The sequence below is a fragment of the Bos javanicus genome, chromosome 23, assembly GCF_032452875.1.
Source record: "Bos javanicus breed banteng chromosome 23, ARS-OSU_banteng_1.0, whole genome shotgun sequence".
NCBI classification, from domain to species: Eukaryota; Metazoa; Chordata; class Mammalia; order Artiodactyla; family Bovidae; genus Bos; species Bos javanicus.
In genome coordinates this window covers 51,183,558-51,325,060 of record NC_083890.1, presented here as the reverse complement: position 1 = coordinate 51,325,060, position 141,503 = coordinate 51,183,558, and the positions used below count along the sequence as shown (strand labels likewise).

The 141,503-nt window shown below is 51.8% G+C and overlaps 2 protein-coding genes and 2 long non-coding RNA genes across 7 annotated transcripts; 2 read left to right on the top strand and 2 right to left on the bottom strand.

Annotated features, from left to right (window-relative positions):
* Positions 1-10,181: 10,181 nt before the first annotated feature.
* On the bottom strand, positions 10,182-13,415 carry LOC133236801 (uncharacterized). 2 transcript variants are annotated; one of them, XR_009733043.1, is made up of 3 exons: positions 12,535-13,415; positions 11,963-12,040; positions 10,182-10,925 (listed from the first exon to the last, which is right to left on the bottom strand). It is a non-coding gene; the product is annotated as an uncharacterized LOC133236801 (long non-coding RNA). The 2 variants fall into 2 exon arrangements; XR_009733042.1 differs by having other exon boundaries at positions 11,963-12,037; positions 12,535-13,404.
* A 10,300-nt stretch (positions 13,416-23,715) lies between these two features.
* Positions 23,716-92,859, bottom strand: MYLK4 (myosin light chain kinase family member 4). 3 transcript variants are annotated; one of them, XM_061399002.1, is made up of 13 exons: positions 92,155-92,859; positions 90,574-90,828; positions 48,063-48,147; positions 44,118-44,223; positions 40,205-40,298; positions 40,024-40,133; positions 38,802-38,943; positions 35,882-35,952; positions 34,931-35,059; positions 34,020-34,172; positions 32,026-32,104; positions 28,810-28,882; positions 23,716-25,757 (listed from the first exon to the last, which is right to left on the bottom strand). In XM_061399002.1, exons 2-12 carry the CDS (start codon positions 90,724-90,726, stop codon positions 28,835-28,837), a joined length of 1,170 nt encoding a protein of 389 aa, XP_061254986.1. In that variant the 5' UTR covers positions 90,727-90,828; positions 92,155-92,859; the 3' UTR covers positions 23,716-25,757; positions 28,810-28,834. The 3 variants fall into 3 exon arrangements, with proteins under 3 accessions (XP_061254986.1, XP_061254985.1, XP_061254987.1); XM_061399001.1 differs by having other exon boundaries at positions 90,574-90,784; positions 92,155-92,856; XM_061399003.1 differs by lacking the exons at positions 90,574-90,828; positions 92,155-92,859 and adding an exon at positions 86,479-86,619.
* On the top strand, positions 86,732-90,579 carry LOC133236800 (uncharacterized). Its single transcript, XR_009733041.1, has 3 exons — positions 86,732-86,804; positions 87,195-87,318; positions 87,752-90,579. It is a non-coding gene; the product is annotated as an uncharacterized LOC133236800 (long non-coding RNA).
* Positions 92,860-109,808: 16,949 nt separating the features above from the next.
* WRNIP1 (WRN helicase interacting protein 1) lies at positions 109,809-121,147 on the top strand. The gene is made up of 7 exons (XM_061399000.1): positions 109,809-110,635; positions 112,375-112,566; positions 112,983-113,224; positions 117,491-117,720; positions 118,655-118,810; positions 119,947-120,026; positions 120,475-121,147. Exons 1-7 carry the CDS (start codon positions 109,892-109,894, stop codon positions 120,748-120,750), a joined length of 1,920 nt encoding a protein of 639 aa, XP_061254984.1. The 5' UTR covers positions 109,809-109,891; the 3' UTR covers positions 120,751-121,147.
* Positions 121,148-141,503: the final 20,356 nt, after the last annotated feature.

Below are 141,503 nucleotides of genomic sequence, written 5' to 3'. Positions count from 1 at the left end.
CAGGGCCCGCTGTTTACATCAGGGTTCATGCCTCGTGTTATACATTCCAAGGGTTTGGACAAATGCTTAATGGCATGTATTCATCACTGCGGCGTCCTACGCAGGAGTCTAATGGCCCGCCCAGGCTCCTCTGTGCCCCGCCTGTGCCCCCTCCCTCCCTCCCTGCCCCCCAATCCTGGGAGCCCCTGATCTCATCACTGTGTCTATGGTTTTGCCTTTTCTGGGATGTCATTGAGTTGGAATCACAGCACAAGCCTTTTCAGATTGTCTTCTCTCATTTAGTAACACGCATTTAAGTTTCCTAGTACAATACTTTTTTTTCAAAGATCAAAATTAATACCAAAGAAATCCAGGATGAGCAAAATATCGAAATGTAAAGGCTAGCTGGGTCTTCACACGTCAACTCACTCTGCAACCCGATCGTGTAACAGACTCCGTCCTGTAATAAAACTGGGACGTTTGCTCCGACCGTTCGCTGCCAATAGTTCCGCTTATTTGAGGAGGCCGTCTACATGAATTATGGAGCCGGCCGTGACAGATTGGACCTGGAGCCTGGCGGCCACGGGCATTCCTGCTCGTCCCGCCCCTCCCTTGCCGGACGTTTCTGGGAAGTTCATAGGTGGTGGGTGGTGTCGATTACAGCTGAGAAATTAGTCCAGATCATGAAATAAATAAGGCCTGGAGAGTCGGCATGGAGCTTGTGTCCTCGGCTTCCAGCACAAGCTCCCATCACTGTTTCCAGAGCTTTTCCTGGCTTGACTTCAAAATAACTGCGTTCTGAAGTTCAGCAGGAAAGCGCTTCCAGGGATGAGAGAAGTACTTGGTGCCAGGAGAGGCAGGGTCCTGTCCCTTCCCAGCCCCCTCCCTGCCCCTCGGGTGGTGTGAGGTGGGGTGGAGGGGCTGCCAAGGCTGGCCCCCTGCTTAGGCAGGAGGAGCCCCCCCAGGAGGCAGCCCCGACAGTGCTGAGCAGGCGTGACTCACCGGGACTAGCATCTCCAAGGAGCTCATCGAGGGGACCGGGAAGCAAAGACGTCACTCCCTTGAGCCCGGTCCAGGGAGGGTCAGAAAATGCCATTTCTAATGTTCTTTGGATTGAAGAGGGTCTCCAGGCTTCTCACAGGCCAAGGAGTAACTTGGCCAGAGTTGGTTTCTGAGGGCGTGGGGTCATGGGGGAAGGAGGAAAATGCTCCAAGCCTGACAGCAAATGCCTGGGGAGATGGAGGAGAGAGACGGCGATGGGGCCGGGCTCGAGTGGGGCCAGGAGCAGGCTGAGGGCTCTTCCGGGCAGAGCAGCTGTGAGGCGCTTTCCTGCTGAGGAGAGTAACAGGCCCCCCACCTTCCCCCAGGGGAAGGGACTGTTTCTGGAGTGACTGTGGATGCCCACCGCCTCGCTACTTTCTCACGTCTACTCTCCTATCCTGAACGTGCCACGGAGCATGTTGTGGTCGTAATTCAGTCACTCAGTCGCGTCTGACTCTTTGAGACCCTGAGGGTCGACCCCTGCAGCATGCCAGGCTCCCCTGTCCTCCACCGTCTCCCAGAGTCTACTCAAACTCACGTCCATCGAGTCGGCGAGGCCATGAAGGAACTGGCTTTTACTCCCTGATCTTCTGGACCTTAGCTCTTAGGTCCCGGAGCTGAGCCTCCTTGAGTTTTCAAGGATTGATGCAGCCATGGCAGGGAGCGTTGCATCTCTTCACATCGCCTGTGAACCCTGACTCCGAGAATAAGGCCACACCTGCACCGGAGTCACGCCTTTCCACGCAGGGAAGGGGGGACGGGTCACCTGTCGTCTCACAGGCTGCACTGGAGCTTCTGGGCGAGGGCTCTGGGAAGCCCCGGGTCTCGGCCCAGGCCTGGCAGAGGTTGGCTCTCCTCTCCTGCCCTCAGATAGAGGCTGGGTGCTGCTCCCCTGCTCTTGCCGAGCGTCTCAGGACTGGGTGATGAGGGGGGTCTGAAATAACCACATTCTCTCAGGGTGAAAAGTCCAGCCCGGAGCTGCTCAGGGGTGGCTGGGGTGGGCTTCCCTGGAAATTCTGCCCATGTTGAAGGATGTCATGCGGCGATCAGGGCATCACACTGACTTTCCATCTCTCCACAAAAATAACAGAAATGACGTTCAGCCCTAAACCACCTCGTTTACCAGCACAGAACTTCCCTGAAACAGCCTCTAGCGCGCACACACACACACACACACACACACGCCAAGATTACCTCCCCTGACAGTGAAATGCAAAGCAAGAAGCAAGGAAGAGGGTGGTAAGGGAAACATTTCAGACCAGACAGGTGTGTTTCTGTGTCACGCTCTTGGCAGGGACGTTCATACGAAACAAAACGAGATGCACACACAGCCTCTGGGGCACCGAGTGTTTATTCTAAATCTGTCCCCACTGGCGTTACCACTGGCTGTGTCTCTGCTGCATCCTGGGCCTCTAATTGTGATTTTCTTTCCTCCCCTGTTAGAGTTTTGTTCTTTTGAAGTTAGGAAATGTCAGTGGTTTCTTTCAAGCGTTTTTGGGCAAGACTCTTTTTTTAAGAGTCAGAGCAGGAAAAGGCCATTCAGCTTATCTCGTTCACTTCCTGAAATCCAAACAAGCTCTCAGAAAACCGCATCACACCCCATCCATTCAGCAAGGGGCTCTGCACTTGGACAGGAGATCTCAGGGCCATTTCGCTTTTACAAAAACCTTCAGAACTGGATCTGAAAAACCTCCAGAGATTTGGAGAAATAACTTGAAAGCTTGAGGCTAAAATTGGGTGGTTATTTCCCTTCTGAGGAAATGATTCAGAAAAATCCTTTCTTTCCTCAGAGAATTCCATCCCCGCTGGCTGCCCAGAGCCCCCACGCAGACCAACGGCTGAGTTTTTCAGACTTGTGGGCTAATTCTGTTTCTCTGCTGAGCAGAGGATGCCTCCAGCTGTGCCAGTTCCTCCCCTGGTCCTAACTGAGGACCAGACTTTGAGAGCCACATGTGATGGGAAGGAAGAGTTGGATGAATCTACTCGCCCCCATCAAATAGTGCTTACTTAAGAGTCATTTGCAGGGACCCCCTAGCGGCACAGTGGATAAGAATCCGCCTGCCAGTACGGGGGATGCACTGATCGCTGGTCTGGGAAGATCCCACAGGCTGCAGAGCAACTAAGCCCCCATCTCACAACTACTGAACCCCAAGTGCCTAGAGCCCATGCTCCGCAACGAGAGAGGCCACCGCAGGGAGAAACCCGTGCACCTCAACGGGAGCAGCTCTCACTCGCCGCGACTAGAGAAAAGCAACGAAGACCCAGCGCAGCCACAAAAAAGAAATAACTTTAAAAGTCACTTACAGAACATCAAATTTCTCACTAAGCAAAACAAAAACAAAATTAGAATTCCAACCCCAAACTTGAGATCTAATTTTCTCCGAAAAAAAAAAAAGGTTTGAAGCTCCCTGCCTTAAAAAGATGGAGAAGGCAATGGCACCCCACTCCAGTACTCTCGCCTGGAAAATCCCATGGGTGGAGGAGCCTGGTGGGCTGTAGTTCATGGGGTCGCTAAGAGTCGGACATGACTGAGCGACTTCACTTTCGCTTTTCACTTTCATGCATTGGAGAAGGAAATGGCAACCCACTCCAGTGTTCTTGCCTGGAGAATCCCAGGGACAGGGGAGCCTGGTGGGCTGCCGTCTATGGGGTCGCACAGGGTCGGACACGACTGAAGCGATTTAGCAGCAGCAGCAGCCTTAAAAAGACAATTATGAGAGGGCCAGTGGTCAATCCAAGTCAGCTGAGTCTCCAGAGCCTGCCCCACCTTGGTCAATAGTCTGTGCTTTCAGGACTTCTCCCCTTTTAATGTGGACGAGCAGAAACATCGAGCGAAACACACAGCAGGACCAGACAGCAGGAAGCAGGCAGCGCCCAATCCGACCTTCTCATGTGACGGGACAAAGCTCCTCAGAAAGTCCCTGGCGTGGTCCTGGCACCATGATAGCAGCGTGAGTGAGTCCTTACTGCCGCAGTCAACAGGGTGACAAATGACAGCAAGTGGTCGGATCTCTGAGTAGAAGCCGCCGCTCCCCGGGGCCCGCTGGGGTCGCTGAGGGGCCCGCAGGGGTCTCTGTGTTCGGTGCAGGCCGCCAGGAATCTGCTCGCCGTCGTCAAGGCAGACAGTCCACCTATTCATCCTTCATCCTGATGCATAACGGTGGAATCCTGAAGCTCACACTCTCAGAGGAGCCGCAGAAATGGACCCAGTCATCCAACATGGGTTTTTTTAAAGTTCTATTATCAAACCACAAGATTTGTAGTCGTATTTCATTGTCAGAGTTTTTTTTTAAAAAAAAGCCAGTCCCCAAATCATGACATCCGATTCTTTCTATTAGGACCTGATTCCTTGCTGTGTTGTTTTTTTTTTTTCGCTTGCTGATTTTGAGCAAATTCCAGAGACATCGTGACCATCAAGTTTCTGTGATAAAGGAGACACTGTTCCTGAGTGTCTCACGAGGAGAGTCTGCTTATCCTAGGCAGCACAGTTTTATTTTGAATCATATATGTTTTGGTTATTTTTTTCCAAAATACATCACACACTTCTCAGTCCTCCTAAGACCTGATTTTTTACATAACAGTGACACACGCAGCATAATGTTCACCAGTCTCATCAGGGTTATGCGTGCAGTTCAGTGGTGGTCACACACATTCACACTCGTGTGAGACCATCACCCCTGCCCGCAGGACTATCGTGAACATAAGAGAAACTTGCTTTGATAAAGACTCAGCATCGCCCATAAACCTCCAGCGCTGTGAGCGTTGTAACATTACTCATGGAGGGAGAGGGGACAAATGAAGTGTCTGTGCAGTTTATGCTACATATTAGCTAACCTCGGGCCCCTGAGGTTTTGGGGTCGTGAGATGGTTTTTATTGCTCCCGTTTCTGTTGTTCTGTCTTCTCCCATCAGGGGGTAACAACCATTTTCTCTGCTTTCAGGACACTTTTCTGTGACGCCCACTCTTTCCTAGTCTACTGCAGGAAAAGTCAGCGGTCAGACTCTCTAAAATGTACTTAACTGAGAGTCCGGCCGTGGGGAAAACTTTCCCTTGAGTTAGGGTCAAAATAGCCTGTGAACGGACCTCACGACGTGCGTTTTCTTTGGAAAACATTTCTGCTTCTTCCAGATTCTTCCCTGCGTCTTAGGTGCTGGTGACTGACGCGCGTCTGGCTGTGGAGAAGGGGGCTCATGCTTGCGGCTCTTCGTTGTCCGGAGCCCCCTTAACATCAAAAGGCAGCGGTAACATCTGGAAGCCTGGTCCCCACTGGGAAAACAACAGAGAAAATTAAATTAGGGAGACAAAAATTTAAGCAAACTCCCTTTCAGGTTCCTATCATTTCCTGCCATAGAAAAAAAAGAGATTCTTTCTTTATTTGCTCTCAATTTGTCTTGACCATATCGTTTTTACTCACGAAATTATCCCTCCTAAGTGTAGCCAGCAGAGAAATAAACTCAGAACCTAGACCTCAAGGGCAACCTTGGAGGGTCAATCAGGTTGCACATCCTTCTCCCCTTTCCACCCAGTACCTGCGGGCAGAGTGGGCGGGCTGGCGTTTTCTCTGAGAGCATCTGCCATGGGGACGTTACCGAGGGGTTTTAATTAAGTCACTGGTTCTCAGTTTGGGGCAGTTTTGCCCTCGTGGGACATTTGGCAGGGAATGGAAACAGCTGTGATTTTCACAACTGGAGGAGTGTGAGAATCGAGCAGGCAGATGCCAGGGAGGCTGCTTAACAGCCTCCAAAACCAGGAGCCCCCCAGGTGTGGACTCCTCAGCCCCTGCGTCAGCAGCGCTGAGGTGGGAAACCAGAGCTGAGGTGCAAGGACGACAGAGGAGACGGATGCTGCAGGCGGGGCCACAGAGGACCTCGGTGACTACTCGGAGGCCCGGGGCCGGAAGAGTTCCTGCGAATGGATTTTTTAAGCCAGAGGACTTGCTTTTGGGGGTTTGAGCCTATAAAATGCAAACGATCCTTGTTGAATTGAGGCTTCAAAGTTGAGCTGAGCATTCTGAGAATTGTTGTATATATTACAACCATTTCATATAAAAATATGTGTTTATATATATTAAGTATAAGTGGGTTCTATATCTATATGTATAGAGACATAATTACTTACACACACACACACTATTGGTTCCATTTCTCTGATGAACCGTGATAATCATTCACTAACTAGTTTGTAAGAAGAGAATTTGAAGACAGTCTAAATTTCCAACATCAAGAGCCAATATAACGGAATACAAAATATTTATTAAAAGGAACAATTAAGTTTATGCCTTGAACAGCTCTTGAAAACCAAATGTTGAATATACAAAGTGGTCCTAACAATGCACACAACAGGACATCACTTGTGTAAATTTTGAAAATACATAAATCAACCCTATGCCTTTATTACGGAAAACAGCGGTGCAATGAGTCTCTAAACCAGTGTCCCACAAGGGACCGCGGCGAGTTAGTCAGAGCTGTGTCCTCTAAGGAGGGAGGAGCGGGGCGGCAGGGATGTGGAGAAGAAGTGGGGTCCAGAAGGAACCCAAGGATTCCAGTTTCCTTGGTGAAACTTGGTTGTTTCATAACAAATGTCTGCAGCATGAGGGACAAGATGTCTGCTCTTTGCAGACGGTGGTCGTCGTAGGTAGGATCCTGGTTCCTCCCAACATGCGTCCACAAGGAGTCCATGACGGAGCCATCGTTTGGGAAGAGTCTGTGCAGAGGTAACCAAGCAGCGATCCCAGGCGAGACCGCCCTGGATTCCGGTGAGCTCCAGGTCTGACGACAGCTCCTTTTCATCACGGACTTCCATTCCGCTTCCACAGTTCTGGGCCTGTTATTCCCAAATATGTTCCTATACTCGTGAGAGAAGAGCTAACCTTCACATTTCTTCAAGGTGCCTTCATCAAATGTGAAAGTTAGAGCTTGTCCTTCTTGAAGTGGTTGCAAACCTCTGATTTTGGCGTCGGAATATGGTCTTCAAAGCACCCCACCCGCCCTCAGGCCCTCATTTCTTCAGTGTGGCAGCCTTGAAACCTGATCGCTCCCTGGCAGGTCCGCAGGGGAAACAGCCAGGATCCCCACTCATCCTTGGGAGGAGAGCTGCCCTGTGAGCCGGCCAGCCTGCACTTGGATAAGAGATGGGCTTTTGTTGCATTAGGAGACCCAGGGGCTTGTTTGTTATGCAGCAGGACCCATTTTCCTGACTGATACAAGTCCCCAAGCAGCTGTCTCATTATTCATTCTTCTGACCTCCTTGAACATCAGCATTTACAAACCTGCCAGAGAAATTCTCTAAGTGACTACGGCTCAGTCTGTTCTCCTTCAGATCACGAAACCATTCGTAAACAAGCACTCAAGTCACTTTATGATCTCTTCCACTGGGATTTCACAAATACCATCTCATAGCCAACATTTTACCTCCCTCGTCTGACTCAGAAAAACACATTGTAATCAGAACACCTTTTGCACAATAAGGAAAACAAAGGCGCCTTCACAGCTGGTGCTGGCTCCCAAACGCGGGCGGGCGCTGGGCTCTGAGTCCCAGCCAGCATAGGCTGCTCGCTCATAGGCTCCTCTGAGAGGGAGGCCCCATGCTGGTGCGAGGTGTGTGCACACCTGTGTGTGTGTCTGCTGAGTCTAACTCCTCCTACCCCCAAACCGCACCTTCCTGTAGACCTCTCCCACACAAGCCTCCGCTAGCGATGGTGACGTGACTCAGGGACACAATGAAGGGACGCCAAGCACAGGCTCCAAGTTACAGAGGCCTGGGGGCAGACCCTAGCCCTTCTCAGCTGTGCGCCCACCCAAGCGACAGAAAATGGACCATCATGTCACCTCGTGGCATTTCTAGGGAATACTGAAAGTGCTTCCTGGAGGGCCTGGCTGGAGGGAAATCCCCACAGTCAAGGCAGATGAGGGTGGACGTGGTTCTCATTTTCCAGGACCCGTCCCCAGAATCCTGTCCCGAGAGGCAGATCACACCCCCTCTCGGAAGCCGGTCAGAGCCCACAGATGCTCCCAGCAGCCTTGCCCCAGTGGGCGGGGTGGTGGGGGGCAGACACGGGAGTGAGGCTTCCTGCAGCCAGGGAGGCCCTTCCCCCTACGGAAACCCCAAGCCCACCCCACTGGGCAAACCTGAAGACCAAAGAGCCAGACACTTCTGGTCGATGAGATATGTTGCAATCGGTTTTCAAGAAGGAGAAACCTGTGTATTGACAAGTTCATCTTGAAATGAATGCAGCAGTGAATTGAATGCAGCAAATGAATGCAGTCTTCATGGAGAATCACTGAAATGTTCCTGGTTGCTGATGACTGATGACATTTCAGATGATTTTTCAGACTATATTTTATAAAAGCAATAATGTTGTGTGCACAAAACAAATGAGATATGTTTTCTTATTTCTTCTTATTTTGTATTTATGGAAATAAGGAGGAAGTGCCCCAAGTTTTGAGTCTAGACCCAATGTCCAGTGCCAGCTCTGCCACCAGCAGCCAAGGCCCCAAGTGACCCCGTGTCTCCAGGGGCCTCGTGTCCACATCTCAGCACGGAGACGGCAGTGTTTACCTCCTGGGAAGGTCTGACGCTTCACGTGCATAACTTACAGCCACACAGCTAGAATAGGACTCGGAGAAGAGTCAATTTTTTAAAAAATTCTAACACTCTCAACAACCGGGCTTCCCTGTGGTTCAGCTGATAAAGAATCCGCCTGCAACGCAGGAGACTCAGGTTCAATCTCTGGATTGGGAAGATCCCCTAGAGAAGGGAAACGCTACCCACTCCAGTATTCTTGCCTGGAGAATCTCATGGACAGAAGAGCCTGACGGGCTACAACCCATGGGGTCGCAAAGAGTAGGACACAACTGAGTCACTTTCACTTCCAAAACAACCTGCTGGGGAAAGTCATTTTTCAAAGAAGGTACTTACTGGACACTGATCAGCCCCAGCAAAGTCGGAGAAGGCCGTGTTCCTTCTGCTTCTCCTCCACGGCCTCCATGTCTCCAGGGGTCGGGGGAGGTGGGAAGACTTAGCTGTGGACCCCAGAAGGCGGTGTCGCATCTCCGTCCGGGTGTGGCTCTCTCGGCCACACCGACGAGCAGCCCAGAGCGGGCGTGTGAAGCCGCAGCGACTGTGCAGCCCCCGCCAGTGCGAGCCCACCCTAGCCCACCCGCCCCACGCCAAGCGGCCTGGCTCCAGCCTGTCTCCACTAGAACCCAGCACCCAGCTCCTCTCTGCGGGGCTCCTTAGACATGGTGGGTCAGAGAGGCCCCTGTGCCTCACCACGGGCACCGTCCACGTTTGCTCTCTGCTTCCTCCTCCCCTGGCCCTGCACCTTCTGCTTGCGGCCCTCCGTCTCTTTCCAGAAGTTGGCAGGTCAGCTGGAGGCCAGTCCTCACCAGCTCTTCCGTCTTTCCCATCGTCAGGTTAGACGTCCCATGAGGGCCAGGGATCCCCACTCTGCTCATCAATAACGTCCTCAGCAAATCCGTCCACGTCCTCCCGGCTCCCCTCGCTCCTCCACTCAGTCAGGGCAGCCCGGGCTCCAGCCTCCCCGTCTTCCCACCTCCTCCTCCCGGGAGCTCAAGCTTTCCCTCCCTGTTTGAGTTGATGAAAGAAGCAAGTTTCCTGTGCGCAGTTTATCATCCCCCAATCAAATGTGCACAGGCCATGGCCGCGGGTACCGCGCTCGGCCACTCTCCACCGCTTGTCGGACAGGCTCCCCAGGAGTGACCAGCAGGGTCTCCTCCTCTCTCCCGCGCTCCGCGAGTGGCAACCAGCAGAGAATAGACCGCAGGAGACCCCTGGGCCCGGGTCTTCACAGTAGCCCGGCTCCCGCCTGGAGGTGGGGAGGAGGGCAGACAGGCCCCGAGCTCTGGACGCTCCTCCTCTCGGCCAGCGGGAAGGCCTGCGGGATGCAGGCGAACCCTTCGGAGGTTCTGTGCGGCCATGCCCGCCCGCGTCTCCGCTTTGTTCAGGAAGCAGCGCGGTGCCCCTAAGGGACCTGGGAGCCGAGGGGCCTTCGCTCTAGCTCCCAGACGTGTCTCGTTGGCCACGTAATCTTGACCATCGGGCCTTCAGGGTCCTCCTCTGTAAAGCAGTGATGACAATGGCTGTTCCGCTAGACTGCTGGGAGAACTGCTTAGCATAACTCAGGGCACGCGGTCTGATGGGGGGCGGGGGCTCAGGGCATGTGGGTGCCCGCACCACTGGAGGTCACCCCCCCCACCTGTGTCGTCGGACCGCCAGCTCGCAGCCCACGGTTCCACTTGGCCTCCCACAGTCGTGCTGTTTTCATCAAGCTTCTGTATTTTCGTTTGCATCCCATCAACGTGCTCCCCTCTGGCTCGCACAGTCATGACTTAGAACTGGATTTATAAGTTTTCGGCTGCTGTTACAAAGGCTCCACCTGTAACGACCGCCCTGTTCAGAGCACTGTCCCCAGAGGCAGGGTCCCTGGTGTCCCCAGCTCCCCGGCCCGCTCAGGGTCTCGACTGCAGCAGTTCCCTAAACCATGAGGAGCGTGTTTGGCTCCCTGCAGACTGAACCGAGCGCCTGGAGCCAGCCCAACTCTGGATGGAACACAAAGGCTGAACCGGGCCCAGCAGGTCCCAGCTGCAATGTTTCGATTGCTCACCACCGAAAGAACTCTTGCCTCTATCTTTTACGGGAACAGATTTGCGCGTGTGCCCACTGGAGGGACTGCCTTCCGTGCTAGCTGGGACACGGGTGGCCCCGGGGCTGACCCCTCCTCTGCTGGCCGGGGCCTTGGCCGCTGGGCCCTTTGGGTCAGCAGATTTCTTTCCAGATGTCCACCTGCGCGCGTCCGTCAGACCACCTTACGCCTTGCCGGGGTCGCTCCCCTTGCTGGGTAATGCTTCTGCGAGCCTTCTCCAAAGCAGCTGCGGCCAGGGAATCTGCCGAGGAATGGCGCTTTATAAATCAAAAAATAATAACGGAGCGCAGGCTGAGCACCGGAGGCTGCACATGCCTGGGCGACCTCGCCGGCCGGGGCGCCGCGGGCGCTGGTGAATGACCACAGTGCCACCTGGTGGCCGAGCTGAGCTAGCGCCCCAGGATGCACGCGAACCAGTGTTACCACCACAATCCCAGAGAAAACATAACCCCGCAATCCAGAGTTCCCCCGGAAGCCTTCAAGCTGGGAAGAAGCATAGGATAAAAATCTCATTTTTTAAGACTTTGAATTTATTTATTTCTTTGGTCCCCATATAGTGAGCTGAATTTCTGAGTAGCTCTTTTTAGTGAGAGCACACTAAAGAATAGACTTCTTTAGGGCATTTTATAATGTTGCTTTTCATAAGCAAAATATTTAAGACGCTGCTATCTCTGTTAACAAGAGCGACCAAAAATGCTTATGAAACTCGAAAAGGAATGAAAGCTTGTGCTTCCTTTGTGTTACGTAAAAATGCCGGGTTTTAAGTTTAATTATTCAGACTGAGGACTTCCTGTCTAAACTCAGAACTCAGGTTCTTTCTGAGCCAGAAACCTGGCTTCTGCCCCCATCCACACATCCGTGAGAAAGGCATGCGTGACCCTGGATGTGTAAGCCAAGCTTGAAGAAGTCTGCCTCTAACAGAGCGTTTCATTAAAGTTCCAGCCTCTCGCTGTAAGTGTCTCCAGTCTAGACTGAGGAAAAAGCCGTGGCATATCTGGAAATCAGGGTGGGGTATGGCAGCTCAAGGAGGCGTGCTCCTTCTGGAATTTTCCACTCCCTCGACTGTTTCTTCATAACTGGAAGAGCCTTACCACTTCCCGCTCTACCGCATTGCTGTGTGAGAAAGATTCATACAATGGATTTATATAAAGCTCTTTGAGCTTCTTTCAAGGGAACAGCCTCGTAAAAGTAACCAGTAAAGGAGAAAAAAACCCGACTGACACTTAGGTACGATGGTTCCAAAGAGGACGTGCTCTAAACATTATGGATCAAACCCACCTTAAAAGCAATGGGTGTGAACTCCAGGGAGACGTGGAAGTGGCCTTGCGCGTGCATTCTCTGCTGCTTACACACCTGCTGAATAGAAACGTTGGTGTGAACCATGTGACATTTTCCAACAGAGCCAGAAGTGTCACGGTCAGGAAAAGTAAAACCCAAACACACGGGAGTAATAGGCAAAGGCCCGAACGGCGGGAACCGAGTGCTCGCCCCTCCTCGAATCCGGGAGAAACTGGCCAGAGCCCCCTGTACAGAGGATGAGCAGCTGCCGTGGGCGCAGGGCGGCGTGAGCACGTTCGGGGGTGGAAACCAGATTCTCCACCTCGAGGCCGCCTTGTCCCCGGGTGGAGAGCTGCTTTCTTCTTCTGCTTCCCTGCTGGCTCAGATGGTAACAGGTCCGCCTGCCAATGCAGGAGACCCGGCTTCAATCCCTGGGTCAGGAAGATCCCCTGGAGGAGGGCATGGCAACCCACTCAGTGTTCTCGCCTGGAGAATCCCACGGACAGAGGGCTATAGTCCATGAGGTCACAGAGTCAGACACTGAGCGACTAACACAACAACAGAAAACTTACCATCTTAAGCACTTAACACGCACAGGTCAGTGGTGCTAAGACCAGTCACGTAGTGGTACAGCCATCACCACCGTCTCCAGAGCTCTTCTTGCAAAACTGAGACTCTCTCCCATTAAACATTCACTCCACCTTCTCCCTTAGCCCCTGGAAACCACTTTCTGTCTCTATGAATCTGCTCTAGGGAGCTCGTACAAGTGGAATCATGCAGAGCTTTTTCTTCTGTGGCTGGCTTATTTCACTGAGGATGTTCTCAGCGTTCCTCCATGCTGCAGCACGTGTCGGAACCTCCTTCCTTTCTGAGACTGGACTGTGATCCACTGTGTGGATGGACCACGTCTTGTTTACCCATCGTCCACCGACAGGTGGGGTGCTCCCCCTTTCAGCTGCTGTGAATGCTGTGGGTGCTGCTGCCGTGAGCGGGGCGCCTGCTTTGAGTCCTGCTTCTCCCTCTTTCGGCACACACGCAGAATGAAGTTGCTGGTCATGGAGTAACTCCACGTCTAAGGTTTCAGGAACAGCTGTGTTGTTGCCCTCACAGCTGCCCCTGCCGCACCCCCACCAACAGGGCACCGGGGCCAGCAGGGCACCCCGGCTCCGCTTTCCTGCCAGCGTCGCTTCTCTGTTTCTTTGATGGCGGCTCTGATGGGTTTGAGCTGACACAGTGCCTTCCTCTGATCAGTGAGACCCTCACACGCCCTGCCTGGGGGCTTTGTGCAGGGTGATCTTCTCGCGGCGTCTCGGAGGAGGACGTGCTGTACTGGACGTGGCGGTCAGGTTTCCTCTGCGTGGCCTTGTGACGGGCCTGTTTCTTCTGCTCCTCCCGCCCCCCCAAAGGACCTTGGGAGCTGGAGGAGGGGGGCCGTCCCCCAGGACTCGGGGACCCTGGGGACCGTGTGACTAAAGCCCGGGCGGCATCCAGAGGTCAGCAGCGGCCAGGCTGGGCCTTCTGCGGCCTTGCGAAGCCCCTGCACCCCACGCACATCAGCCTTGAAGGCCAGTGGCCGCCAGGCTGGGGGACTGTGCAGATTATAAAGGAATGAGACCGAGACACAAATGACCCGGGGGAGGCGGTGTGGCTCCACCAGGCCTGGGAGTGAGCGCCACGGACGGTCGCCCCAGTGGAACCGGTTTGTGGCCGGCAGGATCTGCTCACGCACAGTTGGTGTACGAAGTGGTCACTGTGAGACAGTTGTTCTCAACCAGCCATTGTTCTCACTGGCCTTTTATTTACCCTTGAAACGATTTTATTGTAGGGAGCCGGGAATTATAACCCCAGACTTGCTGTGGTTGGAAGACATGCACAGCTTCCCAGGAAAGCTTAATTGGTCTGCCTGTCTCGGTGTTTGAGTGTTTAAGACAAGATAAAAATAATCTGGAGGGAACATCTCTATTTTCACATCTCAGCACTCATCTCAGTCCCTCAGTCTCCTACTGAAAAGTCTAATGCTCTCTGCAAAGAGTCACAAAGATGAACAACCCTCGGTTATGGGCCCATTTTAAAGGGTGGTAAGTGGGGGCACTGGGGAACCAAGGACCCCACAGTAGTGGGGACTATCCTCGTAGGGAAGGAATGGAATTGCAAAGGTGGGCAGAGCTTCCCCAGCTAAAAACCGTAAGGGTAGACTCAGTGGGACCACCCGGGGGATCAGCTGAGTCCTGTTTCCGAGTGAAAAACCCACGTCTTCATCCTTCCTACCGTGAGAATATTTCCTCGGATTTCACGGTCTAGCAGCTTCTGCTTGGACCCTGTTCCTTCTGCAGTGAGTGGTCCCCGACCTTGATACACGTGAGGAGCACTGGGGGGGTCTTGAAAACCTAAGGCAGATGCCCGTCGGGCAGGAGACCACCGCGGAGGGAAGGCACGCAGCGCCCGGGAGCTCCGAGCAGAGCTGCAGGGACAGGCTGCGAGGAAACCGAGTCACTCGACCTCCTCCTCCCCGCGTCCGTGGGCGCACGTGAGCGTGAGCGGGAGTGCCCTGCGCAGGCGGTGATCCTGCTGGCGTGTGGATTCACCGTGGTGTCTGCTTTCATCTGAGGGATCTTGAAAGCAGATCCTGAGACGTGAGCCTGGACACGGTTCGTTTACGGGGAAGGAGTGAGGGGCGGGGCATGGGAGAGCCAGAGGCAGAGGGGCCCGTGGAGCCCTTGTTGCTGGGAACCAGCTGTGGGCGCGGGGTGGGGAGTGTGCCCCTACTCCTCTCTGGGCTGAAGCGGGCGTCTCTCTCTGGTCCAGCTCCCCTGGGTTGAGGGTCCCTGGGGTTTTGCTCCAGGGCTGTGCCCACCTGGACGAGGTTACTTCCTGTGGCTCAGGAAGGGGTCCTGCATGTTGAAAGCCAGGGGAGGGCTGGCGCCCTTGCAGCCACCGTGAACCCAGGTGGCTTGAGGGTGCGGCTTCAGCTGCAGGTAGAGTCCAAGCGTGGACACCAGCAGGGAAAGTCTTTCTGGCCAAAGAGAACACAAATCCATCACCCTCTGAGATGCTACAAGGGCAGGGACCACCCGGGGGCACTTGGGGAGCCCGTCCGTGCTGCTCCAAGGCAGGAGGGTGAACGCAAGGACTTCCCACATTGTCACCCTCTGGCCCCAGGTCCCTGTCCCGGCGAGGGTCTCCCTGAGGCAGGAAGAATCAGAGCTGTGAGGCTGTTACCTTGCACCTCTCATCCCTAGACTTAAGCCGAATTGTTGCACAGACGTGAGAGGTCTAACCGTGTCCAGTTCCTCCAGGCAGGCCAGGGGCGCACTTCCTGCCCGGGGCCACAAGGGCCCCACGTCTACTGGAACCCAAGGTTCACAGGGAGAACCCACACCCCAGCCTCATTCCGGGGGCTGGTGGACCGGACGTGCACGAGTGTAACAGGAGTGCCGGGCGGCCGGACGCCTGCCGAAGGCCTGTGCGTCACCTGGGCTTTTTGAACTCCTCTCTGGAGACGGGGGACGACCAGCTGGTTTCTGCCATGTTTGAAACCTCAGCTGGATGCTCCCGGCCTGCTTTGCAGAGGCCCCTCCAGCCCAGAGTGCTGGAGAGGCGTCTCTGAGTCTCCACGGAGCTCGCGTCCTGGAACAAAACCCTTGTCCTCCCGACAGAGAAGAATCAGAGCCCCGAGCAGCGCAGAGGAGCACAGATAAGCCCTGAGCCACGGCCAGCTTTACTAACAGCGTGCTCCTCTGCACCGGGACTCCCAGGGCCTGCTGAGCACTCTGGGTGATGGCGAGGCCGGCCTCGCCCAGAGCAGAGTCAACATTTAATAAAAAACAAAAACCTGCGCTGATTTCAGCCGCTGCAGGGTGGCCGACGGACATGAACAAAGCTTCAGACTAGCAGGTAGAGTGAAGATGTAACGCACTGCTTCCTCATCGAATGAACAGATGGATCCTCAAACAGATGATGGGTCAGAGCTTCTAACACGTGCAGCCCGGAAACACGTTTCCCGGAAATGATTACCTGGTGAGCACTCACCTGGCCGCGCAGAAGGTGGGGGCATCCGGTGACCCCCCCACCAGACACATCCTCGTCTTCCACTTCAGGACAGATGCTACAAGGGAGTGCTCAGGGAGCTCCACCTGTGAGCACCCATGTGTGTCTGTGTGCATTTAAACAATTTTCCACCCTTAACCCAACTGTGCTCCGATGTTTGATGTATGAACTCATGATCATTTAACTTAACCTTTGTTAAAGGTTTGCTTGAGGGTGAAATCGTGTGTGTGTGTGTGTGTGTGTGTGTTCACAAACAATAGGACACAATACAGGCATAAGGAGAGCTTCACTTTGCCTGTTGGTGCCCGTGGGTGCGGGCTGACCGTGTGCCCACAGCCACCGCAGGGCCATCTCATAAGCTGAGGCAGCTTCTCCCAGGAAGCCCTCGGGAGAAGACGCGTTTCTCACAAGGGGGAGAATCGCAGTTTCTCGGATTTGTAGCTCTCACCCGGCTTCTTCCCTGCCCCGTGACTGGGGGCCACCTCACCAGGCCATTGCTTGTCAGGGATCACCTGCCCATCTGTGCACAGGCTGTGGACGCAGTCAAGAGGGAAAGGGTTGCTTTGTGATTTGGGATCAGAAAGACCTTAGGATAAACCCATGTCCACGCTCACAGAGAATGACCTTCAGCCTCGCTGTGGAGGACGAAGCTTCCTGGTGTGAAAAATGGCATTATCGTAGTAGGGCCAACACCTCACACAGGTTACCGTGGAGATGAAGTTAGAGAGTGAGGGCAAATCTTACACCCAGGATCCTGTACGAAACATCTGCTTAGTTAACGGGGATGAGCATGCACGTGGTATGCCAGAGGGCTGACTTTTCAGGCAGGTAAACACCAATGCTTATGTTGACTGAGAAAAAAAAGCACAGTGAGAGTTAAGTTTCATCTGGGGCAAAATGCAGACTGTAGGCGGGAGGCGGCGTGTCAGATGACTCTGAGAGGCGGCTCTGCACAGGCGGGAGGTCCGCGTACACGCGGTCGTGCTAAGGGCAGTTCATGCAATCAAACACACGTTTTTGCAGACAGTTTCTGCCCGGCTTGTGAAGGTCACTGGTGGTCCCGAGGAGCAGACGTCACCATGGAAGATTTTAGTGCTTTTCTAGACACGAAGAGATGCAAGAATTGAGCTCATAAAATCTTCTCCTGGAAATCTCTAACTATCTAAAGACGTGTTCTGGCAGTTTTTCCCAGAGCACAGAGCGCCTCATTCCTGATCTCCACCCTGAACTCATTTCAGAGGGTGTTGAAGGTCAGTGGTCATGGCAGTTTGTGAATTAATCCTTGTAGAGGCAGATGGCAAGTGCCAGCCTTTTGTTGAAGCATGTTAGAACCTCACTTTTAATGACACAGCGACACGGCTCTTCCATGGGCTGCCTCCAGGGAGTGTAGTCATGAAGGGGTTCCTGGTTTTGTCTGCAAGGACACGCGTTGAGAGGGCCCCACAGGCAGTGCTGTCAGGAGACAGCTGGGTACTCCGCTTTATGATCCCACCTGGATGGCCTCCCCCTTGTATCACAGGCTTCCTCGGGCTGACAGCGAAATCATTCACGCTGAGCGCCCGCATTACAAAAGAAATATTTCAAATACACAGCCTATGTTTCCTCCTCAAAACATTTTTTAAAAAGACCAAACTGAACTCAAAGTAAAGAAAAGAAAGGGAATATAAACGATAAGGATAGAAAGCAATTAAACAGAAAAGAGAGAATTAATAGAGAAGACCGATGGGGGGAAAGGGTTCGTTATTTGAGATGATCAATAAAATTGATAAACTTCAAACCAGATTCATCAGCAAGAGACGTTCATGCGGAGACCCGCTCAGGAATGTTCACAGCAACTTCATTTGTAAAAGCTAAAATTTGGATGTAACCCGAATGACCAACAGGTGAACATACAGAAAGGCTATTTTTAGCGTCAGAAAGTCCGTAACCGTCTGGACCTTTCTGAAGTGTGAAGTGTTAGTTGCTCAGTCGAGTCTGACTCTTTGCGACCCCATGGACTTCAGTGCCCCAGGCTCCTCTGTCCATGGGATTTCCCAGGCAAGAATACTGGAGTGGGTTGCCGTTTCCTTCTCCAGGGGATCTTCCTCACCCAGAATTGAACCCAGGTCTCCTGCTTCCCAGGCGGATTCTTTACCAGCTGAACCAGCAGGGAAGCCCCATATGCCCATCTAAGTCTAATTTTTGTTGCTAGCTGCCTCTTTAATGTTACCACATAGTAACTACCAATAACTAATAAAACGGCTGTTAAGTTTGTTGTTGTTCTTTAGTCACTAAGTCCTGTCTGACTCTTTCGTAATTTCATGGGCTGTAGCCTGCCAGGCTTCTCTGTCCGCAGGATTGCCCAGGCAAGAATACTAGAGTGGGTTACCATTTTCTTCTCCAGGGAATTTTTCCGATCCAGGGATCAAATCCACGCCTCCTGAAATGGCAGACGAGTCTTTACCACCAGGCCACCAGGAAGCCAGACTTTTAAGTTACTGTGCAATAAAACTCCCGTATGAAGGCTAAACAGTAAACGCTGTTTGCTGCTTACTGTGACAAAATGGAAACCTTACTTTGCTGATACGGACAAGGCCTCCTCTTCTATTTTAAAGAGTATTATTCTGAAATTTCAAGTCCCAGTAGATTGTCACAACAGGAACCATCTTTACCCGATTTGCGGTGGCTCAGCAGTTAAAAACAAACAAACAAAAAAAAAAACTGTCTTCCAACGCAGGAGACTTGAGTTCAGCCCCTGGGTCAGGAAGATCCCTGGAGAAGGAAATGGCAGCCCACCCCAGTGTTCTTGCCTGGAGAATCCCATGGACAGAGGAGCCCGGTGGCAGCAGTCTCTGAGGTCAAAAAAGAGTCAGACACTACTTAATGGCTAAACGATAACAACAAAGTAATATCCTGTGTGTTGAAATTCCTTAACCAAACATGTTTTAAGAAACAGGTGGATGTCGGACAAATTTCTAAGGTAGCACAGCTGGGACTGAATAGCTCCTGGGTGAGGCAGAAGCAATGTGAAAACTGCTGCAGGAAAAGCGATCAAAACCACAGCGTCCGACACCCGAGAAGTCAGCAGAAGGCGGTCTTGACAGAGTAGCAAAACTCCTGTCCCCTTGGAAAGCTGTGAGCTCACAAGAAAAGCCACTAACTGAATTGTGCAACAAGATTTGAGACAAATCGGAAATTTTTCAGTGAAAGCAGTTTCTAAAAACAATTTTTAAAGCATTTATAAAGGCTGACTGTACATTATCTTTTGAAAAAAACCCTAGGAAAACTTGATAATGTTTTAGAGTTCAATTTTATTAAACATATGGGCAAGTCTGAAATTATTCAGAATATTAAAATTGCTTGAGAATAATTAAAATTCAGAAAAACCTCAGGTGTGTGTCCAAGTTCTGGACAACATTAATATAGTATAAAAAGTTTCTGGGAAATTTACAGTGAACAGGTGTGTGATGTCATTGAGGGGGAAGGAGTTCAGACATTAATTAGCAGGAATTATGAATATCCTCGTTGGGTTGTTTTCTTTCAAGTTGAGCATATGCACAGGGGAAATAATTTTAAAATCATGAGGACACATGGCAAAGAAAATCTTGCTTATTCATAATATTCCGTACTTTTGCCATCAATCACTTAACAACGAGTGAGATTTGAGGGTGCCAAGCTCTGCAGGCGAGGCCCCGTGCACCGGTAAGCATCTTTGTTGAGAAACGATTTGTCCCCAGCAACATCCGGGGACACAGACAAGCTCTCGGGGATGCCCGTGTTGGGAGCAAGAGCAGAGAGTTACTGAAGGGGGTCTCCCAAACCCTCTCAACCCCTGATGGGTCTGGATCCAAGGTGGGGTGGGGTCGCCTGTTAGAGGGGACTGGGGAGGTGACCATGGGACCACCCCTGGGACGCAGGTGAGGGAGACCGCCCCGTCCCCTCCCCGCAGGAGGACAGGGAGCAGCCAGAGCCCCTGGCCCCAGCGGGGGAACCCTCCTGGGAAAGGGCGGAACTGGACCCTGACCTGCTTGTGCTCATATTGGAGGCAGAAGAACGCTGCGTCTCTCCTTGAAACACTTCTGACGGCAAGCGTGTAGGGCTTCCGCACACAACCGTCGTGACACTCGCCTGGAGTCAGCGCAGACCCCGGTTCCGGGCTCAGTCCCTCAGACCCCCCCACCCCTGGACAGGCTTCTGTCCAACTCGACTACAGATCACGGCTTCCCAAGACGCCTCCCTGAGCTTCCATCACCTGAGTTAATGCTTGGTTCACAGAACCCAGGGACTCCCTTCACCTCCTACTCCCGGGGTGCTACAAAGGACGTAGTGAAGGACACAGACAAGCGGCCAGAAGGGCGAGGCCTGGGCGGGTCCTGAGAGCAGGAGGCTCTGACCCCATGGAGTTGGGGTGCGCCCCCTCCAGCATGTTCATTAACCCAGAACCTCTCCAGGTCCCTATGTTCAGGGTTTTTAATAAAGGTTTCAGTACCCAGGGGTGACGGCCACCGGTGGTAGCTCTGTCCCAGCTCCTTCCCCCTCCCTGGGGGCGGGGGCGGTGGGGGCCAGGTGAATGTGCCAGCCCCCTCCCAATCCTGTGGTTGGGTCCTCAGACCACCAGCCTCATCCGCCCAGAATCACCTGAGGGCAACAGCTCAGCTGTGGACGCTCAGGAAATCCCGGGGCTTCTAGGAGCTCCCAGGCCAGGACCTGGGACCCAGGTCAGACACAGAGCTGTGGTTTGTGTCACGACATCACAGAGGCCCAGGAGGGCTCCTCCTCCGGGAAAGAGGTCAGAGGGCCTGGCCTGACGCCGGGTGGGGAAGCCTGAGTCTCGAGTGAGTAGCAGGGTGTCTCTGTGAACACAGGGTCCAATGCTCCCAGCAGGACCATGCCAGCCAGTATGGGTGGGCAGCCACCCCTGGGGGGCTAGACTAGTGATGTTGGCCTGCCCCACGTCACCCTCAGACAACGGCTAGGCGGGCAGCCCTCACAGCAGCGTTCCAGCCGGGAAGGCGACTGGTGGCCCCGGGCTGGGCAGCCGTCTCCTCCTGAGTCCCTCAGCGGTAGGTCCTCTGGGGCAGACACACACCACTCTGGGTCTAAGGAGTCGCCCAGAGCTGCAGGAAAGGCGAGCTGCCAGCGGCCTGCGTGACTTCTCCCGCGGTGCCGGCACCAGGGCTCTGTGTGTGTCAGTCTGTGTCTTTGAGCTAAAACTGGGGGAAACCTGCAGCTTGTGTCGGCTCCTTGCGTCCGAGCTGGGGGAGTAGTTTTCCCCAGGCTCCTGTGCATGGTCTCGGGCCCCTGCAGCTTGCGTCGGCTCCTTGTGTCCGAGCTGGGGGAGTAGTTTTCCCCAGGCTCCTGTGCATGGTCTCGGGCCCCTGCAGCTTGCGTCGGCTCCTTGCGTCCAAGCTGTGGGAGTAGCTTTCCCCGGGCTCCTGTGCATGGTCTCGGGCCCCTGTGCGTGTAGCCTGGGTTCTTGCTATCAGCAGACGCCACACGCCATCCTCGTCCAAAGGAGAGCGCTTGCATCACGTTTGCCACATCCACAGATCAGCTCATTAACCAAAGGATAAACAAGGTCCGAGTTTATTCTTCAATACGACACGTACATATGACTGTTACACATCTGTATAAGGAAAAGGAGTACAGATGAACAGAACTACACCAGAAATAGAAAATGCACACGATAAGTGTAGTCACGGCTTTGGGGCTCCATGTTTATTTCTTGTCTGCGTGGAAAAACGTCGTCCAGAGGGCTCACCGGCACCTATGCGCCGGGATGACTGCAGAGCGTGCGGGGCTCCACACGGCACACACGCCGCAGGGCTCTTCCACCCCTTCGAGTGGGCAGCAGGGGAGTGAGAAGCCTTCACGCAGGGTGAGACCGCCCACAGAGGGACCGCCAGGGACGACGCGCCTGCCTGAATCGGAGCTGGGAGGAGAAATACACCGACCCTCTGGGGTGAGAAGCTGTGAGCTTCACACAAGGCCCAGAAGTCGTTCTGGTTCAGGAAGTCCCGCCCACCAAGTGCAGCATCTCAGTCCTTTAGGACAGAAAGCAACTTGCATTTTGCAAACATAATTTTCATCTCAGAGAGGCTCTAGGGGAACATGGTGATACATAAGAAGCCGAACTTTGATTCCAATGTAAGAAAAAGAGAAAGAAGTAGAATATTTTAAAAGGTGGAGCAAAAGCAGAGGAGGGCACCGTGGCCAGTTTGAGAAGGGCGTGGGCACAGAGGAACGGCCTGAACCCAGGACGGAGTCTCCAGGGGAGAGAGCTGAGCTCGACCCCACCTGCCCCTAGTTACGAGCTCACAGACCAGTTTCCAAGGGAGGCCCCTCAACTGGCCTGGAGTCCAGACCCAACAGGCTCAAGTCTAATATTGGCCGTCCCACAACCCAGAGGCTGGAGTCGGGGTCGTGGGAACAGAAGGACAAAAAACGAATAAAAGGAGAGTCTTGCTCGTTTCCCTCGTATAAAAATCCATATTTGGTTCTAAAACAAGGACAAAATGCTGCTGTACTAATTTCCATAAAGATGGTGAAAACATTAGTTCTCACAGATCTGAAACTACATCATATCAGAGTCGGCCTCGCATGACAAATCACGCCTATTTGCATCTTTGAGGAAAGAAAGCAAAAAAATGTCAAGTCAGACAGGAAGTGACTCCAGGCAACTCTACAGCGCCCAAAGACACGAGTCAGCCAACCTCAACCCGGAAGTGGTTTCCACGGTTAATCCAGGTGGGAGTCCGTGCCGGGGGGCGGGGGGGGGGGGGGAGTGGGGGGGCGGTTTATGTCGTGAACAGCATGGTCCTTTTCTCCCTGGTTTCTAAGCAGCAGCAGACTCTGGGTCCCTGTCGGCTTCCTTCTCCCCAGGCTGGGGGACATGCCCCACCCCCCTGTCACTTGATTTCCTCCATTTGCTGGAGAAACAGCGATAGCCTAAAGGAGTGGGCAAGGCCACCACGTCCACGGAGAGGAGGCGGAAGCCCAGCACAGCCTCTCGGCCCTGGTGACTTCTGGAGAAAAGGGGTCACGAGGACCCCGGTCCGGCCAGACTCTGCTTCTGGGTCCACACGCTCCTATGGTTTGATTCCTATGACGTGCAAACCCCATTTCCCGTAAGAATCATCGCATCCCGCAGCGACACGAGGGTGTGGACGGAGGGGACCACTGAGCAGGAGACGGGAACCTCCCATCTCGTGTAACTGGAGGGCAATCATCAGCTCTTCAGCACACTGTCCTTAGCGCCCTCAGAAAGCCCCCTGGACCCCGCCCTGGCACTCCCCAGCCAAGCGTGCAAATCTAACTATGCAGCCTAAGGAGAGCCGCTTTCAAAGCAGAGTCTCCTTTCTAAACCCTAGAGCCCACGCCCGCTGACTGCAGGGTCGTCAGTGGGTGAATCTGGCAAGCAAGCACTTGTTCACTTGGCCCCAGCTGGGTCCTCCACATGCAGTGGGACCGGGTAAGGTGACCAGGACTGAGGAGACCCCAAGCCCAGCGGAAGGTCCTCCATGTGGGCCGGGGGGAGCCCCACCCGGGCCAGAACACACCCTGCACGAGGGGCTTCCGATCAGACCCCTGTGTCCCGTTCAGCAGTTGAGCGGATGCAGCTCTCTGTGGGCTGAGCATGAAACCTGGACCACCTCGTGTTTTTCCAGACCCGATGAACACCAGCAGCTAAGGACAGAGTGGTGACATAACACGTCAGTCACAGGGCCTTGTGTGCACATGTGTGTTTTAAGGAAACTAAATTAAACACGAAGCAGAATCACAGAACAGGAAGAGGAGAAGCCAGCCTTGGATGAGCGCGCAGGCCCAAAGGAGACAGAGACGCGTCGCACTGCACTACCGGTGAGCTGGCGAGAGGCCTGAACTAATTACGCGTGTCTTCTGTCTCCGCCTCCCCCGCCCCCGAAACACGTGGGCGGGTGAGGAGGACGCCCGGGTGGGATCAGAGAGGACGGTGAACTGTCAGCGCCTGTCAGAACCCCCTCACCCAGGGGCCCCCAGAGCTGTTCTCAGTTGGTTTCATCACTATCGAGACAACTGGAGCCTAGAGCGACTTAAGCTAAAAATAAAGACATTATTATAGCTGGTCTCAACACAACAGGTATTTGGAAGTGGAAAATGTGAGAGAGGCTTAAGAAGTAAGTGATGGGCGTGGCATCCACCGTCTCAGCTTCCTGGAGAAGCAACTCCTGTTTCTGCAGCAGGGCTCGGGTCCCCTGTTACATGTGAAGAAACGGCACTAGAGCTTGGGAGTGGAAGAGCTTCCAGCTGGAAATCAGGGTCACGTCCGAGTGGGGGTGCCCCGTGCCGGGCTGAGCCAAAGGGCCGCCACGTGGCGTGGCCACTGGTCCTCTCTACCCAGGTCGCTCGACAGGAAGCCCAGCACTGTCCCCTGAAGGACTCACCAGAGTCTTTCTCATTCCAGCTGCGTTGAGGGAAGCTCTCGGGACAGTTAACGTTACTCTCAAGGCCATGAATGGACAGACTAACCATGCACTGCCTCTCGAGGCCCGTGTTTCACGTGGATGACGGTTCCCTCGGAAGAGAGCAAAGTGCACGGTGACAACCTGTGTCCCTCAGCTAAAAGTAGACCAGCTGCTTGAAAGACTGCTGCTCTTGGAGGAGATGGCAAAACAAATGGAAGATAGGCTTTCTGATCCTGTTGCTCAGAATTCAAAGAAAGTGTATATTCCAGAAAGCAAATTACTCATCAGTTGGATTCACCGGATTTCAGTCAAATCAAAATAATAAAGTCCGAGAAACAAAGCGGTCAAGGGTTCACTGGACTTAGAACTTTTTCTGGCAACATACTCACCCCTTTGAAAGGAAATTCTCTCTCTAAATGTATCCAACTTTTTTTTTTACATATATCCACATTCTTTCTCATATTCTTTTCCATTATAATGAGCTGACTCATTGGAAAAGACCCTGTTGCTGGGAAAGACTGAGGGCAAGAAGAGAAGGGAGCAAAGCGACAGAGGATGAGATGGTTGGATGGCATCATCAACTCGATGGAAGTGAGTCTGAGCAAACTCTGGGAGATACTGAAGGACAGGGAGGCCTGGCGTGCTGTAGTCCACGGGGTCGCAAAGAGTCGGACACAACTGAGCGACCAAACAGCGATACATTCTTTTTCATAGTCTTTTCCATTATGGCCTGAAATGGCAACCCACTCCAGTATTCTTACCTGGAGAATCTCATGGACAGGGGAGCCTAGTGGGCTACAGTCCGTGGGGTCACAAAGAGTCAGACAGGACTGAGCGACCGAGCGTGAACACACACAGCGGTCTATCCTGAGATGCTGAGTACAGTCCCCCGGGCTGTGCAGTGGCACCTTGCTGTTTATCCATCCTATAGATAATAGTTTGCTGTTGCTTCCAACACATTTTAAACCCTCAGCTCAGTCTCCAGTATGACCACTCTAGTGATCTGAGACATAGCAGAGACGAGGCCTGCTGGGCCCCAGCAACAAAGACAGAAAGCTTTAAGTTCAGGATGGCAGGGAACCATATTCTTGGGTGCTCCCGGCCGCAGGGTGTGGCAGGGGCTGGGGTGGGCGCAGGCTTGCCTGCCTCCAGGGCTTCAACTCTCAGCACCCCCCGCCCCAAGCCTGGCAGAGGTGCTCAGAGTTCAGAGTGGCACCCTCCCCTCCCCACCGCCCAGAGCCACCAGTCTGCGTAGGGGTCAAGGCATCAGAATTGCTGATTTTTCCAAAAATCTCCTCAAGGCAGCAGCAACCGCAGCAGTTTTCCTGCAAAGCAAACAAAATATGACTCTTGTTAATTCAGCAAGGCTTTTAAAATTGTAATTAGTTGGTTGCGCCCCTTAGGAAAACCACAGATGACTTTTTATAATGTATGTGTGTCTGTGAGAAAAAAAAGGAACTCCTTGAAGGATCCACTGCTTACCAGAGCTGGGTGGGGTGTGTGTGTGTGTGTGTGTGCTCAGTTTATGCAAGATATTTTGGTACCACGCGCAGGATCGAAGGACAAGGCCTCTTTGTTTCGCCTGAAGTGCAGCCAGCTCCCACCCGCTGCCACCCTGCGTCCCGCCAGCTCCGTCGGCATCAAAGCGCAGCCGGGGATGCGCGTGGGACTCTCTGCATCTGTCTCAGCCACGTATGACCCACGTCCTCCCTGTAGACCTGAGGGCTTGGCCCTGGTGCGCGTCTCCCGGGCTGGCCACAGAGCAGCAGGAAGGAGAAACGAAACGCCACCTGGTTTGTTTTTAGAGCACTTCCTCAGCCCATCAAAAAACCTCTGACAAATTGCAGGAGATTTCTGTCCTCAATTTGCGTTGCGGGTTATGCCTTATTCATAAGGCTCTTTTTCCACAGGAATCATCTCCAACCACCAGATTTTAAAAATCAATATTATCTCAAAATTGGTTTTACTCATGTTATGTCTTGCCAAACTCCAAGCTCCTCCTGGCAGGAGAGATTGTGAAGCACGGTCTACTGCTTTTAGCACAGCATCCTTCTCAAGGAAGGCTGCCCCCAGCATTAATTTCTTAACCTGACATTTTAGTTTGAGAAAGAAAAAAAAAGTGAGAAAGCAAACCAGGAAGCACCTGCATCGCATGGACATGCGGTGGGACCGAGGTGGGTTTCTGCGGCCCCTGGAGGGGTGGGGGGGACCCAGGAAGGGAAGCTGGCCAGCCCGAGTGGCCGTCTCGGAGTGGACCAGGCCAGGTTTGGAGTGGTCTCGCTGAGCATCTGCAACAAAGATGCTGCGTTGCCAGGGCAACCGGCTCAAAGCGCTTGGTCATTTGGGAAGGTCACGTACACACTTTAAAGAGGATAACCAACAGGGACCTACGGCCCAGCACAGGGAGCTCTGCTCGGCGTCATGTGCCGGCCTGGATGGGAGGGGCGTCTGGGGAGAATGGATGCGTGTACACCCACACGCACGCTGAGTCCCCTGACCACTCACCTGAAGCCGCCACGACGGTTTTAATGGCTATACTCCAACACAAAACAAAAAGCCTGAAGTCTGGGGGGAAAACCCACAAGCCTTCGTCCTTGTCCTTCTGGCCGCCACCACCTTCCATCACCTGGGGTTCAAGAGCAAACCTCCCTGAACCGTCACCCACTGCCTTTTCGCCTCATCCTTCCCACCAGCCCCTGGCGCCAGGCCTCCTGCCTGGGCACCTCCTGGCACCCAGTGACCTCGCTCCCACCAGCCCCCAGAGCCTGCCCAGGGCTTATGGTGGGAAGGTGGTTTGCGGCAAACCCTCAGGGTTTGTGGTCGCTGGGAACAGAGCTGCCTCTGGGCGGGGCTGGGGGAGAGAAGGACCGCCGGGGCGCGCTGCCCGCAGACCTCGGGCTCACGGCTCCCAGCAAAGCCGGGATGCCCACTTCAGGGGGTGCAGATGGTCCTCCTTCTCCACCGTGGCACCAGACGTGAGGCTACCCCCTGCTGTTCCCAACGCCAACTCCCCACTAGTCTGTACAAACAAGAATGGTCTTTGTATGTAGAAAGCAAAAGCTTTCCCGTCGACGTCACATCAATCTCCAAACAAGCGAAAGGGTCCCCAGTAAGGGAACCTCGTGCCAAAGCCAGGGTGTTCGCCAACGCTGGTTTGTGACTTGTATGATGATTTGGTGATTTATTTCTACCCCATCTTACTCCTCAACAGATTCGAGGCAGCTTGCAAGAGCGCACACAGGCAACAGACCAAGAAAACCTCGGGGCCAGAGTAGATACAAGTCAGGGTGAGAGTTCGGACAGGCAGGCAGCAGAATGTCGCCTCACGAGGCTCGAGTCCAGCACGGCCACTGAAGCCGAGCTGCCCGGGGGCCGAGGACTCGCAGCCCAGACGACGGGGCGGCTGGCCGGGGCCAGCGGGGGTCCTGGGGCTTCTCGAAGCCCTCTGGGGTAGTGCACGCCCTCGGCCTCTCCTTTGGGCCGTGTGTGTGTGAGTGTGTGTGTGTGTGTGTGTGTGCACAGTCTCTCAGTCATGACCAATTCTCTGCAATCCTATGGGCTGTAGCCCACCAGGCTCCTCCATCAATGGGAATCTCTGGGCAAAAATACTGGAGTGGGTTTCCCTGCCCTCCTTCACGGGGTCTTCCCGAGCCAGGGATCAAACCCATGTCTCTGATGTCTCCTGCACTGGCAAACGGGTTCTTTACCACTGGCGCCACCTGGGAAGCCACTTTTAGGCCATAAATTGGACCATTTATTGATGTAACAGCACATGCTCGTGTGTAACACTCCTTCTCTGAATAATTCTGACAAAATTCTAAGCAAGACAGAGGCTTTGTATGAAGAGGCAGTTCCTTGGGGTCCAAGATGGGGTCTGGGCCTGGCAACAGCTCGGAAGGAGAAGAGTGAGCAGACTCCCCAGAGCGTCAGGCTCCACCGTGCTCCAGGGGTGCCCCTGGGCAGGTCCTGACTCCCCAGAGGGTCAGGCTCCACCGTGCTCCGGGGATGCCCCTGGGCAGGTCCTCAGACTCCCCGACTCTGCAGATAGCGCTCCCTCCCCTGCTACTCCTACTATGTACAACTGTTGCACGGACTCCCAGGAGCCCTCCTGAGTACCTACTGTGTGCCGAGCCCTGGTCTCTGGCTTTGCTTGGATGGTCTCAGTGGAGCCACTCAACAAACATGGGAAATGAGACTGTCCCCAGTCCACAAATCACAAGACGGAGGATCCTCTGCTAGGAAACAGCAGAGTAGACCCAAACACAGCCTCCTGGCCTCGGGGCCTCCCCCGGAGGGAACGCACCCCGCTGCATTCGCGGTCAGCCAGCCACACTCTCCCCACCCTCTCTCTAGGCTCAGAGGCCCCTTTAGACCAACCTTTCAAGAGGGCACTTTCCGGACACTATTTGGTCGCCAGGTCCCGGGCATCAGAGCAGCAATTCTTCCTTTTCTAGGAAAACCAAGAAGACATTTCGAGAAGGGTCAGACTGACGCGGTCTGACGATACCCAAAGAGGCAGGGGTTCCTGCAGAGACGTCCCTGGACCCTGAGTGGCTCACGGCCGCAGAGTCCGGCTCGAGGGCGTCTGCAGTCCCCTCCACGCCCCTGTAGTCACTGCTCTTCCGCTCGGAGTCATGGACAGAGAGACTCGCGCTCCATGACCCTTGTCGTGACACGTGTGTGTTTAGCCAAGACTCAGGCGGACGGAGCACGAGAGTCAAGATAGACTGACCACAGGGATGAGCCAGACACAGACATGGCTGCTTGCAGATGTTCTCAAGCCAGCAGACAAGAGCTAAGGGCCCCGGGAGAAGCTCCGGAGGACAGAGGAAGTCCCTCTGGTTGGCGCTGAGGAGACCGTCCTGGAGAAAGGGCACTGGGAGTGGGCCTCGGACACTGCCCAGGACTTGGGCCCCAACACTGGCACCCATGGGGGCCTGAACTGCTGGGCATGGGGGTTCAGGGTGCAAGGAGGGGAAGACTGGGAGATTCTCTCATCAGGGGATAATACGGTCAGAGCTATAATTAAGGAAGGGATGATTTGGTGACAGGGAAGAGCGTGGGCGCACACAGGCTCTGAGCACGTCCATCGTCATTAGCTCGGTAGACAGGAGCAGAGAATGAGACCGGAGCCCAGGAGACGGGGAGGAGAGCTGGATGGTCATGAGCCGTGGCAGGAGAGCATCGGCCCCACCTGCTTGCTTCCCCGCCCCCAGCCCCAAAGCAGCAACTGTGTCTGCACAGGTGCTGGCCAAGGGCGCACGGGTTTGCCCTCCGGGAGGCCCTGCTGCAGGCTGTGCCTGACGCAGTGAGTCCCGTGCAGGTGGTGGGCTTGGCCCTATGAGCCCAGCTCAGGAGGTGGAGACCGCAGGCCTCGGTGTCTAAGAGGGAGAATCCTTCCAAGTTCACAGATCACGGACATGCTCAGTGGCTGGGAAACAGGAAGTGCTTTTAAGCATGAAACAATGAAAAGAGACAAATAAAAGTTTATTATGAAAACTTTGAAATATCAGAATTTAGATTTAAATAGTTTGAGTAAGAGTTGAATTGTCAACATAAAGTTGAATTCTGGTTCTACAGGACATAGAAACAAGATTCTCCCAGAAGTGAATCACCTAGAAAAAATTATTCTCAATACTTCACCAAAAAATAAAATATATTAAGCTTGAGTGCTATCCTTCAGTAACATGAAAGATGTCATACAGGGTGGTCCTGGAAATGTCACAGGCCCCCTTGGCCCAGCAGCCTGCCTCCAGCGGGACGGCAGAGTGGGGAGCCTCACCCGACTCCAGGGTCTGCTGCCTGTGGTGGGATCATGGGTGGGTCTATACCCCTGTCCTCAGCGGCCCTTTCACATAAAGGGAATGATGGCATGTCTGAATCAGAGCATTGACCTGAGGACCAAATGAGTTCATTTCCCTGAAGCCATCAGAACAGTGCTTGGCACAGTGCTGTACAATTATAACTTTCACGGTAACTAACAGGATTTATACAACGGAATGTTTTTTGTTTAATCCTCACCATCCCTGAAATATCTATTCACCTTAGATACCAGCAGTTGGATAAAATAACAAAAAGGTGATTTTTGTTATTGTTGTATGATCTAAAAAATATTTTTAAACACTTCTACACTGTATAATGTCATTAATTATCTGTTGTGGTTTCCATATTGTCCACCACGTCAAAGTGTATTTGGACACCAATAAGCTTGGATAAAAATACATGGGTGGAAAATTGGCCCAGAATAGGTTGGTAACCCTAATAAGCAGTTTATGCCGTCTGGGTGAGGTACCTACCAGGGAATCAGCCTATTTTTACTTGACATCAGTACCAATTATCAAGGAAAGGTATATTCAGACACAAATAAAACTTACAACTGATGCCGAATTTAGAAGTAATTTCAATAAAAACTGGATGTGGAAAAAATGAGTACCGGGGGCACAGTCATCCCAGGGCTTGGTCGGTGGAAAAGCTGCACTCCAAACCCCGGAGGAGCAAAGATGGAGGGGAGGGGGGTGTACGAGGCCGACCAGCCGCCTCCACAGCGAGTGACGGCAGGGCCTGCCCGCCGCCTCCCTGGGATCGCGCCCCGCTGACCACACTAAATATTCAGGAAAGCTGCTTAGATGCGACCCCTCTGCCTCTGTACTGTTTATATAATCCACGGTGATCTGGATGTGGACGTCGGCAGGAGGCGATGGTAGTCACTCAGGTGACAGGTGGCCTCAGCCTAGACAACCATCCTGACGGTGGGGACTGTACAGATTCCAGGAATAATCATTGCAGACGGTGAAGGAAAATTATGGATGAGCTGAGGGGACTGGGGGAGGGAGAGGGGGCACAGAGAGGCGTTGGGGTCTGGGAGGGTGGTGAGGATGGTGGAGGGGGGAGCGGAGACAATCCAAGCAGAGATGGCCAGCTCACAGAGGAGTATTCGGGCCCAAAGCTTAGGAAAGAGACCTGTGCTGGAGGTACTGACGAGGGAGGTGAGATGTAAGCGCTGGCTAGGGCGGTGAGAGGCGGTCAGGAGTTTGCATAAGAAGTGACCACACGGGGAGGCCGGGTCACTCTCAAGGTACACCCCACCATTCAGTATCCTTCCCATGCACTTACATTAATCTCTTGTCCAAGCTGAATATTACCTTTCTTTTTACTTTTTTTTTGGTGCTTAGAGCACACTAAACCAGGCAAGCTGGGAAGTTAGAATTTTGAGTTCTATGTAGGAGATATATCTTGAATGTACATTAACATGTATTCTCCAAAACTTTATGTGACCTATGCCCGAGGCTAAATGTGTAAGTGTGGGTGCGGTTACGGTGACGAAACGATTCACTTTGCAATGGATACAGTAATTAAATAATAAACCTAATACATAGTTCTGCTGAAAATAATTCTCTAGTGTAGTTAGCATCATTAAAAAGCACAAATTGCTCAATAAAAGCATTTTAAGCAATTTAGCGCTAGCACAAGATTAGAAGGCTGTGAGAGACTAATTAGAAAGAGCTTCACTCAAGGCTGAGGTGCCGCTAGCATCTGATCGTCAGAAGGTTGAAGCCGACTAGAAAGAAGAGGGAGAACAGCAGCCGTGGTTACCTGCGTGCTGAGCCTGGAGTGGAGCTTGGGATCCGACAGCCAAGGGTGCTTGAGAGCCTCACTAGCACTGATTCTCCAGCTAAAGGGAAAGGCAGCGGTTATTAGGGACCCAGCGGAGACCAGACGGCCTCGTGTCAAGTTGCCAGGCAATTCTGTCTCCCATGGCATTAGTATCAGGGATAGGTTACCATCCAATCCCATCAGGGTAACACTACTGGTAAGACAAGCAAGACAAACAATTCTGAAATCTTGATGCTACCTGAACATCTTCCTTCAAATAGAAATAACCATTCTTGATGAGATGTCTGAGCTTCATAAATTGAACTTCTATCTTCCCGACCCAGGGATTGAACCTATGTCTCCTGCTTAGCAGGCAGGTTCTTTACTACTGATGCTTTTGAACTGTGGTGTTGGAGATGACTCTTCAGAGTCCCTTGGACTGCAAGGAGATCAAAAGAGTCCACCATAAAGGAAATCAGTACTGAGTGTTCTTTGGAAGGACTGACGCTGAAGCTAAAACTCCAATACTTTGGCCACCTGATGTGAAGAGCTGACTCATTTGAAAAGACCCTGATGCTGGGAAAGATTGAAAGTGGGAGGAGAAGGGGATGACAGAGGATGAGATGGTTGGATGGCATCACCGACTCAATGGATGTGAGCTTGAGTAAGCTCTGGGAGTTGGTGATGGACAGGGAGGCCTGGTGTGCTGCAGTCCATGGGGTCACAAAGAACTGGACACGACTGAGCGACTGAACTGAACTGAACTAAAAACTGCTTGTCTCTTCTATTAGATCACAAGTTACCTAAAGCCAGGAACTGGGCTTTATACATTTGCCCTCAAAGCCCCAGATACAATTTCTGGAAGATCAGGGACAGTGAAGTGCAGGGGAAGGAGCATCTGGGGTCAGCCCCGGCCCCACCCCGCCGAACCGACCCCACCCCGCCGAACCGACCCCACCCCGCCGGACCACCTGTCTATTCTGGGGTCAGCCCCGGCCCCACCCCGCCGGACCACCTGTCTATTCTGGGGTCAGCCCCGGCCCCACCCCGCCGAACCACCTGTCTATTCTGGGGTCAGCCCCGGCCCCCACCCCGCCGAACCACCTGTCTATTGGTTCATGGTGGTGGTTACATAACTTAAAAGCTATAAAACAATAAAGCAAGTATTGTTGGCCATGAACATCTTAAATGCCATCTACCATTATGTGTTTTATTATTTTTCTATTTTCTCTCATTATTTTTCCATTTTGGAGGTTTTTTGTTTTCCATTTTTTGTCTGTTTAAAACTTTTTTTAAAATTATTTTTATTTATTTATTTTTAATTTGTTTTCTTTTTTCTTTGTATTTTTCTTTTCTGTTTTTGGGAGCTGTCTTTTTTAAAATTTTTGTTACTTAGTCTTATCTTTTGTCATTATATATTTAAGACAGGATCATCTGAAAAGTATGTTTGGCTCATCACAGTCCTCCACCCCGTCTATGATCCTAAAATGTGATCCCCTGTATTTCAGTATCAGTACCCTTCATCCACTGAATTCTGAATTATCAGCAAGACAGAAAGCAGGCCATTCATACATAACAGTCACGTGCTCAGCCTTGTGTTGATTCTTGGTTCTGTCACTTAACCGGCCATGTGATCTTGGAGTATCATCAAAGAACATGACTGATAATGCCCTCCTCCCACGGAACTGGGAAGGGGGTAAAGAGAACATGTCTGGAGAGCAGCAGCAGGCCTGGCCCACAGCAGGCTCTCCCATGAAACAACTGTTCAGCGGCGTGGAGCCCCCTAGCCCCACTCAAGCCCTGCGATCACAGCGGTTCCAGGGCTCAGGAGACCGGGTGGAGAGCACCAGAGTCACTGTGCCTACAGCCCCACAGGTGCACCAGAGAGACAGCCGCGGGGCTGGTGGCTACTTCCCTGACTGCGGTCCTCTCGGCCCCGGGGCCCCGCCTCTGTTCGCCCTGCCTCCTCCTGAGCCCAGAGGGGATGCGGTCACCTCTTCTCCTTAATGAGAAGCTTGGAGATGAACTCCCGGGCCTCCTCCGAGACATCCTGGAACTCTTGGTCCTCCAGGTCCCACCTGCAGGCCAGAATGTTGTTCAGGGTCTCGGCATCGTCGTCGCCCAGGAAGGGGGACAAGCCGCTGAGTCTGTAAGACACGGCGTCCAGGGTGAGAAGCCTTTAAACACCCTCAGACTCTGTGGAGACAGGTGCCTTCCTGGTTCTGTCATTTAAAATGGAAAGAAGGCTCAGGGATAAAGATCTGCCTGCAATGCAGGAGTTACCATAGGATGTGAATTCAGTCCCTGGGTGGGAAGATCTCCTGGAGGAGGGCACGGCAACCCACTCCAGTATTCTTGCCTGAAGAAACCCATGGACAGAGGAGCCTGGTGGGCTACAGTCCATGGGGTTGCAAAGAGTTGGACACGACTGAGCGACTCGCGAGCATGATTTTTTGTTTATCAGCAGTGGTTGTGGTGAAGGCACAGCTACCCTCAAACACGAATCTCACAGAATAACACAGATGCCCTTTTAACGCGTTTTGCCACAGAGTGCCATCACGTCCTCCGATGGCAGACGCCAGGAACGTCACCCCTGGACAGTGAGGCTGCTTCATCACTCAGGGGATCAGGACACAGTTGGGGGTGTTTTTTAAGTTCCTTTTAGAGCATAGGATGGTGGTCTAGGAATCTGGGTGATCAGTGAAGAAGAGAGACTATTACTTTTTCTGATGATTAAAGAATTTACTCCTTTATCCACCAGACTCAACAGAACATGGGAAGTACCTGAGTATGGGGCAGAGTTATTTATCTTTGAAAGATCTAACTTAGGGCTTTATTCAAAATAGCAAATGGAATTTACGCGGCGATTGAGAACAAGTGTCCGAGGGGCTGGGAGTGTGCTTACAGCATGTAGGTGATGACGCCCACACTCCACATGTCAGTGGGGAAGGAGACAAAATCGTAGTTCACAACTTCAGGGGCGAGGAATTCAGGAGTTCCAAAGTTCACCTTCAGCTTCTCTCTGGGTTTGTACCTGAAATTTAGGAGACAACACAGAGGAATGAAGAGGGTCAGCCAAAAATCAAAACTCGAGAAAACAGAAAGGGTGCAGTCTATAAGCAAAATAACTGCAGCTGCACAGCACAGTTAATGTAAACAGACTGAAGGAAATCGTATATTAAAGACAGAGTGTCCGAAACTGGTAACGAAGCTTCCCACCAGAGAGCCTGAAGAGTCTGAAACGGTAATGAAGCTTCTCCTAGAGATCCTTAATAATCTGAAATGGTTGTGAGAAAAGCCACTCGGAATAATTAGAACACCTGAATTATGAATTATGAAACATGACTGAAGGAGCCGTGAGAACAGACTGTGCCCTGTCGACAGCTCAAACAAGCCTAGTTTAATGAATAGAGAAGACGCGGCCGTTCACGACCGCCCAACACTCTCACTCACGCGCTGAGGTCCGAGTAAACTCCGTTCCGTTGAGGAGCTCATCTCTGCCTGAACCCTGTGAGCAATCCTGCTCACACAATTACTTTTTTAAGGCAAGTCTTCTCTTTACAGATGGACCAAATGCATAAGACTAAGACAAACTCTCACAAATTATGGATTAATGTCTTAACATTTAATAACTGCACTGTACTAGGTTTTAATATTCCATATTTTTCTGGCATGCACTGTAGAAACTCCTAAACGTTCAAATTCTGAAGCCAGCAAAGTAAAGCTGAAACATAATTTTGGTTAATTCTAAACAGGGATATGAAACCAAGGGGTATATCAGATTTATCTTTGCAAAGAAAGATCACCCATCATGTTCTCTAACTCAATTCATACACCTATGTCCAAATTGACATACCTTCTGGCCAATCCAAAGTCAATAATTTTTATTTGTTTAGTGTCCCGATTCACACACAGGATGTTCTCAGGCTGCCAGGAGAAAGAGACACATTAGCAATGAAAACAACCATCCTTCACTCAAATTGTCCTTGAACCACAACTAAAAATACAACGATGCTCAGGAAAAACATATCAGGCCTTTCACTTTGGGGCGGGCTTGTCTGCGTGGGTATTTTCTCCTTTAATTATGTGGTGGATGAGGTTGTGGGCCCCTGCCAAGCTCGCATGACCCTGCCTTCCCTCCCCCACCAGCTCTGCCGTTGACGACCATGCCTGAGTTCAGGCCAAGGCCTCCTGCCTCAAGACTTTCCAAATGGCCTGGTGGAGGCCGTCTCAGACTTGACATCCGCCCCCCTAAAATTATTAAGTATGAATTTCCCCTTCTTGGAGGACTATTTTTCCCGAGGATTTATGAGTTCCAGGAGAAATGGCCTGCTTCATTCCACCGGCCACACCGAGCACGCACCCACATGCGAGCAGCCCTGACCCCCAGGCTTTCCCTGAGCTCAGTCTATGGGAAAGTCATCTGTAAGGGGAGGACTCCCCCGCCCCCGTTCATTCTTCATTCTCGGTGATTCCAGAGAGTTGCTGAGTTTGGTCTCCGTGCCTAAAAGCCTTGACTAAGCGTTCCCTTGGAGCTTGCCTCTGGAAAGACTTGGCCCTGCCAATGGGACGGTCTCGGGGTGCAGAGGAGAGAGGTAGATAGCCCTGCAACTCGGTATTTATAGAACATCTGACAAGTGCACCTCCCTACGTTAGGACAGAAGACCTGAGGGATGGGAAAAATAGGGGATCTGACTTAAAGTCAAGTTCATCCTAAAAAGAGAAATAAAGGTTTCAAAGAACCGCCTGAACTCTCAAGCTCTAACTCATCCCAAATCTTCCCTAAGCGCTAGGAGGGGGCATTAGCCGAGGTGCCAAGTCCCCAGGATTCCACGTCCCACCCTTCACATGGGGTCATGGCTGCCCCCCTACCCTGCCTGTCCAGGTGGAGGAGAGGGTAGAGTGAGGTCAGAAACACAGCAACACTTTATGAGATGAGCTAGCACCAGCTTGGTGGTGATGGTTTAGTCACTAAGTCGTGTCCAACTCTGTTACCCCATGGACTGTGGCTGGCCGGTCTCCTCTGTCCCAGGCCACAGAACTGGAGTGGGTTCCCATTTCCTGCTCCAGGAGTCTCTGCTTGTCAACATTCAATTGTCCATTTGGTTGGGCATAATGTCATTGGAAGCTTTTTCTCTAAAATATCTCTAAAACAGATGTCTCTAGGCAAAGGCAATTTATAGAGAAGTGGGTGCTGCACAGGAAGACTTGGCCTCGTGCTTACGTAACTGATTGATCATGTATCAAGCTGTCCAATTGCCAAAAAGCACCACGACACAAAAGAATTGTTTGCAGAATAAAAAAAAAAAAAAAAAACAGCTCTGAGGGCACTTCAGAAAGTTAATTTTTTTCTAATTATAAAATTAAAGCATATTCATTGAATAAGATTTACAAAACACAAAAAATGCAGGAAGGAGACCATTTTAAGCCACCTACAATCTCCCTACAGAGAGACAAGCCTTTGGTATTTTTGGCCCCTCTCCTTCCAAGGAGCTTTCTGAAAGGGCGCCTGGTCCTTGATGACCCATCCAGCTGTCGCCTTTATTGCATCTTTACGTACGAGCCACAACTAGAACTGCCCACGCAAGTCCTCAGTCAACATTCTGAAGCCACATATGGAGCTGTCTGACTTCCGACGGGTCAGGTCCCCGCTTCAGCTGCCAATCAAACCCCGTTAGGGATATTCAGAGAGTATCTACACTCAATGAAAATGCTCCGTGAAAGTGCGCATTATCAAACCGGTTCATAGCCATGGGCTCTGCTAATGACTTTTAACCTCTGGCTCTGTCATCCCATCGACCACTTCCTCCTGCTCTGTGGATGGGAGAGGCAAGCGCGTAAATCAGGACGGTGAGAGGAGCCAAGTTACAGGAACGGAGGCCCATGGAAACCTATTCAAGGAAGCTGAATTGATTTAGCTCCGCAATCCCTGATGACTTGCAGTAGATGGTATGTTCTACAGAATGTGTATTTTATCTCAGTGTCACACTGTGCAAACAGGGAAATGAGAAACGACCGAGCCACACAGGAAGATGCCTTGAGGACATGAGAGCTGCTCGGAGTTATTGGGCCCGTATTTCACTGGTCGTAACGATGCACAGTCGAATTACAGGGACTTCATAAAGGGAGAGAGAGCGAGAGGGAAAGGTCATAAAATAAGAGGAGAAAGAGGGTGGGCTCCCCACCATTTACAACAGGTTCGCACCGCTCCCGGGGGGGTGCCCAGCCCCACCCACCACCCTTCTGCCCCTCAGCCTCTCAGCACCTCCCCCCAGCTGCCCTGGATCCCATGCTGCCATAGCATCCTCCCTCTGGCTCTAGCATGCTTGTAGAAAAATAATCCCTAAAGTCCAGAGCCTCCTGGAGGGTTTTAGAGGACTGCTGGGGATTCTGGAGAGCTGGGAAGTTTGACCACAAGCAGGGAACTCTGAGTCAGCTAAAATTCCTCCCACCTACTCAGATGATGAGAGGATGCAACCAGGATGGTGGTGATGAGGCTGGTGTGATGGTAGAAACCACCTCCCTATGAGTTCCTTTAACATAAGCAACTTACAATAAGACTCTGAACAGCAGTCCCTAAGGATGCAGACAAGCACATACCAGCGAGTGACAGAAATTGGGGATAGGGAGATGAGGCTAAGAGTCCAGAGTCTTCAAATTCCCAAATACATACCCAGCGACGGGCTCCGTCTCCCAAGCGGGTGTCCAGTACCCGAGGGACCACGGACCCGCCTGGGGGAAGGGCTCGCGTCCCCCTGAGGCCGAGCACGCCCTACCTTCAGGTCCAGGTGGAGGATGTACATCTGGTGCATGTGTCTTATCCCCTCGCATATCTGCCTGATGAACAGGATGGTGTCGAGCTCCGTCAGGTTGCAGTTGTCGTCGATGATGCGATCGAAGAGCTCGCCTCCGTCCACGCTGCGGGGGAGAGGGGGCGATTCCGAGTCAGCGCCCTCGACGAGCACCTGCTCCTCGCATCTGCGTGCCGCTGACCCGCCCACCGGATGTGTCTGCAGCTGTGTCTCTCTACCTTCTGGATAAGATGCCTCTGACGGTGATGGCTGTCACTGGAGCCCCACCACTTGCTCAAATGGAAAGTCTCAAAGCCCCTCCCTTGCAGGGGCTGCGGCTCTGGGGTGGGCCCACCTCTGCCATCTCCTAAGGAGCACGGAGGCCCAGGAGGATGCTAGGAAGGCAGGGGTGGAGGGAATTCCAGACTCCTTGGAGGGCCAGGCTGATTTCAGCGATTAAGTGCTCATGTGGAGCTCATGCTGGATGTTTCATTACCCGAAATTCCTATCGCACAGTGACAAGCAAAACCCGAAGTGGGGCTGGGGGTGGGGAGCTGAAGTGAGTCGCAAACACGGCTTCAGTGTTGGTTAGAATGACTCACTTTCTAACTACACACTCAAGTTTTTATAAAGGTGATTTTATTTTACTTTTTATAATTTTTTTGATGTGGACCATTTTTAAAGTCTTTAATGAATTTGTTACAACACTGCTTCTGTTTTATGTTTGGGTTTTTTTAGCCACGAGGCATGTGGGACTGTAGCTGCCAGACCAGGGATCAAACCCACAGCCCTTGCGTGGTGAGGTGAAGTCTTAACCACTGGGCCATGAGGGACGGCCCCAGAAAGGTGATGTTAAACAGAAGCCTCTTAGCTCTACTTAGAAGAGTCTGACATGAGCTTTGTTTTCACTATCAGGTCAAAAGTAGGACACAGTTCAAGGCTCACCCCTCCAGGGTACCCAGAGCAAGAGTTAAGACAGGGCCTCGACAGTACAGCTCATACGGAGCTAAACCTGTGTGGTCGTCCTGCTGCTTAGCAACAGAACCTCACGTGGAGACCCTTTCCTGAGTAATTTCCTTCCCGCGGCGGATGCAGTTCTGACACATGCAAGTCAGAATCCCGGGGTCCAGCAGGGTCCAGCTGGAGGCAGGGCAGGGCGGGGTGCTGGGGATGTGCGCGTAGGATGGGGAGGGGATGGGGCACACACTACTCCATGACCAGGACGATGTCATTCTTAGACTCGAAGGCGTCGTAGAGCTGGATGAGGTTCACATGGTCCAGCTGGTTCATGACGCTGATCTCATTCTTCACGTCGTCCTGGGGGAGGGAGGGCTGGTTTAGCACTGGGCGGATGGCAGCCCACCGTGTCCACACTGCGTGGGCCTTACCTTGTCCTTCACGCCCCTGGTCTTGATGATCTTGGCCGCCAGCTTCAAGCCTGTGGCCTTCTCCTCACACTTGTGAACTTGGCCGAAGCGCCCACTGCGGGAGAAGAGGTCGTGGCCCAGGTGAGGCTCTGTCCCCGCCAGGGCCCCGGTCCAGCCGCTGCCCGGTGGACACTGAAGCTTTCCGGCACCCCTCACTCTGACTTGAGTGAGCAAGCCTGACGTGCCCCTGCTGTTGCCAAATCTCCTAGAACAGGTCAAGTTCTGATACGAGCCACAGGCCTCAGAGTCACCTGGGGGTGAGGTCCCGGCCCTACTGAAACAGGAAGGCTGGGGAATACCCCAGAAGCTGCATTTTCACAACATCCCTTGGGTGGTTCTCATGCACCCTAAATTTTGAGGGTTTCTATCGTAGAGAAAATAGAATCTTTCTGAATGCATGTGAATATAACAAGCTAGGTTCTCTAAGCATAAGAATGATACAGGCTGTTGGTCAGGCAAGTCAGATTATTTTTGGAAACTGCATATAAATAAATAAGTAATCACAAAATTGCATATAGACACATTTAATCAAAGCATACAGTACACACTTTAGCTTGGATATCAATTTAAATGCACTTCGTAAGGCAGCTTCTTACAAACGTCACCACCTCCCCAAATACACACTCATGAGCAGTCTTCTTGTTTGACTTGCTTGGTGTGATTCCTGACTTAGTGAAACGGCTGGGGAGCTGGGGGGAGGTCACCCCAGCCCACCCCACTCAGCCACACTCCTTGCACAGAAGCAGATGCGTCCTGGGGTGGGGGTGGAGTGACATTACCGTAGCACAGCCAAGTGTGACATCAATCCCACCCACTGTTCCAGACGTGCTCTCTCTCCTGGAGCCCAGGAACACAGCCCCGGGCGCTTCAGATGTGGCTCCTCATTAAGAAAGGTCTTTTTCCCTTAATTAGCAATGGCCCCCAGATCGGCCTGGCCCAGCCGTGGTGCCACGTCACTGCTCAGCTTCAGCTCCTTCCGTTCCTCTGGAAGGCTTCACCCTGCAAGGCCTGGGGCGGGAGGTGGCCTCAAGGGTCCCTGCTGGCCCGCCAGGCTGATAACCTCATGCTAGGAATAACTGACCATGATGAGCAGAAACTCTAATCACCCCACAGGCCACAGGTGGGGAAGGAACCCCAGGAAAATGGAGGGGCCTGCCGGGGCGTGGGGGCCCCAGGATCCTGGCCCTGGGGGGTTGGCCCCGCCGACTCTGTAGGACAAGGGGCTGCGCCTCAACTCGCCCCCGATGGAGAGGAGGTCCCCGCTGACGAGGCCAGCACGCCCAGCTGACCACCCCTCTAAGCTCCTCACTGAGCCTGGGATGGGGCGATGGGCGGGTGGTCCCGCCTGCAGCCTCCAGAGAAGACCCCGCGCTGCCCCGGAGGCTCTGAGAGTCACCGAGAGACCTCGACCAGAAACACACACAAACCCTGGGGTTGCTCCAAAGCCGCTTCTGCAAATAACTTTCCTCCTTTAGAGAAACGGTGGCTGGCTTGCCACCCCCGTTCCTCAAGACCCTGATAAGCTAATGCTTGCCGTGAGAGTAGGGGGCCCCAGGCAGCGCTGCCTGCTCCAGAAGCCCCGTCCCCCTCGACCGTCCTCACAGGCCGGGGGCCTCTCTGCCATCAGCCGGCCGAGGAGGAGAAAGTTCAAGTGTGTCCTGTGACAGAGGGCAAAGGAGCCACGGGATTGGAAAACCCAGGAGGGGCTTCGCAGAGTCAGCCACACCCCTGACCACAGGCTCGCTATGAATCACACGTGCTCTCCCTGTGTTGTGAGTAAATGTCTATGTGTTGAATACATGTACAGTTTTCCTGCTCTCCGCCTCTTACTTTACATAGATTGCTGTTGGGATCAACACTGGGAGTCACAGGACCTCTCGGGGGGTCGTGGCTGAAGTGGGAGAGGAAGGTCCCTCCTCCCTGGTGGACTCGCCTCCTCCTTCTTCGGGGAGGGCATCTGTGTGGATGTCCTGCCAGCAAGTCCTTCTGCAGGGCACGTCACCGACCGAAATGAATGGTGGTAACTCACATGGTATCAGTGCAAATGGAAAACCAGCGATGATTTAAAAAAAAATATTTACTATGTGCCATGAGATAAACAGCATTCACACATTTCTACATTTTGCTCCTCAGCGTTCAAGCTTCTAAACCTCCTGGGGACTCACATTGCTTTCCTCTCACTCCGGACAGGACAACACGGGAAGTGAAGCAGATGAAACGTGAAGGGTAGTCACCTCATCAGCCTTTCCGGCATCAGCGACAGTTTTCAGAAATGGTTAAAATCACTTAAAATAACTGTATATGATGTTTCTGGTTCTCTGGGTGAGACTGACAAACATTTATGAAATTCTTAAGATCCATCTCTGTTTATAGCGGCACTATCCACAACAGCCAAGGCGTGGAAGTCACCTAAGTGTCTACCAATAGCTGGGGGATGAGGAATGTGTGGTATATAGATTCAGTTCAGTCGTGTCTGACTCTCTGAGACCCCATGGACTGCAGCACGCCAGGCCTCCCTGTCCATCACCAACTCCTGGAGTTTACTCAAACTCATGTCCATTGAGTCGGTGATGCCATCCAACCATCTCATCCTCTGTCGTCCCCTTCTCCTCCTGCCTTCAATCTTTCCCAGCATCAGGGTCTTTTCCAATGAGTCAGTTCTTTGCATCAGGTGGCCAAAGTATTGGAGTTTCAGCTTCAACGTCAGTCCTTTCAATGAACATTCAGGATTGATTTCCTTTAGGATGGACTGGTTGGATCTCCTTGCAGTCCAAGGGATTCTCAAGAGTCTTCTCCAACACCACGGTTCAAAAGCATCAATTCTTAGGCATTCAGCTTTCTTTATAATTCCACTCTCACATCCATACATGACTACTGGGAAAACCATAGCCTTGACTAGATGGACCTTTGTTGGCAAAGTAATGTCTCTGCTTTTTAATATGTTATCTAGGTTGGTCATAACTTTTCTTCCAAGGACCAAGCGTCTTTTAATTTCCTGGCTGCAGTCACCATCTGAAGTGATTTTGGAGTCCCCCCAAAATAAAGTCTGACACTCTTTCCACTGTTTGCCCATCTATTTCCCATGAAGTGATGGGACCAGATGCCATGATCTTCGTTTTCTGAATGTTGAGTTTTAAGCCAACTTTTTCACTCTCGTCTCTCACTTTCATCAAGAGGCTTTTTAGTTCCTCTTCACTTTCTGCCATAAGGGTGGTGTCATCTGCATATCTGAGCTCATTGATATTTCTCCCGGCAATCTTGATTCCAGCTTATATGTATTACTCAGTCATAAAAAGAAGGAAATAATGCCATTTGCAGCAACATAGACAAACCTAGAGATTATTGTGCTAAGTGAACTAAGTCAGACTGAGACAGACAAAGGCATATGATATCCCTTATATATGAGGTCCAAACATACAATACAAATTAACTTATTTACAAAACAGAAGCAGACTCACACACCTGGAAAAGAAACTCACAGCTACCAAAGGGGAAAGGTGGGTGGCGTGGTTCTAAATCTGGAGTTCAGGATTAACATATAAACATTACTGTATATAAAACAGATAACCAACAAGGACCTATTGTATAGCACATGGAACTCTACTCAGTATTCTATAATAACCTGTAATGGAGAAGAATCTGAAAAAAAAATATAGAGATGTAATTGAACCACTTTTCTGTACACCCAAAACTAACACAACATTATAAATTAACTATACTCCAATATAAATTTAAAAATATGAAAAATCAGTACAAAAACCAATAAAAGTAAAAATAGAAAGATGAAACATGTAGGAATTTAAAAAAAGACCTGTGTCTTTGCAAGCACTCTTTCCTCCTTGTCAAGAGGGTGCAGAAGAGGAGCGGCACTCACCCTCCCAAGATCTCGGTCCTGCTCACAGTGTAGAAGCTGTTGACCGCGGCCTGCCTGGCCGTCACGATGCGGTGGTCGAACGGCGCGGGCGGTGCTGGGGCGTCGGCTGGGAGGCGAGAGGAGAAGTGCTGGTGAGAAGCGGCCCACGTGCCAACGTGCTCGTTTAGAAGCAAAACGCGAGCAGCCACCTGGGTTTCTAAAGATCCAGGGAACACAGACCTTCATTTCATATCGTGATTTGTGGGTCATGAAGGCGACCCCGACACTTGTGAGAAAGCTTGTCAGGACCTCAGCCCCCAGCTTCCCCGGGACGGCTTTCAGAAACCACAAAACAATCAAAGATCTCCACGTAACATCCAAACAGGTAATGCTTCCAAGTCTCAGTCATTTACATTCAAACCCCTGACACTGTTTGACCCATTTAAAAAAAAAACACACAACTGGTAAAGTCCACAATTTTAATTAAAGTAGAGAGGGAAATAATGAAAAATTTATTCCATCATTGAAAGGTTTGATATTACTAAACCTGACTTTCCAAAATATTTTAGCCTTTATTTAAGACACATTTAAAGCTTAAAGGGGCTGCCCTGGTGTCTCCGTCGGTAAAGAGTCCACCTGCAATGCAGGAGACCTGGGTTCGATCCCTGGGTTGGGAAGATCACCTGGAGAACGGAAAGGCCACCCACTCCAGTGTTTTGGCTGGAGAATCCCCGTGGACAGAGGAGCCTGGTGGGCTACCGTCCTGGGGTCACAGAGAGTCGGACATGACTGAGCGACTAAACACAAAGCTCAAAGATGAACTTTTCCTGACTAGAAACAAAACACCTGTAACATTGGCTAAGTGCATGTTCTCCAGCTCGCAAATTTCTCCCACTTTCGACCTCCCAGCCTAGGCGTTTAACCTCCAGTCTACAGCAGCATCTGTTCTAAAATACACTGCTGTTTAGTCGCTAAGTCATGCCCAACTCTTTGTGACCCCGTGGGTTATAGACTGCCAGGCCCTCTGTCCGTAGGGTTTCCCAGGCAACAATACTGCGGTGGGTTGCTATTTCCTCCTCCAGGGATCTTCCTGACCCAGGGGTCAAACTGGTGTCTCCTGCATTGACTGGAAGGTTTTTAACCACTGCGCCAGCTTGCAAGGCCCTAAAATACATAGTTACTTACTAATATTCTTCCAGTACACTTTTCACTTTTCCAGAGTTACTGTAAAACTTTTCTTGCCATGAACCTATTCATTTCTCCATTTATTCATTATTTAATCACCTACTGCATGCAGCTTCATACATGTGTCCAAAGGCTACAGAGGGAAGTGAGCCGATTTATTCAAAATGTAATCCTTAAACACTTATCTTGTGCTAGGCACTCTGCCAAGAGTTCATTTTTTTTTAAGATTCAGATACTGATATTAATCTCTGGGCATCTGATCTGATGAGGACATTCTCCTCTCACACCATAAATGTGCTGCAAAATGAAGCAGCTAGGAAAGATGCCTCATGGTGGCACTTGTCTCTTCACCGCCACCCAAAACAGTGGTGGAGTGACGAACACAAATGCTGTCGATATGTTGTAAGGCATCCTGCGGGACATTAGTCTAAGTGAAATTTAGTCAGAAATGCTTGCTGGAAAAGGTTAAGATGCTTCAAAGGGCTGGAATCAAAGTCGTTTCCTACCCAGGGGGGTCTCCAGAGCTTGCTGCCTGGGGGCCTCTGCTCCAGAGGGCTCGGGGGCTCCTTTTGCAGGGAGTCCCCAGCGCGGCTGCTTGCGGTGTGCTCCGAGGGCCCCAGCTCCTTTTGCAGGGAGTCCCCAGCGCGGCTGGCTTGCTCCGAGGGCCCCGGCTCCTTTACCCGCCACGCCTGCCTTGCTCTTCTTGATCTCCTCCTGGACCCAGCTCTTCTCGCTGCCTCTCCTCTTCCCGCCTCCCGAGGCCTGTGTTGGAGCAGCTTTCTGCAAGACGGGTATTGTCGCTGCCTTTCCCACGGCTCGTGACGGGGGCGTGGCTTTTACGGAGCTGACACGCCTGGAAAATAGAACCCAGCCACAGCTCTCAACGTTCCCAAGAGAAAACTCTCAGATGGTCACATTTCTGAGCAGGAAAGCTTCCTCGCGACGATGCTTTGCTGATGGGATGTAAGCTTCAAGACAGGGAGCTGGCGATGTCAGGCTTTGGGGTGAGATGGAGCTGGGTGCACCCCCATCATCCCAAGCAGCTGGAGATAGCCCACATCCTAGAGATGCTCCCTAACGACCTCATGGCAAGTCCACAGACCCTTTACAACAGCAGTCATTTTATGACTCCCTAACTAATTTGATCTTCATTTTCCACTTTATTCCTTAAAGAAGAGGGAAACCACCGCATTAAAGTGCAATTAAAAAAAAAAGCAATGGTCTCTGAATAGTACCAGCAGTGAGAGGAGCCTCTACTGGTGAAAGAATTGACCTAATGTCCACTTTCCAACACCTCCAGACGCTACTAAACCCATGTCTTCAGTGATGGACTTCCTTCGTAAGCATTAATGTTTACATTTAACTCTTGAAAAATTAGACTTCTCTACAAATAGCTTCCAAATACATCATTCAAAAAGGAAATAAGAATTATATCTTCAATCCCTAAAAAACACCATAGATGTTTGGATCTGGGTGCGTTTTGTTTCAAGTAGATACTTGGTTGATCACAACATAGATTCATTCATTTTAATTGGCTGCATAATTGCCTGAATTTCTATGTGAGACTTCGCAGATGAGGATGAAGCATTAAATGACCTACTCAGTCCTCATAATGCTTGGGAAGCAGCCAAGGTACCATCTGATCAATCTGATCATTGCTCAGTTATTGATCTCAGGAAGAATGTGCTCTATATTGCTAAAAATAAGAAACTTTTACCTGATGTTTAGAAAATACAAAATGTGATTGCTGGTAATCACCATATCTGTCTGTCAGTTGGTAGGAGACATAGAAAGTGATAAATTGCTGGAAAATGTCACAGCAAGAAGAAAAAATAATGGCAAGAAATTCACCACTGGGGAAGCAGCTTCTAAACCGTCATTTTAAAGAGTCCCTTCAGTAATCCTTCAGTATGGCCTTAAACTGCAACGGCTCCTAGATCTACAGAAAGCGGCGGCTGGGGATGCGACCGCTGTAAACCCTACCTTCCGTGGGGCTGACCACCGTTTGTTCTATCAACACACTGCTCTTTATGTGAACTCCTGGCCGGCCCTGTTCTATGCAGCATCTCGGATCCTCCATCTTCTTTAGCTCCTCCGTCGCCAGGCTCTCCCTTAGCACGAAGCCCCTTTTCCTCCCCTTTGAACACCAGACATTCATTTCTATCCGCAGAGCCTCGCTCAGCCCCAGAGCTGTGAGCATCCTGTCGGCTCAGTCTCCCTGGGCATGAAATGTCTCTTCCATCCTCACTCTTTCTTGGCTCTGTGGAATTTCTGAGGGCAGAATCTCCTGGTTCATCGCGGGGTCTTTCTGTTTGACATGTGGTGGAATTTCTCTGAGCTAGAGATGCAGGGGTCTTCTCAGCCTGCTTCTCGTCGAGCTTGTTAAACGATTCTTCCTCAGAGGAGGGCAGGTTCTTCTGGGAAGATCTCTCTAAAAGCCACCATAGGACACAAAATATTTTAATGAAGGGCGCATGTGACCGGTGTCATTCTGGCTTCACAGAATGGCACCTCTATTCAGGCTTCTCTTTATCGGCAGATACACGCTTTGGAAAGCAAAGTAGGAGAGCATGTGGCCAATGGACTGAGGGCCGGGCCCCCAGAGATCCTCTGGTCTGCAGCTAGGAGGACCCAAAGCCAATCAGATAAAGGTATTCAAGCAGCTCTTGACCCAACACAGGGCTTCACGAAAGTGTAACTTCCTCTGGATAAGAATTACAACAGGCCTTGCGTGACGGAGCCCTCTTCATTCATCAATATCTAATCTCACAGAAAGGTTACCTGCAGGGGCCGCTGTCCTTTCATCGGTGGTGGTGGCAGGTGCTGTGTCCTTCAGGCCAGGGAGTGACCACGCTTGCTCCTTAGCCTGTGGGGACACGATGGAGTAATCAGCAATGTGAATTACACATCATAGCAGGATCTGTTGACCACAGTACTCCTGACGCTTGGGGCTGGAGAAGTTTCTATTGTGGGGAATGTCTCTAGAATTACAGGACGTTTGGCAGCATCTCTGGCATCTGCCCACCAGATGTCCACAGAACCCCCAGGTGAAATATCCAAAAACCATGCCTCCAGAAATTGCTAAATGTCTGGTAGACAAATTCACCCCAGATTGAGAACCACTACATTACACAATTCAAACACGGACAAAAATGCCAAAAATAAATAGTAATTTAGAGGGCAGAACAGTCTGAATAGATGAAGCCCTGTAGCAACTAGAGTATTTGAAAGTGAATGTTTTAAAAGAAGTTTTATAAAACTCTGGCATTGTTTGTAGAAGAAGGCCCATCTTCTTGGATAGATGAAAGGATATTGACAATGTGTATGTTACCCTTGACCTCTGCTTATTCTGTCTTGATATTGTTCACATAAAAATCAGAGGCTCTATGTGAATAGGTTTTGCAAATCAGAAAGTAGAAGACTACAGTAAGCATTCATAAAAGAGGCTTCTATGCCACTTAGAACAGATGGCCCCTTTCTAAGGAGATGAGCGTTCTTCTCCCAGTTCTACTTTCTCTGAATTAGTTTACCAAACCCTTTTTAAATACCACATAAAAGGTAAACATTAGCCCAATCCACCCAGATTATCACAAGTTCTGAAGTTATGCATTATAAATTAATGAAATTCTATGGATGTTCAAAGAATCAGTCTTTTTTTTTTTTTTTCACTTTGGAAAGAGCAAAATTTGCCTGTGTGTGACTTACAAGCATGAAATACTATGTAAGTGCAGGTCACAGATGTCAAGACAAATTATAAGTGTGCTTTTAAACAACCCAAGAGGCAGTCCAATGGGTTCAGCGCGTTTTCATTTTTCAGATAAGGACCTTCAAACACAGAGGCATGTTTAGTAAATCTGCGGAAAACCAAAATTAGAGATTAGAGTCTGGTAGTTTGGAACTTTCTCTTTTTTAGTGAGAGCCAGGACCATGGCCTTCAGCTTCCCTTTGCGTTCAAGCACAGCGGCCAACACATCCCCACCCCAAACAGCACGCAACGCTTTCCTAATGTCTTTATCATCAACTTCCCACTAGATGTAGGGCTCCAGTGGGCAAAAAGAAAGATTCGTCTCTGAGTCCCTGGCATTTACTCAGGGACTGATGTTGGTGGAGGTGATGATGGCGGCGGTGGTGATGGTGATGATGGTGGCTGGTATATTCTAAGTACTGACTACACACCAGGCACGTTTCTGAGTACATTACATCAGTAATTTCTGGTTCCTCATGGCAACACTTCGAGATATATACTACTAACTCCATTTTATAATACAGTTGGATAATTTCACAGGGTTATATAATTCAGAAATGGCATAACCAGGATTTTAACTCTTAACTGCAGCTGTACTGTCACTCTGAAAAAAGAAATAGAAGATTATAGGCGAGGTATATCATTAATATCGATGGGATATCTACCATACAGCCAGCACCATAGGAGAGAAGACAAAAGGTTACAAGAAAATGCCATCAGATGGAAACAAATAAGAAAAGAAATAAATATTCATCAGTCAGAAGATCGGAATTAATATGGAAGAAAGGAGAGACAGAGAATTCCATTCAGATTTTGAGTCAGATAAGGTAGTTTAACAAATTCAGATGTCTGATAGCTTTGTCTTTCAATGCTTCTCTTCTGCAGTGAAAATCCCTGGTGGGCAGGTGTTGCTCTTCTGGATTTATACTGGATGGCATGAATGTGATGGTAAAAGCACAGGGGACTCAGAAAAGAAAACTGGTGTGTGTAGGTGGGTTTCAGTCTATCAAAAGACGCAGAATGGATAACGCGGCGTGCTGACCCCAGGTGCTGCCTCCAGGGCCGTCTCCATGTCGGTGGTGGGTGCCCACGACCCCAGGCGCTGCCTCCAGGGCCGTCTCCATGTCGGTGGTGGGTGCCCACGACCCCAGGCGCTGCCTCCAGGGCCGTCTCCATGTCGGTGGTGGGTGCCCACGACCCCAGGCGCTGCCTCCAGGGCCGTCTCCATGTCGGTGGTGGGTGCCCACGACCCCAGGTGCTGCCTCCAGGGCCGTCTCCATGTCGGTGGTGGGTGCCCACAGGACGCGCTAGGTGCCACGGTCTGATTTGACCAACAGGAGAAGTATTGGCGCTGAGCGAGGTGAGAGCCCAGCTTCCAAGTGAGGCTCTGTTTTTTTTCCCTTCTGTTGTGTATCGGGTACGCCTTCCCCTTTGAATGATGTAAGAAGGTCTTCCCTCGTTGCCACAGCCTGTCATAGCTCGTTTCCCTGTGTCATACTGACATCTAGAGGAGCTTGGACCCGACGAACTCCAAACAGGCAGCAGCTGTAGTTCTCCTTGCTGTTTGAACAAAAACTTCAGGGTGAAGCTTTGACCCCAGGCACCATCCTCGCCCGGGGCACAGACCTTTCCCTGCACTCCGCTCTGCGGCACCGCACGGCAGCCCTGCTGAACCCATGAGCAAGAAGGAAAACGTGCTTTCCGGACTGCTGGTGGCCGGGCAGGAAAGCCCCATCAGGCTGCGCCACTGAAGACGGGCTCCCCGGGCGCCGCTGACAGTCTGCATCCCTGAGCTGGTTTACGGGATCGCCGCAGCTCCGTGTGGGGGGATTATAGCTGCCTCAGAAAACCGTTTTCTTAACATCCCAATGGGACACGACCAAACTAACTGCCTGTACGCTGAGCTGAGGGTGTATTATTGCTATTGAGGGGCCAAGGTGAGCGAGCACACTGGGTAACTTTAACCAATGCCTTAGAAAAACAAAAGCAAAATTACAAAAGCTGTAATGTTAAATTGTTAAACTTTGGTTAGGCTCCTTACAGGGGAGAGAGGAAAACAGAGCCTCAAACAAGACAAAGGAAAGAATTTTCACGAGAAATATTGAAACTCGGTCTCCTCACCTGCTCCTGCAAGATAACTGTAGAGATCATCTGTAAGAGAAATCTGGTTCTCTTCATCTTCGGCGCACATGCAAACTCTCTGGACCTTAAGGAAGAAAACTTCCTACAGTCCCCGGCAGATACAACCTGCTGAGCAACGTGCCGGGCCTGGCAGGACAGGGCAGGACCAAACCTGGGAGGGAAGTGCCAACCTGGACCTCGGAGCTACTGGGCGGACACCCCCTGGGCTGCAGAAAACATCAGGGACAGTCAGCGGTCACAGGAGAACACGACCCCGCCAGGAAGACCAAAGCCTCCTGCTGTGTCCACCAAGGAAAGAGGACTGCTCCCAGGTGTGTGTCAAGAGAGAGGCCAGAATCAACGGTGCTGGTTCAGGAAAGCCTAATGGGCGCCTGTGTCAAGGGCAGAGACCTGGATCATTTTACCCTCATTTGATTACAAGATGAATCAGCAGTTTTGTAAACAGGCAGCACAGCGCCGGGTCACTGCCCCTACGGCGAGAGAAGGTGGGTGGGGCCTGCCCTGCTCAGACGCGCTCCCACTCTTCACGGAGAACAGACTTGACTTACTTCACACACTTTCAAGCTTTGTCTGGGCTTCCCAGGTGGCTCAAGTGGTAAAGAGTCCACCTGCCAACCCAGGAGCCGCAGGAGATTCCGGTTCTGTCTCTGGGTTGGAAAGATCCCCGGGAGGAGGAAATGACAACCCACTCCAGTGTTCTTGCCTGGGAAATCCCATGAGCCTGGTGGGCTACAGTCCATGGGATCTCAAAGAGTTAGACACGACTGAAGCCACTGGGCATGCACATGTTGTCTCATCCCCCAAAACCCCTGCTATAGCTGAGTGACCAAGTGGGCCACAAGAAGGTCCTGAACAGGCGTGTAAAGACCCAAGGTTTTGGGAGAGGCCAACCCTTGGTTTGCCCTTCCTCCTTGGGGACCAGGTTGTGGACTAGAGACACTGACTGTTGAAAATACACCCTCTCTTCCACTCTCCTCTCCAGCCTGCCTTTGTCGATTTAAAAGAACTGGTTAGAACTAATCGGGAATAAATTAAGACTCTTCTCCTAAAGATCTGGGCTGGCAGAGTGGTAAAGAATCTGCTTGCAATGCAGAAGATGTGGGTTCGATCCCTGGTCTGGAAGATCCCCTGGAGAGGAAATGGAAACCCACTCCAGTATTCTTGCCTGGAGAATCCCATGGACAGAGAAGCCTGGTGGACTGCAGTCCATGGGGTCACAAAGAGTCAGACAGGACCGAGCGACTAAGCAACGACAGCCTAAGATCCAGGCACACGGGCATGTGGATCATACAGACTTTACTTTCCCTCTTACTGCTGACGGACACACTCACCTCAGACGTCTTAAAGAGGTTCATACTTTCTTATTTCCTTTCCTCCACCACCTCTCCTGTCTTTCCTAAGCAGAAAACGCTGGGCCCTCTGCCCTTAACTGCTGCCTTTCCCAGGAGCCGCCAACGAGGCTCTGCCTAGCCGCCCTCCAGCAGCCCTCCACCCTCTCACCTGCCCAGATCCTCCTTTGCTCTGACCTGCTGCTTCTCAACCACCTGGGCAGGGGGCTGAAAACCATCAGTGCCTGGGTGCTCCCGAGAGCCTCATAAAATTCCAGGAGTTGGTTGGAGACTGACATTTTGACCCCCAGCCATGCCCTGTGCACTATAAGAGCTGCCAGGTTTGGGAGCCGGGGCTCTGCCCACTCGGGGCCCACCCTTCTGGCTTCTGGAGGACTTTTTGGTTGCTCACCACCCAGGCAGCCCCACCGCAGCATGAACGACAGTGCGACACTGGGGAGGCTGTGCTCCTCAGCCTTGCCGTCTCCCTCCCACCATCAAGGGTCTTCGATCCTCCCCAGGACGGATGATCTAGCAAACTGCTGCCTCCTCCTCACCGGCCACCAGGGACACACGAGGAACGAGTCTAGGGGCGCTTGCCCAGCAGACCGCAGACCCCTCTCCAAGATGATCTTGCAGGGATCTGGAGAGGGAGGAGCCAAGGAAAAGCCCACATTCCCACCCACACCCCTTGTTCTCCCCTGAAATCCTCGCCTTGCTTCCTGGTCAAAATGTGGCCATCGCAAGGGACTGAATTCGTCCGTGCAAATGCCGGTGAGCAGAGAGGAGACTGGCTGCAGTGGGGAACACTGCCTCCCAGGGCGTGGAGTTATTTGTATGCTTCACACAAAAGTGAATCTGAAACCCCCAGTCGCGGCCGCCTCTGTCCCCAGAATAGCACCTGCAAAGTTGCTGAGGAATGGCACCGGTGGCGGGGGTGTGTGTGTTAATAACCAATTTCAAACTCAGGTACAAATGGGATTTGAGCTCCTTGATGTGCATTTGATTAAAATGAGTCTTACTTAGTATAACTCTCTTATACAACACAAGACCCGACCTTGGAATGTTTCCACATGAAGTTTACAGGGTTTTTTCATCACCTAATAAAACCCTTTGATTTTTCTCCGCTGCAGACAGTTTTATAAGGATTCATTTCACGTGGTGTTCTCCGTATGCGCTTTAATTTTTATTTTATGTTCGCTTTTATCGCTCCATCTCCTGTGTCCTGCTCCGAGGAAGCGGCGGGCGGTCCAGCCCAGCCCCCTGGGAAGCTGGCTCACGGGGGTGGGTGCGCTCTCTGGGGAGCCCAGCATTCTCCAGGGGGAGGGCTGTGTAGCCCCTGGGCTTAAGGGAAGTTCAGAGATCCGAGCTTAGAATCACTGAGCAAAATGCTGCACCTGCCATGGTTTGCCTTTCTGCAGCTTCCCCAGGGCAGCAAGTTTTGCAAGCATATTACAAAGCAAAGTGGCTTTAAAAGGCGTCTCTGAGAAGTCTCTGAACTTGGAATGTTAGGCGAATGCTGTCGATATACACTTGTCTGTGATGACTCTGCCCAGAGGTTTAGTTGGCTGGTCCCTTCTACTCAGAGTAGGTCTGTGTCCAGCTCCCCCGAGACCTTGTCAGCAAAGCAGACCACGCAGACCTTGAGTGCAACTTGCCTTACGTGCTTCAGACGTAATGAGCACTTGCGATGACGGGAGGAGACGAGGTTAGAGGCGGGTGCTGGCACGGTCACGTTTTACTTCATGAGGGTCATGAAACCTAATTTTCCAGGAGGCAAAAGCAAGCCACAGTGATTTCCTCTGAAACATCTGATTAGCTTTCTTTGTGCATCGCTGAGCTCGACGCCACACAGGTGCCCAGTCAGTGCCTTTGCTTCGGACACTGAAGCCCTTCCCTGCACCTGTCCTGGGACCAAGGAGCCGGCCTACACACGGCCCACACGCTCTAACGCCCCCGTGGCTCTCAGCGTCTGCGAGGCCGCTGACTCTGGACTGAAGCCTGGCGGAGTTAAATGCACTCTCCGAATCTTTGTCTGCTGGTTGAGAAACCGCTTCTGGGGGGCCTTTCCAGGCACCTGCGTCCTCGGAATCGCTCTTCTGCTGTGATGATGATTTAGTAACCAGATGCCGTGTGGAGGTGTCTTGAGGGCAGATCACAGAAACGTGTGTGCTTGTTTGTACGTGACTCTCTTTCCATTTCTCAGCTGGTGAGGGAGTTGCTTCCACAGAGCTGATTTCTCCCCTCTGCCTCGGGCCCTGTCCACACGGAGGAGGGTGATCTCTCGGGGCCTTTATCAGGAGACTCGCATCTCCCCTCCGTCTGAGGGGAATGGAGTGTGATGAGGCCCCTTCCCTAGCATTGCTCAGGGGCAGGGGCTCTGGGACTGACCCCTGAGATGCGCACTTCAGCTCCTCTGTGAATTCCTGGTCTCGGGCAGTGCTGGCATTGAGCCTGTCCACCTTGCTTCAGTGGGAGAGAACAGACGCATGGACCGTGGGGGAAGGAGAGGCCGGGATGAATCGAGAGAGCGGCGTGGAGACACATACACACCACGTGTAAGAGGGAGAGCCCGTGCTGTGCTCCGTGACAACCTAGAGGGGTGGGATGGGCTGGGAGGTGGGGGAGGCGCAAGAGGGAGGGGACACATGGATGCCTATGGCTGATTCACCCTGATGTCTGGCAGAAACCAGCACAATATCGTGAAGCAATTATCCTCCAATTAAAAATACATTTTTTTTAAAAAGAAAGCGCTATCCACTGATTCCAATAAGAATAACAATCTCTTGTTCACAAAAAGATCGCTTCGTCCATGAACAAAACTAATACACGTGGAAAGGTAGCATTTTTCATTACGGAAAAAATGCTTTTTATTTTCCACGATGACCAAAGACAGAACAAGGAGAAACCTACAAAATTGCCTTAGATGAAACATCACAGGTTTAAATCAGACGCTTTAAAGGAATTGAGATAATGAAAGTACTTTGCTTCCCAATCTGGTGGGTTGGGTACGTCACCGTTTTGTGTTCCCAGCCACACAAGTCACAGTGAAGGAACACAGTGTTTTAAATGTTCAAAATAAAACAAAGAAATAGAAAACTTACTAAATCATAAAATGATCTAGAACTTGAAGAGACCTTGAAGAACACGTAGGCCCAGTCAGCTCAGCTGAAGAGAAGAGAAATGAGAGTCTTTTCAGCTCCACTCAACTGTAGATTTTAATCTTGTGTGCTAAGTCGCTTCAGTCATGTCTGACTCTTTGTGACCCCATGGACGGTCGCCCACCAGGCTCCTCTGTAACGGGATTCTCTAGGCAACAGTACTGGAGTGGGTTGCCACGCCCTCCTCCAGGGGATCTTCCCGACCCAGGGATTGAACCCATGTCTCTTTCATCTCCGTGTCTTGCATTGGCAGGAGGGTTCTTTACCAAAGAGCACCCAATTAGCGGAAGCATTTCTGCTAAAAGCGATGGTTCTTGTGAGTACTGGCTACTTCCCCCGCAACGCCGTCCTCCCTAAAGTGCCAACTGGACTCATGCGTCACAGACTGTGCTCTCCTCTCCTCTCACTAAACACCCGCCCACCGCAGTACCGTTTCCAAATGTGCACACAGCTCTCCTTGCCCGCTGTGTTACTACACAGCAGGTCTCTAGACGCTTAGAACAGGCAACTGCAGAATTGTTTTATGTTATGAACCGGTATAAACAGAAGCATTAATCTGTCTTTTGGTATCGGGTTGCCAGAGTGAGAAGGACACAGGTCCAGTAAACTTTAAAGTGACTACTTTTGTTTGGAGGGAAATCTTCTTCTCAAATAAGACCTAATAGTGGGGATTAGGGAAACTCTGTCAGTGCCTGCACTTGTATCCAAATGGAGTAGATTGGGCTGGACAGGGTCTGAAAACGAGGAGGGGCTGGCCTACTTTCCTCAGCTTGTGGGGGCCCACCTGGAATTCTCCGTGGGTTTCCACAGGAAGCAACACAGCACACAGCTGCTCATCCATCTTCCTGGAGACTGTTGGCCAGACTGCCCCCGGAAGAGCAGAAGATAAATCAATGCCCACGAGGAGGCGACAGCTGGCTGCAGCCCACGCGGCACTGCACCCGCCTGGATGCAAGCTGCAGCTGTGGGTATTCCAAGCCCAGAACTGAAGTCTGTTTTCAGTTACAACCTCGTATAAACCTCGTCTACACTCACTCCACGCCACTGCAGCCCCTCCTCGAGTTTAATGAGCTCTTTCTTCTCTGTGAACCTGACTCACACGAAAGATAACCGCACTAGGTGACGGGTCACGAGCAGAACGCTCACGTCTGCTCCACCTCCAGGCCGACGCCGGCAGCCCGTCCTCTGTTCACTGCGACGCGCGGCGCGCTGGAGGCTCACACGCTAGGCTACTTCATCCAACTCCAGAAAATACATCTAAGCTGTGAAATGAGAGACTGCTAAAAGAAAAAAAAGTTAGAAGTAACTTTTTCCAACTCTTCTGGTCATGTCTCATTATTTTCATGTATTAAAATTTAGGCAAAAGTCTAAATATACTTGAATTTCACATTTAATGAGATCAGTTCAATTTGGCGTTTAACAATCACTATAAAATTTTTCATTTTGATTTAATTCAGTTATAAGCAATATATTTTTCAAGCTGACCTCATTATTGCTGGGGTACATTTACACAAATATGTGACTTGCCGTGGCCGCGTCGGCCACGTCTGAGCCTGGACGTTGCTTCACCCGCTAGCACTTGGCTGCTGCTCGTTTTCTGCTCACTCCACAAAGCCACTCATATCGGCACAATTTTCCCTATTTAACACAGAAGTAGTGTTATTTAAAAATAAATAAGCTCAGTTTCTCGCGTAAATGTTATAAAAAATATTAAGTCCTTTTTATGAGTCTACTCTTAGTAGCACCTCAAATTTTTTCTCTCCTAAAAGTAATAACAATTAATGTCGAAGTCAAATGTGGGGCTTTTTTTTTTAATTTTAAAGAAAATTAACCAGATGAGGATTCCAACTCCTATGAAAATCCATGTTCTATAAAATAGGGACTCCAGCTGCAAAAAAATCCTTAACTCAAAAATTCTAGAATGTAGGAATTCTTTTCAAGTGATTAAATAACTAAAACTAGTTTATTTTATAACATGGATATATATATATGTATATATATTTAATGAAACAGCATACTATTCATATGCATTTCATAATCATCCATATTTTTACTAAACCTTGCTCCCATCTATACTGATTTAACCAAATTCATGTCTGAAAGTATACATAACCTTTTCCCCCAGGTAACCTAATATCATTATCAAAATTAAAAAATAAGAATTTTGATAGAATTAGTCTCATCTTTATATCTAAATATACTGCCTCTAAACAATGCTTTAATAATTCATAATGCTAAATAAGTTTCCTTACTAAATTCAAGTACTAGCCAAAGAACACCAGCTCCGAAGCTGAAGCTGGGAAAGCTGACTGAATCTATAAACGTACTTACGCTTAGAAATAACAAAAATGTGTGCTTATGAGTCACGTTCTCTGATGAAAATTGTTTTTTTAAATTTGCCTTTAAGCATTATATTTTGTTAGCTTCTCTTCAAGTCGTTTTTCAAATCATTTTTTTCAGAGGATACCAAGGAGTTGATCTTAAAGTTTAACTTCACAGATCTGCCATACAGTGTAGCCTTTGTCGTCGTGAATTTCGGCCCTGGAAAAAGAAAAAAGCCACGTGTCCCGTTTCCATTCCCCCCACTAACAAGACAGAAGGAATTGTCCCCTCTCGGATTTGCTGTGACCAGGCCATCGGTCTCATTAGCCCGAGCTAGCACAGGAGTTAATTAGCTGCTAATAGGCTCAAGGATTCTGCCAGCGCTGGGCTTCTCACAGGGCTGTGTTTTGTTTATATCCAGGACTATATGTTCCTTCCACTTAATCTTTTGGCGTCTTACTTTGTACTCCAACTCAAATTAAAAGCTCTGGCCTCCTCCCTCCACGGCTGCCTCAGTGCAGAAGTCTTTATTAAGACCGGGTTTGTCTTCTGGCTAGGACACCTCAGTAATTTTCCTACAGAGCTCACATCCTTGGAAATGCTATCTGGTTTCTTTCTAAATGAGCATCTCTGATAGGTCACTAGTAAAAATATCTAACGGTTTAGCCTCCCTCCATCAGCCACGCGCCTATCAAATGGCAGACGATCCCATCCTCGCAGGCGATGCTGTGCCTTCATCTTAGACCTCATCGCAGCAGCGGTCCTCAGGGTCCACATGTGATCAGGAGCTGACAGCTGTTTGGCGCGTCTTCCTGCCTTGGCCATCATCACGCAGCTCCCAGCTTCTCCTCCGTGTGCTTGACATCTGTGAGCACCGAGCCCCAGTTTTTTCTCCTTGGAGGACTCACGGACACCTTCAACTAAACTCTACACAAATGAGCTCAGAACTCTGTGTTTAATCCCATGATTCCAATGATTACTAGATCTTACCATTTTGTCATGGTATCAGGATTTCAAACCGTACAAATCTAAAATGAAACCCACCATCTTACACTTGCATTGGCTTGCCCTCAGGGGTTCCAGTCTCCATCCACAGTGCTGTGTCTTATTTGTGGAGCTGCCAGGGAGGCGTGGTGTCCGGCTCAAAGAAACCCAGGGCCAGGCCTAACCTCACGCTCGAGTCCCCTTCCTCCCACTGGGCACTGTCTTCAGAGGAGCCTCGCCTGCCTCAGACCCAAGGCCGTGGCAAGCTCCCCAGTTCAGGCGTGTGACCAGCACCACCAAGTGAGCAGAGAAAAGCAAGCGGGAATCCAGAGACACACCGCTGTGGATTCCAGCTGGGAAGACAAACCCTGCAAGGCCTGCTCCTGGCTGACAGGCCCCGATGCTGGGCTTGGGCCCCAGGAGGCAGCAGCATTCTCCAGTGGGGAGTCTGAAGGGTTTAAGGCCTAGACTCGGCTCTCATACACGATCAAACTTGGAGGGGCCAGCAAAGCCTGGCCCTTCTCCTAGTCTGAGGCCTCCCTGGGTTGTGGGGTGCCCTGGTGTGGGAACTCGGGTGTAGGAGGCCTCCTGAGAACTCAGGGTGCCCAGGGGCTGAGCATCACCTCTGAGGACCGTGCAGAGCTGGGAGCAGCATCTGTGATGGCAAGATGAGCCAAGGAGCCCAGCGCCTGGGCACAGACACTTCTTTTCGGGAGAATTCTAACAGGGAGAAGTTCCCAGGGTAAAGCTCCGCTGTCTCAGGAAGGGCAGAGATGTCAAGGCCACTTCACAGCTCCCGCTTCTCCCCAGGCCTGCGGGCCACAGACCCCCACCACTGGCCCCTGGGGTCCTAAGGCCCGGGATACCTCGGAAAGGAGGCGCAGATGCTTCCAACTGGAGGTCATGAGAACAGGTTTAAGGTCGAAATGTACCCTACAGGACAGCGCCCCGCGACCCCACCTGCAGAATAGTCACCTGGAGAGCCTCTGAAGCACCCCAGCCCTGGCGCCCCATCCCAGGCCAAACCGCCAAAGTGAGAACCTCGTTTCAACCCTTTCTAAAGCCTTAGACTTATGAGGTTTAGCAAAGGAACACACAGGACGCCCAGTTAAATTTAAATTCAGATGAATGACAAATAATTATTAATGTGTGTCCCTTACCAAAAAAAATCGTTCGTTCTCTGAAATTCCATTCTAAGCGGTGCCCTGTGTATTTTCTTGGGCAGCTCCTGTGAGTAACGCACAGTCAAGGGTGGGGAACAGTTGCCCTCGGGTTAGCTCCTCCAGGTCCTAGCCATCTAATTTGCAAACTTTGTCTTAAGCGGAGAGTTCTGTCACAGCCAAGACTCCTCTGCAAGGTCTGTGAACTAGCGTTTAATTCACCAAGCCTCTATGGCACGTGCCTGAGACAGCCAGGGTGAAGAGACAACCAGCAAGACGGTGTCACCATCGTCCAAGGACTAGCCGTCCAGAGGCAGGATAGAATAACAAGTTATTTCTTATAATTTCTTACAGTTCTTTAAAATATTTACCCAAATAGTAATTGATCATGTTGACATGTCTGTTTATCAGAGAAGTCCATTTGGAGCAAAACTTATAGAAATCAAGCCTTGTTTTGAAAACTTTTGGATGGGACATCAAAGCTTCATTTTTAAAAATTAACCACTTGTATGTACTGGCTTAAAGCTTCCCTCATCTGTAGGTTTTCCGGTCCTGAAAGCCTCCCCTGGAGATGTGAAGCCGCCTCTCTCACGCAGGCTGCTCTCAGCTGTGGAGCCGGGCCTCCCCGGGAGACTGGAAGCGCACCTTACAGTGTCTTTAACACTGGAGTTTAGATGCTGCGCAGGCTGAGACGAAGGGCAAGGTCACAGCACAGCCTGCTTTACTTAGGGTCCCTCACAGATGCTCAAACACTTTGGTACTAATTGTGTCCCAGGTACTGAAATCTGCTGGCCGTCCGTTTTCCAGATCGCAGTGGTGCATTTATTCTCATAATAATATCTCTCACCCTAACTGGTCTGGAGGTGTGTTTTCTTGAGTGCCAGGGAGCTGGTCTGCACACAGCCACGCACAGGAGTCAGGGCGGGAACAGAGGGCCTCCGACCGAGCCACAGCAGGAAGGACGCTGAGGACCACGGCCCCGGGCTCTGTCCTGGGGATGGTTCTCTAGCCAACCACAGCATCACTGCTCTGCTGCTGGCCAGTTCACATGCCTCTGCATTTCCCACAAGACACGGCAAGAAACTGAGCTGTGGAAATTTATCTAAGTCTTGGCACTCTCACGTCAGCCAGTTTAATAACTCAAGAGAAGAAAGAATGAGTTTAGCACAACATTTCCTTGATGAATGCAACTTACAAATTTGTGGAGGTATTTTTTAGCAGTCCTTGTCTTCACCCTCAGATGGTCCATATTCTAAATATCCTCAAGTCACCAGTTACTTCTAAACTTCCTCATGAAATTCTCTTACCTCTGGCTCAGTAAAGATGGAATGAAATGAGGGCAAGACTTTTTATTTTCAAACTGTGTTTGAGCATGACACAGGAGGAAACCTGGTTACCCTTCAGGAGCTTCTGTGTGGGGAGTCAGCCCAGGGCTCAAGAACACACTCTCACAGGGTGGTATCATCTGAGAAGCTGTAAAGTGCTAAGATGCTTTGGAAGGGCATCTCATGTGTAACATTATCCACTAATTAAAAACTATTTTTAAGTAATGCTAACGTTGGGTATCTCTGGTTTAAAAGACATAAGGCAACATTTTGGGTCTGTAATTTTTAAGTAGGCTCTGGGGAGTCATTTTGAAGAGCGACCTAAGAGTGACCGATGACTGTTTTTCCTTGGAAACAAAAGCTCTTTCCTCCAGTTGTAGTATCCTTGACAAAGAAGGTGCTTCTGTAAAGATATAAATAATCAATCAAAGGCATACATCTTGCAAGTAAGTATATAACATGTCAGAGGTAGCATGTGAGGTGGGTTTTTCTCCTCTTTTGTTTTAAAGCAGAAAAGGACACGCTGTGAGCCCGTCTATTTGAGGAAACCTTCACCGTGTTCCCACTAACAGTCACGAAACCTGAAACCCCCGGGCGCTGACTCTGCTGTCCCTGGAACAACAGCTTCATCATGCCCCGGGGCTCACTCTCAGCAGGGGCCACCTGAGCCGGGGATGACCTCTGTGGAGCGACGCCACCACGCTCAGCTGGCCGCCTTTGTCCATCAGTGGTGTCCACCTGCTGTGTCCATGAGCCACGGTGCCCCGGCCACTCAGCTCACAGAGAGCAAGTTCCAGAAGACAGACTGGTTATGCGTGGGTTTGTGTTTGTGCAAGTAGCCTGGGGAGGGCCACTCAGACCTGTACCTACTTCAGGCCGCCCGAAGTCCAGCTGGGAACCACCGGTCACTCAGAGACCTTCTCTGATGACACAGAACTTCCCGTGATCTCTGACTCAAGCTACGCAGAGCAACAAGAGGAGACCCAGGGCATTCCTCAGTCTATGGCATTCATGCTTGGAGACATTGGTTTTAACCATCATGAGAGTCATCAGCAGAGGTCTCTAGCCTTAAGCTGAGCAGAGTTAACCAGCCTTGGTCTTGAAGGCTTGTGAGGGGCACTAGGTGGCACCTGCCAAGGTTAGGGAGGCCCCAGGGCTGTGCCCATCCTCATAGAGCTGGTCTTTACCACCAGGGTCCACAGAGAAAGGGCCAGATACAAGCTGCCCTCTGCCACTGCTCGACAGGGTACTTTGCTTGAAGCCAGAAAAAGTCCTGAAGAAAGCAGGCTCTTCAAAGGCATGAAATCCTAACTCTGGGAGGGGACCATCTCTGTCAGATGGATCACTGGCCCACAGTCAGGAGGCTGGATCCTAGGGGCGTTTCTGCTAACCAGCTGCACCCCCTGCGGACAGCGCTCCACGTTAGAGACGCTGGCTTATCGCCCCTAGTTTTAAAGATCACTGAGGGGCTGACATACAGTGACGAATGTGGAAGTGTTTTTGGAAAAAGAAAAGCATCACAAACACCAGCTTGATGCAGGGTCCCCAGAACAGCCGGGTCAGCTGTCTGCACAGACTCCACCGCCCGGGGCAAGTCCACCTCCTCCCGGGAGGCGTATCCATGCCTGACCCCGACACTTGGAAGAACACTCTCCCGTTGCCATAAACGCCAGCACAAAGCAGTCACCAGCATTTTGTTAGAGCAGGCCGTTCCCACCCAGAGTCAGGGCACACTTTAACACTCAGGAATCCCCGGGGAGGTCGCTGGGGGTCAGCCTGGCGGGGCGGTGCAGCACTTCCCAGCCAGTTTAAAGGTCGGATCCCTTATTTGGGCCCAGACGCTGGCTGACGAACACGCCCTGAGCCGCGTCCCACAGAGAGCTTTGCTTTTGTTGTTTCTCCTTAAAACACTCCCACCCAAACCCAGGGTGAAGGATGATTTTTCTTGAATGAAGAGTCATATAAGCCAGGGGACTTCCCTGGTGGCCCAGCTGTTCAGACCCTGAGCTTCCACTACAGGGGCCATGGGTTCAATCCCTGGTCAGGGAACTAAGATCCCACATGCCACATGGGCAGAGAAATAAAATAACATAAGCCCCAAACCACCACGAGATACCCGCCACACCCATCGAGCCTGGGAGCCTAGCATAAAACCAGTAAGTGTTGGTGAGGACGTGAAGAAATCGGGACCCTGTGGACTGATGGTGGAAACATAAAATGGCGCAGCCAGCAGGGAAAAGGGTGAGGCAGATTCTCCAAAGATTCAACCAGACAGCCACCATACGATCAGCAGTCCCGCTGCTGAGGTGCACCCAAAAGATCTAAAATCAAGAATGCAGAAATGTATCTGCGCAGCCCTGTTCACAGCAGCATTATCCACAATGGCGAAATGTGGAAGAGACTCAAGCGTCTGCTGATGGACGGATGGATGGACGGTGGATGGATGGGAAACGCTTTTCAGTCTTGCTAAGTTAAAAATAGCCCTGTATGTACTAGGAATGAACAGAATGTGTTCAAGTTTGATCCTGCTTGGATGAATTCTTTAAAGCATATACATATATGCTGGCATTCCTAAAAGAAATCACAGGAAATTCAACAGCATGCACTGTGGAGAGAAACTTGAGTTGGAGCCATAGTGTAATTTCTCATCACTTTCAAGTTTCCTGTACTGTTTGAATTTGTTTCCCCATGGTGGTATGTGTATACCCCTTCATTCATTCATCCATTCAAGATAGAATGCTGAATATGTTCAGAGGAATAAGACAAAGCCCTTGACGGAAAATTCTTATAATCAAGTGAGAAAAACTGAGAAGTGCATTGTTAAAAGAATTATCTTGTATGGGTTATAATTGCTTAAGAGACTGGATGCATGTCCTGCCTTGGCTTTTTTTTTCTAGCTGTGTGATCTTGCGCAAGCTACTTAACCTTTCTGTGCCTCAATTTTCATCTGTAAGCTGAAGATGATAAGGGTTCTGACCTTACAGAGCATTCATGAGCATGAAGTGAACACATGTGAAGCACTTAGACCAGCGGCTGGCACGTGGTAAGCTCTCAATCAGCACCTGACGCTCTTACGATAAAGATGCAGGGTTACCCCCGCCCAGGGGAAAGAGGGCTTCCTCCGGGGGCTCCTGGCTATGGAGGCTTTGAGGGTGTTGCCCCTTGAGCCAGGCCTGAAAACATACCCAGGTGTTTGCCTGGCGAGCAGGAGGGAGAGGCCGTGTCAGGAAAAGAGAAGAACTGAGGTCAGACAGGACAGTGTGGCTGCTGGGACAGCCGCCCCGAACAGGCGAAGTGAACTCCTGAACTTTCCTTCTAGGAGCTTCGCAAGGAAATGAAAAAGAAAGAGCAACTTTGTTCATTTTTAAAGTCCAGTACGTAATTTGTGTAGAGGCCGACCCTTCGTATGGCATTTCAGACTCCCTGGTTAAATTGCTTTTTTATAGTCTTCTTGGTAGAAGTTCACACCTGATCAAACATCTGTAAATGAGCCAGTATAAAAACGGAACTCCTGAAACACAAAGCAGACTCGCAAGCAGAGCCCAGGGCGGGCGGGCTGCGGCGGGCACCGGCCCGCGCCTCGCGAGATCCGATTCGCACCTGCTCCCCGGGCCGAGCGGCTCACAAGGCGCCATTTGGCATTGGGAATGACCTTGTGGCCGTCGACCCCAGCACCACGTGTGGGACTCCAGGTGAAGGTCCAGCAGCTCACATCTGCCCGGTCCGGGGGTCCCCCAGTCCGGGGGTCCCCCAGTCCGGGGTGGGCCTGCGACCCCGGCTCCTCAGGTTAAAGGCCGCTGAGTCAGCAGCACCGTGTGCGAGGCTCCCAGCCAAGACACGTCCGCAGACCCCGGCTCATCTCGGCCCTCCCGGGAGTAAAGGTGAGCGTGTCCTCCTGGCAGGGGAGAGCTGAGCCTCCAGGAAGTCAAGCAGCTTGTCCAGCTTGAGCATCACTCAGGATGTGCAACCCACCCCCTCTCGCTCCGTATTCAGCATTCCGTTTACTGCCATGAGCTGCCTCCTCTGGGAAATGCCTTACACCCAGCACCCAAGACCCCAGTCTCGGGGAGTCAGAGTGCTGGGGACACCGGGGCTGGGGTCTCTGGCCCACGTGTGAAGAAGCCCCTCATTGCCCACAGACCCATGCGCTCACTCGGCCTGGTCTCTGGACAGACCATGTCACAGGTCGCGAGCAGTCTGTCTAACGTCCTTTCCCCGTCTTCCCTTCTAAGAGACACCTGGATTATGTGTTCGGCTAAAAAACTACATTCTTCAGCCTCTTTTGTAGAAGGATTGGCCATTGAGATATAAGCATCAGAGAGTAAAAAGCTTTCAAGGAAAACTTCTTGCCCTTCCAGTCCTTAAGCTACAGGGAAAGCAGGTCCGTGGCAGGAGCCCCAGTAACCTCCTTGGGGCCGTGAGGGAGAAGCCAGGGCGTTTCAGAGAGCTTGGCTGTGAACCAAACCTGTGGACCTCTAGACTCTCAGGGTCTAAACCTTCACGTACTCAACTCACTAGAGTGTGAGTTCTAGAAAGTGAAGTCGCTCAGTCGTGTCCTACTCTTTGCGACCCCATGGACTGTGGCCCACCAGTCTCCTCTGTCCATGGGATTTTCCAGGCAAAAACACTGGAGTGGGCTGCCATTGCCTTCTCCAAGGGATCTTCCCAACCCAGGGATCGAACCCGGGTCTCCTCCACAGCGGGCAGGTTCTTTACCAGCTGAGCCACAGGGAAGCCCTTCTGTTTCTAGAAGCCACGTACCATCCCTAAGCGGCAGCTGACTGAACACGGGCACGCACTGACTCTGACCGTCGTTCACATGTTCGGTCACACCAGTGTGGTTGGCAAAAGTCAAGCCTATTTGACAGAATTGATGGATAAAATAGCTCTTAGTCATCTATTTTCTCAACAGGAAACAAAAGAGGTGCAGCTGTGTTGCTGGGGAAACTGGGAGTCTGTAAATTTCACACTCATAAGGCTGGATGTCACCAGTCCCACTGGAGCCTTCGTGTGACTTTCCGAGGCCGGCTCCCTGCCTTCTCTTTCACTCCACTGGCCCCACTCAGGACTGCTGTGGTAGACAGACCAGCCAGGAGTGAGCGAAACTCCCAGGCTTCTGAGAGAAAGCCACACTTTACACACACACACCCACTCACACTCACATACACACACACACTCACCCACACCCTTCAAAAGGCAGGATGTGTAGCTAGGTCTGGGCTCACATCCTTGAGTCACATCCACCCACACATGGGAGAAAGTGCACCAGTCGGCCCCGGCACAGGGACCAGAGCGCTGGAAGTTCATCCGCGAAGAAGGAAAGACAGAGAGAGGGGGAGAGGGCAGGGGTCACGGTGGGGGAGACAAACCAACCGTGCTTCCGGGGCGGGGCGGCCGAGGCACCGCTGCCCCGGGTTCCGTTACCGGCCCTGAGAGCAGGAAAGAGAGCCCTGCTTCATAGGTAAGTGCGTGAGCTTGAGCGCAATTAAATACACCAACTTCCCACCTAGCTACAGAATTGAACATGCCAAATAATTCTGCATTAATTGACTGTGGAAAGGCGCAGTGCTTTACAGCCGGGATTTCTTGCCTGTGTTTACTGGTTTATTAACTAGAAATGACACGTTCCACCTCACAGTTGGTCTTCTTGTTATTTTCATTAAACACGCCACAGTCCCAAGTTCAGGCAGACCAAACATATGTAAAAAAATAAAATTATGAAATCTGTTTAAAAAGAAGGAAGAGTTTTATTCCAGTTCTGTTAATTCAGTGACACAGATTAATAGCTACTGAAGTGTGGTTCAGGGCAGAGCAGATCAGATCAGCAGCATCTGTAATGACAGCAACTTGTTCATCTTCCTGCATTTAAGTTCTAGTAAGATCCTTGAATATCTTTCTCTTAATCAGTTTACCAGTTTGCAATATTGTTTACACTAATTTTTTAACCAGAACAAATAGAGAAAAGCAAACTCTCACCAAGTCTGTTATCACTAGTTATAAATCAGTAGGGATTCCCTCATAGCTCAGTTGGTAAAGAATCTGCCTATGATGCGGGAGACCTGGGTTTGATCCCTTGGTCAGGAAGAGCCCCTGGAGAAGGAAATGGCAACCCACTGCAGTACTCTTGCCTGGGGAACCCCATGGATAGAGGAGCCTGGCGGGCTACAGTCCGTGGGGTCACAAAGAGGACTTAGTGACTAAACCATAAATGAGTAAACACTGACCTTGTGAAGTTTTAACTGTAGACGAGGGTGGTGCCAGCGCTCTCGTAGTCAAAGAAAATCTGGGTGGATTTTCAGGGAATAGCCCCGTTTTTAATAAATGAAGCAAAGCAAAATCACTGCTGATACAGCTGTACCTGTGTCCATATCCACCAGAACTGAACTAGAAGAACCCTTCCTCCTGGTTTGGAACTGACCTCCTCTAAGAGCCCTTCCTTTCCTCCCTGTCTTACTCCACGCTCTGTGCCTTCTTCAGACCCTGTTAAAACCACCACAGCAATAAACGGGCGACACCCTCACAGAGACAAGAGGTAACATGAGGAGACACGGCGGCAACAGAACACTAGAAACGGGAGGCAGATGGGCGAATGACCCAGACAGGAGAGTGGAGTCTCAGGACAGCAGAGGAGGGACGTGGAGAAGCAACGGGGCTTATCCACAGAACCCTGGAGAGCTTTGAAAAGTACTAAGTATTTCATCTTAGTCCCAGAGATTATAATTCAATTATAATTCAACTGGCCTGTGGTCTGGACACTTGAGTTTTTAAGGATTTCCTGGTAATTCTAACGTGCCCACAAGTGCTGGCATTTCTGCCCTCGCACGAAAACCAGAGGCTAAAACCAATGAAGCAAAGCAAGTTGGAGGCAGCAGAGGTGATGCAAGAAAAAAAAAACCAAAAGAAAACTCATCAATACGCCCATGAAACGTGTTCAATCTCTTACTAGAACAGGATTTACATAAAAGAAGTGCTCAGAGAATAGGAAAGAGTTGTTGGGATCGATTCCGATAGTTGACGAGAGAACTTGAAGGAACCCCCACAATAAAGAAAACTCCCTGAAAGCAGAGCAGAGAAGGAAAACAGACGAGAAAGGTAAGAAATTCCGAGACCAGGAGACCCAGCACTCAAATACTAGGCGTTCCAGAACGGAAATGAGAGAATATGGAATTGCCCAAGTCAGCTTCCCAGACGGAAGGATGCAAGGACATTCGGCAGAACAGGAGACGCAAAGGTTGCTCAGAAACGCTGAGGGCCACGCTCACCCCAGGCTCTCCTGGGCTCTCCCACCCTCACTGGCACCCCAGAGTCTGCGTGTGCTCTTTGTCTTATTTTCCATGCTCCCTCTCCATCGCAGCCCAGCCGGAGCACCTCATAAAGCCACGGTTTTGGCTTTTGGCATCTTCAGTCAGAGCTCACGGGGAAGCGGTTGGGATGCGGGGGCTTCCAGCCCCAGGCAGCCCCGGCTAGACAGACGCCCTTCCTGAGGCTGTTAGCACTTGCGGGAGCCTCACTGTTTCTGGGCTCTTCTCCACAAAGCGATTCTGTCTGTTTCTGTCCCCATCTCCCTGGCTCTCTGGTGGACCATTCTGAACATGGCCATCCCCCTTCGACGCCCTGCGGCCAGGAACGGCGTTTCTGCTCCTCCCCGGCACCTGCACGAGTGGGCTGGACTCACAGGCGCTTTTCGGTAGCCTAGACCTCACCACCAAACCCTGCGTCCTGGGGCTCCGGCCCCCGAGGGTCCAGAGGGGGCTTGCTCTGGACAGGGGTATATTAGGGGAAAACAACAGGAGTCCCAGAGGGTCTGGGTCCAATGGGGCTCTGAAAAAGGTGTTCTGACTCTGATGCAGCTGACTCAAGCCCTAACTCAAGCAGGAAGACATTTAGACACCGTTTGTTACCCTAGCTGAGGAACAAAAATGTGAAGAGTCAGTGATAGCTTTCTGGAAAATTGTGGGGAAGGAAAAAGGGCTTTTTTTGCCAAGCATTAATAAAATATTCATATCACAGAAATCGATCCTTCAAACGTTTGTGGTCGGTCGCTAACCTCATATGTACCGAGGGAACAAACACCAGGACTCCGTATTGAAGCAAAACAGAAGACCCCGCGGTTGGCAGTGGCCCTGAGCGCATCTCATCCCGGCTCCCTCTGTGATACCCTGACACGCGGGTCCAGGTTCGAGCTCGCGGCTCGGCCAGGCCTCCCTAGGGAAAGACCCCAGTATCCGGAAGGTCCTCCCGGTCCAGCAGGGTTAGTGCCCCTCGCCTCTTGTCTTCGAGAGTCTCTTGTCTCACCGGGGAGCGAGCAGAGCTCCCCTCACTGCCAGCTGCACATGGCAGCCCAGAGGTAAGGGCGCTGGTTTCTGAAGAAGCGAGGAAGCAGCCAGCCTCTCCGACGTACACGGCCGTGGACGTCCAAAACTGGTACCGAGACCCTGTCGCTGCAGGCCTGCAGAAAACGCAAGGTGCCTCAGGTTACAGACAGACGTCGTAACAGCAGAGCAGACGGAGTGGGTGGCGGGGAGGAAGGGGGTCGGGCACACAGCGCCGGCGCCTTTCGCCAGGAACTGGCTCAAGTATCTTGAGACCATAGGTGAGTGGTTTCTGAAACCAGATCCCAGTGTCAGGCGTCCGCCTAAGGAAGTCCCCCGGTCATGTTGTCCCCTGTGGCCGGACTCAGAGAAGACAAAAGCCGTGGCGGGAGACACGGGGGATCGAGGAGCCTCAGACCTGATGACGTAATTAACTGTAATTAACCGAACGGTCCTTCAGGCTAAAACAGACCTCTGTGTACACATCTTACTGCCAGCTTCTTCCCTCCCGGCAGGAGAGACCAATCCCTGACGCTCTGAGCTGTGACTATGTCACAGGCCGCTGCTTTCTGAAGTGGGGTACCCGTCGAGTCCCTGTGGGGCTTCGGGGAACATGGATGTGGGCAGATGGGTGGCACCCCAAGAGCTTCAGGAATTTGCTCTCTCTGGTCAATCTTCATGACTCTTGAAGAACTGGCTCCTTTAACTGAATCAGACTTGAAAATGAAAGCGATCCACCAGGAACTCAAACACAGGCCCTTGGATTCTCTTGCTCCACAATTCTGGTCACAAGAAAGGAGTGGGATCCTAGGGAGCCCCACAAGGTTCTGGGGATAAAAACGGGAACTGAGAAGGGAAATGGGGAAGTACCAGGAAAGGGGCTGGGAAACCCCTGAGGACAGACGCTCTGTCACAAGAAACGTGTTTCAAGCTTGTAGAAGCCTAAGAATCACCTGAGCAGGACTCGCTCAGATCTGAGGCTCTGGTCTGGAGGGGCTGGCCCACGTCTCACCACTACGTCACCACTGGCAGCGACAGCCGTCTGAGGACGCAAGACAGCCCGGTGGCCCCTGCTTAACCCACCAGGAGGTCATGTGGCCTCCCCTCCACACAGGCAAACCAGGGCCCAGAAAGTGCCTCAGGACTCCAAGGGCACTGGGCAGGAGGGAGCAGCGCCTGCCTCTGTTTCTAAAGGTCAGCAGGTATCGCAGCTTGACCAAGGTCCCCACAAGGGCCAGGCGGCCCTGGGCGGCGGTCCTGGGCGGGCAGCCTGTCTGTCCTTGTTTTGGGGGAAGGCTGTTCTCAGACGTAGCGCTTGGGGGTCAGCGATTCCTCCCTGCTCTCTGCAGGGATGCGAAGTGCCCCCACCACTCAGGAGGGGCCACTCACTTGTCTGTAATACAGCCCAGCCCGTCAGGCAACATTTGAAGAAGGGGGTCAACAAGAAGAGCATCTGGTGACTGCAGCTGCAGGAGATTCACGCCTTCATCGGCGCCTGGGGCCTCGACCAGCCTGCCCCTGCATCCTGGGCTCCTGCCACCTCCATCTCACCCAGCGCCCGTGGGGCCCTTCTTCTCCTGTGACTTGACTACCAGGTCAGGCTGGGGCTTCAGAACCCAGTGGGGCTGTGGGGCCATTTCTCTTACCCCCGGTTACCATGCTGACCACAAGTCCTATGTATCCGGCCGTCACCCATGTGGAGACCCAGGACAGTCACACCTGCTGCTTTCTGACCTCACACCAGTCCATCAAGCCCTGCCTCCCCATCAGCCTCTCTCTGTCCCCCACAGTGGCCCCAGGCCTCCCTGTCTGCAGCCCTGCCGTGTCCCTCTCCCCCACTGGGCCGTAATAGCCCCCGACACTGTAAGGACATCAGCACCCCTGCAGTGGGCCACGGGGGTCCCCACGCCCTCCTGGTTCCAGCCCACCAGCTGCGCCCACACCTGGCCTCTGGGTTCCAGTGTCAGCCCGTGGCCACGATCACAACGCACCTCGTGTGCAGCGTGCTCACAGGCCGCGCCCTGTTACCGTGTGACTGAGAAAACAGGAGGTCCTGCAGAATTTGAACAAGTCAGAGAAGCAATGAGGAACTGTGGGGTATAAATATGCCCCAAATACTACACGGACACACGCACGCTAAAGCGGATGCACTGCTTCTCTGGAGTTCAGGTTGCAGGGGCTCCTGACCTTTACTTGGCAGCCCTGCCCGCCCCGTGCCTGCAGCGCTGGGCCAGACGCCCTCCTAGGCCTCTGGGGACACTTTCCAGACGGTGGGCTCAGCTCATCAGATGTGCTGTCGTGACTCTGAACCTCCTGGGGAGACGCTGAAGGCCTTATTTTGTTTCCTTCTAGGAGGTTCCCGCTCGGAGGTATGTCTCAGTGTTTACACACCAAAACCCCTGGGAAAGCAGTTTTTGACAAACTACAAAGGAGCCTCTTAAAACCCACACTGGGAGCCACGGCCTCTGTGATTTTTCATTGACATAACCCAGAAGGGTCACTGGAGCCAGTCCTCCCAGCAGGACCCCTGGGCCAAGCAGCCCTGCCCCATCCAGGTGGGGACGCGGCCAGCAACCATCCACCTCCTCAGGCACCGTCCTCCCGGGAAACCCACCATGGTCTTTTGCAAACGCATTGTTTTATTTGGAGTCTTAGGAGTAAGCTGTCAGCGGTTCCCCAGGAACGAATGGATAGTTGGCTGACAGCAAACTCGCCGTTCCAGCAAGATGTCCGCTGTGTGTGGTTCACAGGCTGAGCAAAGCCGCCCGGGGAGGAGACGGGTGGATCGAGGGTCAGCGGTGGTTGAGCCCCCGGGGCTAAGCCCATGGAGGAAGGGACTTCTCCCACAGGCGTCACCAGCTGGCCTGGACGTCAGGCCACCAAGCACAGGGAAGGAAATCTACTGCCCAGAGGGAGCAGCTCTGAAAATTTTGCACCAAGGAACTTTGCCAGCTTGGAGTGACGCTTGAGCCCAGGAGGATCACTCAGCGCAGGAGGAGAAAGGATGAGAAAACAAAGGAGGAAGTCAGGCCTCAAAAACCCAGCTTCCCTTAAAGGCACGTCGAATAGAGAACTCTAAACAGCCCCAGAGCAGGTCCCTCTGTGGTTAAAGCCTTGGGCATTTACTTACGAGGCTAATTCTCAGGCCACATTCTCTTACTCAGCACTTTTAATCAAAATAATCAGTCCAGTGTCTGGGGAGGACAGGGAAGAAGGAGTCAGTGTAAGAACCCCCGGTTGCTAATGAAATATTTAAAGACCCAGGACAGGGATGCTCTGTCCTGTTTAATACAGAGGAGGCTCTTACCACACACCCCAATACCCTGGGGTTTCTCTATTTGCCAGGGGAAAAAATAGAATTTATGCACCTTAAAAAAATATGAAGTGAAAAATTATCCATTAGCACAGCAAAGACCCATTTCCAGGAAACAGGTTTTTAAAGAGAATTCCTGACGTCCTGAGGTTGAGCCGGGAGGTGCCATGACTTTGAACGTGGACCATGAAAGAGCCACTGTGTCCAGGTGCGGCTCAGGCCCGCCTCGTCTCATCGTTAAGGGAGGCTGGTTAAGCCTCTGGTTGTGATCCAAGAATATCCTGGCAGTTAGCATCCTGCATGAAAATTTATAAACCACGAAAGACCTTTTCTCACAGAAAAGTTAATTCAGGCTGGATGGCCTGAAAAAAAAAAAAAAAGCTATTTAAAAGGGGTAGTCATCAGAAGTGGTTATGTGGAAAACTAGAGGTAAGTAATGCTTTTTACTCCCCTAAAACGTACTAAAAATATAGCAACAGTAATTTCAGAAGGAGGGGAAGTGGCACCAAGTGTATTTCATTTCTAAGAAGTCCCAGGAATGAGGCCTGGAACCACCAGAATTAACTTTCAGGGCTGATAAAACACAGGCAGGGCTGTGAGCAGGAAGTCAGAGCTGGGGGAGGTGCCCCCACCTTGGTATCGGGCTCCGGGCAGCCCTGAGGTTCCAGCTCTCTCGGCCTGGCCGGGCCGGTCAGCAAGGGTGTCTTCTCCTCTCCTGACGCCTGCCTCCCCCTTCACTCCGAGCCTTAATTATTGAGCGCCTCCTGAATGCCAGCGTGTCAGGTGAGAGCCGAGACGCCACTTGCTCCGGGGGACCTCCCCAGTGCCCCCAGACTAGGCAACCCTCCTACATCCGCTCCGCTCTCAGCCCTCCACGCCCCTTCCTCGCCTGCCTGCTCCCTAAGACTGAGGGCAGAGGGGAGCTGGGCGTACATGTCGCCCACCCTGCACTCCCGCTGCGTGCTCAGAGAGTAGCGGGGCAAAAGCCGGATTCCGTGAGTCCAGCTTCACGGACCCAGTGTCTCTTCTATTCCAAATGGACCTGGAGACTCGGCTCTGAACTGAGCATTAAGGGGACTGGCCAAGAAGAGAAGCAGCAGCAAAGACTGAGTGGCCGTCGCAATGGCTGGCTGGGGCCCACCCCTCGCTGCAGCGAGGGGTCGGTGGACACCCGCCTGCACCTGGGCTGACCCCGCTCTGCTCACCCAAGTGAGACCTGAGACAGCCCTGAAGGGGCCCGCCTGCAGGCGCGGCCCAGACACTCAGCCCGAGCACGGAGAACCTCCGGCCCCAGGAACCAAGCTGGGACTGCCCATCTGGTTTTCCTCCTGATCCAGACAGCCTGACATTTCAACCTCAGCTAAACGATGATCTTTTAGACGGAGCCACAGTGTCACGCATCTGCAGCGCTGAGCGCTTTCCGCGCAGACTGGGCGCACCTGCGCGCCAGCCCCCAGGAGGGCAGCATCGCCAACGCCCAGGTCACCCTCAGCGCATGTGGGCGCCGGGGTGGCTGACAGCTAGCACGCTGGGCTCTGCAAACTGCACTTCTTTGTCCTCCTCGCTGGAGCCCAGCGGGAATGGATCTTGGGAGGCATTTAGCAAAGGCTTCCACTCGGCCTGAGTGGAGCCTGTGAGTCTCTGCACTTCTGGTCACAGACTGCTGGGCCACCCCATCCAGAGCATCTGTCTGAGCTGGGTCCTGGCCTTGACGGAGTTCACCACCAGCTCCAAAGGGCACCCCCCGCCCCGCCTGCAGGTTCTGCTGTTCTGTGCGGGCCGTGCTGAGGGAAGCCCAAAGGCCACTGGTGTCCAGGTTGGTGTGGGACCGGCACTCTGGGAGGGAAGCAGAGGCTGTCACTCGGGCCCCAGAGCTGGAAACGGGGAGGGTTTGCAGGAATGGCCACAGGCACTGCCCCAGCCTTCGTGTCCGCTCCAGAGGCCTCACGCTGCAGAAGCCAGGCCTTCTCTCCACCTGGTCTTCGATGTTCCTCCCAAACATTCCTCCGCCGCCACCTCCCCTGACCCGCTGTCCACGGGTGCCCTCTCCAGCTATTTGTGGACACGTGTAGGGCCCAGAGCGCTCAGGTTGGATTTCATTCAGTCTCTCAAGTCGATTCATGGAAGATCCGCTTCAGTGTAATTCTCCACAGAGACAGGCCCGTCCACCTGCTTGGACACAGGGTGACCCGACCGCCGGTTCTTCCTTAAACCTTGTGTAACATCTTCCTTCTGCTAAGATTCTTAATCTGTTGATTTTATCATCATGAATCCTCTTTTGCTACCCAACTAACGGCACAAAATGTTTACTGCAGCAACTAACACAAAGGTAAGAGAGCTGTGGTGGCGGTGGAGACACGCACCCAAAGCCGGCGTCCCACACCTCCCACGTCCCACGCCTCCCACTCAACCACGATCCCCAGAGACCCAGTGGAGATATGCACACAAAGCCGGCGTCCCCACGCCTCCCACGCAACCACGATCCCCAGAGACCCAGTGGAGATACGCACACAAAGCCAGCGTCCCCACGCCTCCCACGCAACCACGATCCCCAGAGACCCAGTGGAGATACGCACACAAAGCCAGCGTCCCACGACTCCCACGCAACCACAATCCCCAGAGACCCAGTGGAGATACGCACACAAAGCCAGCGTCCCACGACTCCCACGCAACCACGATCCCCAGAGACCCAGTGGAGATACGCACACAAAGCCAGCGTCCCCATGCCTCCCACGCAACCACGATCCCCAGAGACCCAGTGGAGATACGCACACAAAGCCAGCGTCCCCATGCCTCCCACGCAACCACGATCCCCAGAGACCCAGTGGAGATACGCACCCAAAGCCAGCGTCCCCACGCCTCCCACGCAACCACGATCCCCAGAGACCCAGCGAGCACACGGAGGGCAAGAAACTCGATGACAGCAGCCAGCACTCACCTGTTCCTCAGAACCGAGAGCCCTCTGACATGCGTGCTGTGCTCAGCCTTAATTAAGGAGACGTCAGGGGTCACAAGACTAACTTGATTAGAAGAGATGCATGATGAGTGCACATCACACACAGAGACCAAATATTTCAAGTATCGTATCTGTTCTACGGCCTAACCAACCCCCAGCAGAGACACATCATTATCTTTTCAGTTGGCAGTGGGTGTCCTCTGGTGCCAGCTAGCCCAGAGAGGGAAGGAGAGTCAGCTGGACTGGAATCAGGTGGGGTCCCTAGGGCACATGGAGTCCCTGAGGAGCCCCAGAGAGCGTTAGAGGCACAGGTCCCTCATGGGGAGTCTGGCGCTGTGGTTCCAGGGGCCTGGGGTTGGAATACCCACCACGTACAGGCGATTCTCATCTGCAGGAGTTCGGGAAATGCTGCCCTGGGACTTCCCAGGAGGGGCTAGTGATAAAGAGCCCACCTGCCAGTGCAGGAGATATAAGAGATGCAGCTTCAATCCCTGAGTCAGGAAGATCCCCTAGAGGAGGAAGCAGCAACCCACTCCAATCTTCTTGCCCAGAGAATTGCTTGGACAGAGGAGTCTGGTGGGCTATAGTCCATGGGGTTACAAAGAGTTGAGCATGACTTAAGCAACTTAGCACACATGCCCTGGATGAGCAAATATCAGAGAGCCACACACATGCTCAGAGTCAAGGTCACTTGTCCAATGTGAGGGGCGGAACCCAGGCGGACTCCGGAGCTCCAGACACAGGGACCTTCCCCCCAACCCTGGGAGCTTCGGGAGCAGGGCCTCCCTGAATAGACGCCCTGGATCCAGCCGCCTCCCTCAAGATGCTATGCCTACACGCTAGAAGGGCCTCCGTCACTAGAAGGGCCTCACAGATGATCCCTTTTCTCAGTTAGATCACCTGCTGCCTTGTGGACAAGGGCTGACCAAGGAATTTCCATAACGCAGCAGCTCGTCAGGGACCCTGCCTTTCAAAAGGGCCAGGAACTTGGGGTCCGTCTGGAGAGGACCAGTGACCTCACGGGGAGGCAGGCCACGCCCAGCACCTCGCATGTCCCTCCCACAGCTGATCTAACTGGGAGGCAGGCCACGCCCAGCACCTCGCACGTCCCTCCCGCAGCTGATCTCACTGGCCCTAGTACTAGTTTTGTGTTTTGTCTGCCTGAGAAATCTAATGGAAAGAACTATTCTTAGACCTATTTATTTTATCAAGGAAAATATGTTCTTAAAATGTTCAAGAAAGGATATTGTCTGGTTCCCAAGAAATAGCCTGACAACCCCCTGGAAAGATGTACACACTAAATACACACGCGCCCACACGCACACATGCAGGTACACGCGTGCACACAGTGTTGTGCGTGTGTGTGTGCGCATGTGTGTGATGAAGGCCATCCCTCGGGGCTCAGACAATAAAGAGTCTGCCTGTAGTGAGGAAGACTCAGGTTCGACCCCTGGGTCAGGAAGATCCCCTGGAGAAGGGAATGGCAACCCCCTCTAGTATTATTGCTTGGAGAGTTCCACGGACAGCAGAGCCTGGCGGGCTACAGTCCATGGGGTCGCAAAGAGACAGACGTGACTGAGCGACTAACGCTTTCACATGCCTGTAACACGCAAGCGTGTATTCACAACCGTGGTAGCGATTGTTTTCCTGCCAGGAAGTTTTTTACAGTAAACGTGAATGAACCCTTCATCCGTCAACTGCAGGAGGCAGTGAATATTCTACTGCTTTTTACCCTTCGATGAGTACAGGAGTCACCAATTGACCTTGTTAAAATGCAGATTCTTCCCCAGCAGGTCTGGGAGGGACCTGACCGTCTGCACCTCTAACCAGCTCACAGGCGACGCTGGCAAGCCATGGACCACCCTTTGAGTAACAAGGTTCTGGTCTGTGGTGAATGACCATCTTCATCACACAGAAAACGATGACTGTTAAAGATCAGAATACCTCAGAGAAACAAATAAAAACCGTGTTCAAATAAACTTATTCTTTCTTGGAAAATTAATCTCAAAACAGACTTCAGAATCTATACAATGCCTCTCGGCCATGACCGTAAACAATGTTCCCTGGATTTTGTGAGAGCATTTTCAGAATACAGGCTGGTAGACAAATTTCTATTTGAGAGAAGGAGGCAGCAGGTCAGCGGGGCGATGCTCTGATCTGTGTGTCAGGTCACACTGACTCCCAAGGCCACCCTGCCCGCATCAAGATGAGTAAAACGCACTCAAGCACATCCTCGTGGGACTCTTGGGGAAAATTCCCCCACCGATATCATTCCAGATATCCTGCTCTTTGGAGGTTGGCCCTGCCCGTGACTTTGTTTGAAGAGTTGAAATAAGTATATTAATAATTATCCTAACGTCTAAGGTTTAAAGTACGAAACAGTCCCTAAACCGTGTTAGGAATAACTAGAACACAAACAGATTGGACCCGCGTGACGCAGGTGCCGTGAAAGGCACGACGGACTAGAGCAGGCTGCCCCGGGGAAGAGGCCCCAGCTTTTCAGGAGCAGAGGCCAAACCCAAGGTAATTACCAGAAAGGGCATCAGAACCGCCCGCACACTTGGCACAGGGCACACAGCGCCCCGGAAGGGCGATGCGGGAGGCTGGATTAGAGCCAACCGCGGTGGGCTTGAATCTGGCCCTGAAGGACAGAAGGACCCGCAAGGGCCCAGGAGAGGAGAGAGAATGAGGCAACATGCAGTGCAAGGCCTCCAAGCCCGTTCCCAGGGAACTGGGAAGGACTTCCCGGGCGGAGAGAGAGGAGAGGAGAGGAGGAGAGTCCCTCGGGAAGGCGGACGGTGGGGCTCTCGGCAGGAGAGCAGTCAGACCCCAGGGGGGAAGCCAGCTCCGCGGACAACGCCCACCCACGTGTGGTCTGTGAGCCTCTCTCCACAGCAAGCTCTGCGTAGCCTGCTTTAGACAACAGCAAGCCTTTGGGGGCGGTACTCTTGACCCCAGATGAGGAAGCAGGTGAAAGGCTGGGCAATACGCTCAGTGTCATAGAGGCAGCACAGGGGACGTGAAATCCACGCTTGTGGTCTCACACCAGTCTGTGTGCACAGCAACCACGGCTCACCTCACACTTTCTCACTAAGTACAGTGTGTGTAAAGCACCTGCGGAAATACCGAGCAGCACGGTGAAAGCGGGACAAGCTGGTCCCTGGATCGTCCACCTTCCCTGTCTATCGTCCACCAGCTAAAGGTAGTGGAAAGTCAGATCCATTCAAGAGTCCAGACTTATGACTACAGTTAATAAACTACAGACTATAAAAACTGTTACGTATTATACAACAAAGAAATTAAATATCTTATGTACGCTGACACACAGCATTTAGCTTATAATTTTACAGCCTTATTATATGTTTGAGAAAATCATTAGTTCCAATGTTTTGTTTCCTGGCTTCTCCTCTGCCCAGGAATCAGTGGCTGAGAACAGGCGGACGGCAGCCTCAAGACACTGGTTTTGACAACTGGAAGCTGCAGCCACTGTGGGAAAGAGCACGGAGGTTTCTCAGAAAACTAAAAATATAGCACCAGACAATCTTTCAATCCCACTCCTGGATATATATCCAAAGAAAACAAAAACACAAACCCAGAAAGACACGCGCACTCCAGCCTTCTCTGGAGCACTGCTTCCAGCAGCCAGGGTATGGAGCTAAGGGAAGAGCCCATCAACAGACCAATGGATAAAGATGCCGTGTGTGTGTGTGTGTGTGTGTGTGAGATAGAGATGCCGTGTGTGTGTGTGTGTGTGTGTGTGATAAAGATGCCGTGTGTGTGTGTGTGTGTGTGTGTGTTTATGCAGTGGAATATTACTCAGCCTTAAAAAAGAATGAAATGATATCATGTAAAACAACATGTAAATATCATGTAAAAGAGCAAACCTAGACAGCGTTTTCTCAGTGGAATACTGTATGATACCACTTACATGTAGGATCTAAAACATTGTATGAACGAATGCACAAGCCAAACTGAAAGAGACTCCCAGACGTAGACATGGAAAGCAAACCAGCGGTCACGAAACGGGAGAGAGAAGGGCGGGCGGCACGTAGGGGTGTGGGGTTAACAGAGGCGAAGCGCGGTGTACAGAATGGACCAGCAATGAGGACGCACCACACAGCACGGGAATAAAGCCACGACTTTGTAACAACTTTAAACGGACATAGGAAAATATTGAATCACTGTGTTGTACTCCTGAAATCAATATAATATTGCAAATCAGCTATACCTCAATTAATGAATTATTTAAACAATTTTTAAAACCCAGTTGGAAGGACAAGCCAAAAGTGCTCTGACCCCACGGCAGGACTGCGGCAACTTTTGCAGCTTCTTCCCACAGGAGGTCACTGTGACATCAGTTCCAGAAAAGAGCCTCAATTTGCTGAGAAAAAGAAACAAGCCCTTTCTTTCAATCTGTCTACCCAGTCTGGCTGTGTTTGCATCAGGGAGGAGAGCAACTGACCAAACAGCATAGGTGAGAAGCACATCCGATAACGTGAAGAAGATATAAGCTGTCCTTGGAAAATTCGTCAGAGGTGGTTTTCAAATACTTAATGCTTGATTTCTGAAAACTAAATCCAGTTAAATGGTCTGCGAGTTAAATTCCAGTGAAGTGTTTGGACACAACTTAGCAACTGAACGGCAACACCAAATGGCCTACAAATGAACCTCGTTGCCTGTTCCATGTGTGGGGCTAACTAATCCATCCAGACAGAGCATCGTGGCACAGAGCTGTAACTTTGGGTGACTGGCCTCACTGACCCTCAGTTTACTCATCTATAAAACAGCAACTACACAGCTTCACAGGACCACTGTAAGGATTGACCGGGATGAAGAGCTGAGCACGGAGCCCAGAACACAGGAAACAGCACAAATGCTGGAGATCACGGCCGTCAGAGCTGATGGCGGTGGTGCCCACAAGGTCCACTGAGCCAGTGATGCCGTCCAGCCGTCTCATCCTGCGCTGCCCCCTCCTCCTCCGGCCCTCAGTCTCTCCCAGCATCAGGGTCTTTTCCAGTGAGCAGGCTTTTCACATCAGGCAGCCGTGAGTAAAATACAAACACAGCCTTACGAGTGTAGAAGCTTGCTTCTATTATCCTGTCAACTCATCATGCTCATCCTAGAAGCTTGGGAAGAAACAAGACCTTATTCGTGTCATCATCCATTTTTAAATTTTGAAATAACTAGAAGCCCTCGAGGGTTCTACAGGAAGACCCCATCATAAGCCCCTCTGTGTAAGCATGCTGAGCTGCAGGCTCTGTGAGCCCTTTAAATAAACGACCCCGTCTCATCAAACTCTGCCTCCTCTTCACTCAGTGGGTGCTCGGAGATTCTTCACTGAGCAAATAAGCATAGAATTCAGGCACAAAGTGAATATTTAAGTGAATATTTCAGCTCTGACACAGGTAATCAGATGCATTTTTATTCCTGCTTCACCAAGTAAATTCTTAAGGAACCTGGCTCTTTAGAAAACAGAAACTAAAGCTTTCTGTTGTGTCTGAGTGTCTGGTGGGGAAACACGCCACGGTTGCTAGGACACGCTGGTGCCAGGCCTGATTTTGTGCAGAGGTGCTGCAGTCTTACTCATCACTGCCCTGATGTCATCAGTGCAAGAGTCAAAGCAGCGGAAAAGGCAAAAATTTTAGAACAGAAGAGAAAACAGTTTTGACCATGCAGACTTCCAAAAGAGTCTTAGGGTCCCCCAGGGGGGCCAGGGACCTCGTTGTGAGAACTGCTTGGTCCCAGGACAGACGGAGCTGGTCAGTGTAGACTCATCACGTGTTTCCCTGGCCTGTTCCAGCCTTCCCTTCTCTGGGCACTTTGGGAACACCCCTCGTTAGGGTGGAGGCTGGACGGTCATCATGTTGAGCATCTTCTGAGCCCTCTCCTGAGAACCCAAGGGGCCTGAGAGACTCGGGAGTCTGGGCCTGCACAGGCTCTGAGAGCTTACACCTCCTGCTGCTGCCTCCGTCCTGCCCCTGGTGCCCGAGGGAGCTCCAACCCCTTTCAGATCGGGGAACCATCCTGCAAACCATACAAACGCTGGACTCAAAGATGCCCAGGCTGGACGCGGCCCCGGAACTGACAGGTGCCCTGGGCCAGGCCCGGGCGGAGCGGCCCCTGCCAGTGCCCATTGTCTGCCGGTCAGGTGTCCGCAGTCAACTGTCTGGCGCACCTGCGCGCTGCCAGCGCCAAACAGATCAGAGCTGGGCTTGGAATCGCACGGCTGAAAGGGGACGCGCCATCATACAGCTTCTGCGCTGTTCAGAAGGGAGAGCCATTTCTCTGGGACGCAGAAAAAAAATACATTCATGAATTAAAATCTTGTCTTCATAGTTAATCTCTATACTTAGCCCCACCTTAATTTTAAGCCCCCTGTTCTGTTTTGTTCAGTCGCTCCGTCACGTCTGATTCTTTGTGACCAGATGGACTGCCACACACCAGGCTTCCTTGCCCCTCAGTGTCTACTGGAGCTTGCCCAAGTTCATGTCCATTGAGTCGGTGACGCCATCCACCTAATAGGGCCCACGTGGGGCCTCACTGATAAGATGGCTCATGATGTTGACCTCGCAAACGAAGAATAAAACCACAGTGATCCTTGAGACTGAACAGATTGCCCAAACGACGTTCTCTCACTGGCGCCTACCTTCTAAAGCTGCGAGACCACCAGATTCCAGACCTCCCACTACATGACCATCCCTTCTGAGAATTTTTCACTGGCGGGGTATAAGAAAGACCCCATCAGAAAGGGAGGACACAGGTTCTCCTTAAGGGCCAGTCACCCTCTCGTTTCCCTCTAATAAATTTCCTTTTCTTGCCTGACTGCCCAGCTCGGTTTTTTTCTCTGCACTCTCCGTGTACTGACCATCTCATCAGCTAAGCCCTAAATGGTGCACAAAGCACAGTAACAGGAAGGGTGGCGTCCGTGTTCTCCACTCACGTTTGCAAGGCAAAGCCTACAAGCTGAAGGTCTACTAGACAACCCGGAGACTGGGCTCACACACCCCTCACTGCCAGTCTGCTCTCTGCCTCTTTCTAGAACTTCCTGACACCTGGTCACGGACTGGAGCATCAGCCTGCCTGTCACGACCCCAGCCTTGTTGCTCAGACTCCCAGCTCCCAGCTCGAGGCCTGGGGGGTTGTTTCCAGTGCAGGAGCCTAAAGAACAGGGGAGTCAGGAAGAGGTGGCACCAAAGCCAGAGGCCAGGGTCCAGGACAGGTCAGCCACCCTGAGAGGGGCCTGCGAGACCCAGGGCCTGCCTCACGGCTGCTGGCTGCATCCACATGGGAACTTGGTAGCGAGCTTGCCAAGGGCTGCCTAGCCACTTGTGAAGAAGGCTGCCCTCAGAGAAAGACCTGCAGCAGCTGACCTCCAAGGTCTGTGCTTCCCGGCCCCCTGACCCGGCAACCATCATGGAAATGCCACAGTGACCTGTGCTCCCCGGGACCCCGGGGGGACGAAGCCAGAGCCACGCTCACAGGGCAGCCCTGGGCTGGGTCTGTCGCTTCTGCACCGTCAGTGGACTAACCAGCCCGTGTCTCTCCCTGACCAAAGCTGTAACTGAGGGTGCAGGTCACCCACACACAGCTGGAAATGCCGGGGGTCTATCACCCTGCAGTGGAGAAGGCAGTGGCACCCCACTCCAGTACTCTTGCCTGGAAAACCCCATGGACGGAGGAGCCTGGTAGGCTGCAGTCCATGGGGTAGCTAAGAGTCGAACACAACTGAGCAACTTCACTTTCCACCTTCAGGCATTGGAGAAGGAAATGGCAACCCACTCCAGGGTTCTTGCCTGGAGAATCCCAGGAACTCGGGAGCCTGGTAGGAGGCCGTCTATGGGATGGCACAGAGTCGGACACGACTGAAGCGACTTAGCAGCAGCATCACCCTGCAGAAGGCCCTGGTGTGACAGGAGGCAGAGGATCATGCCCCCGCCTCACCCTCTGAGGCCCTCCTGCCCGGCGGTGCAGCCATCAGGGGTCCCCGCTCCCCGTCCCCGAGTGCACCCCTAGGACACCCCCAGCACCCCACATGCACGCCCGCCTCGGCCCCACTGTCTGCCGGGACCTCAGTGACAGCGGGGAGAACCAGCGAGGGGCGCCAGGTGAACCTGACCTGGCAGTTTCCTATGCATCTGCATTCAGGGGGACACTTTGGGCTTCTTCGCTTGCCACCACTGTCTGCTTATCACTCCCTGTCTTTGTTATCATTGCTATGTTTTGAGCAGAAATTTCAAAATAAAGCCCAAAGTGCCCAACGGCCCAGGCGGAAGACTTGGACACGGCAGCCCGAGGCCAGTGCCCAACGGTGACGTGAAGTCACCTCTTTACTAGAAGCTTGGGGTGACGTGGGGGTTGTAAACTAGAAACCATTTTCAAATTTATTTACGTGTGTTACTGTGTATTTGAAAATCTAGAATAAGCACGTCGAAACTGTGATTCCACTCTGTTCTTGCTTTTGCTAAATATTTTTAACGACTTGATGTGTGAAAATATTATATTAACTAACAGGAGTAAAAGTAATGTGTAGATGTAGCAAAAATCATGAAGGGAGTGTGAGAAAAATTGGTCTGGGAAACCCCGATAGACAAACGTGCTTTTTACAGTCGTCATGTCTTAGGTAAGTGGATCGGGACACAGTTTGGTCAACTGTATCTAGAAATTTCATTATCCATATGCTCATCATTTTCTAACAGAATCACAGGCTTGACTTGCAATGTTTGTAAGTTTTACTACTTTGATTTAACTTTTAGAGAGAGAAAATAAGACCTTTTTTTCCCTATTACACCAAATGACATAAAACAATCACAGTTTCAACGATTCTGAGAACCCAAATGACACGGATATAGACTGGGAGTCTCAGAATCCCACACGAGCAGAGACGTGCTCCCAGGGTGTCGGGAGACCTTCCACGGTTTTACCTCTTCAGTGAAGACTGGCGTCCAGATGGCATTCTCTGACACCCTGGAAAGGGAGTTCCTAAAACTGCTCTTGTAGACACTCTTAAGACAAGAGGTCGCCCACATTTCCAAATAACCATTCACAATGGAAAAGAGAAGAGGGTATATTGTAAAACCTAATTTAAGAGACATTTTCCTTACTGTTAGAAAGTTACAACGACATTTTATAAAAGACACACATCAGAGCACTCCTAATGAGCTCAGCTCCCTGCCGGCCCCTCCTTCGGGACACTCCTGGGGGCCACCGCTCAGAGCCAGGGGAGGGGCCGTTCTTTACCGTGCGTCCCCTATAGACAGAAGTCTATTGCAGGCACAGGCACGTATCAGCCAACTCCCCCGGAGCGTGTGTGCAACAGCCAAACACAGCCGGGCTTGGGCAGCAGTGACAGGAACACTCGTCCTGTCGGCTCCCTGGAGAGGCGCAGGGCCCCGCGGGGACCTGGCTCCTCGAGTTCCGGGCTCTCCGAGCACCACCCAGATGCAGAGCTGGTGGTTTCTTGTTGAATAAGACAGATATCTACATGCCGGCATAGACACATGTCAGCCAACTCCCCGGGAGAGACTTTTAACCATAAATTCACGCATTTTCAATGGGGGCCAAATCCAAAGAGGCAAAAATTACTTCTTTGGGAGAAGTGAAGAAAATCGTACTGTTTCCATGCACAAAGCACAGAACCACCTGCAATACACACACAGGTACAGAGTGCGTCTGGGACAGCACGATTTCAAGGAAGGGGCTTGACTAAGCAGAAAAAAGCCAGAAGTCCCTGCGGTGGGGGAGACGCCGATAAGCAGCTCTGCTGACAACCACTTCCGGTAGGAAAAGCAACTCAGAACACCTCCTAGAGTATTTGCTAAACTGCCTCCTTTATCCTAAAAATAACTCATTCTATGCTAATTGATGAAAGAATTAAATATGTAGGAAGAACTGATTTCCCAGATAAAACACTCTCTCTTGGGAAGCGCTAAAATCTTTAGAATCTGAATTCTTTCTCTTACTTCAAAATTCTCCTGTTTTCCTGACTGAAGCCCATTCTGAGAGCAGCTGTGGCCTCCCAGGAAAGGCAGGGAGGGGCAGAGGTCCCAAGGAAGAGGCAGGGAGGCCGTCTGTGCTCGGGAGCTTGCTCAGAAGAGGCGGCCACTCTTCTGCAGACACTTCTTAGCAAGGGGAAAGGACGCTGTGCTTTGGAGCCACTTTATCTCCCTCAGTTACATAAGAAGTAGAAGAGGACACACTGACATTATTTTTAGCTCTCACAGACAAAAATAGAACGCCAGCTTTCATACACGTCAGGAATGACTGCCTCCAGGTTCCCCGAAAGTTGGTGGAGACTTGGAGATGTTGACAAGGGCTGCATACCTCTCCTGATCCCACCCCTGCAGGGCGGCCTTCCCGGGGGAGGACAAGGCAGGACACGCATTCCGTCTGCCGGGGCGAGCCCGTTCCCCGGCCAGAAACACTCAGCCAGGACAGCGGCCACGTTACTACCTGGGTGTCCTCAAGAGCAGGCGCCTGTCGGTGACCTCCGCGGGTCATCACGGACCGGAGCACACGCCAGAGGACGGGAGACGAGAGAAGGCACAGGCTACCTGCAATCCAAACGCCTTTTCTTCTGAGTGACAAGTCCATCCTGCCCTTCCCGCCCTGACCCTGCACGAGCTCGTTTCCAGGCAGAACTCTGCTCCGGGCAGGAGGCGGTGCTGAGCGGCGGGGTCTGCGGGACCCTGTGGTGACGGTTCCAGTTACACCATCAACGGCTAATCTGCCTCTTTAAAAGGAAAAATATGATGGCCCGGGTGACAGATCGGAAACAGGTGCAGGGTAGAGGGAGGCCGGCTGGCAGCGAGTGACACTGCGGAGAGCACGCTAGTCTCCCGTTCAAGGACGATAGGCACCAGGGAAACGGGGCCGCCGCCAGGGAGCTTTTTCCTGCCACGCGGGCGAGGGGCACGGGGTGGGCGGGAGGGGGCGCACGGCTTCAAACATCACAAACCCTCCGCCCGCAGCTGCGTTATTTTGAGATCCAAGTTATAATCGCGGTGACCACCGCTGATAGTACAATTTCACCGCGGTGAGGCAGGAAGGGCCGCCTGCTATTGAATGCGCTGACTGCCATCGCAACAGGGAGACGCAGGCTTTGTCCCAATCCGCTCTGCCTACTCACATCCTGATCATAAATACTTTGTTTGGTTTGGTCTTCGCAGCATTTGTGTCCAGTGGTTCAGCATTCCGGGAGCTGTGATCCCCCCCACCACCTCCGCACGGTCCCTTCCTCCCTGGGGACCGTGCCTGTTGGGGGAGCAGGGTCTGAGGACCAGAGGACAGGAGGTGAGCACACACAAGCCTGAGCAGAAAAAGCAGGGTGCGTAGAGCCAGTGGGGCAGCAGAGGGGGCAGAAAACCGCAGAGGAGAACGGACTCAGGTTGCTGAGAACAGGAGCTCCTTGGTCTTCCACTGGGAAAAAAGAATGTGTGTGTGTGTGTGTGTGTGTGTGTGTGTGTGTGTGTGTGTGTTTGCGTGTATCAGACAGCAAGTCAGATCTGAGGGAAATACAGCATGGTGGTTATTTATACGGGTAACAGAACAACAGAAGAGGAAACGCTGGATCTGACTGTGTGAAATTCTGCTAATCACAGTTATGAGAGTCGTTACCACTCCGAGTTAACGACGCACACGGTAGCTATTAGACCATGACTCACACGTGCCACGTCCCTCATTTAAGTTTCACTTTGTTTCAACACCGTATTGTGTGGCTTTCCAGCTGGTTTATCGGAGTCTATCTGCTCTGTGCTAAGTCGCTTCAGTCACATCTAACTCTGCGACCCCATGGATCATGGCCCTCCAGCCTCCTCTGTCCATGGAATTCTCCAGGCGAGAATACTGGAGTGCGTTCAGGGAGCCACTCCAGAGCTGTGGCCACCCACAGGAGAGCTGCGCCCTCCACCAGGGAATCTCCCGACCCAGAGCCTGAACCCGCATCTCTTCCGTCTCCTGCAGGCTCTTTACCACCAGTGCCGCCTGGGAAGCCCAGTGTATCCGCCACAAGCTTTTAGAATTCTACACTTCTTATATTCTATGTAGAATATAAGAGAATATAAGAAAAGCCTTTCAAAAACAATCAGAAGGGAGGTTGGAAAGCACAAGGAACAAAACACAGCACAAAAGTAGAAAATGTGGTGTCCTATCAATTCAAAAAAAAATCAGAGGAAGAGAGGAAGAGAGGCAAAAGTAAAGCCAGAAGAGGCAAAATGAGTGACGGAGAAACCTGGTTAGGAGCAGGAAAAGAATCTGAGCTACGCTGAACTGTGTCGAAGGATGTAAGTTGTGGAACGCGCAGTTTGTTCTCTTCAGGCGAGAAAAGACTCTTCTAGAAAGAGCTTGTGCTTCAGGCCTTCCGAGCAGTGTGCCTGTCACCAGAGCGCCTGCAATGCAGAGTAAATTCTCCTCAGGGCAGCGCAGTGAGGGTTCCTGCTATGATTAGCTGTGCTAATCTTCCTAAAGAGAGAAGGGATGAAGAGACAGAGGAGAGGTGGAGAGAGTCATGGTGGGCATGTTGTTATGGTCCCTGGAGAGAAAGGCCCGGGATTGTGAAGATTTCCCGTGGCCCCAGCAGGAGATGGAGACGTGTCAGCCCAGCTCCGTCTGCATTCCTGACGACATCCGAGCCGCTGGAAGGCCCTCTCCTCCCAGCCCTGCCAAGGCCTGCTGGCCGCCCGGGCACCCGCTCACCGGGCCAGCGAGGGCCCCGGGCCTGTGGCCTTGGCAGACACAGCAAGGAGAAGGGCTCTGTGCCTCCCGTCCAGGCCCGTCCGTCCCCCGCAGGGCGAGGGAGACACAGGGAGATTGACTGCCGACACCTCTGGGCCCTGAGCCACTCGGCGAGAAACTGAATGGGACACGCGGCGGTTCCTCCCCACCTTCCGCGCGGCCGTGACCGCCGGGCGCAGGCACCGCCAGACATCAGACCCGTCACACAGGACCTTCTGTCAGGACCGCAGGGCCAGCATCCTCAGGCGTTCCCTCAGAAGTGTCCTAAAGCGTTTCACTTCCCACTCACTCGATTTCTCTGGAGCAGATCATCACCAAAACTCCCTGAAAATCTTCGTGTTTCCACCTAGCACCATCTTGCCTGCTTACAAAACTTGTATCACAGAACTTGGCGATAAAGCATCCTGGAAACCTAATCAAACTCATAAAAACTATACAAATCATTTTTTTTAAACTTTACATAATTGTATTAGTTTTGCCAAATATCAAAATAAAATAAAATTAAAAAAAAAAAAAGAACTTTGAAAAAAAAAAAACTATACAAATCATTGGTTGTTTCAAAGTTAGCCTATAAGAATACTTTGTCCCCCTGTTCCACAGAAATTAATGAACAGAAAAGGAAACCCTTCTGATTATTCATTTGCATCACAAGCAGCCCGAATGAGGAAGTCCTCGGATCTGACTTCAGTTTTGCCGAGGAAGTGTCTTCTTGGTGTATGCGGGACAAGATGTTAGCCCACAGGGGAAGGGCAGTCTCCAAACACCACTCTCAGCCCGACTCGTTCCCCCTAGCCAGCAAGGTCTATCTCTCTGTACTCACAGGGAAAAGACTCCTCCCCTCTTCATACCTAACAGCTGTGCTCCACCATCTGTTGTACCATTAGAAATGCCCTTCCTACCTGGACAGGGTTTTTCGGAACAGAAGCTGGACGAAGAGGAAAGTGAAAGTAAAGTCGCTCAGTCATGTCCGACTCTTTGCGACCCCTTGGCCTGCAGCCTCCCAGGCTCCTCTGTCAGTGGTATTCTCCAGGCAAGAACCCTGGAGTGGGTCGCCATGCCCTCCCCCAGGGGATCTTCCCGACCCAGGGGAATGCAGGGCACACTTAAACAGGCCTGTTTGTTCTGCAAACGTTCTCGGAGCCTGTTTGGTACCATGAGCAGGAGAGCAGGCGAGGTGGGTGACATGGGGTCCCGACCTTGAGGAGGGCGTCGGGCAGGGTGACAAACAAGTTCCAGGTGAGGCCCCCTCCAGGCGGGAGGGAGGGGGAGGGGACCCAGGGGGCCGAGCAGGGGACAGAGCCCGCCGGTCCACTCCCGAGGACACCCCTCACCGTGACGGAGCCGGTGCTGGGTGCTTGGCACACAGGGCATCCACTGCTCAGAGCGGCAGCCCCCACGCTCGGCGAGGGACCTCCCAAAGAGCTGGCTGCCAGGACGGGGCCTGCCCGCCAGCCTGTCGCCAGCGGCCACTGTCGACAGCCCTGACCCCTACTCCGTGGGGACCTCGGGGTCCTGAGGGAACTGGAAACGTCTGCAGAGCAGCTGTGGCCTTCACGTGCTTCTCCAGATTGCATGCCCAAACCAGCCCTCCTAAGAAACTGCGCTTCCACACGACCCTCGTGACCCACCATGGTGGCACCCACAGGGAGAGCTGCACATTCAAAGGCCTCCCAGTGGCAACCGCACCCACCTGGAGGCACACCTCCAGGGAACGAAGCGCGGGTTTGCCTGTTCCTAGAGCTTCCTTAATTCTACACCAGTGATGACACACAGAATCTGAAAACCGTCCGACAGATGGGGACGGGCGTGGCCTACCTGGTTCTTTCCAGATCTCGAATCTTGTTCACCAGAACTTTCTTCCAGAAAGCACTTCTCCACCTCCTCCATGCACTGGAAAAAGGCCATCTTCTCCAGCTGGTCGCTGCAGTAACACGCGTTGATTCCTTCCAGCCTCTTCACTGTTAGCATCTTGGTGGTGAGTCCAAGGAAGTTCGTGTCTGGAGCGTGGTCTCTGCCCCCTCGGTCTCTGATTTGTGAATGAGGACACAGTCATCACGACTCTTCTCTCCACTGCAAGGGGGAGAGACAGAGCTCCCATCACCCAGACACACGTTTGACTCTTTGGGAAAATGTATAGCGGGAAGTTTGAGGTTGCTTCTATCTTAACTAGAGAAAGGGCCCCACATGAGGAAGAGAAATGCAAATATTAACTTGAGTTTCACACGTTGGAACTTTGAAAGGAAAAAGCTTTCTCTCCCTTCTTTTTCCTACAAAAGCAAATACTGAGAAGCAACTTGAGCGTCACGGGGCGGCTGATGGCCCCCTCACTGCCTCAGAGAAGATCTAGGCTAAGCGTCCGGTTTAAGGAGACAGTCTCTTCGGGTTTAACTGGCTTGCTGGCCTTGCCCCTCTGGCCCTGACAAGGACATGGGAAGGGCACGCTGCGTGAGGAATGGGCCCCCGGCCTCCCCTGGGGATTCTGCCCCCTCGGGGGAGTGGTCTCACCAAGTGCGCCATTTTCAGAGCCTTTTGCTGCCTACGTCTTAAAATGTTTATTTTTAAAAGAATTTGGCTTCCTAACAGTCCTCTCACATAGGCAAGATTCCCAGACACCCTTCTCTGCGTCATTAGCAGCTGAGCACAGAAGATTTCACACCCTACATACACTTACACTTCACTGAAGATATCACACACTAGATACACTTACAAGTGTTACAACTAGTAACACTTACACTATTACTTACAAACGAAGTAATAGGCTCATTACTGCTCCGATACTAAAGCCCCACAAGGGTGTCTGTATCCACGCATCTCCTGACCATTTCGGGGAGCTGATGCAAATTTGTGGCTGGTTCCCTCCGGAGGCCCCCTGTTGGAGATTTTCTGGAAATTGCTTCTTCCTGCTTTTTCTCAATTTGAAATCCTCTGTAATTATCCCCACAAAACTTCATCTTTCATTTTCTCAACTCCTTTAGTATAATAAAATGATACTTTGAAATTCTAAATTATTTAAAATCCAATGCTCTACATAATTCTACTCAACCGTAGAAAGACCATAAACTTATTCACACTAAAATGTGAACAGGATCAACCAGAGCTCTGTGAAATATACTACAGACCATCATTAGTGTTCTTACAAGTTGCCCTGAAAAAATCTATTATAATAAGAATTTCACAGCTACGTCTAAGACAAACTATAATTAAAATCTAATACATCATTGTAGAAGGTGCTCAAATTGGCTCAGGAAGCCACATAAAAATTAGCACATTAAAACAAAAGTTTGGGTCCAAGATACAAAAATTTTGCAGAGAACTATTAAACATTAAGTTCTGCCTGGAGTTTGATAAAACTTGCTATGTAAGACAACATAGAAAGAAAGAAAATAGAGTTATTACCATTTATAAGAGGACATGCTGGGGTCCAGACCACTCCAAGCGTCGAGCACAAGTTCCAGCAGATAAAGGGGAGTTTGCAGAGTTCAGAAAGACTACTCAACCCCCTGGTAAAGGTCTTGCCTTGCGATCAGAGCAAGTCTTCTGAAAAGACAAGTGTCCACTCCGGGAGGAAGTAGCCTCTCTCTCGAATGCCACTTTGAGCCCCTGTTTAAACTCAGATGGTCCTTGATCTCATGTTGCTCAGCTGTTGCCTTCTTAGTCAGATGGGGAAGAATATTAATTTTAGACACCAGGCTTTTCAAAGCCGATGGCTCCATTTCAGAGGTCAGGTAAGGAGAGGACGCACCACAACGGTGGATGAAATATCACCTTCACCTTCTTGTCGCGTCACGGTGGCAGCAGCCTCAGGACGACAGAGCTGCGTTTGTCTTTGCCATCTCACGCCCCGCTCTGCTGCCCTTTTCGGTCTTGGCATCTCGAGCACGTTCCCAGATGGAGGGTTCAAGCGTGGGAAGCCCACCTTTTTGGCCCACCCTACACTTTGAACACATCCCACTACAATAGGAGAGAGCTTCTGCCAGCAAAAGCACCGGACAGTTTTAAGCTTCTCAGTGCTTAAGATTATTTGCAACATCTCCAGCTATTTACAGCTCCAGGGAAAGTTCAAAGGCACAGGCGTGCGGGGGAGTTACAAAGAACAGGAGTGAGGTTTCACAAACTCTCCCTGCAAACAACACTCTGCCTCTCCCCGTCTTCAGCCAAGAAAAGGGAATCCAGTGCCAACAAACCACCTGCCTGCTCCCAACAGCAGGGGATTCCTAGACTTACTGAAGTTGCGTAAAACCTCGATTCCCCAAAAAATAAAACTGATACCGGTGATCCTACAATCCTTCCATTTTCGTCTTTCAGAGCCTTTGCCGACCCCCCTCTCTCCACCCCAACCCATCTCTAGTGGCCTCTTGCTTTTCAAAGATTTAAGTTCTTATCTTTAATTCAGATCCGTGTTTTCCATATTAAATAAGAATACATTTTCATTTTGAATAGAATATAAAAATTATATAAAATCTTTTAAAAAGCCAAACTTTGGATATTTCTCTAGGACCAGAGAACTTTGCTCTTCAGGCAGAGTAACTTCACAATATTATGTGTTTGTGAAAGATAGATTACGTGACAGAATAGAAAAGACTGAACTGACTTGAGGTTATCAGTTTCCTCAGAGTAATTAAACTGTGAAGTACGGATAAGGTGACAAATCCCCACACCCAGAGAAAGCCAGGTGAGTGGCCTTCGGCTAATTTGATGGCATTCTCTCCCTGGTGACTCAGATGGTAAAGAATCTGTCTGCATTGCAGGATACCTAGGTTTGATCCCTGCGTCAGGAAGATCCCCTGGAGGAGGGCATGGCAACCCACTCCAGTGTTCTTGCCCTGGAGATCCCACGGACAGAAGAGCCTGGCAGGCTGCAAAGAGTCGCACATGACTTAGTGACTAAACAACAGCAAAAACAAATACTTTATTCAGGCTTCATGAGTTCCTCCCTGATGTTCCTATTCCACGTTGGAATCTTACCCAGGACTTTATACTCATTTAGATCCACCGGGATTTACGATGGATTGGATGTGAGGAGTGAAAGGAAGCCGGAAGGCAAGGATGACTCTCCACGTTTTTTCCTGAGCATGTGGAGGAGGGAGCTGAGGTTTGTGGTGATGGAGATGTGACTTTGGGGGGAGTCAGGCCCTCCGTGTTTGACAGGCCTGTTAGATATCTGAATTGCATAGGTTGTGAGACAGAAACCTGGACTTCAGGGGAGAGGTCCCGGTCGCAGACATGAAGTTATCACAGGCAGACAGTTTCATGCACAATATGTATTCAATACACATCTGTTGATTGATCACTAGTTCAGTTCAGTTGCTCAGTTGTGTCCGGCTCTTTGCGACCCCATGAACCGCAGCACACCAGGCCTCCCTGTCCATCACCAGCTCCTGGAGTCTACTCTAACTCATGTCCATTGAGTCAGTGATGCCATCCAACCATCTCATCCTCTGTCATCCCCTTCTCCTCCTGCCCTCAATCTTTCCCAACATCAGGATCTTTTCAAATGAGTCAGCTCTTCACATCAGGTGACCAAAATACCAGAGTTCACTAGAGAGAAGGTTTTTAACTGTGCCTCACTGTCCTAGTAATGGCACCGCACTCCAGCACTCTTGCCTGGAAAATCCCATGGGCAGAGGAGCCTGGTGGGCTGCAGTCCATGGGGTCTCGAAGAGTCGGACACGACTGAGTGACTTCACTTTCACTTTTCACTTTCATGCATTGGAGAAGGAAATGGCAACCCACTCCAGTGTTCTTGCCTGAAGAATCCCAGGAACAGAGGAGCCTAGTGGGCTGCCATCTATGAGGTTGCACAGAGTCGGACATGACTGAAGCGACTTAGCAGCAGCAGCAGCAACTGACCTAAAGGAAAAGTCAACTGAAAGGACTGCTCTCAGGCTGCTTGTCTTCTGAAGTTAAGCAGCAGCAGCGCCGAGCACAAGCAGCCTGGCACGATGCTGACCACCAAGAAAAACAGGCAGAGCAGGCACACCCGCTGGGGCCTCCCCACCTCACCCCCCCAAAGTCCACGGAGCCGAGCGTCTCTACAGATGGCACGAGTGGAAAACCTCACAGGAGAGGTAGAAACAGCTCCAGACATTTCCCCTGGATTTGCCTCTTATTTTGGAGCCACAAATCTTTTATAGAAATACTAATCTAAGGTAAAGAATCCTCCTGCAACGTGGGAGATCTGGGTTCAATCCCTGGGTCGGGAAGATCCCCTGGAGAAGGAATGGAAACCCACTCCAGTATTCTTGCCTGGAGAATTCCATGGACAGAGGAGCCTGGCAGGCTACAGTCCATGGGGTCACAAAAGAGTCAGACACGACTGAGCAGCTAACACTTTCACTTTCTTCAACCTTAGAAAACGTCATTCCACAGAGCCATAGAAATTGCGATTGCTTTCAGTGGACATTGACCAGCAAGAGAGTGTGCCGTCATGGGAGCGGGCGAGGCAGGCATCGCCAGAGACTCTGTGTGCTGGCTGGTGCAAAGACAGCCTGGGCAGTGCTGGTAGCTCCTGCGCCTGCTCGGCATCCTGAGGCCCCAGAACAGCAAGGCTCTTGCATGTGTACACACAGGAGTGCAGCCATCTTCATAAATATCAAAATGCAAAGAAAGGCCCCCCGCGATCTACACAGCTATTAAACTTTCCTTTCAAAAAGCATCATTGACTATGATCCAGGAAAGCAAAAATTGATACACTGTACTCACCAAAATTCAAAATTTGCTCCTCAAAAGACACCATTGGAAAATGGAAAAACAAGCTCCAGACTTGGAGAAAATACTGTGAAACCATATATTTGATAAAAGACTCATATCCTGACACAGGCTCTTACAAATCAACAATATGAAGACAACCCAATTCTAAAAATGGACAAGAGATTTGAAGGACATCTTATAAAAGAAAATATATAATAGTTAATACACACACACAAATGCTCAAAAATCTGTCATTAGAGGGATGCAAATTAAAATCACAAAGAAATAACATTTCATACCCACTTGTAGAGCTATAATAAAAAGACAGATGCAGGAAGACGTTGGTGAGGATGTGGGATAACTGGAGCCCTCAACACCCATGTTGGAGGAAATGCAAAATGATTCAGGTCTTAGGAAGTAGGTTGGCAGTTTGTTAAAGTTATTCTCCATCTGACCTAACAATTCTTCTCCCAGGCATCTACCCAAGAGAAATGAAAACACGTGAACACACAAAGCCTTGCATGCAAATGTTCAGCAGTGTCATTCACAGCAGCCAAAAACTAGAAACAGTCCAGTGTCCAGCAGCGGATTCAGTGAATGGAGAAAAGTACTCCATGTAGCCATTCAAATGCAATACTACTCAACAGTAGAAGTGAATGCAGCACTAACCCTGGCTACACTGTGCTAAGTGAAGAGAGTCAGAAAGACAGACTGAAACTTCCCTTTTGTATGAAATGTCCAGAAAAGGCAAATCTGTAGACACAGGAAGCAGATTCGAGTTGCCTCGGGCTGAGAGTAGGAACAAGGATGAACTGTAAGCAAAATCTACTCAGGTGACGGAAACGTTCAAAAAACATTTTGAACAATTCAGTGTGTTTCCTAACACGTAGTTCAATTGTCCACTGATGATGGGTGAAATGTAGGGTGCGCAAATTATACTTCAAAAAAGTAATTTAGAAAGTAGAAAACCCAATAATATAAATAATGAAAGGGAAACTTGTTAAGAGGAAAAAAAGAGCCACTCAACAGTTGGTGGCCGGCTGTTCCAGGTGACCTAGGCTGGACCCGAGGAGTCATAAATCACACCCTGCGCTTGCCAGGCCATCTCGGGCCAGAGAAAGGAAGAGCGAACGGTGGGTGGGAAAGAGCCAAGATCTCACTCTTCTCTCCTGGAAGGAATGTCGCATGGTGTAGGGTTGCATAATTAGTAGAAAATTAACAGAAATTTAAAGCTAATTTGTATCTCTTACTTTCTACTTGGGGAGAGGACGCTTTGAGCCGGGAGGACAGTGATGTGATGGAACATTCGGACTTGTTTACAACCCTGCTGATATTAGACCCTTAAAATGTCCAGGTGACAGTGAGTAAGTAGCTAAATTTCATGTAATAAAAAATGAAAATAGGAGGATTGAAAAAAACTAGATAAAAATACATCTAGGGCCCTTTAAAAATTGGTCTCCTCAGAAGTACCAAATAATGTTCCAGTTCATTACTTCTATAAAGGTTGTACAACTCGTCCACATAATTATATCTTTTTTTAACTTTCTTGTAAAATGTAAATACAAGTCATGGAGTTAATCTACTGCTTAGAAAACATATATGATATTCAACAGGAGCCAAGTACATGGCTCAATACCATTCATAATTCAGAAATACGTTTCTGAAGCTCATAGCACTTTGGTATAATTTTCGTTAGAAATGTTCCATTCCTTCCGACTTATATTTTTAGAACCTACCACCTACAGAGGATTTGCGTGAATAGTACAGTGAATATCCATACACCCTGCATGTGGATTCACCAAGGTTTTTATTTTCAATGTTTGCCATCTCTCTCTTTTCTGAGTTACAGACCTCATGAAGCTTTACCCCGAATACATTATCATATGTCTCCTGAGATAAGAGACAGGATCCAACCAAAAATCACACAGCACGTTTTGTTGACATGTCTTTTCAGTCTCCTTTTTATCTTTTCAGAGAACAAAAACCAAGGTTTTTTTTTAACCTTTCATGACATTGATATTTTTTATATTTTTAACTCTAGACCAGTTTCTTCGTAAAATGTCTCTCAATTTGAATTGCTGGATCTTTCCTCATAGTTTGAACCAGGTAAACCACGGGGCATGAAAACCACGTCACTGATGGCACGTCTTTCTCAGAATGTCTCAACAGGTGGTACGTGATGAGGCTTGCACCGTGAGTAATCATATAATTTGGTGATCTGATTTAGGAAGTGTCTGCTAGATTTCTCCATAATAAAATTATCCTTTTCCTTTTGCAATTAATAGGCAACTTGTGAGATTTTATGGGTATCCCATTCCACAACAATCTATCACTCTGTGACTTAAGTATCCTTTCTTGCATGAATCGGCTATCACCACACTGACTGTGAAGTGATTTCTGAATTCCATCATTTTCTACGCTTGTTAACTGATATTCTTCATTAAGAAGCTTTCCATCCCCATCCTCATACCCTTCCTTTCAGGATCATTTCTGAACATAAAACACATGCCCTGTGCTATTCATTCTGATGCTCAAATTGTCCCGGATTTGGTCAAAATACTTTTGACATACCCCTGCTGTTCTAGGGGGGCACTTCCTGACTTTCTGGCAGAAAGAGACGCCGAAGCTCCCCATGTCCTTTTCCTGCTCTTCTAGAATCTGCCATTTCTCAGAGCAGCCCTGGTTCGTTTCAGGGAAGAAGGGCATTTAGAAACCAAGACCAAGGCAAGAGGGCTCTTAGCTACTGGACTGTCCGGTCCTCTTCCGTGGACGGAGCTGGAAGCATAACTTTCTTGAGCTGTGAGTTCATCCTTATAGTTCTCTAATCCCAACCCAACCCCGCAGGATTCTCTCTGCCTCGTGCCCCTCGTTCTGCCTCGTTCCACAAGAACATCTCCTCCCGTTGATTCTTTAAGCCTAAGAAGGAAAGAACAAAATAAAACACTTGCTGTGAGGTAGCATTCACGCTTCTGTTGAGTCCATTCTAAACAACTGGGAAAAGTGAGAGTGTTCAGGTCCAAATGTTAGAGACTCTGTTGCACAGCATGAATCATCATCTTTTCCAGCTGGAATTTGAGGAAGGGTATATTTACGTTTCCATTCTTGAGGATGCTTTTCTACCTTCTAAATTAGAAGTGAATTTTAAGAGCTAGAAGGAGCTCATGACAGGAACGAGGCATGAAATTACAGAAGTGCAAAGCCCAAGCCATGCTCTTCTGACCAAACGTTGGCCTGCTTTTCCCGAGGGTAAGGTTGAGGAGAGAAACTTTCCACGGGAGAACTTTGCAGCCGAGAGGGTGATGGTGGCTGGCGGGGAGCTGGGTGAAGATGCCCACATGCTCAGGGGTGTGTTATTTCTTATCAAGGGTAACAGTTGTATCTTTAGGGAGAAAATAAATCTGGCTACTATGTAATGGTTCATAATAGGTTTTTAGGTTTTATCCCACATATTCAAAAGTATTGGCGTTTCTTGGTGCATGAGGACCGTGGCAGCTGGTAGAACGGTAAAAGGGCTTTACGAGTCCCAGCTGTCATGCGGGAAACGTTCTGAGCGCGCACGAAGCCTGGGGGCGCAAAGCAGCACACCCCTGCACTTCTGGTCGGAGTGGGAATTGCTCTCCTCTTGGGGGAAGGCCATTCTGCCACGCTCTGTGACCCACAATTGCACTTCTAGGACTTTTGCCCCAAAGGAAATAGAACTGCAAAATAATATCTTTGAAGTTATCGATGATGACATTATTTATTATATTTAAAACACTGAGATAGAACATAAGTACAAGCTGGTTATCCTTCCATGAGAAAGAACATTATGTTTCTATTAAGTCACGCATAGAAGAATATTTAACAGTGCCAGAAAAAATGAGTGTGATAGTTAGGGGCAGTGGTTGTGGGGCTGGATTTGCCTCCTGCTCAGCATTGCCGGGGCTCCTGCCCTCTGGGTGCCAGCTTCATGAAGGGGGAGCGAGGACTATCAGGCCCCTCTGCTTGAGGGTGAGCCCTCCACTCGGGTAGACCCTGGGCGCATGACGGACGCTCTCAGAATTGGCAGAATTGGTAAAAGCGCTCGGGGCAGAAGGACCTCTTGTGCTCAGGTCCTTCTGCTCTGTCTGGATTTGCATTTCCCTCGGATTGTTCCCAGATAGTTCCTATTTTCATGCTTCCCTGATGGCTCAGTGGTAAAGAATCCACCGGCCAATGCAGGAGATGTGGGTTCAATCCCTGGGTCGGGAAGATCCCGGGGAGGAAATGGCAGCCCACTCCAGTATTCTTGCCTGGAGAATCCCATGGACAGAGGAGCCTGGAGGGCCACAGTCCATGGTGGTGCAGAGAGTCGGACACGACTTAGCAACTAAAACAGCAAGCTCCTGTTGTATCAGGTCTCTGGTACTTTTAAGAAGATTTGTAAGCCATTCTATTCAGCATTATTACTTGTTTTCAGCAGTTGCCTGTACTGGTCTATCTGAATTTCCCAGCTGCCGTTACTGGAAATGGAAACCCCTTGAATTTTTTTTTTAATTGAGGAGAAATTTGTTAACAGTGCTTGGTTCCTGGTTAGACCACATCCCAACCCGCACACGTAACATTCCTGTTTTGCCCCTTTCAGTCAATTCCTGTCTCAACGACACTGACTTCTAACACCCGGCTTCCCTAGACTTGCCTGCTCTTGAACTTGCGAGGGGCTCACTGCCTGTGCCCTCTGCGCTGGTTTCGTCCCCTCAGCATGGCGTTTGTGGGAACCCCGTGTGCTTTTGCAGCCCCTCCTTTTCTAGTTCACTGTAGCATTTCACAGGACGAAGGACCACGGTCTGTCTGTCCATCACCTGCGGATTTACAGCGTATCCCGGTCTTTACTTGTTTGTTTTGCTATTGCAAATAAAGCTTGTATAAACACTCTTCTACAAGACATTTTACACATATGTTATCTTTTCCGTGGAGTAAATACCTCAGAGTGCAACTGATGTGTCGCAGAGCAGACGCGCGTTTGGTTTTGTAAGAAATCGGCAAGCTTTTCTAAGAGCCCATTTTAGGCTTCCCACGGCGTCCCGCCAGCAGCCTGTGGGCATTGTGGCCGCTCTGCATCCCTGCCAGCGTGTGGCACTGACGGCTCTGTGAACTGCAGTCATCCTCACGGGCAGGAAACAGGATTTTGCGGGGGGTTAATCAACCTTATATAAATTACATAAACAATCTGCACCCATTTTAAAGGTACAGGGTGATGAGGATTTTTATTTTTTGATTGTGCTGGGTCTTCCTTGCTGCACAAGGGCTCTCTCTAGTTACAGCGAGCAGGGGCTACTCTCTAGTCGTGCTGCACAGGCAGTGACTTCCTTTGCTGCAGAGCACGGGCTCTAGGCGTGCGCGCTTCCGGGGGTGCAGCTCGTGGGCTCAGTGGTTGCAGCTCCCAGGCTCTAGAGCACAGGCTCAGCAGCTGTGGGGCACGGGCTGAGTTGCTCTGCGGCAAGTGCCATATTCCCAGACCAGGCATCAGACCCGTGTCTCCTGCATTGGCAGGCAGATTCTTTACCACTGAGCCACCAGGGATGCCCTGGTGAGTTTTGACATCTCCTCAATCAATATATTCCACGTCTCTGTGCTGCTGTGCTTGGTCGCTCAGTTGCGTCTGACACTTTGCCACCCCACGGACTGTAGCCCGCCAAGCAAGAACACTGGAGTGGGTAGCCTTTCCCTCCTGCAGGGGATCCTCCCAACCCAGGGATCGAACCCAGGACTCCCGCATTGCAGACAGACTCTTAACCATTTGAACCACCAGGGAAGCTCATGAATACTGGAATGGGTACTCCATCCCTTCTCCGGGGGATCTTCCTGACCCAGGAATCAAATTGGGGTCTCCTGCATTGCAGGTGGATTCTTTACCAGCTGGGCAACCAGGGAAGCCCACCACATTTCTATCACTACCCAAAAGGCCAGGGCCTGAGGCAGTTTTTGGCTAGTGAAGAAACGTGGTAGCCAAGAGACCCCGCGAGCCCTGGCCACCGATAAGCCCCATCCCTTCACACACTGCTGCAATTTCTAGACCACAGATGAGCTCTGCCTGGTCTACATTTTCACATGATTGGAGTCCTTATATATACACACACACACACTGTTTCACATCTGGCTTATTTTACTCAGCACAATGTTTCTAAGACTTGTCCGTCTTGCTGTGTATGCAGGTACGTTTATTTTTTTACTAAGTAGAATTCCATTGTGTGAATAAACCACACTCTGTGTTTTCCATCCCACTGTTGCCGGGCCTCTGCGGTGTCTCCAGTCCGAGGTGGTTATGACCGAGGCTGTGCTAACCGTCTGTGTCCAGCCGGTTTTCTGGACACATCAGGAGCATGTTTTCTTCTCTCCTGGGTAAACCCTCTGGGAGCAGAATTACTGGATTATGTGGCAAGGGCATGTTTGCCCTTTTAAGAGACCTGCCACGTGATTTTCCAAAATGATTTTACCCTTGTATGTTCGCACAAGCAACGCTTGAGTTCCAACTGTGTTTTGTTTTCAACAGTGTGTAATGTGGCCAATCTTTTCAGTTTTCAGTCATTCTAGAGAGAGTGTGGTTTGATCCCTGGGTCAGGAAGATCCCCTGCAGAGGGCATGGCAACCCACTCCAGTGTTCTTGCCTGGGGACTCCCATTGACAGAGGAGCCTGGTGAGCCACAGTCCATGGGGTCACACAGAGTCAGAAATACTGAAGCGACTTCGCACGGCAGACGGCCTGTAGCGTTTCACTGCAGCTTTAACGTGCCTTTCACTGTGGACGTTTCCCCTGCTTTTCTATCCATCTACCTTCTTTTGTGAAGCATTCTTTTATACCTTTCGTGCATTTAAAAACGGGTATTTTGTCTTATTGTTGAGTTACAATAATTTTCTTTATATACTCTGGAAATAAGTCCAGTGCAGACATATGTATTACAAATATTTTCTCTCAGGCTATGGCTTATGTTTTCATTTTCCCACAGATGTCTTTTGAAAAGCAGATGCTTTAAAATTTAATTAAGTTCAATATATACATATATATATATATACACTCATATATATATTTTTTAATGAGCAGTGCTGTTTATGCCATCACTAACAAACTTTCACATACTCCAAAGCCATGAGGATATTCTTCCATGTTTCCCTGTAGAAGCTTCATACTTCTAGCTTTCACATGTGGGCCTGTGGTCCATCTTGAATTAATTTTTGCCTGCGGTGGAAGTAGAAGCCAAGGATCATTTTTTTCTCTGTCATTTACTCACTTTTGATGGGATCATTTATTGAACTTCATAGTAATTTTAATGCCTTCTTAACAATGTCTCTGAGATCCTCCTTTACACGTGCCTCATTTTACCAACCAGTCACTTAGCAGCTCCCTGTGAACCCCCTACTTATTAATATTTCTGGAAATCCTCCAAGGGTCACTGAAATGTGCTGCCAGCTGCTCTGTGGACTGCAGCCCTCCTGCCCCGCTGGGTGAAGGCCACTGTCAAGACCCTCCTGGAAGAACCCTGGGCACTGGCAGTGCTGCTAGGGCCATGGTGGGAGCATCAGGGTCCAAATGGGAAGCCCACCACGCCCCAGGCCAAGGCAGAGCAGGGAGGGGGGAGGCCTCCTTCCACCGCGGTACAGCTGGTCCTCCAACCCAGATTCGTGGTCAGAACACCCATCATCTCCTGAACCATCCTGGTCTTCTTCCTGTAGGGTTTCAAATTCAGTTCAAAAGACAGGAAGGAAACAGACATCACGGCTCACCCTCCACATTCTATTCTCCCTTCAGTTAAAAACCCAGCTCTCCCCAGAGCCAGCCAGTCTTTCTTGCCAGCTGCAGTTCTCCACTGCTCCCAGGAGACCATCTCATGCCCACCTCCAAACACTGCCCTTTTTCTTCATGGAAGGGTTCTCTGAAAGTCTGCCTCTAATCTTTCCATGACTAAAAGCCCCACTTGGGTGGTCTTTCTGGAAGAAACAGTGCTCCTGATGTGAACCTGGGGCAGAGGGTCAAGCCCGCCCTTGATGCCTGCCTGATGGCTTTCACTCACGGTTCTGTTCAGACACACCCAGCGCACCACAGGCCGGGCTCAGGGCCTGCACGGGCCTGTGTCACGGAAGTCGAGGGCAGGAGTGGAAACGGACACGCAGGGGGCAGTTACAGCACCACGGGGTGTCTGCTAGAAGGGACGGCAAGGCACCAGACCAGCCTGGGGGGTCAAGGACGATCAATGAACCGGAGAGTAAATAGGAACCAAGACACAGCTGTTCTCTGTTTGACTGGAAGTTTTACAAAATCAGGGATTGAAGTAGGATTTTTGCCTCTGTCAATTCACCCTTCACTTTATGGGGTAAAGTGATTTGCTTTCTCCAACAATGTAATAATAACTAGTACTGACCAGTGCAATTCAGAAAGAAAAAGAATAAATGCTTTGGAAATAAAGAGGCACGGTATTGTTCTGACACCAAGTAGGCATCATCCTACAGTTCAATTCTCTTGACACCAGTGCTTTATCAGAACCCATAGGTCAGGGCAGAGCGCCCCACAAGAATGGCCCATTTCAGACTCCAGGCTCAGGGGCCAGCACTCCCAGGACTGGCTGCAAATGCAGGGCCCTGCCCTCCCCGGAGATGGCTGGCCCACAGTTCCAACCTCGAACTGTGTGGCTGGCCTTTCTGGTGACCAGCCCCCGTCCTGAAGCTCTCCTGGGACCCGCCAGGAGTCACCGCATTGGCTCTCCTGTCACTCAGGAAATTCCAAGGATTTTTGAAGCTCAGTGCCAGAAACTGATTTCAAAGTTCAGACATATTCTTTTTGTATCACAAGTATCAACTGAAAATCACTTTAAACTAATAAAAGCCAAATATGAAATAATAAAAGTCAAGGCCCTTCTTTTATACCAGTAAGACCAGTAATAGAACAATTCGACGGTCTCGGTGCAGCAGTAAGAAGTGTGCAGTTTACTGGAATAAACTTGATGAGAGATGCGGTGCAGAGTGAAGGGGACACGGGAAAGTCAGGACAAGAAAGGCGCATGAGGCTAGCTTAGGGGAGAGGACCCCTGCAGCAGGAAGGACAACGGACGACCCTGGGGCTGACTTTTAGGATGCAGACTAAAGACGGCGGGGATGTGCGTCACAGTGGGGTTAACTGAGCTCAGAATGTCCAATGTACCTCGGGTGTGAATGTGAGGGGCAAGATGACGCCCGAGGCTCGACAGTACTGGCGGCTCCTTACCCGGCAGCACTCGCAGCCACATTGAGACTTTCCTTGTGGCCACTGAACAGATGGCTGGTCTGAGAGCTGAGCCACGCACAGGACCGTCGGCCCACCGTGGTTCTGGGGCCGGAGGACACAGAGAGAGAGAACGCCAAGGCCGCTGAAAACACAACAGCGGGAGGAACTGATGGAGGACGTTCAAGCCCTGGGTTTATTGCTCTACGTTGATCTCATTCACTACAGTCTTATAACAGGATTTACACTTATTTGGTGAAGGCAATGGCACTCCACTCCAGTACTCTTGCCTGGGAAATCCCATGGACGGAGGAGCCTGGTAGGCTATAGTCCATGGTGCCGCTAAGAGTCGGACACGACCGAGCGACTTCACTTTCACTTTTCACTTTCATGCATTGGAGAAGGAAATGGCAACCCACTCCGGTGTTCTTGCCTGGAGAGTCCCGGGGACGGAGGAGCCTGGTGGGCTGCCGTCTATGGGGTCGCACGGAGTCAGACACGACTGACGTGACTTAGCAGCAGCAGCAGCAGCATACAGTAGTTTGTGTCTGCTAATCTCAAATTCCCAATCCCTTCCTTCCCCAGTTCTCCTCCCCCTTGTCAATCACAAGTCTGTTCTTTATGTCTGTGAGTCTATTTTGTATAAATTCGCTTGTGTCATATTTTAGATTCCACATATAAGTGATACCACATGATATTTATCTTTCTCTTTTGTCTTACTTACTATGATCATCTCCAGGTCCATCTGTGGTGCCGTATAACATTATTTCATTCTTTTTTATGGCTGAGGAATATTCCATTGTATATGTGCACCATATCTTTATTCACCTGTCATTGACCATTTAGATTGTTTTCATGTCTTGGCTATGGTGAATCGTGCTGTGAACATAGGGGTGTGTGTATCTTTTTGAATTATAGTTTTGCCTGGATATATGCCTAGGAATAGGATTTCTGGATCACATGGGAACTCTATTTTTAGCTTTTGAGAAACCTCCTTAACTGTTTTTCATAGTTGCTGCACCAACTTGCATGACCACCAACAGTGTAGGAGGGTTCCTTTTTCTTTATACCCTCTATAGCATTTGTCGTTTGTAGACTTCTTTAGTACGGCCATTCTGATGGTGTGAGATCGTGCCTTATTGTGGTTTTGATTTGCATTCTCTATAATTAGCAATGTTGAGCATCTTTTCATGTGCCAGTTGGCCATGAGATGGAATTCTTAAATGGCCCTTTGTTCTAGCTCAAAGTCTTTTTTCTTCCTCTTTGAGTCTTTCTTCTACCAATGGTTTATCATTTGCATAACTAGGGTTATCTGAGTCTTACTCTTAAGGTATTACATCTTTAAAAACTATTCAAAATTATTATCTCAGGCTTGAAATAATAATTTTTAAAATTGAAATTTCATGGATAAGGTCTCTTCCAGTTCTACTATAAAGAAGTCAGCTTTGATTAACTACATTATGTCTTCTTACATTATGTCTTCTATACAATATCAGTGATCAAAAAAAAAAAAAAAAGAAAGTTTAAATCTGGATAGGGAAGCTGGTATGGTGTATTCATTTTATTTTTCTGGTACCACCATCTAGTGGAGAAAACTTTGAACTTCAGACAGAATGAGCTAGGGTTCAGGAAAACAGAGTCACAGAGGGCTTAGCGGGTGACCAGCGAGGTACTAAACACCTTTACATTCCTAGGATGGCTGACCGCTCACAACGGCCTGCGAGGCATTGCCGAACGCCCTCAGGTCTGGAAGCTGAGCCTGCGAAGGGCAGCAGCTTGCCCAAGGTCACACCACGCCCCACTCAAGCCCAGATTCAAGGGCAAGTCCGTGCATTTTCACCTCGCATTCCATCCAAGTGGCTCGATTTTATTCATGGATGAGACCACAGGAGTAAACTACATGTACACGTGGAGATACGGAGAGTTTTGTCTTCTCTATTTTTACTTTTTCTTTTTCTCTTAAATATTTATATATACAAATATATGAATAAAGCGCTTGTATAGTAATAAGATAGGACTATACTATCTGGCTTTGTATCTTCTAACTTTTATTCAGTATTACACAATAAATGCTTTCCATTACAGTAAAAACTTTTGAAAATATATATTAGGTAACAATAAAGGCAGATACAGAATTACATTTATATGTATATACACAGCAGAGTCTTCAAATGCATTTTAAAAGACTGGAAGAGGGTGTTAAAATAGTAACAGTGAGAATGAGTAGATTTTTCACAATAAGTGTGTATTAGTTTTAAAAAAATTAAGTTTTAAGCTTTACATTTATTAAAAGATTCAAGAAGCTTCACAGATGTTGCCTGGTTTGTTGTTACTACTTCAAAATATTTTGTGTTAAAGGTGACCATGTGTCCATTTATTTCTACAAATGTTTAAAATCATCGTAGTGTACTATGTTTCCATATTTAGAAATATGTTCCTTCAAAACTCATTTTGAGGGCAGCCCCAGAACCTGACCAGGAGCAGAACATGCCACACCCAACTGTCACTCTGGCCTGAGGACTGCATTGTTACTGTTCAGTCGTTCAGTCCTGTCTGACTCTTTCTGGGACCCCACGGACTGCAGCCCACCAGGCTCCTGTGCCCATGGGATTTCCTAGGCAAGAACACTGGAGTGGTTTGCAGTTTCCTTCTCCAGGGGATCTTCCTGACCCAATGATTGAACCCGAGTCTTTTGTATCATCAGGCATATTCTTTACCACCAGGCCACCAGGAAGTCCACAGATTATATTGAGCTGAAGGTAATTAAGCTGATACAAGAAAAGCTCTCCGCTCTCCCCTTACTTCCTAAGAGCAGGACATAAATTTGCAAAGGTGTCCCCCATCCCATCTACCAGGACAATCGCTGGAGGGAACCTGGGCCCTCATGTGCCCAGAGGCGGCACCAGAGAAAGCTATGTAACGTCCGTAACTGGCTCTTGTCTCCCATCTGTTGTTGTTCAGGTGCTCAGTCGTGTCTGACTCTCTATGACCCCATGCACTGCAGCACGCCAGGCTTCCCTGTCCTTCACTATCCCCGGACTTTGCTCAGACTCGTGTCCATTAAGTCGGTGATGCCCTCCAACCATCGCATCCGCTACTGCCCTCTTCTCTTCCTGCCCTCAATCCTTCCCAGCATCAGAGTCTTTTCCAATGATTTGGCTAGCCACTCATATCAGATGGCCAAAGTACTGGGGCTTCAGTTTCAGCATCAGTCCTTCCAGTTAATATTCAGGGTTGATTAACTTTAGGATGGGCTGGTTTGATCTCCTTGCAGTCCAAGGGACTCTGAAGAGTCTTCTCCAACACCACAGAAGAAAGGATCGATTCTCCAGTGCTCAGCCTTCTTTATAGTCCAATTTTCATAATCGTATATGACTACTGGAAAAACCACAGCTTTGACTAGACGGACCTGTGTTGGCAAAGTGATGTCCCTGCTTTTCAATACACTAAGTGTGTCTCCCGTGGGTCCCCATACATGTGCCTTAGCTGTCTGCTCCCTAGAAACGCAAGGCCCTCTCCCTTGTCCTCTCACTTTCCTTCAGGTGTGCTGCGTTTGCTGCTAAGCTCCCACCCAAGCCCCCGGTCACCACTAGGTACTCCCTGTGTATGAGACCTGTGCATGCTCACAGGCCCGTTTTTCTCTTTTTGATCTGCCTTCTGTTGGTTAAATTCGAAGGGCCCAGCTAATAAAACCTAAGGTGGAATGAGGAAATTTCTCTCTAGGCTCTGAAAACCTCTTCTAAAACCACCTGCTTTTGTGAAGTTCAGGGGCTATTTGCTCTGGGTAATAATTATAAGGTTATATAAAAGTTCATGATCCTACATTTCAAACTGTATGACGGCCAAAGGGTAAAGATTCTTTCTCATTTTTGCTTACCTCTTCTAATCAGAAAATCGGATTTCGGTCCTCTTTACAATTGCAGGGAGGTTGCAACACATACTTTAAATCCAGTATCAACTGAAAAAATATTTCCTTTGCTGTTCTTTTTTATACCATCTTTTATATAATGCTAGTTCTCTGTGGTGCTGGAGAAGACTCCTGAGAGTTCCTTGGACTGCAAGGAGATCCAACTAATCAGTCTAAAAGGAAATCTGTCCTGAATACTCATTGGAAGGACTGATGCTGAAGCTCCAATGCTTTGCCCAACTGATGGAAAGAACTGACTCACTGGACACGGCTGGGCGATAGAGCAAGTTCTCTGTGATCCATTCCTTTTTGTAAAATCATTGCACAAGAAGGGGCTCATACGTTCCTTAGGTGGTTGCCTTTCGGTTAAGTTTGAAGCAGTTCTTATGCAGATGAAATTAGAAATTCCAGTCTTGTCAGCTTTTAGGAAAGTCAATTCTCCCCTAAAAATGTTTAATTTGTTTTCATGCCACCTGTGTTTCCTTTCTCTAAATACCAAAAAGTCAGGTTTGTGACACGTTTTTTAATTAGTTTCAGAAGAGCAGGAACGCGGCTCAGAGAAGGCCATCCCCTCGCCCACAGGCCAGAGACGAGCGGGTCCCAACCCGACGTCGCTCGTCCGCCGGCGCCAGGAGATGCTCGCGCGTTCCTAACGTTTAACCACGAAGCGGCCGTGAGACACCACGCGTTTGGGGTAAAAGGCCAACAGTCTGGGGAGAACGGTGCTAGACGTGCGTCTCCGGCCGTCGCTGTGTGTGGCCCTTCGGACTCCCTGAGACAGTCCCTGCCCAGCGTCCCGCCCGCGTCCACCGTAACCCGCATTTCCCCGCCCTCTGACTCCGCCCTCCGCCCCCGCCCCGCCCCCTACCGCGCGCAAAGCCACGCCCCTTGCGCAGCCGCGGCGCGTGCCCCACCGCTCCGGCCCGCAGGTGGGTTTGCGCATGCGCAACCTGCCGACCTCCCGCGGCGCCCACCGGAATGGGACGCGCCGCAAACCCGCCGAGAGGCCGCGGACTACGTTTCCCGGCAGGCCGTGCGAGCCGCGGCCCGCGCCGGCCGGAAAGGAGCGCTCCTCAGCCCGCCGAGCGGTCGCGGACTACATTTCCCGTCGGGCCGTGCGAGCCGGCGCCGGCGGCGGCCGGGCGGGCTACCGCGGACTCCGCTTCCCGGCGCGCCGCGCGAGGCGGCGGGGCGGCGGGCAGAGGGCGGGTCGACGCGGGCGGCCCGGACGTGAGGCCTGAGCGGCGCTCTGCGCCGGGCCGCGCGCGTCCTGCCGCCTCCCGGAGCCGGGGGCGCGCGGCGCGGGGCCTAGTGCGGCGGCCGCCATGGAGGTGAGCGGGCCGGAGGACGACCCGCTGCTGGCGCAGCTGCACCGGGTGCAGTGCCCCGTGTGCCAGCAGGCCATGCCCGCCGCGCACATCAACGCGCACCTGGACCGCTGCCTGCTGCTGCACCCGGCGGGCCTGGCGGAGCCGGCGCAGCCCCGCGCCAAGCGGCGCCGGCCGTCCGAGAGCTCGGCGCTCAAGCAGCCGGCCACGCCGACGGCGGCCGAGAGCAGCGAGGGCGAGGCGGAGGAGCCGGACGACGGCGGCGAGAGCGAGGACCGCGAGAGCGACGACGCGCCGCCCACGCCCAGCGGCGCGCGCCTGCTGCCCGACTTCCCGGGCGCGCGGCCCGGCAGCCCGGGCGGCAAGGGCGCGGGGCCGCGGCCGGCGGCGGCGGCGGCGGCGGCGGGCGGCGCGTCCCCGCGGAGCTGGGGCGAGGCCGAGGCGCCGGAGGAGGAGGAGGCGGCGGGCGACGCAGACGGCGAGGACGACGCGGGCCGCTGGGACGCGGACGCGGGCGCCGCCGCATTCGGGGCCCCCGGGGGCCGCCCGCGCGCGCCTGCGGCCGAGGAGGTGCGGCAGCTGCTGGAGGGGAAGCCGCTGGCCGACACCATGCGCCCCGACGCGCTGCAGGACTTCGTGGGACAGGGCCGCGCCGTGGGGCCCGAGACGCTGCTGCGCTCGCTGCTCGAGGCCAGCGAGGTGCCCTCGCTCATCCTGTGGGGGCCACCGGGCTGCGGCAAGGTCAGCGCGCCGTCCCGGCCCTCTGCGGGGGGAGATGGGGGGGTCCTATCAGGGCCCCGAGGCGTCCCGCCCCGCCCTCACCCGCTGGCTGTTAGTAGCCTGATTCTCTGGGAAAGGACAGGTGGCCTGGAGCAGTTTCCCATTCAGGAGTGTGTCCATTCAGTTTTGGGAAAAAAAAAATGCAAAAAATTGTAAATTTCTGTTGTGCTTCCTTTTGTTTAGCTATCGGGTTTCTTGTTCATTCGCTTTGTTCTTGCAGACAGTTCTTCATCAAACCATGAAACTGTACTTATTTAACAGGGCTGACCTGAGAACTCCTTCCCTTTTCAAGTCGCTTTCATCCACTGTTTTCCATAACTTCTTATGATGCCTTGCCCTTTAAAGAAGACTGGGTGCCTCTTGGTGTCCAGTGCTTTCTTGGGAATTAGCACAAGCCCAGAGGTGGGCACTTAGGATACTGCAATCTAGAGAACAGAGCATTGGAAGAACACTTGAGCAGGAGTCTGAAAGGAGCCTTAAGGAGGCAGGTGTTAAGACTGAAAGAGAGCCAAGCGGTGCTTAAATACATACATTTTATCTGCTGGAAGAGGGAGAAATACATACATTTTATCTGCTGGAAGAGGGAGAAAGCACCACAGAGTGGAAAGCAAAACCCAGCATTAGGTGCAGAAGAGCTCAGAGCTGTGAGATTCAGACGCCTTGATGGTGTTTTCTTTGGTTTTTCTTTCTAGCTTCATCCTCTGTGTGTCTTGTGCTTTCCTTTGGTCAGATTTAACCCACATAGCTCAGTGCTATGCAATAGCATCCTTACTGATTCCCGAGAACTCTACTTAAGATGCTCAGAACCTTTAATCAGATGGAAGAGGTAGAAGAGGCAGAGAACAAGAAGAACACCCCTGGGGCGGTGAGCAGGACGCACTCAGAGAGGACTCGTGGCTGGAAAGGCAGTGGGCTGGGCTGGTCAGTGCAGAGGTGGGTGACCCGTCCCAAGCCAGGCAGGTGTGGCTTCTGGGCTGGGACTTGCTGAGGAGCAGCCGCAGTGTCTGATGGGGCTGTGTGACGTTCAGAAAATGAAATGCCCCCTTGCCACTCATTCTGGAGCACATTTGCCCCTCTTGACCCCCATCCTTACTGCCGCACTGCGATGCCGATAGTAGTAATAAACTTAACGAGAGCATGTGCGTGTGTATGCAGCCCTGCGTAAGCGCCAGGTGCCGAGCCGCACTTTTCCTTGTATTTCTTCACTTCCCGGGAAGCGCTGACGGAGGCGTTGCTGCTGCTTTACTCCGTCCACAGCGGACGGTCACAAGTGGTTTAGGGTCACCATTGATCCCCCAGCTCAAGTGCTGGTTCTCTTCTGCACTGCCTGCAAGCTTCGGGCTGTGGTCCCCCTGGCTCAGGGGTCTGCGCCTCGCCGGTCGGTGTTGCTGCTGTCTTGGCTGGGCGAGGTCGCACCTGCCACCAGGCTCAGCTGCGTCCATTCAGCAGCTCTTTCCAGAGATTCCGCAGATCTTAGCGTCCCCCGGAAGCCATCAGCGGAGTTAGACATGAAGGAGAGGAGGTTGGGATTAGCTGAGCTTTTAGCTGCTTTTCCTGCTTTATGGGTAGCATTGTCTTTAGTGTGTAAACACACACCGCGCTGTTTCAGCTGGCTCTCCTGCCGGGTGCGGCAGTGTCCAGGCTGCTGGTGGGCATGCTGGTGCCCATCCCTCCGTCTCAGTTCCCGCCCTCTCTCACAGACCACGCTGGCCCACATCATAGCCAACAACAGCAAGAAGCACAGCATCAGGTTCGTGACGTTGTCGGCAACCAGCGCCAAGACAACCGATGTGCGGGACGTCATCAAACAAGCTCAGAACGAGAAGAGGTTTTTCAAGAGGAAAACCATCCTTTTTATTGATGAGATTCATCGGTTCAATAAGTCTCAGCAGGTACGTGCTCTTCCTTCTGGTCCTTGTGAATGTGGACTTGAGTGTGAAGCCTGTGCGGTCACTGCACAAGGGTTCAGGGTGGGGGTGACTGATTCTCCAGGAGCCCAGGCCCTCCGCCCTTCTTCACGCCTGTTACCCTCACTTTTTCTTAGCATTTTCTTGGTGTCCAGAAAATGCTTCCTCTGTCTGATAAATGAAATTGTAGGTGTATCCCGGGGCTGTTGATAGGAGAAAAACTATGGGTCAAGTTTCCAATTTTCAGGCATTTGTAATTGAAACATCAGGACTCAGTGGACAACTTAAGTTGCTGATTGGATCCTGAACTCAGGATTAGGAAAAGAAGGAACAGCCAGCTCACCCTGGATCCTGCAGGCTGATCCTGCAGGTCAGCATCTTCTGTTTTCCTTCCTGATCAGGACACGTTCCTTCCTCACGTGGAGTGTGGGACCATCACCCTGATCGGGGCGACCACGGAGAACCCCTCCTTCCAGGTCAATGCTGCTCTGCTGAGCCGCTGCCGAGTCATCGTGCTTGAGAAGCTCCCCGTGGAGGCTGTGGTGACCATCCTAATGCGGGCCGTCAACTCCCTGGGGATCCAGGTGCTGGACTCCAGCCGCCCTGCCGACCCTCTGAGCCACGGCGGCAACAGCAGCTCCGAGTAAGCAGCTCTGGCTCCGGGGGGAGCCCCTGGCTGGGCTGGAGGGCCGGATGAGCAGGGTGTCCTTCCAGGATGGACGGGTGCGTGTGATGCTGGGCTGCAGAGGGGCTGCCCTGTCTCTGCAGATGGAGAGACCACCTGTCCGGGCGCCCCCGAGGCTCCTCCAGCTCTGACTGGCCGCCTGGCCCCTGGCTTAGTTCTCGGCGTTTGCCTTGGTGCTGACAGGTTCCGGGCTTTTCCTGGCACACCTTTTTATCAAGGCTCAGAAAACCTGGAGAGGCTTTTTGATTATTTTCTTCACAGGAGAAACTTACGTCATGAATCTTTTGGAGTTTGTACTCAGATTCCAGTTTTCTTTTTCCTGCAGTTTTTTTTTTTTTCCCCTGTAAAACTTTGAGTAAGAATTAGTGTAAAAGTTACCGTAAACTTTTTCGAGTGTTTTTAGGGTGATTGTTGTGCACTCTGGAAGTCAGACTCAATTCCACAAAAGGAAAGAAACTAACTGAAAATGATGCCTTAAAGGCCGTCCGTTTGCTCCGGGTGATGTCTCTGTATCGTGAGAGGCGTGTGAATCGTGGGCCATCGATTGCCTTACGTGGAGCAGGGATCTTCCCTTATTTGGGTTAGAAGCATGCCTCTGCCGTTTGCTCCTGTCCCAGATGCGGGAGGAATTACCTGGGGTGCAGGAAAGCCTGGACACGGACAGGGACCCACTTGGGCCAGGTTGCATGGCTTGAGGGTGGAGCTGGGGTGGGAAAGCCACCCACGCCGGGACTGAGGAGCCCAGAGGGGCCTGAGGGCATTGATCATTGAAGCTTCAGTCGTGAAAGCACGTCTCCGGACTCAGGGCACACTTTTCTCTGGGTGCTGGTTGCTGAGGTCCCTGAACACCTCCCTGTCTGTTCTGGGCCTGAGCACCCCTCCTCACCCTCCCCTGAGGTCTCGAGGGGTTTCAAGCGTATTTACTCCTCTTGAGGACCCGCGTGGTGTCAGCAGGGTTGCAAGGACCTGGCTTGCAGGGAACTGGCTCGCAGCTGGAACCTTTGTGCAGTGTTGTTCTTGGCAGTCAGTTCCCATCCGGAGACTTGCCTCGTGACTGTCCCGAGCAGCCTTTTATTACTCCAACTTTCTAAACTTTAGTTTAGAAAGACTAAAGTTTGGACATGGGCGATCCTGGAATGTGGCTCGTGTGAAAGAGGGGATGAGGAGCCGTTGGGAGACCAGGTGGACTCACCCTGGTGCCCATGATTCCAGACCTGATGGAAGGGATGACGGTGGAGCAGAGCAGACCTCAAACACTCAGGGGAGGACTGCATTTTCCAACTGTGGAAAACTCTCCGTCTCTAAAGGCTTTCTCGCAGCCTGCTCATTGGCCTTTTTCATAACGAACGAGGCCCGCTCACCGCCTGTCCGTGAGGATTGGCTCTGAGACCGCCTGTATGCCTGTCCTCTGCCCACTTCCTGCCCCGGGTGTGCGAGGTGCAGTCACTCACAAGGGCGGTCTGTGCCCCTGGGCGCTGACCCGATGGTGGCACAGCGACGGTGATCCACCCCTTTGTCTCTGGTGTTGACAGTTTCCATGATGCCTGTTTGGTAAAAGGATAATACTGAGAGTTCTGAGTACCTGGCTTGCTTTTCAAAATAGCGTTTTATTATGAAGGTTGCAGACTCTGTATGATATGACCCAGTTTTGTTTTCGAAGCTTGACTGGATGGTCACAGGATAGATAGGTACAGGGCGTTCCGGAGGTTCTGCCTGCCCCCAGGCCCACCCCCAGCTCAGTGAGGCGAGAGGTTAGTGGGTGGGTGGCTCGCAGAGGGGGCTCAGCAAGCGCCCTGGCAGCTGCTGTCCTCTCTGGGTGTTGCAGATAAGGATTTGTGGTGGTGTTTTCTTTTATACTTCCCATCTGTCTCAGTTTTTAAAAATACACGTTCCATCCTGAGGCTGTGGGGAAGCTGAAGTCGGCCCACTCGGTGTGCACAAGTGGGGCCTGTCGTCCACCAGGCCCTGTGGGTTAGGGACCCCTGTGCTGCAGCCAGTCGCCTCTGAAGGGCAGCCCTGCGACACTGGCTCAGGCCTCCAGCCCCGCGCTCCCCTGGCACGTGGTCCTGTGGGCGCTCTGCTGCCTGCGGCTTCGAGGAGAAAGGCCGTCGGATTCTAGTTCTGGGGCGAGGTGTCGAGGCCATGTGGGTCTGCCTGCCCCACACAGACAGACAGACACACATATACACACTTGTACAGACACAGTTACACACAGACACACACATATACACACTTGTGCAGACACAGTTACACACATCACACACACATATACGCATATACATGCACACTTATACACACATATACAGAGACACACACACTTAAACACACATATACACACTTATTCAGACATGCATATACATATATCACACACACATACCCAGAGACACACGTACTTATACACACATATACACGCACAGAAACATGTACTTATACACACACACATATACACACTTATATACCCACATAGAGACGCACTTACACAGACACACACATATGCACACTTATACACGCACACACATAAGCATATACACACATACGCATAGACACAGGCAGGTGTGCCCTTCCCGTGGCTCCCCCGAGCCACCGCGCCTCCTCTGCTGCTGGCCCCAGTGTGGGTTGTCTACTGTGGGTTGTCTTTCGTGTGGGTCTAGTGTTTCTCCAGATCGTCCAGAATCCGCTTTGGAAGTGGCTGTCAGCTCTACAAAGAGCAGCGCTGTGGTCTCGGTGTGTATCGTGAGTGTCTGGTCAGGAGGGGCAGCCAGGCCAACGGGAGAGCCATCCGTTGTGAGCCGACTCCTGGGGGCGGAGAGGCAGCTGGGAGGCTCTGAAGAGGAGTCTCTTCAGAGACATGGCATCTGGGAGACGCCAGAGGTGGGCCTTCAAGGGCAAGTGCAGCCTGGGGTCCTCGACGCTGTCCCCCCAGGGAGGCAGGGCGCCCTCTGAGCACTCCCTGCCCAGCCCAGTGGGGCCTTCGGGGTTGTTCTCCAGGTAGCTGCTTCAGATGATCTGCGTTGATTTATTAATTGCTGTGACATTTCCAGCTGAAGGTTGGCAGGGACACGGCTGAGCTGTAACTTTGAACAGTTATATTTCACTTTGTACGTATGCAGCTAGCCAGAAAGAATAAGATCCCTCTACATAGCTAAAAGTGTTGGACACCTTGTCTAACTAGACAGAATAGGAAAAGTTGCTCAATTAGACTCGGAGTCACAGTTAGACCTTTTTTACGAAGGTCCACGCGTGGTCAGTACCCCTGTGGCAGCGTGTCCCAGACCAGAGCCCAGTGCCCAGCTCCTGGGTGCTGCTGTGCCCAGAGGGACTGGGGACAAAAATGAAGATGTGCTTATAGAGTTGTCCCTCAGGATCTGCAAGGCATTGGGTCCAGAGACCCCCACCCCCATGGACACCAGAACACGAGACTGGAGGATGCGCAGGCCCCTTCTGTGACAGCCTGATGTTTGCCTAGGACCAGAGCACATCCTCCCATTTGTTTGTTTCTCCCAACATTGTTTCTAGGCGACTCATCACGCCTAACAGGATGTAAATAAACCATGTGCAGGTTGTTGCAACCGAGAAGGCATGGCACCCCACTCTGGTACTCTTGCCTGGAAAATCCCATGGATGGAGGAGCCTGGTAGGCTGCAGTCCATGGGGTCGCTAAGAGTCGGACACAACTGAGCAACTTCACTTTCACTTTTCACTTTCATGCATTGGAGAAGGAAATGGCAACCCACTCCAGTGTTCTTGCCTGGAGAATCCCAGGGACGGTGGAGCCTAGTGGGCTGCCGTCTGTGGGGCCGCACAGAGTCGGACACGACTGAAGCGACTTAGCAGCAGCAGCAGCAGGTCGTTGCACATAGGTTCTGAATGCTTTGTACTTGGTTGTCAGTGTGCAGCAGACTCAAGCTGTGCTTTCTAGAACTATCTGGAATTTTTCCCTCTAATACTTTACGTCCGAGGCCGGTTGAATTCGTGCATGTGGAACCTGGAGATGCAAAGGACCGAACGTCGGATGGAAAAGGACCAAACGTCAGGTGAAATAAGCTCGGGACTCAAGGGCGAGGCTCTGCTCAGCTGTGCTGTCTCTGGCCGCTAACAGCACAGGCTTGCCCCAACACCAGGGCTCGGGGTCCCAGACAGCTCGGGAGTGGCCTTTCGGGGATGAGAGGCACAGCGTGCTGCAGGAGGGGGGTGTCCAGAGTGTGACATGCTCTGGTGTTGCAGGTCCTCAGTGCTCATCGAGGACAAGGCTGTGGACACGCTGGCCCACCTGAGCGACGGGGACGCGAGGGCCGGGCTGAACGGGCTGCAGCTGGCTGTGCTGGCCCGGCTGAGCACCCGGAAGACCTTTGGGAAGAAGGGCGGGCAGAGCTACCCCCCGAGCCGTGTGCTGGTCACAGAGAGCGACGTGAAGGAGGGCCTGCAGCGCTCACACATCCTGTACGACCGGGCAGGTGAGTGAGCACCCGGCCCCCCAGGCAGCTCCGCCTGGAGCCTCCCGGCACAGCTCTGCCTCCTGACCAGGGGGCTGACAGCTGGTGTGGAATCGTGGGAACTCAGGTGTGTGTTTAGTTTAAGTAGCTTGGTTCAGTTGGAGTTCTTTAATGAGAGTTAAAATCCTTAATTCCCTTGTGGCTCAGCTGGTAAAGAATCCGCCAGCAACGGGGGAGACCTGGGTTCGATCCCTGGTTTGGGAAGATCCCCTGGAGAAGGGAAAGGCTACCCACTCCAGTATTCTGGCCTGGAGAATCCCATGGACTGTATAGTCCAAGGGGTCTCGGAGAGTTGGACACGACTGAGCGACTTTCACTTTAATTCTTAAAGGCACAATTAAAAATTAAGTTTACGTAGAAATTGGTGCTTTTATTCTGTGCTATTCTTTTTTTAAATGAATTTTGCCATGTGCATTTATCTGTTTTCATAAAACCATATTTACAGATACCAAACCTGACACCAGCTCCTGTTAAATCTCTGAGCTGGAATAGTCGACATCATAAGCACAGCAGTCTGTGTGTCTTTACAAAAGACACGGGCGATGAAGAGAGTCCCCTGTAGACGAGGGTGTGTGTGATTCTGGGCCGTCGTGCTGGAGTCGGATTTCCACTCCTTTAGAAGGAGGTGGGGTCTCCAGCGTGCTGCCTTCATCGTGGACCCGGTGAAGCGTGAGACCGAGGCCCTTTGCAGCGGGCGGGGATCAGCACCGCCTCCCCGGCCCCGCGTCCCTCGGCGGCAGCGGCGGCAGCACAAGCCCCTCCGCGGGGCCGGGTGAGGGAGGTGTCGGAGCTCACCGTGCTCCTGGGTCCCTTGCTGGCTCGGGCTTCCCTGAGGTCAGCCGGGGAGAGGCCTGCGGCGCGGCAGGCGCAGGGCTGAGTGGGGCTCTGCGTGCAGGGGAGGAGCACTACAACTGCATCTCGGCGCTGCACAAGTCCATGCGGGGCTCTGACTCCAGCGCCGCGCTCTACTGGCTGGGTCGCATGCTGGAGGGCGGCGAGGACCCGCTGTACGTGGCCCGGCGGCTCGTGAGGTTCGCCAGCGAGGACGTGGGTGAGTGACGGACGCCGGACGGGGCCTGGGGAGTGTCCGGGGCAGGGCGGGGGCCCCAGGAGTGGGGGGCGGGGGGCGGAGCCCCGGGCCTATCTGGGGTGGGGCCTGGGGTGGGGCGGAGCCCCGGGAGTGCCTGGGGCGGGGCCTGGGGTGGGGCGGGGCAGGGCAGGGCCCGGGAGTGTCCTGGGCTGGGTGGGGCGGGGACTTGGTGGAGTCCGTCCTCTGTTTCTGGGCGTCTGGCTCCCACAGTCACGGGTCCCCGCGTCCCTCTGTAGTGACGCCACGGGGGTGCGGGCCGCCTTCGCAGCTCGTGCCTCTGTCGCCGTGGGGTCCGTGGGACCCCGTGTCACGGGCCTGTCAGCAGCAGTTGCCACTTGGGTGGTGTCGCACTTGGGTGATGTTGAGACGTTCACAGGTGCATCTCTGTTCTTCTTGTTTTGGAGGTCTGTGACAAGTCCTCTTTGATATCATTACTACAAAGAGATTGACCCCCTCAAGGCTTGGGGGACGGTTAGCATGTTGAGCAGTGAAGTGTTTTAGGCACGACAGTGTACTGTTAACACAAGCTCTGTGCACGCTGGGGAACCAGAAAATTCGTGCAGCTTGCTTTGTCGCGGTTTTCACTTTATCACGGTTTTCACTTTATCTCGGTTTCCATGTTATTGCAGTAGTCCAGAACCAAGCCCACAATCTCTCCGAGGTGCCTGTGTTGAAATAAAAGAAGCGTTTTAATTTTGCTTTGAAGTCAGGTGTTCTGGTTTTCATCAGAGAGCTCCCGAGATGTTAATAGAAAGGGAGGGCTCCAGGCCCCGTTTAAAGGAGATCTCAGAGCCTTAGCTTTCTTTGGTGTCAGGAAGTGCTCTGCCTTCAGCGTGTCCATCCGTCACTGTCTTCATGGCCTCTGCTCTTTATGGGTGTTGTACGTGGGCTCCTGTTTTTCCTACTGGATGTAGAGCTTTTATCTCCAAGGAAACAACAGTTCTCGAGCCTGCACAGTAACCACCCCGTGCACACCTCTGGAGTCAGCTAAGATCGGCTTTTCTGAGGGATTCCTCCGTTAGGGTCTGCAGGCGGTGGTGGGTCGGCCCGGGGGTGTGCACGGGGGCTTAACTGGCCCCTGTTCGTATGTGTGGCAGGCCTGGCCGACCCGTCCGCGTTGACACAAGCCGTCGCCACCTACCAAGGCTGTCACTTCATAGGCATGCCCGAGTGCGAGGTAAGGCCCCCGCCCTGTGCCATCACCTTGGGTGGCGCCTCCCTGGGCCTGGACCACGGAGGAGGCTGCCTGGCTCTCTGACCCGTCTGGAAGCTTAGACGCTGTGGGGGAGGGACCTCGGTGTCGGCAGGGTCTCATGTGGGCTCCTCAGAGGTGCTCAGGGTTTCCTGGGGGCAGGAGCCTCAGAGGAGCTGAACAGGATGTCTGCAAGTTCACCCACAGACAGAGCAGCTCCTGCTTAGCTTTACGTGGTGGGGTTTTGAGAAGAATTTCATGTGATAAACAGTTCTTTCAGTTTTAAAAGAAAACCACCGGTCTGGTTTAGCCTCGCCTCGGGGAGAGACGCCTTCTCCCTGTCGTGGTTTGTCCAGACCGTGGGCCCCGTGGGATGTCAGCGCAGCAGGGGTCTCCCAGAGTTAACCCGGGGCGACGCCCCCACCCCGCGCAGGTGCTCCTGGCCCAGTGCGTCGTCTACCTGGCGCGAGCCCCGAAGTCGGTCGAGGTGTACAGCGCCTACAACAACGTCAAGGCCTGCCTGCGGGGCCACCAGGGGCCGCTGCCGCCCGTTCCCCTGCACCTGCGCAACGCGCCCACCAGGCTGATGAAGGACCTGGGCTACGGCCAGGGCTACAAGTACAACCCCGCCTACAGCGAGCCGGTGGAGCAGGAGTACCTGCCGCAGGAGCTGCGGGGCGTGGACTTCTTCAAGCAGCGGCGGTGCTGACGCAGGCGGCGACCGGGCGGGGCCTGGCGCAGGCCATCCCGGGCCGCCTTCTGTGCCAGAGACGAGCGTTCCTGAGGCGGGGCACGGCTACTGCAGCTATGTGTGTGACGTGACGCTGTGTTCGTTTGCACCCGTGCGACGTTATGCTCATGAAACGTTCTGGCGGCTTCGTGCAATGGATTCACGTTATCAGGAGGTATCTATTTTGTCATAGTATTTAAGTCATAATGTCATTTCACAGTTTAGTTCTGTAGGTTTCTTTTCCTTTAAAAAATGTTTATTCTGGGTAGTTTCAATTGGTTAAAAAAATGTAATTGTGGTTTAATACTGCATAGTGTTTTGGGTATTTTTTTTATATGCAAAGGTCTTATGAGCCAATAAAACTATTTCAAAGTACTCTTCAATTCTTGCCTGTTTTCCACCTGGAATCCAAGGTTTCAACATCTGTCAGTGTTACATTCTGATGGGTAAACACGGGAAGAAAAATGACCCTAGGTAACAGTTCAGAAATCTGTGTATCTATGAAAATCAACTTTAAAAAATTTTGAAGGATTTTGAAGCATCATCGTGATTGATTTAAGTACAGTTAATCTTCAGTTCCAGAGTTGGTTGGTTACCATTCCTTTGAGGCCAGTTCTCGGAATTGCTGCAGCTTATGTCATGGCTACAGTCTGATCACCGTGCAGCTGACGTCACCTGGTGAAGGTTTCAGCTCGGGATATGGTTCTGAATATCATCTGTAGCCCTGGAGAAGGAACTCAAGGTCCCTGACTCTGCTTCCTGACTAGCCTGCTACCGTTGGCTCTCCCCTGACTGTTGGCCTTTGTTTCTGTGTTCTCTCACCTCTCTGATTAGACTTGGCCTTTGGCTAAAGCTTTTCCGCCGACAAAGGCAGGTGGCAGCACCTGAGAAAGGACCACAGGGTCCTGCTCTGCTTCACTGACTTCTCAAGCTCCCTCCCGCTGTTGGGCACCCCTCTCCTCCGGGGGGACCCCACCTGCTCATCTGTTGGTGGTCTGCCCCGTGGGGGGACCCCTCCCATCCTGGGCACCGTTGCTTCATCCGTGCATCACGTCCGACTTCGGGATCGTGTGCTCAACCTGCTCACGTGAGGCAGAACCTGCAGTCGCTTTAAGGAGCACGGAGACCTAGGCAGCAAAACCACCGAGAGTCTGTGCATGCGCTTACTCCGCCTGCAGACCTGCCTTATGGTTCAGGAATAAACTCTAGGTTGAAGGATTTCCCTGGTGTCCAGTGGCTAAGACTCCTGGCTGCCGAGGCAGGGGGCCCTGGTTCGACCCCATGTCAGGGAACAAGGTCCCACGTGCTGCAGCTAGGACCCAGCACAGGCGGGTAAGCGCTGAGATGTGTGCGGGTCTGTTGTTCAGTCAAGCCTGATTGTGTGCGGTCCCGTGGAGCATAGCTCACCAGCTCCTCTGTCCATGGGATTTCCCAGGCAAGAATACTGGGGTAGGTTGCCATTTCCTTTTCTGGGGGTTCTTTCGGACCCAGGGATCAAACCACCATCTCTTTCACGTCTCTTGTATTAGCACGCAGGTTCTTTACAACCAGTGTCATCTGGGAAACCCTAAAAAAATTTTTTTTCAAATGAAAAAGAAGCTCCAAGTTGGCCGTCCTGGCCAGTTGCCTTCCTGTCCCTCCCTCTGCAGGCTGAGTGGGTCTTCCTGGGGTCGGAGAGTTGGCCGTGATTTATTTCACTGAGTGTGTGGGGGACCCGTTCAGTCGGGACACTTGAGCTTGAGTTCTGGGACGGTTTTTTTCATTCGATAAATACTGAGTGCTTGCCCCACACTGAGCTCTTGTTGGGAACATTAGGAAACAAGAGAAAATCCTGTGCTATGAAACCGGAGTTAAGTCCGTCCTTACCCCAGGGTGGACGTGGACAGGATGGAGGTGTGGTTGAGATGTTGGTGGCCAAGTGGACCTCATCCAGAACTGGGGTGGGTGTGGGGCAGGAGTCTGCTGCCCTGATACCCGGGGGTGGGGGAGCCTGCCAGGCAGTGGGGGTGGCCCTGGGCAAGGAAGTGCCAGGCAGACCAGTGTCTGGTGAGGAGGCTGGTCTGATACCTCCCCAGTGGAGGAGGGGAGGCAGCAGAGGCAACAGAGCCTTGTTGATTCTGGAAGGCTGGGCTTTTACTCTGCGTTTCTAGCAAAGGAGCGATGTCCTGGGTCGCCTGCACTGCGGCGCTGAGCCGGGACGGGAGGGCGGCAGGGTGCAAGAGGGGAGGTGGCACCTGCAGGGCCCGGGAGGTGTTGGTGGGCAAGCAGGGGGCAGAAATGGTGAGGACCGATCTGGGGATGCGGGTGACTGCAGGGAGAGCCAGTCACGTTTGGCAACGGGTTGTGTGGAAAGTTGTGACCAACCTAGACAGTATATTGAAAAGCAGAGACATTACTTTGTCAACAAAAATCAATCTAGTCAAGGCTATGGTTTTTCCAGTGATCATGTATGGATGTGAGAGTTGGACTGTGAAGAAAGCTGAGCGCCGAAGAATTGATGCTTTTGAACTGTGGTGTTGGAGAAGACTCTTGAGAGTCCCTTGGACTGCAAGGAGATCCAACCAGTCCATCCTAAAGGAGATCAGCCCTGTGTGTTCTTTAGAAGGACTGATGCTGAAGCTGAAGCTCCAATACTTGGGCCACCTGGTGGGAAGAGCTGACTCATTGGAAAAGACCCTGATGCTGGGAAAGACTGAGGGCAGGAGGAGAAGGGGACGACAGAGGATGAGATGGTTGGATGGCATCGCTGACTCAATGGACATGAGTCTGAGTGAACTCTGGGAGTTGGTGATGAACAGGGAAGCCTGGCGTGGTGCAGTCCATGGGGTCGCAAATAGACACGACTGAGCAACTGAACTGAACTGTGTGTGGCACGTGTGTGCAAGAGGAGCTGGCGGCTGGCGTGTGCTGAGGATGTTTTGCGTGCCAGCGTGGACAGCTCATCTGAGACCTTGTAGTAACCCGGTAAACTGAGGACCACGGTGGACGTTTTTGGGACAGAAATCTTGGTGGCTTGCTCCAGACTGGCCAGCTCCTTGGGGGCCTTGGTTGGCATCAGGCATCCCTGCAGAGGGCTGCTCTCGCCTGGGGGTCCTCACCTCCACCTCCTCCAGTCCCTCCTGGAACAGCCTAGGTCAGCCCCCCAAACCGGTTCCTCGTGTGTGTTTCTTTCCTCCTTGTTTTCCATCCTTTGTCCCCTTGCTCTGCTGCCTGGAACGGTTCCTCGGGCTTGTTTTTCATCTTTGCCATCATCACCTTGTTCATTTCCGAGAGCTCACTTTTCTGTTACTGTCCTTTCTTCTGGTTGTAAGCTGTGTGTGTTGTGATTGCTTATCTTCTCTGGATATTAAACTTGTTTTTCATTTTCTCCCCGTACGCGCTCTTTCCTTCCACGTTCATTTTTTCTGTCCGTTTGGCGTCTGTCTTTCCTAGCACTTGCCCCTCAGATGTCCAGTCACCCCAGTAAGAAGCTCCTGTTCAGCTCGACAGAAGATTGGAAGCTCAGAACGTGAGTAGGGGCTGGGCAAGGTGTGATTGGATCCTCCAGGAGCCATTTGTGGGAACCTGGCGTCCAGAGTCCGCAGGGCTTATCCTCTCTGGCCAGTTAGGGTCCCGGAGAACTGTCCTCCCCCGGGTGGGGAAAGGTCTGCCGCCCGTGTTCTGGGGGCCATGTGGTCAGGCATCCCCCGCAGCATGCGCTTGTGTACCGGGGCTCTGTGTGAGAAGGGGACCAGGCCCCCAGCTCTGCTGGGTCTGGTTCAAAGAGCCTCCTGGGGCAGCAGAGGGTGAGCACCGCTGTCGGAGCCCTGGGGACGCCCGCTATGTAGACAGGGTGGGTTCTTGGTGCTCTCCTGGGACCTGCCCAGTTGTGGCCTTGGGCCCAGCCTCCCGCGCTGTGCTGCCCCTCATTCTGCAGCTTAAGACGCCTTTCCTGCAGGATGGACAGGGCCTTGGGAGGAAATGAAACGAGATGGGCTCAACCCATCCTATTGACTGCTGCTGCTGCTGCTGCTAAGTCGATTCAGTCGTGTCTGACTCTGTGCGACCCCGTTGACTGCAGCCCACCGGCTCCCCTGTCCCTGGGATTCTCCAGGCAAGAACACTGGAGTGGGTTGCCATTTCCTTCTCCAGTGCGTGAAAGTGAAAGTGAAGTCGCTCAGTTGCATCTGACTCTTAGCGACCCCATGGACTGCAGCCCACCAGGCTCCTCCATCCATGGGATTTTCCGGTCAACAGTACTGGAGTGGGGTGCCATTGCCTCCTCTTGACTAGTGTTCTAGATAAGGAAAGCTCACCACTCCCAGCCGTGGGGTCTCACGGCCTAGCGGGAAATGGAGGGAGCTGGAGGGGCCCAGGGCGGTGGAAGCCGGCCAGCACCTCTGACCAGGCCAGGTCAGCACCTCTGATCCCCGAGTTGGGGGCGTCAGGGGAGGACCCAGCCTCCACTGCACATCCTGGCAGGAGTGGGGGGTGGGGGAAGGAGAGGGCGCCTGGCCACTTCTGCCCCCTGACCTGCTGGTGCCCCCATTGCAGAACCTGCCAGGCGCTCCCGGCTAAAGACGTGGGAGCTTGGGTCTGGAGGGTCAAGGGTGGGGGTGGAACGGACACATCTCTGAGAGCAGACGCACGGTCAGCGCGTCTCAGAAGACGCAGAGCTCCAGCCGACGGTGTGCCCCGAGAAACAGTCCAGCGAGACGGCCCGATGCGAGCAACATATGCCAATCAGTAGCTTCTGGACTATAGCTGTAGTTAGGAAACGTACCCAGAAAACCACCCCGCTTCTCCGTAACAGCCCGGGAGTGAACTTACTAGTCTCCAGGCAGCAGGACAAAGGTGGAGACAAGAAACAACTCCAACAAAAGCAGACATAAGCCGTGTTCCGCAAGGTGGTTTTGTCATAAACACCGTTAGTTTAAACAGTACTTAAGTTGTGTTTTATATCTCATCATGCAGCGTGTGTGTGTTGAGTGAGAAGCTGAGTGACTACATGAGCTGTCACTGAGCCGTGACGCCGCTCACAGCCCAGCTCGGCCCTCGACCTGTGCGTCCACCAGGAGGCAGCCTCCACCAGTCTCAGCCCAGCAGCCACCGGGTGCCCACGGCCACACACAGCCCAGCGGCCACCTGGTGCCCACAGCCACACGCAGCCCAGCGGCCACCTGGTGCCCACAGCCACACGCAGCCCAGCGGCCACCTGGTGCCCACGGCCACACGCAGCCCAGCGGCCACCTGGTGCCCACGGCCACACGCAGCCCGGCGGCCATCTGGTGCCCGCGACCACACGTAGCCAGGGCCGTCGCAGTGTTTGTGGTTAGCCTCACAGGCCAGTTACTATTTATTTCTGATTACAAAAGTAATTGTGACCTTTGCCAAAGAGGTACCGGAGGGGATACAGCCAAAACCAAAACAAAAAAATAACGTGGCAAAAAAATAACATGAGCCCAGTTTAACTTTAGTTCTCAGCGGTAACCTCCACCAGCTCCTTAGTCTCTGCCTCCTGGGTGTTTCTCCCAGCGTGTGTGAGAAAATCGAAGGCGGCCTCAGCTGTTCCTGAGCCTGCCTTCTCTCGCCTCGAGGTTGGTCAGGTCCTGGAACTGTCTTTGCGGCTTTCGGTGGCTGCGCACACAGTCCCAGGGCCGCGCACTGCGTGTGACACGCGGGCTGTGACACGCGGCTCCTGAGAAGCAGAGACGCGGTCTGCACCCCAGGCCCCTTCCTGCAGCTCCTTCACCAGCCCGGACTGCACTGCCCTGGGCCCTCCCCGCCCAGGGAGGGGTCTGATCACCCCACCCACGCGTCCTCCCGCTGCTCTCGGGGTAAAAAGCGAGTCCACCCTTTGGTCCTCGGGACCGTGTCCCACCCCCCATCTAGCGTCACTCCCACTTCACTCCCACCCTCCCTGCCCACAGCCCCCTGCGCCCAGGGGTGAAGAGCCAGGGCCCAGGTCTGTCTGCCCACAGCCCCCTGTGCCCAGGGGTGAAGAGCCAGGGCCCAGGTCTGTCTGCCCACAGCCCCCTGTGCCCAGGGGTGAAGAGCCAGGGCCCAGGTCTGTCTGCACTGCTTCTCGCCTGTGTGACCTTGGCTAAGGTCACCATCTTTGCTTTCACTCTTCATCTGTAGGCTGGGGGTCAAAGGAGCACCTAAGGGCAGCGGGGAAGACCTGCTGAGAAACACGCATGACGTCGGTTCCTTGGGGAGGCCAGTCTGGGGACAGGGATGGCCGCAGTCTTCCAGGGACGCTGGGACACTCGGCAGGGTTCTGGCTCATGTCAATCATTGTGAAGGTCCGTCTAGTCAAAGCCGTGGTTTCCCAGGCGTTATGTACAGATGTGAGAGTTGGACCATAATGAAAGCTGAGCACCAAAGAATTGATGCTTTTGAATTCTGGTGCTGGAGAAGACTCTTGAGCGTCCCTTGGACTGCAAGGAGATCCAACCAGTCCATCCTAAAGGAAATCAATCCTAAATATTCATTTGAAGGACTGATGCTGAAGCTGAAGCTCCAATACTTTGGCTACCTGGTGGGAAGAGCTGACTCATTGGGAAAGACCCTGATGCTGGGAAAGATTGAAGGTGGGAGGAAAAGGGGACGACAGAGGATGAGATGGTTGGATGGCATCGCCGACTCAATGGACATGAGTTTGAACATACTCCGGGAAATGGGGAGGACAGGGCAGCCTGGTGTGCTGCCATCCATGGGGTTGCAAATAGTCGGACACGACTGAGCAACTAAAAAACAACAATCATTGTAAACAGGCGAGCTGCCCTCCTTTTTGTCCGGCATTGTTGAAAGTGTTTTATCTTCTGTTTCTCAAATGACCATCTGAGCTGCATCTATTTTGTATTCAGAGCAGAACTTGGGACTCAGGGAGGCTGAGTGACTGTCCCAGGGCCACAGAGAGGGCTTGGAACCCAGGCAGCCCGAGTGCTCAGCCGCCTGGCCAGTGGTTCTCAGGCTCGTGAGTCCGTTGGAGCCCAGAATGCCAGTGCAGCCCAGCTGTGGTGGGTCCATCTCTACTGGGTCCCCAGATGATGCTTTCTCTGCTGGCCCCTGCAAACCACACTTCGAGAATCCAGAAAGCAGTTTCAGTGGCCAACAGGCTCTTCCAGACACAGGGTATCTTCCCTCCACCCTGCTGCCTCCCTCCTGCGCACTCCTGTGTCTGTTGCTACTGGCTCCGACCACGTTCGGTGACTCGGGAGGCCGACCAGCCTGCCCCAAGTCCCCGTGCCGCCTGGGCCGGCCTGCCTGCCTCTGTCGCCCCTTCCCACCGCAGCGGCTGGTTTTCCCCCATGGGGCTCCTTGAAATCATCCACCTGGACATGGACTTGTGTGCGTTGTGCTGGCCAGACCTGCCCCACGGAGGGTTGGCTGACAGTCGGAGTTGGAAAGGGTGTCTTGCTGGTTCTCATGACGTTCCATGGGGCCAGCCAGGCCTGAGGAAGACAGATTTTTCGACAAACTAAACTTCTGTGCTCCTGGCCAATTTTGGTCAACTTTTGACTTCCATTGAGAACCAGGAGTTTTATTGACTTAGCTCCTGACCAGGGAGCAAGATGCATGGCCTCCAGCCTGCAGCCTGTAAGTTCCTGCCCCGAGCATCTGCCCCTTCCCCGCTCTTACGCCCCAGGGAAACGAGTATTGTGAAAACAGGAAGCCTCCTCTGGGGCCGAGGGTGTGGAAAACCTCACACTTGACCGTGAGCATCGGAAGCCCACGTCCAAGTACCCTAGAGGAAGGTGCCGGTTTCACCCTGGGGGTTGCGCTGGGGTCCCGGTGGCCTCTGCTTGAGCAACGGCAGGGCCCCAGCTGATGCTTCATTACCGGGTGGGAGTTGCATAACATGAGGCCTTCTAACGCTCAGCGGTTCCCTGAAGCAGAAAGCAGTTGGGTCAGAATCCTGCTTTTTTCCACAATCTATTGTTTGAAACTTTGTCCCAAGATCCAGCAAAAATGTGAAGGCATCCCTGAGCCATCTGCAGTTAGAACAAACCGCACCTCCCTCCGCTGACATCACGCCCAGCTGGTCCTGCCCAGGTTCTGGCCTCTTGGTTTCAGATGAAAAGCCTTCTGAGGGCAGCTGTGGTGATGACGTGGTAACCCCACAACGCCTGGCTCCTGGGAGGTCTTCAGCGAGCACTTGTTCGTTGGTTTTCTTTCTGGAGAAGAGGAGGAGGAGACTGGTCCTCAACGGGCAGATGCGAACCTTCCCTGGCTCGGGGCGCGGTTCCCTGGCTGAGCTGGGGACAGCTGGGGGTGTAGTTAGGGTGTGGTGTGAACTTTCTGCTTCAGCTCTAAAAGCAGGACTCGAGTCCCTTTGTAGTCTCTTTATTAAGCAATAAACTGATGGCAAGTCACCTGTCCATGAAGTGAAATCAAAAGTGTACGGTGAACATGCCCAAGGTCATAATGGTGAGACTCAGTTGGACAGCTTCTGGAATCCCAGGGTATTAATTAGTGTCTTCAAGCCTCAGTGTCCTCATCCCCTGATGGAGAGTGGATTATAATAACCTCTGAAAGCACGTACAATTTGAGGTTCAGGGTTTGAATTCACACCACGAAACCATGTAAAGGAGGCTCCAGGTTTCGCTGGTGGGCCTTTCAGTTCCAGCCTCCTCACGTGAGGGGACGACTGGGTTTTGAGACAAAGCCATAGTGAGGCTAAGAGAGGCTACCGAGCCCACTTTTCCTTTGGAAGTTTCTTACGAAAGTTGGGTGAGATAACTTAGGGGGAAGTACTTTATCAACCTTCTAAAAGTGAGGGACTCTTCTTAATGTGTGAGGGATAATGGGCAGGTTTCAGAGGCGGGACAGGGCAGAAGAAATATTTTTTCATTAGCTTGCTGGTCGTTCACACAGGCGTGGATGGAACCCAGTTGGCAAACTGTTGTCTTCTACTTTTTTTTTTTTTTAATTAGCAGTTTTACTTTATTTATTTATTTGGCTTCATCTGGCTTAATTGCAGCACCAAGGGCCTTCACGGTGGGATTCGGACGTTTCTCTACTTGGAGTGCTTGGGCTTAGTTGCCCGCATGACGTGTGGGATCTTAGTTCCCCGACCAGGAATCAAACCCACATCCCATGCATGCGAGATGGATTCTTAACCCTAGACCACCGGGAAGTCCGTGTTCTTACCCCTCTTCTCCCTGTGGGAGAGCCACCCTGAGGCACAGGACGGATGGATTTCTGCTGTTTGTTGTCATCTGCCCGCCTGGAGGGCGTCCCAGGCGGCTCAGGAGATGTGGTTTGATCCCTGGGTCAGGAAGATCCCTGGAGAAGGAAATGGCAGCCCACTCCAGTCTTCTTGCCCGGAGAATCCCATGGACAGAGGAGCCTGGCGGGCTGCAGTCCACAGGGTCAAACAGGAGTCGGACATGACTGAGCACCTGAACGACAGCGGTAAACCCTCCTGGCACTGAAGTGGAACTTCTCGTGGCCTGTCTGCCCCTGCCTCCCTGCTCCTGGCATAGGAAACTGTGAGTGTGTTGAAATTGTGGAAGATCAGAGGCAAGTTCCTCTCCAGGGTGGACATCAGATCTCACGGGAAGCCACAGACCCAGCTCTGTCTCTAAGGCAGGGGCCCTCAGGCGGGCCTCCGGCCTGCACGGCATCCTCAGAGCCCATAAGAGGCCAGGCAGGAGAGCCCAGCCCGGCGACCAACACGTCTCAGGGCCACTCCCAGGATGTCTGTGCCCGACCTGTGCTAAGAAACGGTGTCCTCAGTGGCTCTGGGACACTTTGGTGTCGTGACACTAGCTGGACGCCTGGAATTTGGTGCGCTCGACCTGACCACCCCCTTCTGTAGGAACATCCTGCCCCTCCGTGCTCAGCGTGTGCCCGAGGGGTTTCTGGGGGCTTCTTCCAGGCCCCGCCCGGCCCCGCCTAGGCACGGACTCCATGCAGTGGCCTGCTGGGTGCCCCTTCCAGGTCCGGCTCCTCCAGGCGGGATGTCCCGTGTGACTGTGGAGGGCCGGGAGAGGAGGTGGCTGGCCCCAGGGACAGCGGCCAGGCGTGTTCGGGCAGCAGTGCAAGGGTTTCCGGAGCCAGCCGCACCCCTGCCCTCTCTGCCAGCTGCCAGTAAACCGCCACCCTCCTGCCGTTTAGCCAGGTGACACGGTTTCAGCAGCCTTGCAGCAAGAGTTACGATGATGCCAGTGGGGGCTGCGGAGCCAGGATGGAGGCTGAGCCTGAGTCAGGCCGTCAGGGTTCAGGGGGCAGAGGGCAGAAGGCACGGAGACTCTTGAGACCTCCCACCCCTCCATCACTGGTGACTTGGGATTTCCAGTTTCCTATTGAAAAAGCTCCAAGTTTGTTTTGACATGGGAGCTGAGAAGAGCATCTGTGTGTCCAGGAACACCAGCATCTGCTGGGAGCATCTCTCTCGCTCTGTCTTTCTTTGAGATCTCGGGGCTGGCCGCTGCTCCCCTCTTGCCGTGGAGCCTCTGCCACCCGGGGCCTGTCCACCCACCCCTGCCCCGATCTCTGACACCCAGAGGAGCAGGAGGACATGAGGGGGGCCCAGGGTGTGGAGTCAGGCACCCTAAATCCACACTCTGCCCCGCAGTCTCTTCACCGTAAACCTGAGCTAAATCAGGGCCGGAGAGGAGTCCCACGAAGACCCCAGGGCCTGGCTCACAGACGGCGTTGCTTACAGACCTCGGAAGGCCCCTCTTCGAGGTTGCTCAGTCGCTCAGTCATGCCCGACTCTGCGACCCCACGTCCTGCAGCCCGCCAGGCTCCTCTGTCCACGGGATTCTCTGAGCACAAATACTGGAGTGGGTTGCCATGCCCTCCTCCAGGAGATCTTTCTGATCCAAGGATCAAACCCTCGTCTCCTGCGTTGGCAGGTGGATTCTTTACCACTGAGCCACCAGGGAAGGCCCTGTGTGTGAAGCCCCTTTCTACGGAAAGAGAAGATGTTTCTTTGTGACCCTGGTGTTTTCAGAAGCGGCGGTGCCGTCTGTGTGCTGGGACCAGTCCGGGTGTGGATTTTCTGGAAGCCAGTGCACCACACAGGCCTTCTTATGACTCAGCTCACTGCCGGGGACCCTCTTCCTTGTGTTATTAAAACATAATAAATACACGGAGCCAGTGACACTTTCATCGCCTGCAGAGAATCTGGGCCGTCTCGCAGGCACCGTTGGATGCGGAAGGCACTTCCGAGACATTCAGTCCGGTTCCAGCAGTAATCCTGGGCCACTCACCACCCACCGGGCAGACACTGGCCTGTGGGAGAAGGAAAGGCCAAGTCAGTGGTTTTTGATAGATTTTTGTCCTGTCGGAGCTTTCTCCGTTAACCCACCTAACAGAGGCCATCTCCTCACGTGCCTGTCCTGACAGCGCTTCTGCCTGAAACAAACAAAAAACCAGCACATTACAAAACTCGACACCAGGGGACTTCCCTGGTGGCCTGGGGGTCAAGAATCCGCCTGCCAACGCAAGGGACGCGGGTTTGATTCCTGGTCCAGAAAGACCCCACGTGCTGGGGGGAGTTCAGCGCAGGCCCCTCAAGCCCTGAGCCTGCCCCTGAGCCCACAGTCGGCAGCGAGGGAATCGGCCATGATGGGAATCCTGAGCACTGCAGCTAGAGAGGAGCCCACACGGCTACGAAGGCCCGACGCAGCCATAGATACACAAAAATGTTGTTGCTGCTGCTGCTAAGTCGCTTCAGTCGTTTCCAACTCTGTGTGACCCCATAGACGGCCACCCACCAGGCTTCCCCGTCCCTGGGATTCTCCAGGCAAAAACACTGGAGTGGGTTGCCATTTCCTTCTCCAATGCATGAAAGTGGAAACTGAAAGTGAAGTTGCTCAGTCGTGTCCAACTCTTCGCAACCCCATGGACTGGAGCCTACCAGGCTCCTCCGCCCATGGGATTTTCCAGGCAAGAGTACTCAAGTAAAAATCTTGTTAGGAGGAATGTATTTGAAACAATAGCAGTAGGTTGTGGCTAAGGAGAGTTCGGCCTGAGAGCTGCCTCCTTCCGGTACGTGTGTGATCAACAAGTTCCCTCCTCTCCTGACTCGGCACTCAAGTCCCCACGACATCATAAAGTTCCCCTGGCGTCTCTAAGGGTGACACCGGTTCGCTGGAGAAAAGCCCAGAGAGGCTGCCTTCAGGCCGAGTGGAGGAGGAGGAAGCAGAGACCACCTCCCTCCAGTCTCCACCTCACAGCCTCGTGTCTCCGTCTAAACCCCTCGGGGTCACCGAACCCAGTTACCTGATTATACGCATTTATTTATTCTCTAACAGATTTAACGTGTGAGTGCTGGGAATATAGGGAGCCGTGGGAGAGCTTTCAATCTAAGCTTCAGATCAGATCAGATCAGTCACTCAAGTCGTGTCTGACTCTTTGCGCCCCCATGAATCGCAGCACGCCAGGCCTCCCCGTCCATCACCAACTCCCGGAGTTCACTCAGACTCATGTCCATCGAGTCAGTGATGCTGTCCAGCCATCTCATCCTCTGTCGTCCCCTTCTCCTCTTGCCCCCAATCCCTCCCAGCATCAGAGTCTTTTCCAATGAGTCAACTCTTCGCATGAGGTGGCCAAACTACTGGAGTTTCAGCTTTAGCATCATTCCTTCCAAAGAAATCCCAGGGCTGATCTTCTTTAGAATGGACTGGTTGGATCTCCTTGCAGTCCAAGGGACTCTCAAGAGTCTTCTCCAACACCACAGTTCAAAAGCATCAATTCTTCGGCTCTCAGCCTTCTTCACAGTCCAACTCTCACATCCATACATGGCCACAGGAAAAACCATAGCCTTGACTAGACGAACCTTTGTTGGCAGAGTAATGTCTCTGCTTTTGAATATGCTATCTAGGTTGGTCATAACTTTCCTTCCAAGGAGTAAGCGTCTTTTAATTTCATGGCTGCAGTCACCATCTGCAGTGATTTTGGAGCCCAGAAAAATAAAGTCTGACACTGTTTCCACTGTTTCCCCATCTATTTCCCATGAAGTGGTGGGACCGGATGCCATGATCTTTGTTTTCTGAATGTTGAGCTTTAAGCCAACTTTTTCACTCTCCACTTTCATCTTCATCAAGAGGCTTTTTAGTTCCTCTTTACTTTCTGCCATAAGAGTGGTGTCATCTGCATATCTGAGGTTATTGATATTTCTCCCGGCAATCTTGATTCCAGCTTGTGTTTCTTCCAGTCCAGCGTTTCTCGTGATGTACTCTGCATATAAGTTAAATAAACAGGGTGACAATATACAGCCTTGACGTACTCCTTTTCCTATTTGGAACCAATCTGTTGTTCCATGTCCAGTTCTAACTGTTGCTTCCTGACCTGCATACAAATTTCTCAAGAGGCAGGTCAGGTGGTCTGGTATTCCCATCTCTTGCAGAATTTTCCACAGTTTATTGTGATCCACACAATCAAAGGCTTTGGCATAGTCAATAAGGCAGAAATAGATGTTTTTCTGGAACTCTCTTGCTTTTTCCATGATCCAGCGGATGTTGGCAATTTGATCTCTGGTTCCTCTGCCTTTTCTAAAACCAGCTTGAACATCTGGAAGTTCATGGTTCACATATTGCTGAAGCCTGGCTTGGAGAATTTTAAGCATTACTTTACTTGCATGTGAGATGAGTGCAATTGTGCAGTAGTTTGAGCATTCTTTGGCATTGCCTTTCTTTGGGACTGGAATGAAAACTGACCTTTTCCAGTCCTGTGGCCACTGCTGAGTTTTCCAAATTTGCTGGCATATTGAGTGCAGCACTTTCACAGCGTCATCTTTCAGGATTTGGAATAGCTCAACTGGAATTCTATCACCTCCACTAGCTTTGTTCGTAGTGATGCTTTCTAAGGCCCACTTGACTTCACATTCCAGGATGTCTGGCTCTAGGTCAGTGATCACACCATCGTGATTATCTGGGTCGTGAAGATCTTTTTTGTACAGTTCTTCTGTGTATTCTTGCCACCTCTTCTTGATACCTTCTGCTTCTGTTAGGTCCATACCATTTCTGTGCTTTATCGAGCCCATCTTTGCATGAAATGTTCCCTTGGTATCTCTAATTTTCTTGAAGAGATCTCTAGTCTTTCCCATTCTGTTGTTTTCCTCTATTTCTTTGCATTGATCGCTGAGGAAGTCTTTCTTATCTCTTCTTGCTATTCTTTGGAACTCTGCATTCAGATGTTTATATCTTTCCTTTTCTCCTTTGCTTTTTGCTTCTCTTCTTTTCACAGCTATTTGTAAGGCCTCCCCAGACAGCCATTTTGCTTTTTTGCATTTCTTTTCCATGGGGATGGTTTTGATCCCTGTCTCCTGCACAATGTCACGAACCTCATTCCATAGTTCATCAGGCACTCTATCTATCAGATCTAGGCCCTTAAATCTATTTCTCACTTCCACTGTATAATCATAAGGGATTTGATTTAGGTCATACCTGAATGGTCTAGTGGTTTTCCCTACTTTCTTCAATTTCAGTCTGAATTTGGCAATAAGAAGTTCACGGTCTGAGCCACAGTCAGCTCCTGGTCTTGTTTTTGCTGACTGTATAGAGCTTCTCCATCTTTGGCTGCAGAGAATGTAATCAATCTGATTTCGGTGTTGACCATCTGGTGATGTCCATGTATAGAGTCTTCTCTTGTGTTGTTGGAAGAGGGTGTTTGTTATGACCAGTGCATTTTCTTGGCAAAATTCTATTAGTCTTTGCTCTGTTTCATTCCGTATTCCAAGGCCAAATTTGCCTGTTACTCCAGGTGTTTCTTGACTTCCTACTTTTGCATTCCAGTCCCCTATAATGAAAAGGACATCTTTTTTGGGTGTTAGTTCTAAAAGGTCTTGTAGGTCTTCATAGAACCGTTCAATTTCAGCTTCTTCAGCGTTACTGGTTGGGGCACAGACTTGGATTACTGTGATGTTGAATGGTTTGCCTTGGAAGCGAACAGATATCATTCTGTCGTTTTTGAGATTTCATCCAAGTACTGCATTTCGGACTCTTTTGTTGACCATCATGGCTACTCCATTTCTTCTGAGGGATTCCTGCCCACAGTAGTAGATATAATGGTCATCTGCGCTTACGGCAGGACAAATGTGCTCTAAAATTGTAAGTAAAATACTTGTACGAGTAATTGTGAAAGAGCTGGCACTTCATGTCAAACGGTACATGTGCCAGTAACGGGCAGGCTCGGCCCGATGCCACCCCGGGGGACGTCTCTCACTCGGAAGTGACCTCTCCCCCCTTTACACTCAGCCGGGCTGGTACAGCAGCTTCCACGTCACAGCGCTTCTCATGGTCTGCTCTGTAGTTTAGTTGGATTACGAGGATCTGAAGAAGGGACAAAAACGAGAAGCAAGTGGGTCTTTGCCTTCCAGGAGCTGACCCTCTATTAGCAACTTAAAGAGGGTCCCTGGTGGTGGTTCAGAGAAGGGTCTGCTCAGTGTTCGCGGAAGCACAGAGGTCAAGGGCAGAGGTGAGAACATCCTGTGCGCAGAGAAGACTCGGGGGAGGAGGCATGTGGACAGGGCGGGTGGGTAAGTGAGTCCACGGGTCCAGGTGCAGGAGCCAGCATCCTGGAGCAAGGTCAGGGAACGGACGGCCCTGTCTCCGCAGAGGAGGGTTTCTCACCCGGGCGCCGCTGACACCCGAGGGCAGGGTGTGCTGGTCGTGGGGCCGCCCTATGCGCTGCAGGGCGTTCCCGAATCCTGGCCTCCAGCCGCTCGAGGCCCTGGTGCCTCCCGCTGCCCCAGGTCGCGGCAGCGCTGAATGTCAGATGTTGTCGCACGTCCCCGGGGGCTGGGGCACAGCCCTGACAGAGAACACGGGCAAACACACAGACACACACGTATGAGGAGGCACGTGTGCGTGACTGAGGCCAGACACGGGCGAGGAGCAGCTGGCACCCTTGGCTGCTTGTGACCGAGCCCTCAAAGCACGACAGAGGAGAGCGATGTCCCCCCGAGTGTCCTTGTCCCTGGAGGCACAGACCCACGAGGGCCCACCGTCTGGTCGTCCCCCCAGAGCCCAGGGCTCTCATGGCCTGTCTCCCACCAGGCTTGCCCGCAGAGCCCCAGTCCCACCAAGCTGTGATGTCTGACCTCCGCTAGGAGTCAGCGGTACCTGAGGACTGTTCCTCCTGGAGCAAGCATTTTATTTTAAAGCCCACCTGGTTTTTTAAGGCAGCGATATAGCTTAGCCGGAGACTCTCAGCGTGAGTCAGAGGGTCTGCCAGCAGAGGAGCCGGGACCCCCAGGACAAGCTGCAAGCAAGCAGACTTCCTCCTTGGCTCAGCCCAGCCTGCTTTGGGTACAGTCCGTGCTCCAGGTCTGAAGGACAGCTGCTTAAGAATCGGCTAAGGTTTTTTCCCTTTTGCCACTAGAGAAGGGGAACGTGCCTTGTCGCTCTGTGTCAGAAACTCCAAGCACCACGCTCTTACTGTGCCCCCTGCACACCTCGGAAAATCCAGTCCTGGACCAGCTCCGCACAGCTCGTGACCCTGAACCCGAACTCGAACCTCCCCTCTCCTCCCCGGTCCCGGGCCGACCGTGCACTCTGCCGCTGGCCTCACCAGTGGTGCTTTAAAGATTCCCCACAAAGCTTCCAAGCCAAGATGCAGTTGCAGCAGCGAAGCACCCAGCCTCTCGGAAGTAAGCCCTGTGGGTCTGCCACTCCCGCCTGGTAACTCAGGAGGGTGCAGGGACTTCATTCTGTGTGGGAGGGAGCAGAAGAGGGACGGGTTTGCCGAAGATGTAGAAGCAGAGATAAAGGGAGATGTGAAAGCAACAAGGAAATTGTTGCCAGGCAACATGCCTGGTTGTCAAAGAGACAGAGCCGTCGTCAGTAATAACCCACGAGCCATCTTCAGTAACAGCCCGTAAGTCCCTGAGCTGGAAAATGTCTGTGTAGGGAGGGGTAATGGCAAACAGTTCTCCAAAGAACCAAAGCATTGAGCTCCCCACCCCGTTCCGTAAATACGGACCTTGCTGTAAGCGAAGAAGGCTTACCAAGAGCTTTATTCATTGTTGTAACAAAACTGGTTGATCTGCTCAGAAAGAGAAGTTTCCTGTGTAACTGGTCACAGAGCTGCTCACACTCAGAGTCTTTCTTAACACCCAGGAGAGAAGAGCCGGCCAGAGAGACCGAAACCGAGTGCTTCATTGGAGGAATGTTTGTTTTTCGTTTGACTGGCGTGTGGCTGGTTTAGGAGGTGTTGGCTTCCGCTGTGCCGCAGTGTGACCCGGGCTTCCGCTGTGCAGCAGTGTGACCCGGGCTTCCGCTGTGCAGCAGTGTGACCCGGGCACACACGCAGACGCGTGTAGTTGTTCGTATTCTTTCCCATACGGTTCATCAGAGGGTGTTGAATACGGGTCCCTCTGCTCTCCAGCAGGACCCTGTCGTTTATCTGGGGAGTGTTTTATCATCACGGGAGCACACAGCCAGTACAGACCTTCCATCCTCAAGGCTGGTGCTTCCTCCGCAAGGCAAGATGTCATTCAAAACAGACTTACCACGGGCTCCACACACAGTGTGTTGTGTGTGTGTTAGTCACTGGGTTTCCTTGGTGGCTCAGTGGTAAAGAGGGAATTTCCTGCAATGCGGCAAAGCCGGGTTTGATCCCTGGGTCAGGCAGATCCCTGGAGAAGGAAATGACAACACACTCCGGTATTCTTGCCTGGAGAACCCCATGGACAGAGGAGCCCGGCGGGCTACAGTCCACAGGGTCACAAAGAGTTGGACACGACAGAGACTGACACCACACAATGTGTGTATATACCCACAAAATGTAAGATTAAGTAAACTCAGAGTACACAGAGAAGACTCCTCCAGGTCTGTAGAAAGTAGAGGAGAGGGCACCCGCAGGGCTGTGGTCTTCAGAAGGCTGAGAGATCACTGTTTCTTGCTGTGAGTGTTGAATACACGGGTGAGTTCACTTTGTGGAACATGTTTGAGCTACCCTACTTACAGGTGTGGAAGGTACCGTGTAAACACTGGTTGATGCCTCAAAAATGGCATTTATCAAAATACAGACTTTTTTAATGTGTTTATGAGCTTTCTGAAGTCAAATAAATGTGATCCCTAGTTAGGAAAATTGATGGCTGCGATGATGGAACGAGCAAACGTCATCCAAGGCAATAGAGAGAACAGAGTGGACCGCGTGGGCAGTCAGGTCCCGGAATTCCCGGAGCCCGCGCCGGGGACGCCTCGGCTGCCTCGCCCTCGCCTCAGCTCTCACGCTCTGCTCTGCTGACTCCTTGGGGGTGACTGTCTCCTCAGTGGACATTACTGTCCACTTGAGTTAACTCACTTATGGAGTAAATATATTTTAATTAAAAATACCCACAATGATGAAAAAGCATCAATTTTTGAAAATTAGTTCAGCAAGCAACAGCAGCAAATAGTGTAGGACATAAAATACAGTAAGAATTAATGAGTTTAAAAGCCACGAACGGGAATTCCGTGGCAATCCAGTGGTTAGGACTCCACGCTTCCACTGCAGCGGTACGGCCTCATCCCTGGTAGGTCCCACAAGCCTGGAGGGGCTGCCAAAAGATTCCACCAGAGTCCTTACCTTTTGATATAGTGAGGTCATAGGAGAGCAATTGAAAATTTTAAGCATCTGCTGTTTTGCCTTGATAAACAGCTGGGTTTACTTTAAAAAGGGAAAGTTGTTACACAAATTCCTGAATATTTTTTACCAATTTTTACCCCATTTCCTAATGTATCAAACTTTGCACAGAACACTGAATTTGCAATGCGTTTATTCTTTGAAAACTGACTTTTTAAAATATTGTGCAATAATAAAACATTGACACTTCTAATTTACAGGAAACTTTTATGTATCTGCTGAAGCAAAGATCTTACTACCAGGATTTGTTGTAACAGACATTTGCAAAACACAGGAAGGGCTCGTGCAAGAACTTCAGGAACACCTCCTTGAGGAACTCTCTCTTGCTGTGCAGGCTGGCTGTCCGAGGTCTCCCCCGTGAGCTGGAAACTCACCTTTGTTCCTCGACTCCGTGAGACGGCACACCACACCTCACCTGTTGGCAGAGACTGGTTTCCTCATTCCACAGGGCTCTGCCATACCCTGTGGCGGGGCTGCGGTCACACAAGCCACCAACTGTTTTTTCAGGTCGGAAAGTATCCGGTGTCACAATTCTGTGCATGTAATTTGAACCCCAAGAGGTTAGATGAAGAAATGCTTTTCCACTTTATAACCCGTATGTGTCTCGGAGCCATCCACTTTCCGAGGTCAAAGTATGAGATCCTTCGGAAGTCCTGGGAGGTTTCTGAACTGACAGATGCATCCTCTGGCATCCTTGTGTGCAGAGATCTCGGCTCTTAGCAGTGACCTGGGAGGGGCTGGGGCACTGGAGATGTGCCTTGGAGATGTGATAGCTCGGCAGGTCCCGCCACAGGGCCGTCCACCCACTCTTCCCAGGCAACCCCAGGTTATATGCTGTGTCTCAAACATGAGCATGTTTGAGATTGCAAAGTTATTGAAGATTTCCTTTAAACTGGCTGAGCTTCACAGCTGAGCGAGAAAACACAGTACTACTAGTGAAGGGCGAGCATCTCTTCCAAAAGCTTCTGGTGCACTCAAATCCCCCTGGGTGGTTCTTGGTGATGCATCAGGAGGACGCCTACTCCAAGGCCCCAGGCAGCTTCCTCCCTCCCGTCTGCAGCCTGAAGACCGCACTGCTCACCTTAAAGTACAAACATCGCATGTGGAGCACCATGCCTGGCCCCATGTGGGACTTGGAATCTGGAAACTGACGTATCTGTTTGAAATCATGTTGAATGTCAGCTCTTTAAACATGATTCTGCCCTAGACAGGGCTTCCCAGGTGGCTCAGCAGGAAAGAATCTGCCTGCAATGCAGGAGACACGGGCTCAATCCCTGGGTTGGGAAGATCCCTTGGAGGAGGAAATGGCAACCCACTCCAGTATTCTTGCCTGAGAAATCCCATGGACAGAAGAAGCTGGCGAGCCTACAGTCTATGGGGTTGCAAGAGTCGGTCACCACTTGGCAACGAAACCACCGACCACCACTGCCCAGACTCCTTTTTTTCCCCCTTCTTTTCCTCTGAAGTGTCTTCTTACTGACTTCTCTGGGTTTTTTATCTTCCCTTTTGCATTTTTTCCATCCTTTTGTCTTTCTGGATTACATTTTTCTTTCTGAAAGAAGTTGTGGATAATTTTTCCTGATCTGACCATAGTTTCTCTCTCTTGCCATCTGTAATTTGCTAATAAATCTTATCTATTACATACTTCATTCTTAACTGTGTTTTTGAGCGCTAGAATTTCTGTCTCATTTTTGAGACTGATTTAAGCTTCCAGTTATCCACTGAAATGTTTACCCTTGTCTTGTCTTGCTGATCAGGGATGACAGTGTTGTTTTGTGATTTGTGTGTGATGGTTCTAATAGCGGGAGCCTCAGGACCTGCGCTTCTATCCTCTGTGTCTCTGTGTGCTGGTTTATGTTGTCATGGCTCAGGAGGGTGTCTTCAGGACAGACCAGGTGGCACCCATCCAGTTACTTTCGATCGTATGCTGGATGTTGTATAAGAAAAGCTGCTTATAAAAAGTCATTTGAAATTTATGGGTAATCTTTCTGCCTCTGGGTTGTAGCAAACCAGGATGAATAACCCAATTATAGGGCCTGGAATTTTCCAGGCTGTCTGACGACTTCAGCAGGGCTGCATTCTGCAATGGTTCGCTCATACCTTAGGGTGGCAGGAGGTTGAATGGGGCCCTCACTCTTGATGGGTCCAAACACAGCCTCCCTAGC

Coding starts and splice junctions, on each gene's coding strand:
- MYLK4 (XM_061399002.1), bottom strand. CDS start 90,726: ATGCTAACAGTGAAGAGGCTGGAAGGAATCAACGCGTGTTACTGCAGC. Junction 40,134..40,204: donor CCAGGGGCGTGAAGGACAAG/GTAAGGCCCACG, acceptor TCCCTCCCCCAG/GACGACGTGAAGAATGAGAT. Junction 38,944..40,023: donor ATCGTCCTGGTCATGGAGTA/GTGTGTGCCCCA, acceptor TCTCCCCCGCAG/CGTGGACGGAGGCGAGCTCT.
- WRNIP1 (XM_061399000.1), top strand. CDS start 109,892: ATGGAGGTGAGCGGGCCGGAGGACGACCCGCTGCTGGCGCAGCTGCAC. Junction 112,567..112,982: donor GGTTCAATAAGTCTCAGCAG/GTACGTGCTCTT, acceptor CTTCCTGATCAG/GACACGTTCCTTCCTCACGT. Junction 118,811..119,946: donor GTTCGCCAGCGAGGACGTGG/GTGAGTGACGGA, acceptor TATGTGTGGCAG/GCCTGGCCGACCCGTCCGCG.